The sequence below is a fragment of the Larus michahellis genome, chromosome 3 (genome assembly GCF_964199755.1).
Source record: "Larus michahellis chromosome 3, bLarMic1.1, whole genome shotgun sequence".
Classification (NCBI taxonomy): Eukaryota; Metazoa; Chordata; class Aves; order Charadriiformes; family Laridae; genus Larus; species Larus michahellis.
Genome location: NC_133898.1, coordinates 81,510,045 through 81,654,223, shown reverse-complemented (window position 1 = coordinate 81,654,223; position 144,179 = coordinate 81,510,045). Strand labels below are relative to the sequence as shown.

The 144,179-nt window shown below is 40.6% G+C and overlaps 1 protein-coding gene and 1 long non-coding RNA gene across 7 annotated transcripts; both read left to right on the top strand.

Annotated features, from left to right (window-relative positions):
- Positions 1–31,674: 31,674 nt before the first annotated feature.
- Positions 31,675–71,065, top strand: LOC141741094 (uncharacterized). Its single transcript, XR_012586263.1, has 5 exons — positions 31,675–31,785; positions 32,811–33,125; positions 36,704–36,886; positions 68,024–68,183; positions 69,843–71,065. It is a non-coding gene; the product is annotated as an uncharacterized LOC141741094 (long non-coding RNA).
- Positions 71,066–75,918: 4,853 nt separating this feature from the next.
- ARMC2 (armadillo repeat containing 2) lies at positions 75,919–140,892 on the top strand. Of its 6 annotated transcripts, none has more exons than XM_074580976.1 (19): positions 75,919–76,010; positions 80,638–80,853; positions 82,169–82,241; positions 84,490–84,658; positions 85,923–86,124; positions 90,104–90,154; positions 100,263–100,333; positions 104,115–104,207; positions 107,126–107,301; positions 108,610–108,712; positions 111,303–111,523; positions 115,744–115,889; positions 118,165–118,264; positions 128,215–128,536; positions 130,040–130,162; positions 132,057–132,170; positions 133,615–133,747; positions 136,017–136,174; positions 140,499–140,892. In XM_074580976.1, the coding sequence occupies exons 2-19, from the start codon at positions 80,639–80,641 to the stop codon at positions 140,654–140,656; spliced, it is 2,628 nt and encodes an 875-aa protein (XP_074437077.1). In that variant the 5' UTR covers positions 75,919–76,010; position 80,638; the 3' UTR covers positions 140,657–140,892. The 6 variants fall into 6 exon arrangements, with proteins under 6 accessions (XP_074437077.1, XP_074437075.1, XP_074437078.1 ...); XM_074580974.1 differs by having other exon boundaries at positions 107,123–107,301; XM_074580975.1 differs by having other exon boundaries at positions 75,928–76,010; positions 80,635–80,853; positions 107,123–107,301.
- The last annotated feature ends 3,287 nt before the right edge of the window (positions 140,893–144,179 follow it).

Below are 144,179 nucleotides of genomic sequence, written 5' to 3'. Positions count from 1 at the left end.
TAATTGTTGTTTCGCATCCGGCCGCCAAACGCAGAATGAGAGACGTGGAGCTGGCCCTGCTTAAGGTTTCTCTGCTGAGGCCGGGATTCAGTGCAAAGTTTTACAAGTTTTATTTGACTGCTGTTCTATAGCACCCTATAGGATGTGCTGTATGGTGCACAGACTGCCTTCACAGCATCTTCAGTCCCTATACATTTGCAGGGTGCATCTGTGGCCCCTTTGGGCTGAAATCATGATCCAGCCCTCCAACACGTTCCGTGGTCTCAAAATTGCAGAAAAGGGGCCAAACAAGGACGAAAAAAAAATCCCTGCTCTGAAGGGACTGGGATGTTTGGCTCCCGCTTCTCCTTCTGCCACCAAAACCCTTGGCCTGGGGCAGCCTGGAGTCACCCACCAGTCTGTCTGAAAACAGCACTCTGCTTGTGTTTGTGCCTAAAACCCTGCTCTTTCTATGGCTGAACTCCTTCTCTTATTCTCCTCGCCCTGCAAAGTGCTGCACCAGGCAGGGAGCAGCCCATAGGGGATTTTTGTGCATCCCCCCCATACTGAGCAGGGATGGTCTGTTGAGTTGCTGGTGACCCGAACCATCAGCGGCCACCCTAACGGTCCAGCTTCCCATCTCAGGCACCAAAGAACTGCTGTTGCTGTCAAAAATGTTTTCAAAAGTGTAACCAAATAGAAAACAAGAACCTATAAATTCTCCTTCATGACAGCACTTGTGGTGTATCTGCTCTTGGGAGGAGAAATAATTTTTCTTTAACTGCTAAGCTGACACATCCAGCAGGATTTGGAGGGCAGAGGTAATTGATGAGGTTAGATGAAATGAAGAGCAGATCTTGAGAGAATCACTCTTGACACTGATCCCAGCTTTGTGCAGGCAAGGCCAGGTAGTCCTTTGCGCTGAGGATGCAACACGCAACACGTCTGCACTGGAGAGATCAGTCAAGGAAAATCTTCTCTGACACCATTTGGACTTGGCCCGCTTCTGTCCTCCAGGTAGTGAGGAGCATTTTCCGCTGTGCCTTAGAACATCTCAGGCTGATAACCACACGCTTCCCAGCATAAAAGTTTCTGGCAACATTTTGCTGAGCAGCTTTTGTACTTCTGATGGTCACATGTGCCCTCTGAAACCCAGCAGGAGCAAAGCTGCAGGGTCAGAAATACGCTTTGTCTTTGTTCCTTTAGTCGCTGCTCCTGTTTTTGGCTGAGATAAAAACTCTTTTGGAAATTATTCATATCTTCATTCAGTGCTTTGGCAATCTGAGGAGACTGCATTACTTGGTGATGCTTCAAGCTAGCAACAGTAGGGCCCAGATATTCTTGGATTTGACAACCAACAAACATCTTCATCAGCGAACTTGTACAAGGTGATGTTGTTTTGATGTGCAATTAAGTTACTAGGGATCTAGTCACAGAGCAGAGCTTTGAACTCACTGTTTGAAGCAAATGGGGGAATAAACACAAATATGCATGCATCTGAGACTCAGTTTTCCAGTGGGCAAACTGATGAAGCGGGGTGACGCTCCTCAGCAAAGCCGGCTTGAGCGGAGAAGGTGCAGGCTTGAATGCAGGGGAGGCACGGGCAGAGGCAGGGAGGTGAGGGATCCCACACCCTGCCTGCTCGCTCCACGTGTCTACGGCACTCAGTTCTCCAGTTAGTCCTGGGAAGCCTCAGGAAGGCTGTTGGGAAGACACAAGGGTTCACAGGCTGCAGAAAGAGGGCCTGATTGTTGAGAGGTCAAGAAATGCCAGTGTAACTGTCAAAAGCAAACCTGAACGGAAACTTGCAAAGTATGCTAGAAAAAATGGCAAAAACTTCTTCAAATCTCAATGTTAGAGAGGAGGAAAAGCAGAGTCAGGCTGCTGTGCAGTAAATGAGATTAAAGATAATCTAGGCATGGCCTAAAATCAAAGGAGTATTTTACCTCTGTTCTCATTTAAGGAAGACAAATCCTAGGGGCAAAAGCAGGCTGGTTAATGGGAACGAGGATATGGAAATGGAATCACTACTGTGGGGAAGGAAAGCTCAAAGAGCAGGCTGCGTTCCTCTTGGGGGGGCAGGTCATGCCTGTCCAGGAGTTCTGGAAAGACCAGCATGTGAGGTGGCACATCTAACAGCAACTGTTTTTATACATCTGTCAAGTCGGCGAGGGACCCCGTGGCTGCGGAATATCCATTACAATGCGTTTGGTTACGCAGGGTTAAAACATAATCCAGCCAACCATCGTCCTTGTAACTCTGACCTCACTGGTATGCGAGGCTTTGGAACATGCCTTGAAGGTTGATTAAGAATGCAAAGGCACATCAAAAATGGGATGAAATGCAACTAAAGGTACATCCTGCCAGACTAACCCGATGGTTCTCTTTGATAAAACAATTATTTTCCCAGACAGGTGATATCTGCCAGATTTCCTTTATCTAGACTACTTTAATGTATTTGCTATGATGTCAAGTGTGAAACAACTGATGTTGCCGGAGACAAAATAGATTAGGAGAGGAATTGCACGGCTGGTAAGAAGAGGAGGCAATGAACGCTAAGGGTGGAGATTTCAGGCCAGGAGGAGTTATCTGGGAGAGTTCTTCAAATAGGAGTTTTGGGACCAATTCTGCTTTAATCTTTGCATTAATGGCATGCTCCTGGCCCACGCAGCTTTGTGCTGATGAAATGCACTGCACAAAGCTGTGACGCATCGACGGCACGGAGGTGGTTTGGAGGCCAGGCAGGATGAGTAGGGGACCTCGAGAATGGCTGTAATAAAAGGAGGATGACATTCAAGTAAAAGACAGAGAGTCATGCAGGTGAAAACCAGTGTCAGAGGTGGCTTTTGCTGTTAACAGGGAGTGAATCATTTGGGAAAATAACTGAGGAGAAAGAAAAATCAGCTTTAGATAGATAGTCATAGAAAAGTTGTGTGCTGCCAGCTTGATCCTTATGTTGCATCTATTTCCGGTTGAGATGAGGAAATATTAGTGCCAAAATACACAGCCCAGATTGACTCTCCTCCCTTCCCACCTCTCCTTTTGGGAGAGATGCATTAACAGCAGAACAGCTGCAGAGAAGAGCTGCAAGGAAGACCAGGGGACCGGAGACCCTGTCTCCCAGGAGGCCAGGGGAAGGTCCTGGAGCACATGCATGTGGTGATGGGGATGGAGTTTGATGGAGCAGCTACCCTCCTGCAGTCTCAGGCTCCAGTATCCAAACCGGGCTGCTCTAGCCTAAGGCTAGCCCACATTGCTGCCAGCTGCAAGCACACTCACATTTATTTTCTTTGCATTAGGGGCAAAAGCAACCCCTGGGGCAAGTGGCGTAGGCGGGGTAGGGTAGAAGAGGGAGGAAAGGCCAGGCTGGACCAGTTCACTGGTGTCTCACACTGCTTTGGTACCAAATGAAGCCCCGGTGCAATATTTCACCCTCCGTCCCAGGAGTTACCAGCCCTTCCACCGGCACCTCAGGCTGCAGCCAGGCTCAAACTGCGCCTCAGTATCAGAGGTCCGACTCCAAGGACGGCCCCTGGTGAGGAGCGGATGCAGTTGCATGCAATTAGATTTGTTTTAATATTTTTCCTCAAAGCTTGGGAAAGCAACTGAAAAATAAATAAAAACAACTGTCTGTCTGTGCGATTCACAGCCAGAGAGATAAACTGCAGATTGCTCTGCTTACCAATTACCAGAAGAGAAGTTTTTCCGCAAGTGGAGACAGGAATTTGCAGGAGGGCTCCAGATGAAACCTAGACAAACATATAAACAGAGTCCGACCCTCTGGCCGTGCCTCAAGCCAGTCAGACGCTGCCGGAGAGGGACTGTTGCTGGGGGCTATCAGATAAGACCCAGCAAGATGCTAAAGAAATGGCTTCCAGCCCAGGTTTGACACCCAAATATTGAGCTCAGCAAGAGGAGCAGAGATGCTCGGGGCTGTTGAAACTGGGCTGCAGGGCCATGCCCTTTGCAGAGGGACTGCGTGTTTGTGTTCACGAATTTCTTTAGCTTCCCCAGGAGCTAATGTTGTCTCTGTCACGGCCGCCTTTCTAAAGAGAGGGGCGAGAGGGAAAGGCAGGGTGTGAGAGAAAAGTAAACAAGAAAGAGAAGAGCAGGGTGCCCATGCAAAAATCACAAGAATTCAAAGTAGAGGCTTGTGTAAGACCCACACAGCATCTGCAGGTTTGGCAAAGCAGCCAGGAGGGCTCACGCTCCTCTCACGAGAGCAACTGGGAGCGGAGCGGGACTCTCCCACCAGGGAACCCTGGCAGCCTGTTGATAAACACGTTGGTGTTGAGAAGCTAAGTCAAATACAATTATTAAACTGATTATTCATATTGCATTCTGTTCACTGTGGGAAGATACTCCTTTTGGGGTTAGGTTTATGGGCCATACAGATTGTCAGAGTGAATCTAATTAGCAAGAGAAATCCGAATGGAACAATGACTGGTAATTGTTGTTAATGATGCAAGCGTATTATACCAGCTAAAATGAAATCTTGGGTTGCAAGCAGCACTGAAAGGCAAACGAACATTAACAGTCGTACATTAAAACTCTACGAGTCCCTACCTGGCTGCAGTTAGATGTGGTTAAGCTGGGCTCCCACCCGTAAAACAGCAGTGACTTGCCAAATCCGTCCTGGCGGCCACTGGAATAAAATCCTGCAAGAAATGAATGAGCTGCAGAGTTTTGGTGGGAGAGGTGGTCTGGAACTGGCGCACGGGCTGAAAGCTATCCCCTGCTTTGCTTTCACCGAGGCAAACCTCAGCTGCCTCCAGAGCTGATTGGAAAAAAAACCAACACAAACAGGATCCTTTTCACTTGCACAGTCCATGGATTGTGCCTCCGTGCAGGTGCAGGGCCTCCAGCCTGGGAGTCGGACCATCCCAGGCTCCCCAGCTGTTGGTGCTGCTCTTGGCATGCCTCTCCAGCTCCACCAAGCAAGCGTGGGGTGGGCCGACATCCAAATACTTTGGATTAAATTTGGATGGCGAATTATGCAATGCACACCGACACACACACACAAAGCCTATTTTGTTGCTTCTGCCACTGGAGGTGGGCACGCAGACCTTTCCGACCGTACGGCGGGCCGTGCATCTGAATTCGTTGGAAAGGTCTGGTCCGCAGCCTGCATTTTGGTTAGCAGCCCCCAAACTAGAGTACTGAAAACTGGCACACTCAAGCTGTGGAAACTGCCATGCTTAAACAGTCAGTGGAGCTGGGACAACTCGTAGCAGTTGTGGATTTGGCCCAGCACCGAGCTTCAGCTCTCACATGGGATGGCCCTGGTCCCTTGTTTCTCTCTTTTTAGCCTTCAGAATGTTTCGAACTGGTCTTCAGTTCAAGACCTGTCTATTCCCCTGTGGTTTTTGAGTAGGATGGGTTTCTAAGAGGTGAATTGTATAGAAAAGTTGTTTGGAAAGGTGGTACAAACTGCGTAGTTCTGTTTTTCAGAGGTTAAACGCAAGTTAGCTGGTTTTTTGGCAATACTATAAATGTAAATGTGATGGGAAGCTTGGACAGTTTCATTTTCTACTTATTCATCCTTCCAAACGTGTGTGGGCAAGACAACCTGGTACAGACAAAAATGCAGACTCTCCCTTATATTACTTACTTTACATTTTCTGTGGTATAAAAGATGAGAGCTATAACAGCCAAGGGTGGGAAGGAAAGAGGAAGGAAAAACGTGAGGGGGAGAGTTTTAAGACCACGGCATCAGATAAGACCTCCATACCTGCCGACCACTGAGTCCTTGACCAGAACGTGCAAGCTGGCTATTGAATATCCCTTCACTGTTAGAGTGAGTGTTGAAGACGAAGGTGGCTGCTCAGCTAAAATGAAAATGTTTTACTTAAAACAGAAAAGAGGTTTATATTAACAGCTGTAGAACTCGAATAAAAACAAATGAAAGGGCTGTCAAAATCTAATCCAGATACTTTTGTTTGAAATAGCATTTAAGAGTGGTCTGAGATTATTGGTTTCTTGTAAAAACCCTCAAAATTGCCACCTGAATGTTCAATCTTTTTTTTTTTAATAAGTTTAGCAGATTTTTTCAAAACACATAGAAAAGAAATCTTTCTTCTGTGTAGTCCTCCTCTTCCTGACACAGGTTTTGAGTCATTATAATGAGTCCATTGATAGGTACTCAGTTTTGCCAAGGACGTGTAACGTTAAAAATTAAAAAGCTGCGTAAGTACTCAATAGGCTTAATGTATTTTAAGGACTTTTGTTTGAGTTTTTCCAATGACTGGCATAGAAGTTTTTTTCATATACCCCAATTCATACCTACAATTGTATTTTCCACAGCTAAGAGTGTAATCATAACTTCATTTTTGTCTGTTAAATAAAATGATGAGATTTATCTTTTTTCTGTGCTTTTATTTCTACACAGGAGTACAAATGGTGATTTTTTTATTTCTCTTTGCTATTCAGATGTGTCAAGGAATTTCAAGGAAAAACAAAAATTTGCCATTGAAAACAAAATTTCTACGCTGTCAGGCAACGCTTTAAACATCAGGAGTGAATTGTTTCTTTGCAAATCATTTGAATAAGAGAATGCATAAAAAAAAATCTCAATTTTTGGAGATATTCAAAATGCAGTTGAACAAGGCCCTGAGGAACCTGAATTAGTGTAGAAGCTGGTCCAGCTCCGAGCAGGGGGTTGGAACCGTATGAGCTCCAGAGGTCCCTTCCAAGCCAAACGATTCCACGACACTAAAATCGAGCTTTCTTACTTCACAATATTTAGTATATTCTTTCTACTTCTAGAGTTATTCCAGATTTGAACACATCTTTTTTAGTCAAAACCTGGGTCCGAGTTCATTTATCTCTTCATTATTATCAGGTGCAGTAAATAAATCTGTTACCTTCAACCGGAAGGCTAGGGAATATTTAAAAATTACAAAAAGACCTCTTGGTATCTCTTTAACAAGAGTGAACAAATGCTCAAGAGGAATCTTCACAAACCATTTTGCTAATTCACTTACAAATATTGTGTAAGAAGGCATAACGGAACCAGCGAGAAAACTCTGATCATATTATAGCCCAGCTTTATTCTGTAACCGCTTCAATATACTAACAAAAACCTTATGTCTTTATTACCAAAACCCATCGCACTGTATCTAACTTAAATTGCCTGGTGTTTTAAATGCTCTTTTACAGACAAATCTCTGTGATACAAGTTTCTCACATATATGCCTTGAAATTATCAATAATGGAGCATTTAAGAATGCGAAAATGGGCGATGCGTGGCGGTGCGGGTTGAGGGGCTCCTTGGTACGGAGCTGGATTCTCTCTTTCGCAGTGACTTAGGGAACATGCCATACCTCACACACAGTCCCCAGAGTAGCCAAGAAGGATGTAAATCTTATTTATTCTAGAATCCGTGTACCTGCACAGGTGGAAATGATTAATTTAGTTAAGCCTCAGATGAATCTTCCAAGCCTGTTTCTCTTAGCATGGCCGCTGCAGGTTTTCAGGAACTAGAAGTATGCCACCTGTGAGACAATGACCTTAGTGACCAGGAGTGGCTGTCAGTAGCACAAAGACTTGTTAGCAGAAGCTTAAAGGTCAAAAACTGCAACTACATATATTGATTTAAATGGCATCGTCACTCTTTTCCTTCATGTACACTCAATACTATCCCGAGACATTGTCCAATGTCAGTGCCCACTCCTCCTTTTTGTCCACCTGACAACTTCTCCATTAATTTTCTTTTCTATGAGTGGATGTTTTGGCTTGTCTATTAACACAGAACTGGAGGACGCAGCAGCAGGAGGTGAAAAACCAGCAGTTACCCAGCTGGGATGGGAGAAAATGCGTTCCCAGTCTGTCACCATAGAAGTGTGAGAGGAGACCTGCATCAGAACAGGATGAGATGTACAGCATCTCAATTCCACCTCAGTCCCAACACCTAACATCTCCTGCTGGGCGTTCATTCATCTCCTGAAAAGCACTGTTTAAAAATCCCAACATTTTTTAACCTCATCTCCCTAATGTAATAAACCTTCTTAACCTTATAAAAAGTGATTATCAAAGCACAAAGATTCCCCCTACTTTCTTTTTATGTACAATTTGCATACTACCCCATCCTTCCGGTGCAGGTTGGTAATATTTAAAGGGCACTGAAGTACGATAACGACAAGTACTGCACTTGCTGATGTATTACGAAATGTATCCCATTAGTCACTGTATATCTGAAAGGCAGAAAAATTTCCACCTAGCAACAGAAAGGCTTTTAGGATTAAAAAAAATTACACTTGGCAGACAGTAGGCATGTTAAACTACACCAGGAGGATCCCAATCAGAGGTTTCGAGAGAGAACAGGAGTGTATATAATTTGCCATCGGAGTTGCCCACCACAGAGCTGGACGACAACTCAAAGCCCTGTAACCTGAAAGAGCAATAGACAAGTGATGAGCAGCCTGGTGGCATCCAGCCGTGTGCTTTCAGGAGAGAGCTGGGTGTGGAAGTCACTGTGAGGAGCCATTGCCCTCCAAAGCTGCAGAGAGAAACATGGCAGCAGATGCTCCGCTCACCTGGTCCCCACTGTGCTGTGCTCCTGCTCGTCACACAGGCTGAGGAGCTGCCACAAAGAAGATGCCTCGCTTTCTTAGCTTAGAAAAACCGGTCCACTACCAGAAATGCTCTGCTAATGATGGTGCTGGTGAGAGAGATTGAGACACTCTTGCAAAGACTTGTTTTCCTTCTGCATTAAAAAAAAATGAATAAAGTACATAACTGGTGCAATGGATCTTACCACTGGAAACCAGAGTAAGCAGAACTTTTCCATTCTGGACACAAAGCAAGCCAGGCAAAGGACAAGAACTTTTCCTGGTTTTTGTCTATATCATTAACTAATTAGAAAAGTTTTTTCTGTGATCTGTAATTTATCCTGAAACAGAAATATTCTTGATGGGCCAAAGGCTTTTTCCAAGAGCCCTGTGTTTTAATCACATTAAAATTTCCATTCAACTCTTTTCCTTTGGAGAAGGAGTTCTTTTAGCAGAAGACGAGTATGCAACCAGCAAGTCTCCTGGTGTAGTTCAAGAGCGGCACGTTGAAGAGAAATAGGCAGCAATACTTCATTTTCCAGCTGTGTCCAAGCCCAGGACTGGGGATTTCAGAAGGTGGCCAGGGAATTTCTATGGGCTTCAGTAAAGATCAGAAGTCTTCTCCTGCCTCAAAAGGACACGTGCCTCAGCCTCACAGCGCTATGTTCCCAGAAAGTCATCCTAAAATGAAATGGAGGAATTGCTTTTTCCACCTGTGAAATGACATTGCTTTCATATCTGACTACGATGAGTAAAATTAATATAAATGAGCATAGTGAATGCATGTGCCCCCTCGGTCTGGCTTCTGGTCCTGGAGGGAGCTGGTTTCTTTACAGGACAATCTTTCTGCTGCACAGTGAAGACCACTGGAGGAAGGAGGCCTGAGAAAGGACAAGCTTCATCCACCCCAGCCTAGCTGAAGAGTCAGGAGGTACACCCGTGGGAGCTGATGCTCCTGCCCTCTTGCTGTGAGCCATTACATGGACATTGCTGGATGTCTCTGACTGTTTGTCAGGAGGAATGGACCATGTCCTCAGCTGGGACTCACCAGCACCCTCTCATGATGGGAGGGGAAATGTTTGCCTTATTTTATTAGTGGCAAGTGACAGTATTTGTGGCAAACCTTCAGAAAAAGCTCCACACTGCCCAAGGTGGCCGCAAGGTTGCTCTGACCTGGCTGTTCAATGACACTGAAGAACGAAGAAACTCCACCCGTGCCCCCTGCAGCCTGCCCACCAAATGCTGTCCAGCCTCAACGGCTCGGTGATACCCCCATGAAGGACACCAGCGAGCAAAACAGTGCTGGGCAGTGAAAAGTGGTCTGCTGCTGATTATCTAAGGAGCCTTCAGATTTTTTGTTTCTTATTCCCACCTATTGGCGATGGTGCTGGGGCTGATAAACTTCTGCCTGGAGTAAAACTCTTCCCACCCTTTATGTTAAAGAGAAGTCGCTTTACTTTAGTTTGAGGACAAGTCGTAAGCAGCAATTTGAGGATAGCTAAAATGGCTGTGCACTTCCCTTCTGTTCAGCCCAGTCTTTGTGTTTCCTATTGTGAATTAGGTAGGGCACACGCAGCCAGACAAAACAAGGGCTGAAACCTGCCATCAGAGCTCGGCCCCATCACACAACCAGCGCCCGAGGGTGGAATTCGATCATGGGGGAGCTAATAATAACAACACACAGCAAAGAGCAGAGTACTTTGCTGCTGTTGCTGAAAGCATGAAAAATACCATCTTAATTTAGAGACTTATTATGGCATATTACAGCAGTGCATGACAATAAATGTGGAGCAAGGTAGAAGTGCTATGCTATGGTATGTACTCTTATTGCAATAATAAAAAAAATTACTTTCTGAAAATACAGTTTCAAGAAAAGAAAGGGTGTTCTGCTGTTTCTTCGCCAATAATTAAAAAAAAAAAAGCTATGACATCCGCAAAATATCGTCTCTTTAAAGTGGGCAAAAATAAACTAAAATGAACTAAGTTACTTTTCTGCTTCTCAAAATTTTTTAAGTGCCCCTGTGGCCTGCAGAATATTCCACACAAATGCTTTGTATCTTTTTCAGATTTGTTTTTCATCATACTTAATATGTCCGTTTTATCGAATTTTATTCTTAAAAATAACAACGCTCACCGCCAAAGAAACAGACTGGTGTTGCTGACAGCGCCTGGTGGTGCTCCATGGCTTCCATTTTCCCTGGATGTGAGAAAAAAGCTAAAAACCTTTAAGACAGTGCAGTGAGCTTGGTTAGGACGCAGTGCTTGCATACAGGTACCAGCGGCAGCAGCGCGTGTGCAGGGCCCACCGGTCTGCTCTCCCGCCTTCTTGTGCCGCTCCAGCTGGGAAAGCAGAGGTGGGCTGCAGACCCGCTGGAGGCTCCCCTGGTTGAAGGAGGATCTCAGCTTCAGAAGGACCAAAATCCCGTGCTCCTCGCTGCCCTTGGCTTCCTGGCAGACCAAGAATGGGAGAGGTGGAGAAACTTAGGCGTAGAGTGGGGTCGCTGTTGACTGACGTCCCCCAAGGCCATCATTGGTACTCTGTTGGCACCGTGGCTCCCCAGTGCCAAGCTGGACTCAGGATGCTCTTTCGGTCTTTCATGGTGTCTCCCGTAGCACAGTGGATAAAGCCACCGTGATACAGGAACGGGCTGCACCACCACCACCAGCACAGTCAGAGCTTTCCACATGCGCCCTGGGAGGTGACCTGTGTTTCATTTAACAGTAGCTTACAGCTATTATCCAACAATTGTAGGAGGGTTTCTTAGTGAAATACTAGAGAAATCCCAAATTTGGCTGGAAAAATGATCAGCCTTTTCTGTTTTCAGTTACTTGGTGGAGAGATTATTCTCAGGAGTTATAAACCATTCTCCAGCAAGGAGGGAGTGCTTGGGATTTCCAGCATTAATGCTGGTAAGAAATCATTTGGCTGTCACTAACGTTATGTAAATAGATGGTTCATGTTTATACTCTACGAAATGCATTTACAAGAAAAAGGCTGACTAATTCGGAGGTCAGCTTCTAATTCAAGGTTAGTGCTCAACAGTGTTTTTTTTCCCTGCCAAATAAAACCACTAACAGCTAAATTAAAACCATGTGCTCCAACCTACCTTTATGTAGTTACTGATATAAAGAGGGTGGAAGCAGTTTTGCTATCAAATGTAATGTCACTGGCTAAGGAGTAAAGTAAAACGTCCGACAGAAGCTTTTGCACAAGGGTGCGCATCAAGACCGCTTGACCTAGAAGGTGTGAATTGCATGAGTACAGGAAAGCCACCTTTCAGTGACCTGTCCCTGTTACGGACTAGGCTTCATTTCCAAAGAATACATTGAAATAAATAGCAATTTAATCAACAAATCATCCTCTACATTCAGAAGAGCGATTGACTGCAGAAAAAAAAAAGAAAAGGGATCAGCGTGATGACATTTGACCCTCTTTTAGATGTTTGGATATCCCAGCCATGGTGAAAGAGGTTTGAACCATTAGCTCCCTCAGACCCATACTAGATGGTAATAATCAAGACAGCTGCCAAATTTCTGAAAACTGTCAGCTGCCAAAATTTGTACCAGCATTTTATTCTCCCTTCTAGCTATTTGCTTATCACTGCTTAAAAATTACCTGGTCTTTAAAGTTTCACTGAAAACTGAAATGAAAACTAAACCCCGCTCTTTTTTATTAGCTTCTCAGGTGTAAGTAAAACTTGAAATTCACCCAGCATCTTCTAAAACCGTTTTGCCTGCAGAGAGTGCGAGCGCTCACCTGAAGACTTGAGCAGAAGGTCAGTGATGCTACTTGACCTCTACCAGACGAGGAGTAGGGTGCAATGTTTCTGTTCAGCCCCATGAGCACGCTCCTAAACAGCTTGAGGACTGAAGTCTGTCTGGCCCCATCCCTCAGTCAGTGTCTAAGAAATGTTTAGTCCAGGTCTGTGAATGTGTGTCAGGGTGATAAAAGCCCAAGAAGATGCAGTACTTGTTGAGCGGTGGGACTGCGGCATGCAGGCAACTAGATCCCATGCAGACACAGCCCCGGTCAAGAGCTTCGCAACTCCTCGAGCACTGGGCTGCAGACCTTCCTGGGGTCATGTAGCCTCTCCCACAGATCCCAAACAACACTTCTAGTGGTTACAGCTGCAGAAGAAAACCTTCAGTTTATGAAGGGAGAATTCAGTTATGCGGTATTCATCTGTAGAGCCAGCCAGCTCAGAGAGGAGATTTGTTTCTGGCAAAATCATTGTGGTTATCCAGAGTAATCTGCTAACTTTGGGGTATAAAATACAAGTTGAACTACGAAATAAATAGCAAATGTTTGCACCTTGTTGCCCCAGTGGAAACAGCCACTTAATTTGTGTTACAGGGGTTTGCACCCCTTCCCCAGCATTTCACCTGTCCAAGAGCCAAAACGTCCCATTTCTTGCAATGTCCAGCTTTTATAATACACTTATACATCACAGTGGCCGACGTGCATAACACAGACTACCAGTGCTGCAAGGAAATACAAATAACAGCTAAGCGTAGGATGTGTCTTCAATTCAGCGAAGGCCAGGAAATAAAGAGCATCCATTTATTTAACTGCCGTAGGCAGGGACAGCACGGGCATAGGGTGGCTGTGTATGGGGCTGGGATTGCTGTGCTGCCTGCCTGCTTCCAACCAGGTCGGGAAGGCTCCTCTGCCCTGCATGGGGCCGGAAGGGCAATGAGAGGACCAAGAGCGTGTTTACAGCCCATGGCTGGTGCAGGGTGGATGTGGCAAATCAGTGTCCCAAGTGCTGGGTGATGCACCCTGCCCAAAGTAGAAATAACAGCCAGGGCTCCGGGTTCGAGGCACTGGTTCAGGCACCAAGCTGACACTATAGCCTGAAAATTGCTGAATCTAACCATAGAACCATAGAATCATGGAATGGTTTGGGTTGGAAGAGGCGTTAAGGATCATCTAGTTCCAACCCCCCTGCCATGGGCCGGGACACCTCCCACTAGACCAGGCTGCTCAAAGCCCCATCCAGCCTGGCCTTGAACACTTCCAGGGATGGGGCATCCACAGCTTCTCTGGGCAACCTGTGCCAGGGCCTCACCACCCTGACAGCAAAGAATTTTTTCCTGATATTTAATATAAATCTCCCCTCTCTCAGTTTAAAACTGTTACCCCTTGCCCTATCACTACACTCCCTGGTAGAGAGTCCCTCCCCATCTTTCCTGTAGGCCGCCTTTAGGTACTGGAAGGCTGCTTAAGATCTCCCTGGAGCCTTCTCTTCTCCAGGCTGAACAACCCCAACTCTCTGTCCAAAGGAAAACAAAGATCTCACAATTACTATGAAAAGTCCTAAGTATTCACTCTCACAGAAGGATTTCTTAGATGCTGAACCTCAGCCACCTCTGCTAAAATCTTTCTTATTTCACAATCCCTCTTCTTATTTTGGGCATTACATCCATACGCTACCTTTAAACCCAACAAATCCTAAGTTTCTTTGCGAACTGAACTATCAGCAGAGTGTAGAAAGATACATTTTAGATACGTGCCCAGACTAAAGGTGGTGACACTAGCAGAACTGCAGTTAGGTTCATCTCATACGCTAAATTTTAGTATCTAAAAATGGTAACCACGCACTTTTATAACAGGCTCAGTACTGGCTGTAGGTCTAGCACAGTACCCAGGGGTGTATTGACCCAGCAGAGAGTGGGAATCATCAGAGTGATTATAACCTAACATTGAGTCTATGTAACTTTAATCGATCATGTTGCATCTGTACCTGGATTCTGATCATGACTCCAGCGGTAACACACCTTCCACGAGGCAAGATATTGCAGCCTGAAAAGAAAGAGCGTTAGGTTTTCGGATAAAGTGGAGAAATGGTTTCGAACGGATCAGCCAAGATAGCAATAATTGCCATAAGGCTTAATGTAGCTTGTGCAGAAAATGTTTCTCAATTGCTTATGGTGGATTGTCAGATGTAAGAGCAGACAAATTGAACAGATTGTGAAAATAATCCTAGCATAGCTTCCAACAACAGAAGTTGAACTTTTTTGTTGCTAAGAAATGTGAAATTACAAAAAACAGTAATATTGGTTGCTGCAGAACCAACAAAAGCATAAAATATCATTAGCTGCAATCATTCATTATCTATTACCTGATTAAAAGAACTTGCTAAGTAGCATTTTCCAATACTTACCTTTAGATAAAATGATACGTTTTGGCAGAAAAGGTCTTCTGTATTGACATGTACATAGTGAAGCTCTTTGCAAGTTGAGAAAACAGCTTTAAAAACTTTGCTGAAATGAGCATATTTTTCCCAGCGTTCACTAGAGACTCAAATAACATTAAAACACTTCCAAAGGTTTTTCATTATCTGAAAGAGGCCTAATCAGTTGTTTGTCTGAGTGTTTTCAATGTGGCAATGGAGCTACGTTAGGAATTTTTTTAAAAAGAACCAAACAAAAAAAAACCCAAAAAGCAAAAAACCCAACCTAGATTACAACCAAATTATTTGAATTACAATACTACCCTTATTTGGAGATGCCAGTATTAACTTTGGGAGATGCTACTTTCTAAAAATTTAATGAAAAAAACGAGAATGAATGATTGCTGCCAGCTAACTGTTGAAATCATATATATTGCATGCATCCATAATAGATGATCATTTAATCTTCATTTAATCTTGAGGGTTATGCATAGCTTTCAATCATTTAGGTTTAATCATCTCTCTGAATGTCAGAATTACCAACCTTTGTCAAACTGCAATTCATCGGGATGATAAGGCATGCCCTCACATGACAGTTTATCTCTATACCCTAAAGTTGAAAGATCATAAAATATTTTCCAGCTGATAGAAGTTATTTTTGTCCAGTAGTTAAGAATTGCTCAATTGCAATTTTAAAATTCCTTAAGGATGAGAAAGACGGTGATGAAGGAAAGATGCTTTCAGTGACTGAATACTCCTTATCTTCATCTCACGCTGTGCTAAAAGTTTGACTGCTCTAATTTTAAAGCTATCTAATCTTTTATGTGCTAAAGCATATGAAATCATGCATTATTAGAAGTACGAATTACAAGAAGAGTTCATTTATTTGGTGTTATATATAACCTTTATCTAAAACGCATTAGGTGGTTAAAAAAATTTCATTTAGTAATATTCATTAAGTCTCAAACTCTTCTTTCAGAGAACAAAATTGCTTCAACCTGATTGAGATATTTTATCTGGGGGAAAAAAGTGAATTTTTTACAAGGTCTATAAGCATCAGTGAATGTTTTGATGCTTGACAGTGAATTGGACGTGAATCCTGTGTATAAATGATGTTCTTTACTGGGAGATCCATTCAAGTGCATGTGCGGCCTCAGGAGTGTCACATTGGAAAACAGTCATATATTCTTTCTTCAGAAAGGCGAGTTTTGAAATTTCTTAGAACATGCGGAATGTGTTATATTAATTTCACTGTTGCATCTGAGGCATGTATGAATATTTTCTTTGTATACACATAGTTGGAAAGACTGCAGAAATCTATTACAGGCAAACTCCACTTAAAGTTGAGCTTCCAATTTAAAGTGATTTTAATGGCAGAAGTAAGGAGTTTTATCAATTGATTTTTTAAAGATGTGCTCAAAGGTACTAAAACGATGCTTATGGGTTTACCTATAAACTGAAGCCTATCAGAGTGGAATGCCACACTTGAGAGCAGTGGAAATTTCCACCTTGGAGAAAATTAGCTGATACTTGAAAGGCAAACTAGCATTTCCCTGAAAAGTCGCTTAAAATGACGTTCCTAATTCCTACCTGAAAATGTGGCCAACCTGCCCAAGAACGATGCTTTCAGGGCAGGTGATTTGTTCTACGACAAAAAGACAGTGCGAGTCTGCACCCAAGCTTTTAGTGTAGCCCCAGGACTTGGGGGGGTTCCTTTTTGTTTTCAAGTGCCACTAAATCTTTCTCCCTGCCCCTCCGCTGCTAGATTAATTATTTTCTGTGCAAAGGCCCTTCTTTCAATGTCCTCCATTATTCTGTTTTGACCGTACTGGGGAACTTATCCAAGTCAACAAAAAGGCAGCCTTTATCACAGAGAGGCAGTTCATGAAGTGGAGGGTTTCATACATTACTGGGGGAGAATTGCCTTAACGTCGCCTATTCACGCTGATGTGCCAGGTGCATCCACTTACGGGGCTCGAAACGCCGCTACCACCACATCTTCCGCTGCCAAGACCATTATGTGCTCCGAGTGACGGAGCAAGAGGCAGGACTTAGATCTTCTCTGCTGGGAAGTGGAGGGAGAGAGACCGATCTTTGTGTCTCAGAAAAAAAAATAATCTGCTGCAGAGAGCCTTTTAACTCTGCGCCTGCGAGAGCTTCGGAAGAAGATGGGGAGGGAAGCGGCATGAGTTTAGAGCAAGACTCCGCTCTGCATCACTGCCCCGAGATACTGTAAAGAGGACAAAGGGAAACTGGGATATAAATAGAGAATGACATTTTCCTTGCATTGTCCACAATGAATACATTTCTACATGAACAAAATCGTTGGAACGAGACAACATGCATGCCTGATGTTGAAGAAAAGCCTGTTTGTGCTTAGTACATTGGAGACATTGTTCAAAAATAGTTCATCCTTTTGTAAATATTGCCTCGGTAATGGTGCCAGGGTCACTGTTGCTTTGCGTTACCAGCTGAGTAAGTATCGGTCCTGCATGTGCTGCTGGGAGAAATTTTAATATGGGCACCAGATTTAAAAGGAGAAAATTATCCTCCTAAGGACCGCCCTGTTCATTTGCCGTTAATACTGCCTGCTTTCCTCTTCTTGTCTCTCCCAGACTTACCCTGTTTTCTTGCACCTAAAGGATGTTCACCGGGAAATAAAACTTGCCCCATCCCTCAGGTGCTGCTAGGATGTGTACAGAAAGCAGACGTCCTTTTTGGACAAAACCCTGGTTGGTGGAAAACTTGCTTTTTCTTCTCATCTGCAGTGATTCAGCTACAGCAGGTCCAGGCTTCGCTCCCTCCTCGTGCAAAGTGGCTGATGTCAGCTGAGCGGCGCCGGGTTGGAGATCTTGGCTCTTTGGTTTGTTTGCTTGTTTTCTGGAAAGACATGCATTTACGTGGCAACATTTCTTTTTTTTTTTTTCTTCTTTTTTTTTCTCCAGAAGTTTTGAGAATCCAGCAACACAAATACTTGTGTCACATGCAAAACAAAATCTATGAAATGAATAAAATATGTTCTGCACCCAGTGAAAGCCGCCTTGTATCCCTGAGCAGAAGGCAAATCTGATGAACAAGATCCTTTTGTATTTGTCCCACACCCAGCTTTTTTGGCATAAAATGTAGAAAAAAAAATTTGGAGTTCGTTAACATACCGAGATAATGGACCACAACTTGCCTTTAAGTGTCCTTGTGCAGCTCCACTGTTATTAGTGAGAAAGAACGGGTGCAAATGAGGCAGAACTTAACCATCAAATGAAAAAAGAAATCCCTTCCTGTGATGTATCCTGTGCAACCTCCCTTCAGTCAATGGGACAAAATGGACTTTCTGGAGCTCAGCTCCCGTGACCTGGTACTTACTTCTCTCCGCAAATATAAGAGGAGTTCAGAGAAGAATAGGTGTGCGCTGTGGAGGTTTAAAGAATCCAAACGTTTTTGTTAATTGATCTGTACTAGCAACTTTTAGCAGCAGCTAAAGCCTTGGATGAATGCTTAAAAAAATTTTTTAGAGTGATACTAAGACGTTGTTCCAAACAAGGATGTACCTGTTGGGATTTCCAACAGACTGTGGTTAGCCTGGGAGGTAATTCTTACTGCTAGGCTATTCATTTAAAAAGCATTTAACCAACGCGTTGGTTTTGGCATTCCAGGAATTGTGCAGGTGTGGGGGAGTGCGGAGGATAGCAGAGTTAGTCCGGTCCCTGGCTGTGACGGCTCAGACTTGGATTCATAAAAGGTCATTGGAAATGGAAGATATTAACTGAATAGTCTTTTAGTGACACCCAACAGACAAATCCTGGTTCTACATGGCCTTGTCCTCTTCTGAAATCCCGGCTATCCGTACCCAGTAGGATTGGTTTAACTCTTATACAAAATAGGATTTCGTATAATTTGAGACAAAAAAAAAATTACCATTTTTCATATTTCCTTGTCCTCCAAAAAGCAGAGTCAACACACTTACACGAGCATCTCATATTAAAATTGCAAATATTTTGTCTCACTTTGGTGCTGCCCTCATTTCCCTGCCTGATTAGGAATGGGCTTTTATTTCCTGAAAGCCTCCCACTCCAGGAAGGAAATGAATATATTTGTAATCGGAGGATACTGTTCCCCTTCAAGATAAACCACAATCTGAAACTACAGAAATTGCAGGGCCCTCCAGCATTTCACGCAAGCGGGCAAATACAGTTATCCCTATGATGCAGACAAATAAATCAGGGGAAAGCGAACTACTGACTTGCCCCAAAAGTAGTCAATGGAAGAGCTGAAAATTATACCTTTAAAAAATGCCATGATGTTCAGGCAATTTTGAAAACGTTTCTCTGCCCTAAAGAAGGTATAGTTCAAGTTCAAAGAAGATGCGGTAGGAGCTGTTGTACCAGGCTGATGCAGCGTCTGCAGATAATGATGCCGCGCATCCTGAAGATTGCTATACTCTGCCACTCTCCGCTTTTATCTCTATGGCCATGCCCCAGGGTTAAATAGTGGCACCCTTTAAATCAGGCCTCTAGATTTTGCAATTGGCAGTGGGAGTTTCATTAAGCTCCCTGACAGAACGGGGACATTGCGAGTATTTTTGTTTCTCTGGAAGGAAAAGGACCGTGGGGTGGGTAGGAACCACAGGAATCCCAGTTTCTTAGGAGGTCCATATGCTTCAGTCCAACAGCTGCTTTTGTGCCTTTGACCTCTGCCTGGGTTAATGGTACAGAAGATGTGCTCTTCTGGGTATCTACCGCTCAAATAGGCTTGTCGTATTACCACCTTGATTGCAGTTGCTTCACTGAGTCCTTTAATTTTTTGCCATGTTATTACAACAATAAAGGTTTCACATTCTGCTGTCTCTTAAAAAAAAAAAAAAAAAGGGAAAATAATCTATAGGTCAAGGATGAATGTCCAAAGGCTGTAGTAATTAATGAATGGAAAATTTACTTCACACCTGATAATAATGATTTACTGGAAATTATTCCATCATAAGTCGCTTCAGGCTTTCCTGATAAATGCCTTAATGCAGGCAATTTTTGTGTCTTCTAACTCAGGTCTGCCATTCAGGAGCTATTAGGAGTTTGTGAAATATTAGAAAATTGTCTGCCAAGCTGTTGCACTTATTTTTTTTCCCAGAAGTGATGTCATAACCCCCCAAACTAAAATACACAAATGCTTTCACACATATAAGTCAAAGAACAAGTATTGGGAAAAAAAGGCAGACGACTAAAATTCATAATAATTTTATTATTATTATTATTACTCAAGCCTTTTGTGGTTACACTGCACAAGGTGATAAATGGATTTTTTTTTTTTTTCTAGATTGGTTATGTAGTCTTCTGAGCTAAAATGTTGAGAAGACTGCTCAAAGCCAACTACATTACCCAAACAGCTCTCATTTGAGCTCTGAACACCTTAGGCCCTCATTTCAGTGTAGCTCTCTGCACGTTTTCCAGCACTGCAATGGGGCCAGGATTCCATCCTTCCTGCGTCAATGGTTCCAAAAGAATAAGAAAATCTAGGGGGCAAAGGAAAACAAAACGCTTTCGTAGTAAAATTAGGTTGACTAGAAATGCGAATTTCAATGAGAAATAGAATCTATTTCTATAGCATATGCTGCTGTGATCGGCTTTCATATATGGCAGAAGCCAGCAGACTTTTTTTAGTAAAATTCGTAAGTTTTACTCAAAAAAAAAAAAAAAAGAGGTTACTCTAGCCTGGCAGAAAACAGAATATCAAAAAGTTGCCATCGTAGAAGTGTGGATTGACTACCCAAAGACATAGAGGACTGAGTAGTCAAGGAGACTGTATACTAATCCTAAGCAGGTACAGTGCCCGGCCCTACTTGTGCTCTGCAATGGCACAAGCCTTGACCTTCTGCCGTATTTCTGCTAAGTAGAAAGGAAGTTTATCCGTATCTTCGCAGGACAGAACAATAACAAAACCACTGTAATACAATGGAGTTATTTCAAAATACAGTTTATCTCAGTATTGGGTGGTTTCTTGATAGAGCATAAATAGGGATTTAAATAAAAATCTTCAAGAGAAAGCACTGTCAACAAAGGAACATCCCACCTTACACTTTGGGAGTGATTTAAAGCAAGCAATTTTATTAATAGGATTCTAGCAGTAGCCTATACTACAAGGTTTTACCACCGTCTTTAAATGACAGTCTGACATCATAAACACAATATATTATTAATTACAATTTGCTTTTATCACCGAGGTGTCCCACTTCAGACCAGGGACCTTTCCTCTAGTCGCTGTAAAAATTCATTAGAAATGTGTCGGGAAAGATTAAGATGAGTATCCAGCTACATCTTGGCCTTGATTGCAAAAGAGCACACTGTCAAGCATCTTAATAACATATTTACTGATGTTCAATTAGATGCTAGAGAACAAAATTGATCGCCACGCTTAAAAATGTTTGCTGCCGCCTTACAGTGGTGAAAAATGTGACCATCCGTCATGCATATGGCAGACCCGTTGGCTGAACACCCGCAATCACTCTCCATGCCTTGCAGAGGAGCCGGCGAGCGCATCCAGCTCTGCTTCCTCCTCACCTTCAGTTTTCCACATGTACCTGAGCAGCAGGGACGGGGAAGGCTGTGGGAGTTGGAGAACAAAAGCCCTTCCCAAGAAGTATCCCCTCCCTGTCCATCTTTGGTTAATGAACGCAACCCTTTGGAACCAGTTCTTGCAAGACGAGCTCCATCTTGTCCTCAACAGCTTTCTGCACGTGGTTAGGCTTCACGGTTCCCTGAGCACAGGTGACCCGAATCACGAATGATATCGCAGACGCTATTTGGTCTGGAAAGCGGTGCCGATACTGGAAATCCCTCATCCACACTTGTTATACCCGACGTCTGCGTTTGCTCCTTTCCCAGCTGCATCACTCCTGTGCTCCGCGGTGTCATCCCGTGGCCTTCACGGACCATCATGTCTGTCTTGGAGAGTCTCACTTGTAAGCTTCCATCTGTACTTGAAGCTCCTACTAGTTCCTTAGCGTGCAGGCATGTTATTTTAATTACATTTTTACCTGCTTTTATTAAGGCAGTGGACACAGCCGTTCACTTCCACCGTGACAGCCTAGTCCTTCGGTACCGACAGCGATTCCCAGCTGTTGCCTTGTTGGCAGGTTTCTCCAGTGCAGTTCACACGTGGGTTGTGTTGTTGGTACAGGGTCATTAATGAAAATATTAAATAACCCTGATATCTGAGGTACTCCCGGTTGCCTCATCTAGGAAACCACGTCAACAGCGTCTGCCATCGCATCTCTCTCTTCCCAGTGTTTTGTGTCTCTGTGTGTGTTACAGTCCTGGCTCTCTCCTGCTCACTAGTGATTTTTAGCGCAGCATTGTAATAATTTCTCTACTGCTTTCTTAATAGATTAGATCTAGAAGGATAAAAGGGAAGAGAGGTGCAAATAAGGATGAAAGTATCATCAGGCTATTCTACATACTCGCCTCCATCGCTCTTTAGCATGTTTCCAGCAGTGCCACGGCTATCCGCTTACGTTGCTTCATTTCCTCTTGGCCTTTTCTGAAGGTGGGGGGAGAAGCCTGTGAAGCAAACTGTTGCTTTCTTTTAGCACAGTGGGTTTTGTTTGTTCGGCTGATACTGGCTTTCTAGCTTTGGTTTTGCAATGTTTTTTAAACATGCACGTTGCTATGCATTTATGCTAAAGGCAGCCAGGCCAGAGAAGCGTGTGCAAGACTTGGGAAGTGGTAGAAAAGTTTTACGCAGCACCATAATCATGTTTGGTTTGGATGGTATTTTTTTGTTCTTTGTTTTGTTTTGTTTTGTTCCCTGTCCCTTTCTCTTGTAATTCCTAACATTTTGCTTGCTTTTTGAACCACTGCCAAGCAGCGTATTGATGTTGTTGTGGAAGCGTCTCTTACAGACCCAGGAGGCTGCTCCGGAGAGGCAGCAGCCAGCTGAGACCCCACCATCCATCCAACACAGTGCAGTCACCTACACCAAGGTTCATCTGCTGTTTTGTTGCCCGGTCACTCACCTTCACGGTGTCCCCTCTCCTCCTGTCTTCGCGCTGACAGTAATCTCTGCAACTTGTATTCACGCCCCTTCCCAGAACGTTTCTGAGCTTGCTGTATAATTAATTAATGCTGGTCGAGGGGCTCTGCTATTTGTCTCCCACCACTATGTCAGGTGAGCGCTCATTTCTGTCCTTCGCTGCCCATCTTTCCATGTGCTATTTCTCCGCAGGAGAAGCTGCCTCTTTGCCCGTGCAGCTTAATTTCTCTGAGAGCCTCTGCTAAAAGATGTCGAATGCCTTTTTTTAATTTCTTGTGGGGGTATTGACCAGCTCTCCTCTCCCCGTACACAGGGACTTGCAAGGCATCGCTTCCCTTCACAAAAGCTGCCCGTTTCTTTCCCCACGTCACATTTACTTACCCATTTGTTCACTAATTCTTTTCTTTAACCAGTTCACCTGGCTTGGTCATCAGGCCTAATGCTCTGTAGTTACCTGTATTTTTCTCTAGAGCCATCGATAACAATTTTTGTCATGTGAGACAGTGAGTTTTTTCCTCAAATTCATCTTTTTATACACTTAGTTGTGTTTTTACACATATAATCTACCAGATAGATGGTTTTGGGTTTTTTTCTGTTTTCTTCATTTGGGTATAATATCAGGTTTTTTAAAGATGCCTTTTAACTTGTAGCAACCTTAACCAAGTCGTTTAGCTATGTTAACTTTCTTCTAAGGACTTTAGAGAAGTCCTAAGATATGATGAGCCCTCCAAGTGTGAACATCTTGGACCAGTAAATTGCAGGATTTTGAGGCTCTTATGTGTATGGTCTTCTCAGCTACATGCTGACGACTCCAAGAAAACCCATGTTTTATCACCATCTCTGAGTGAGCTTCTTCATGAATCCTTTAGATGGAGGTGAAATGGCCAAAAAAACCCCAAACTAGTTTCATTCTGCCTTTCTTAATTTCTGGCTGGGAAAACTTGTACAGATTGGTCTTTGAATCCACGTGGAAGAGCAGCCTTCTTAAATAGGATTTTAAAGTAATCAATCAGAGTTTAAAAGGCGAAAAACTTGGGACTGCCCACCAAGAACTTGGACACAAGGAAGCACAGGATAAAACTGGATAAATAGAAAATAAGAAAAAACACCACAAGGCTTTCCTAAGAGTAGATTATGGCACACTAGCCAGACATTAAAAAAAAACAAACATCAAACCCTACTTTTTTTACATCAAGGAAATGAGTTGACCTAATATGATTGGATTTCAGGGAAACATTTGTTAGTACGCTACTTGAAAAAAAAAAAATTAAACTAAGGAAGACAGCAATTACTAAATTAACTCTTCATATGAATAAAAACTTGCAAAGTAGTTTTGAAGGGGAAGTCTCTGGCTAAAGGGAAGTTGACAGTGGACTTCCTTAAAGAATGATCCCAGATAGATCTTACGAACTATTTTCACTGACTACCTTAACCGAGGAAGGATCAACTGATGACACAAAGCTGGGGCACTGCTTGCACAAAGGGGGGGGCTAAAATATCGTATAACAAAGGGCACGAAAGTCACTTTACGCTATGGGCTTGACTCAGTATGCTGGAAGTCGGTATGCTGGAACACCAAACCCAGCAAAATTTCTTCGAGATGGTATTTTCATTATAAAGATAAACCACAATGGTCAAGTTTCTTAGTTGTCCTGCAGGCACAGAAGTAAAACATATCAAATAAAATTGCTACACAAAAATGCCACAACACACATTTCGTACAGAAAGTTCCAAGAGAAGACAAAGAGAAGAAAGAAAAACAGATTTTTGCTTGTTTAATTAGAGACAGTCATAATGCTACTTAGCTTCCAGAAACAGAACCACCAAAACCCTCCATATTCTTCTATTAAAAAAAAGGGGGGGGTTTATGTGTTATTCAGGAGTGCCACACAACTCCCGTACATCCCATTTTCCCTTCAATCTCACAGGCATAACCTGTAAACTGCAGATTAACCTACAAGATCAATAGAAACAATATAATGTGACACTCAGTCCATCTCCTCTGTTGATCCTGGAAAAATATTTCAGAATTTGGTCTCTTGCTCCCAGAGCTGTCAACTGAAGCCAGTGCAGGACACCAAGCCCGAAGTACTGGACGACTTTCTGAAGGCTCACCTGACATAACATACCGTGATGTGGCCGGGGTAACGTAACACCAGAGACAACCCTGTTTCATGAGCCAAGGTAGCTCACCTGTAAAGCCCTGTGCCGTATCATGTGCATGTGCCAGCTCACGTCTATAGTCGTGCAAAGCGTGGAGATTCCTGAACAAATCCAGACACGCCAGAAAACTCACGGGAAGCCCGTGCCTTGGATGAAACTGATGACACTCTCCTTATAAAAAGCCTTTTGACACCCTTGCCACGCAATACTAGTATAATAGAGCAAAGTTCACCGTCATAAACTAGGAACGATTAACAAGACCTTTTGCTATCAACATCCATAAAAAAAGGGTATGTTGGGTGAGATGGCCTGTGAGATGTTGATAGCAGGTAGTTCTGAATACACAAGTTTAAAAAATATCAGAATATTGTATATCTAGCTGGGATAGGAAGATATTAATGCCACCATGAGAGGCCCCGATGACATCTTATCTGGAGTACTATGTCTACTTCTAACCTTGCACGTTAAAAGAGATTTACTGGAAGTGGAAAAGGTACAAAGGAGAGTTAGAGGAATGGTGGCGGAAAGGCATCCTCCTCTAGGACAGGTATGGCATGGCTGCTTTGGCTGAACTGAGGAGGAGCAGGTTTTGGCATTAACCTACGAAAGCTCAAGGGGTGACAGATTGGAAGGGACTTTATGAGGAAAAACTTCTTTGAGGGTGACAGGGCACTGGAATGGGCTGCCTAGAGAGGTTGTGGAGTCTACTTCTCTGGAGACATTCCAAACCCACCTGGACGTGTTCCTGTCCAGCCTGCTCTAGGTGACCCTGCTCTGGCAGGGGGGTTGGACTAGATGATCTCCAAAGGTCCCTTCCAACCCCTACCATTCTGTGATTATACCAGGAGAGAGCAATGCTCTTTAAATTGAAGTCAAAGACCCCACAGAACACGAGGGTGGTGCTGAATACACATGATCCGAAATCTTTAACTATTCAGAGGAACAGAAAATGAGGAGCAACCTCATGACAAGGGTGGGTAGCTTCAAGATGGAGTCTGATCTCTCTGCAAGCAAGGTGAAGAGTGCAACACGGCTGCCTGCAATAGCTGGGCCACAGACGCGATAGATGGCCCTGGGGCTGAGGAGGTCTTCTCCAGTCTTGCCTACGTCAAGGTCAGAGCTGACTACAAAAGCTTTGGTTTTCAAAATTCATGCAAAATGTACACGTTTGTCACCAGTCAGTTTATCATCACCTGCTATCTTGTATTCAGTAGTGTTACACAAGAGTGTAAATTAATGTGGAGCGCAATCCTCCCGATTATTACAGTTGGGGAACAAATGGGTCTGTGTATATGCAAGCATCTAATTAGTCACGTCGTGGTGGCATGTATGTGGAAATACCCTCTTTGACTACGAAATCATACTGACTGCTTTGGCTTATACAACGATGTGTGTTGCTGCGACTCTTGCATAAGGAGAATTAGGCCTTCTGTTTTAATAATGCTCCGCCATTCCACTCTATTCTGAGCCCTTAATCTTGCATCACAGTGAAACATTGTAGTAGCAACACATAATTGTGTATTTTTCCAATTTTCCATTTTGTAAAACACTAGTTCCTGACCTCTGCTAAATGTGTACAGTGGCTTACCTTGAGACATTAGATTAACCTTAACTGAAAAGAGTGCCAGTGTAGCTGTAATAGTAAAAAGAATATGACTTTACCTACTCTTGAATTTCAAGTTTTCAGTCTTCTTTTCCCGTAAGAGCTCTACTGTCTTAGTACGCCACGTGTGCAGTTTCCCAAGTTCTGTTTGTTTCAGACTGAGACGACTTGGCCTTATTAGCTCCTTCCATCCCCTCCAGTTTTGGTGGGGTCCCAAGTGCCTCCTTAGCGATACTGCGAAAGGAAATCCCCATAAACCTCAGAAAGCCGTAAAGAAGCTGAGGGCAAACCGGCGTGGATCTCTGCTCTCGCAGGCAGCGTCCTCCCCTTGCGTGGGGCTCCCCTGCCACGGGTGTCAATGGCAGCTCTGCAAAGAGAAGGGGAACCCCAGCGGAGGTTTTGCTCCCTCTCTGTGGCTAAAAGGACACCCTCACGCCAGGCACCTTTTCTGCATTTGTTCGATGCTTAAGGGAGCTTATTGCTGGGGTTTCCAGGGCAGAGTGTCATCACTGCAGCGCTTCTGTAATCTGCAGATAAGGGGTGACGAAACAGAAATGTAGTTTGGAGGATTGGGCACGGTACGGGGTCATGTTCTCTAAGGCTGGCGAGTTACTTACCTCTCTGCTCAACTTCCAGGGGCACCTGCATGTTTCTGAATTATCACTTATTTTAGATGAGCACCAGCAATGGACAGATAAAAAAATCGTTTGTGTGGTTTTAAAAAATAATACCCGGATCTTTTGTCCAGAATATGATAATTGCTTTTGCTCATAGACAGCAATTCAGCATCGTCCTAATTACTAATTTATTTTAGGGTAAATTTTACCTCCTTCCCGCTCTCCCAACACACAGATGTGTATATACTTACGTACATGCACATACGCAGAGCTATCAACATTATTCCAGCATAAGTATGAATACCAGTGAACCAAAAGTTTGGCATCCCTACTACAGTGAAAGCTGACTGCCACCTATGGGTAAGAGTTCATGTTAACATATTTTGATAACATTTTAATATTATTCTTTGTAATTAATTCAATTTGTAATTATTCTAACAGGACAGAGTTTTGATTCATTTGCTATATATTTTGCCAACAACAATCACTGCTCATCCTCTGAAAGCTGGGTATTAAAACTAACTGCCTTACGAGGGAGCATCAGCTTTACGACAAGTAAAAAAAGCGGGGTACGACATTCTTATTTTTCTTATTCTGAATAAGGAATATATAGAAGTACCCAAATCCCCCATGCAAAGAAAAAAGAGTCAATGCTACACAGCCAGGTACAAGTTGTATTTAACGATTACTATAATTTTATGGTTTAGCCATCTCAAGGTTTGAAAATGTTGTTTATTGCTTTCTTTTACTAAATACATACGAATAGCTTAGCTATGCAGTCTCACAAAAATGTGTATATAATCAGTATCCCATAGTAATTTTCTATTCAAAATGTTTCATTTTTCAGAGTAAAATGAAGGCTAAGTGGGGGAAGGGAGGCAGCAGAAAAATGTATGGCTTGATTATGTAAGCCTCGATTTTTCTGATAATCAGTCTATGTAGCATTTACTTAGAAAACTCAAAAGGAAGTACAGACTGAAAAGCCAAACTTATTGTATCAAAAATGGTTTTTTTCCGATACGGCTTTCAGGTACTTAAAAGCAAACAGGCCAACAATTCTGTATATCTGACTACCAAGGAGAAAAACGCTAGATTACAGCTGCTATACTGCAGTAAGCTGCATTAAAATGGACATCACTATCCATTTCTCAGAAACAACGTAGGTAAAAATAGCTGGAAGTCTAGCAAATTAATGCATATATTTCAGTTTGGGAAAAAATCATTTTGCTCCAGTAAACGGAAGCTAATTGTGGCCATTATATTTCTCCCTTTCGGGGCAGGGGCATAGTATTTCTGAAGGAAGAGAGACAGATAGGAACTTACAAGAGGGAAAAAAATATTAAAAGAGATAGTAACTAATAAAATATAAGAATGAGTCTGATATTCATTTTTTTAAATCCCCCATTTAAAGTAAGCTTAGTTCTGGGCCTTCTCATTCTTATTCTACTTTATTAAATATGATAATCAGTCTATCTAAGAAAACTGAAATAATTATTACACTAGTGCTTATCTCGTGCATTTTCACTAAGTTTTATTACTAAACTTATTTTATAAACTTATGAAATACTGTAGAAGCAGTCCGTAAATGCCACTTAAGTATGAGACGTTATCACATCAACATTTCATGCTTGCTCTCCGGCAGCATCGGTACCCTTTATAATCTATGTATTCAGACATTTATGGTAAAACCTTTGTGCTTTATAGGCAAAAGTATCATGTAGCTAAAGTAACTCTGCTCCATAGTAATATATTTGTGATGCATTTTCCTTCTTACTTCTGAACTGATGCATTTTAGACACTGCAAAAATAGCATTCTCCAATTTACGTCCTTGCGTCCACTTTGGCTACTGAATCAAGCTGTCGAGAGCCCAGTAACATTTCCCTGTATTTTCAAACCACGGTTTAAACTTAACCCACTTAGTCTCCTTGGATGGGGACTTCATATCAGACAGAAATTACTCCTTATCATGTTTGATGAATCCAGCTTAAAAGAAAACACAGAACTGCATGAACATCTGTGACAAACGACTTGTCTCAGCCATTCTGCTCTTTCTTATTTAATCTCCCACTGGAGTACAATTTAGTAGGTATACTATTTTACAGTGCAGACCTCCTCCCACCAACCTACTGCTTGCAAAAGGAATAAAAAAAGAAATATTTTCCATGTGTCGTACCAAAACCTGAACAGAATATAGTTGAACTTTTAAAAACAATTACTAGTAGGAGAAGGGAAGAAAACAAGTAAGCTAGCACCCCAAATTTACAAGAGCAACAAAAAGGTAAAAAAATGTAAAAATGCAATAGAGGTTTGTTACACTAATAGATCTGTTAATAGAATATGAAACAAAACCCTCCTTTCCTGGTGACACATCACCGAGTTACTACTTGCATACTTCTACAAGTATAAACTGAGAGCAAAATTTTGCTTTATATAGTCAGTATTACAAATTTTGAGATAGTCCTATTTCGGCATCTTTAAAATCGAGGCCTTGTTAAATGACAGGCTACTTGGAAAGATCTCCATGATATTGGAAAACCCAGATAGGTTCCTCCGCATTTTTTTTTTGTCAATGATCTCTATGTTTGATAGAGGAAAAAAACACAAACCAGGCAGTGCACCTAATTCTCTGAAGGGCTTCTTGTTAATTTTATGCCTTTACGAAAAGACAAGGAAAATTCCACTTCCCAAGTAAAGAAATACAGAACATCATAACATCATAGCTTTAAAAAATGAGTCTTTCTGTTATATACAGATGTCTCATCAATTTCACTTGAATGCTGCTTATACTGTAAAACACAGATTTTGCTTTAAATAATAGTACTTAATACCTATGTGGATTTTTTGCTATCTAATAGCTTTGCTAGATTGGTCGTGGATTTTTACTATGCTACGTATTTTTTCAGTACTTAGTCATATGCCTGCATTTTTCAACAATCATTCAAAATATTACTGTATTCTGGTCTATTCCACTGTATTTTGACACTGGAGGAGTGCATTCAGATACTCATAATATAAAATGCTTATAGACGCAACTAAACAAAAAAAACACAGATTACCTTGTGATTCAGGGGAATGAATGGGACTTTCTTCTAACGGGGAAAACCCTGTTTGTTCATAATAATTTAGTTTACAGTTGAGAACGGGAGCAAAGCACCTGGAACTGACTCATTGTAAATTCCAGAAATGCAAGAGCTTCACAAAAACTCTGCGGTTACCTTGTTTTTTAAGTAACCATGCCGAGCTGACAGCTATTAACAGTAGCAAGGACTTGCATAACGAGGACTTGAAGGAAGGCTTAGCACTATCCATGCCAGAGTGATTTAAAGAGAATGAAGGCACGTATTTCTTTATGATGCATTATGTAACAACACAGAGGGCAATCCGAGGCATTCAAAAAAATATGGGACCCACATTTGATCTTATACTTGTTATCTATCACACAAATATTTTCTAGTGCTTATAGCTTAAGGCTTATGAAACACCTAACTTAGGAATGTTACCCAGTACAAATGAGTTTAAAATGTTTTAGATGACATATTTTATGTTTTGCACATCTCTAGGAAAATATAATAGGTCCTATAATTCATTTTCTTCAAACTTCTGCAATACACACAATCTCAGATAAAATAAAATTGTCAAAATCAGTGATAGCTGGACCTTCTGGTTCACATTAGTGTGAAGAGAAAACTGCTGTTGAGCTGACACATTGATAGATTACAAGTTCTGCTGAAGAATAGCTAAAAATGGTGATTCAATCTTGTCACTACTACATAAGAAGAATAACAGAAGTGGAGATGTTACTCATGATATCATGTCTTTTATCAAAACCCTAACGGGTTCTGGTGCATCGAACACATTCTCTTCCTGAGAGCTTCTAGCTTTAAAAAATGCCAGTGTAAGTAAATGAAACAAAACCGGCCTATTAAAAAAAAATAGGATGAGCCTGTGCCCTAAATGTATTTTAACATGAAAATAAAGATCAGATTGTAAAAAGACTATCTTTTAAGGGGTACTTTTTTCTCCTCTTTTTTTTTTTTCAGTAGAGATGCTGGTCTTGTAATGATGAAATGGAGAGCTAGGAGGATTATGAAACACAAGTAACATGAAGGGCAAATCTGACTGAAAGAGAGGGAGAATATCATTCCAATTATTTAAAACTTAACTGAGTTAGTTTCTTAACTAACTTAAATCAATACAGCTCCCCTGAAATCAGTAAGGTGATACAGATTCACCCAAGATGTATCTAGCATGTAAGATAATGCGTACCATCATCTTCTATTAGGACATGTAAACATGAACACATGTGGAGAGTCATCTTTTCTAAATAACTCCTTAATCTTTAAATACTCAAAAGAGAACTTTTAAAAGAGGCACCTTAAGTACTTCTGCTATTCTACCCCTCGTCCTTCATCGATCCGAGCCTTCTACAGCCATTTACGTTTAAGTGAAGTGAGATTTAAACACTGACTTCAGTCCCTCAGTGCTTCATACTTCCCTGTGCTGCTGCAAATCACCATGGAAGGCTCAAGATGGAGGGAACGGGGCCTTGGTGGCTTGTGCCTTCCTCCCACGTACATCACCGAACGTTCCCAGCACTTATTTCGCTTTCATCCAAGGAGTCCTGCAACAACAGAAGGGGAAACAAGGCTTCACAGTCCTCATCCTTCACGGACAGGGATAACAGGTAAGGAAAACGGAGGAAACAGAAACATAGAGGGGGAAGGATTTATTACAGGCTCCCCTCTCTCAAAGGGAAAGAAACCTTGACACAAACTTCATCATATCATAAAGCCATAAACAGGCATGCACCTCAGATTGCTGATAACTCAGTGGTTTCATTTCAGGGAAGAATAAAAAGATTCTTTTGATTTTTATTTTTACTTTTTCCAGGGCCTCTATAGTAAGTATTTGCAGCTTCTCCTACAATAATTGATAATTCATGTTGCGTAGGAATTTTTTATCTTAAAAAAAAATAAATCTCCCCAGCAAAACTGTGACATAAGTTTTGTTCTTAATTTGTGGATGATTGGGGAAGAGGGGAAGAAAAGCAGCACAGCAGAAAGTTCATCACCTTGCTCTACACTGTAGGCTGAGCCAGAAACCGACGTTAAATCCAAGAAATATCTCAACCCTGCTCTGTGTTTTGCCTACAGTTCTTCCACACACATTTGCCTTTTGAGTACGCACACCGACATCTTTAGGATATTCAGGCAACATATTAACACATTGCAGGTAGGGGAAAGAAACAAGTCAGGAATATATGGGGGGTGCGAAGCACTAAACAGTAACCAAGCAGAAATGTTTTAAGAAATGCTATTACAGCCTGACAACAAAGTAGATTTCTACGTTCTCCTTTCAAGCTCGGAAGCTTGGTAGCATGTGAAAGGAGTTAAAAAATTTTCTGACTTCGGAATGTAACTGATTTCTGTTTGTTCCACAATGCTGTGGCAGCTCTTAAACACCAGAGCTCGGACAGATGACAGTCTGCTTTCAGGACAGGCCCGGTGGTGACAGGCTGTGGCATGGCGGGGAGCGACCCGCGCAATTTTGGGGGGGGCACCGCAGGTCTCCAACCCGCCTCACGCCGGGCTTGCGTTTTCCTCGGGCTGCATCTCGCAAAGAAGAGGCCATTACACCTCCCCTGTGCCAGGCCCAACAGCTGCATCCTCGTATTTTTTTTTATTATTATTTATTTTTTTTCCTCTCCAGACAGCATATCTACACAGTAGTGTTTACCTATTTGCTCGAGCCGTGGCTGCCATGCCACCTATCTGGACGGCCGGCGGCAGCGGAGCGTTGCCGAAGAGGTAAAACCCCCGTCCCTCTCGGACGCCGGGCGAGGGCCGGCTCCTGGCGAGCAGCTCTCCCTCAGCGGCGGCGGCGACGGCGGGGCGGCTCCGCTCAGCGGCCGGCGGCGGGCAGCGTCCATTGCAGCTCGGCGGGGAGCAAACATCCACGGCCTCCGGGGTCACCCAGCGTCACCCAGCCCCTCCCCGCCCCCGCCCGCCCCAACACCACCGCCAGGTGCGTTTATTCCTCACCCCATCCTCCCACCCAGCCCCTGGGCTGATCCCCGTCCCCGGGCGGCGGGGCGCAGCCCGGCACAGCGCAGCGCACCTGACAGCCCGCCGCCCCGCGCTGTATTTCCCTCCCTTAGCGACAGGGGAGGCGCCCGGCGGCGGCGGCCCCGCTATTGGCGGAGAGGAGCGGGGCGGGCGCGGCTATTGGCTGGCGCCGCCGCCAATGGGGCGCGCTGTATCCGGGAGGCCGGGGGGCTGCGGAGCTATTTAAATCCAGCTCGGTGATGTCAGCGGGGGTGGCGGTTGTCGGGGGGGAAAGGGGCGGTTGGCGCTGAGGCGAGCGCGGCGGCCGCGCCTGTCAGGCCGCGTTAGTCACGGGGCGGCCGCTGCCTCCGGAGGGGAGGTGAGCGGGAGTGGCCCGGCGCACCTGCCGAAACATCCCCGCGTTGACGGGATCTGGCAGCCCTCCCCCCCCCTCCCCTCTCGGCCGCAGCGGTGCGCTTATCCCGGTGGCTATCCTGGAACCTGTGGGTTAATTTTAGGGTGTTGGCACGGGGCGCGCTGGGACTGGGCGCAGTCCGGTGGGCTGGCTAGTTGTGCGAGTTTCATGTTAGGCCATCTCTTAAAGAGAAGGCAAAAGGGCTACTATCCGCGTTAGGAACACTTCTGTTGAGGGGGAGGGGTTACCTCGCAGCACCTTTCTGCACCGCTCTGATTCACGTCCAGTGCCTCCCCACGGCCTCAGTGGTACTGTAAAAGCAATCAAGTGCTTTGAATTTCTTCCCTTGGACCATGCCTTCGGGAAGGTGTGCCTTACCCCTGGGTGTTCCAGGGTGGACTGGTTTTGAACCTGAAGGAATGCCACAGGCGGGAAATCCTCAATTGATGATGCTGGCTTAAAGGCCAGGAAGCATACCAATAGTAGGATACAGCCATCTGGCCGATTTTCCTCTTGCATTTCTGATTCCTGTTAATGGCAGGTCTTGTTCTGTGAGTCAGACTTTCAGAGGCTAAAACTTGATAGGTCCTTCTAGCTGGATGCATTCTGTTTTCTATTGTCTTCCCAGCACAGCATTCACAGATGGAGTTGAAATGGTGTCATGTTACAACAGAAGAAGATAAGCGAAAACAAGATCCAAATGCACTGGTCTGTCTTGGCAGAAAATGTCTTCTAGTTTGCTCTGCACTTCAATATGCTGGAGACCTGTCCTGCAGCTCATCTTGTGTAGCCTAATAAAGGCTGAAAATTGGGATTATAGTAGAGCTACTTGACCTGAGGCGCATGTAATCATCCTGCCTGCAGCCTGGTGCCCAATACCCTGATGGTTGCACAGCTCTTTCCCTTGTGTGACCCAGGTTTACCTATGGTGTGATCAAAATGCAGGCATCTCCCATCATACCATGGCATGTCACTCATTATATGATGGGAGCACAAATAAACATCGGGTAACAAACTGCAAGCTTTTCTCAGTTTGCAGGTGGATGTGTGCTGTGACCATAGATTGTGGCCTGTAACTACAGGTGTTCTGGTTGCCTAAAGATGCATGTCTGGATACATGGCTGCAGAAGGATGTATGGTGTGGTGACCTGTGGAAGTGGTTCCATAAGAACAATGCTGTAGTGTAGTGAGCTTGAACATACAGGGCATTACTGAGCTGAACATTTTTGGTGACAGAGGAGACCTGTCCTGAGGAAATGGGGACTGGAAACCAGGAGGAAGGAGGTTGCTGACAACCAGGGGACTGAAGGTCTCAACAGCCTCCCAAACAGGACAGCAGGAGTAAACAGCCTTTGCTATTTCATGGTGGAGCTTCATACATTCACAGTCATAATTAGCATGAGAGAGCAGATTTCACCTAGGGCTTAGTAATTAAAGCTGGAGTGGGGAGTTGGAATTCCCAAGGAAGGATGAAAAGCCCTTACTGTTACGTGTGAAGGAGCTGTCATTGAAACGACAGTTCTTCACTGTGGCAGGATAAGGCAACAGAGGTAGAAGACAGCACGGGAAGGCTGACCATGGAGGTGGCTTCTGTGAGAGAAAGGAAAGGCTTGTCATAAATTGGGGTCCTCAAGGTGAATTTGATTTTCATTTAAGGACTTTCACCAAGAGTCAGATGGAAGGAAGTGAGAGCCCTTTCCAGGAACTGACACCGTGTGCCTTTTAAGTCCCGTTGTCATTTCCTTGCTTTTCCCACCCTATTTGGAAAGCTGCTTGGAATAAAGATGAACTTGCTACACTCGGAGTGTTGTTTATGTATTATATTTTTCCGTTAATCCCACACTCCAGATTTTCTGTCAGTTGCCTGCAAGGTTCAAGAAATAATAATTTTCTGTTGTTTTGATTAAATTTTCTCCCCATGGTCCCTGGCTGCATGACTTCAGGTGACTTGAGGAAGCGTCACTTTTCTCTGAAATGTCAAATCAGCATTAGCAAGAGATGAGAAGCTGGGCAGAGGCGTTTGTGGTGGTCCTGCTCCTGACTCATGCGTCTTGCTCACATGCTTGCAACTAATCTTATGATCAGATTTGAGTTGAGAAGACGACTTTCTCTAACATGGGGGCATTTTGAGGGGAAAAAGGGAAGATGGACCGTGTTTCACTTTGTAAAATGAACTTGGGTATTTTGGGGGTAGGAACTGCTGGAATGGACAGAGCTCTCAGCCTGGAGCAGTATAAACCTGCTTGTTGGGCAGGGGATGTTTTTTAATATGTGTGAATGGAAGAGGGAAAGATGAATAGATCTTTCTGGACTTCACATCTGTGGCGTAGATGTAGGGGGCAGAAAGGAATGCGAAGAGCTCATCTGGTCCATCCTTTGATTTCATTGCCATAAAGCAGGATCCAATCTCCCCATCTCTTTCCTGGTAAATATCCAATAGACCTTCAGGAACGGAACTTTATAACCTCCCCAGGCATCTCTTCCAAAGCTCCACTTCCCTTAGCTTAGCACATTTTTCTGTTGCCTCCAATTAGAAAATCTTTATGTGCAGATTAACCCATTACCTCTTGTTGCATCCATGCAGAGAACAAGTTGTTCCCTACCTTACCATAGAATTTATGTATTTTGAAGACTGTCGGCAAGTGTTCCCTCAGCCTTCTCTCTTTTTTTTTTTTTGCTAATCAAACAATATGTTCAATTTTTGATCATCAGTAATTTTTTCTAGTTCTCTTAATGTGACCCGGGGGGACTGCAGTCCCTGACCCCTCCTCACTTTCAGTCCTACATACCTGTTTAAGAAAGGTCTGCAGAAAGAAGGCAAGTAGTGATTTCAACATTTCGTCATAGTCAGTTTTCTCTCCTAAACCATGGTGAACGAACAAAATTAATGGCAGGTGAAATTTGCAGCCCCTAGGAAAGGAGAACACGCTGCAGGGGAAGATGGATGGATGGTGCTGAAGTGGTGGCATCAGGTCAAAAGAGGGACATAGGGACAGCTGGTTGATAAATTGATCTGTGCAGCTCCATTGAAAAAGAAAAAGCAAACCCCAAATTTTAGGATGCTTAAGGAAAGGGGATACTGAATGATGAACAATAAAATATTATTGCAAATGGTGCTCACTGGAAATTGCTGTGTGTTGCAGCACCTCGGGTCCGGAGTTTCACAGGGCGTACAAGGATTGCTGCTAAGGCTGAGTAAACTGAGTCATGGAGAAACTAGGAGACACGTGAGTCACTGAAGTTCAGACAAGGCAGAACTGGAAATCCCCTCCCAGTCTCGACACTGCTTCTTTCTGGCCAGTCTTTAGAAATCGTTCCTGCTTCAGGTTAGTGATACATGATACCGTTGTGGTTTTTTTTCTTCCTGTTAAAAGCAATTTTGCAGAAGAGTCTATAATACTGTGTGGGATTCAGCTGAATTCAGGCTGCAAGATGGGGTCAGTTGCAGTCCCCTGTTTCAAAATATCATTGGTAAAAATCTATTTCAAATGTTCCGGTCAGGACTAGTGAAGCTTCTCAATTTTTAAATGTGTTTTGTGTGGAAAATCCCTCTGTTAAATAATTAGCAACTGCTCTAAGCATTACTGCATATTTTATATTTCATCTGCCTAGAAGAAATGGACAGTTCTGTTGCTACAGACTAACTGCAATTTATTTTACAATACTCTGACTGCTGGAAGAGAGACTTCATGGTTTATTTCATCCTTTATTTTCATCTGATTATTCAAGGAATGGGGCTGGACAGAAGAAGGGTTTAATCACAACTTTTCTTCTACTCCAGTCCCAGCAGACATTTGAGTTTACAAAGATATAATCTGCACAAGCTGAAAATGTGAAAACTAGAGTCATTCAACAGTACAAAGGATTGTAGTGCTGGATCTTATTTTCTTGGCCGGCATTGGCTATCATGTTTTTTTTATTTTACCTTTGACATAGCTTTATTCCACATTTCAGTGTAAACTTTTCTTAGGTGGCAAAAAAAAATAAAATCATTGCTGCAGCTGCTGTTGCATGAATTAGTCTTGGAGAAGGTACCAATGGACATTAATTGTGTTTAAAATAAAGATTTTGGCACAAAAAGCTGTTCAGATTTAACCTTTTCCCCACAGAAATGGAGTTACTAATGATTCTTTCTATGGAGTGAAGGAGAAGATCACCTTTTAATTAATTTTGATGATCAGGGCTTTGTTCCTGAGGCTCTTTGAACAGTAGGTTGTGTCAGAAGTTTGTCCCTAGCTCTGCTGTGGGCAATTCTGTACATCTTGGTGCTGTTAGGCTACACCATCAGGCCTTGGAAAGCAACACAGAATGGTAACTGTCACATCTGTTTTCCTAGAAAGTTGGTTTGTCCTGTCTTCGAGACAAACTTTGAATTCTGAGATGGTTTTGTATTCCTAGCGCTGCAATTGGCAGCACCATTCCTAAAGGAATAAAATGCTTCAGTCTTCATGTGTGTTGTCCCTAATGGTCCTCCTGGCAGTCAGTGGGCAGCTTCCATATGCCAAAAAATGCAGACGTGGGCTCCTCAGCCTAAAGAAATTGCCCTAGATTAGAGACTACAGACAAATGTTGATTAACCAAACGTGCCTATAACACACAAGTTCTCTTAGAGTATAAGCTAACTTCCAAGTTTTCTCCTCTGGTGTAGCACCAGTAGCTCAGAGCTCTAAGCAGTCCTCTGCTTAATTTCACAGCCATTGCTAAGGTAGATGATCCGGTTTGTTTTCTATGTTATGTTATATAGTGGTGGATACTATCTCTGCATGCACTGGTTGTTCAGTTGCATGTTTTGCCCACAGCAGCTTCCTCCACAGTGTTGCCTGGTTATCACTTGGAAAAAACATCTTGTGAAGCCTTTAGAAAAGTCTCTTCCAGCTTGCCGGAGACAAACATGTAGGATGCTGGTGATCATCTGGGATTATAGAGAAGATGGTTGCAGCGGTAGTCAGATCCCTAGTCAGGCCAACTAGGATTGCAGGGAAAAGATCAAGGACTTGAATAAAGCTAATTCTCCATTCTGGCAATCAAACTGGGAAAATGGGTATTTTCTTGCAGTCCACTGAGGCTTGCAAAAGCTCTTCCATCTCCAAAACATTGCTGAGACTGATGCCAATGAAAACAACATGCAGAAACATTTTTAACATTTATGCCGCTCATTTGCAATTCGAGTATGGTGAACTCTTGTGTGCTGAAGTGCAGGGAGCAGAATAGAACAGACCAATCTATCTATGAAGGCTCATTATTTACCATCACTGAGATTTAGAGGATTTTTAAATTTTATTGATAAGTATTTTTAAAGCTCCATTGAATTGTAGCTTTCCTGTTGCGATAAAGCTGTGTGACTAATATTTTGATACTTTGTTTGTTAGTAGCTTGGGACCACGTATCAAAAGATAGGGGACCTGAAAAAAGGCTGTAAGAATGTGCTCAAAATAGCACAAGGAGGAATTTTATGTAGTATTTCCTAGGTACAGTGTTCCTAAGGCAGTGTAAAATTTTGTTCTTTTGTGAAACTTATCTATACGTATGTATTACGAAGTCTGTTTCTTAAGTAGTGACCTGTTGGCACAACTACTCTTAGATTTGGGACAAAGTATAGCATGATGTGATACCATGTCAGCAGGTAATATTAATTTCTGCATAATTTTCCATAAAGGGTAGGGAACTTGATAGGAATGTCCTTTTATAGCCCTATATAAGGAAAAGGGAAGCTTGTCAGCTGAACTTCCTGGTATCTGAATTTTTTTTGTTTTTAAAAGTTAGCTCTCAAATTTCAGTGTTGTCTTCCTTCTCCCCACAATCCCAAAGAACAGCCTATATGATAGCTACCATAGAATTTAAGTCCAGAGATGACTGTTACAGTAAATACCAGCATGACATTTAATATAAATTCTTGCCTAAAATATCTGAGATGAGAGCCTATAGGTATGTGTATGTATGTGTCAGCACTAGAGTATGATCTAGGTGGGGTTGAAGCGCCATGTTCCAAAAAAGCGAATCCATGTAAACCACTCATCACCTCTTCATCATCTGAGCATATGCAGACACCTACCATCTTTGTGACGCTGTTTTAATCCTATGTGGAATGGCTTTAAGAAGACAGCTGCATCTTTAGCATACATGGAGCTTACTGAGTTCAGCACAGAGCTATTTCCAATCAAGAATGCAAACCAGGAGAGATGGTTATTGTCCCCCTCTTGCCTAGTGGTCAGCCATTGGAGGACTTGCTGAGGGAATCAGACTTTCAGCACACTCAGACAATTCCCAATTACTAGATGAGAGATCTCGCCTTAGTGGCATGAGTGGAATCATGACACAGCCTCTTCCATGGTTTTCAGATTTGATTTCTATTCTTTGCCATGCTTGCATGGGTCTGTTTTCCTTTCTATAACCACTGAAAATGGTATATTCCTCTGGTTTCTGTGGAATTCCTGGTTTTGAGTAAGGAAAGGGATAATTTTAACGCAAAAACTGAAATTGTGTCTGACTCCTGAGTAGATAGAAAGAGGTAAATGTCTCTAGTGCTATTTCCTGAGGTTTTCTTTAATTTCTGAGATAAAAATATACATCTTTGCTCTGGTACACATACTCTCAACCTCAACTTCCCTTGCATCCTTTGAATAATTATTCTGTTAGGAGTTGTAAGTCACGCGGTGCTTTTCAATTTATATAATTCAGCATGCAGGAGAAGTGCATATCAAATTTATGGGCTGAAATGGAATCATCAACCATTCACAAGGCAACACCTGTAAGAAGGAGCACTCACAGCTTCTCATCCTGAGCAATACAGAACACTGAGCAGGTACTGGGTTAATTTGTCCTAACACGGAGCAAAAGCCCCCAGAGTGAATCCAGCATTACTTATCTGTTTAAGAGCTGTGTCCATGTGTTTGATTGGCGTCTTGTTTTGGTTTTTGTTTTTCCAAGGGAATCAGAACTCATTTGTACAAACAATCCCTAGCCCATAATGAATACACATACCAGGATTTATAACAGATAAATTAAAGGAGATGTGCTTAGGAGACAGAAAAGGATGCAGTAGTAGAAAGGATAAGAAGTACCCTTTTCATGCTGTCTGATAAGAATGAGCACTTAGAGCAGAATATAATTTTAATTTCTAAGTTATCCAAATATCTGCATCAAAAAAGGAAAACAGAGAGAGAAAACAGGTATTTATGGGCACACTGGTGTCATGAGTACCAGCTTTGGTATCCTGCTTTTGACATTGCATTCAATGTCTGATAGGTAACATATAGCACTAAAGTGCACAGCATTTATAAAGATGTCATTAAAGAATGTGACAGTCTAGGCTGCAGGAGAAAATAAGAAAAAACATGGTCCCACTTAATCATTTGCCTGAATCTTACATGACTTTTTTCAGGGCAAGAAAAACAAGGACTGTTAAGTACAAATTGCGTCTGGTGGCTGCTCAGAAAAAGGTGTGAAACTCTGTATGGCGTCCTCAAAACAATAAGAGCCAAGAAGAAATTGTGATGTGCTGCAGAGAGCTGAGGGTGCATGTTACTCTTTAAATTCATTTAGGTAAATGTAATTTAGGGGTAAATCAGCTATGAAAAGATGTTGGAGAAAGATAACCATTTTGTAGATGTGGGTGGAAATAATATGCACAGCAAAACAAGCTTGTTGAGTATGTGGAGAAGCGTGTTGCTGGAAAATCTTGTGAGAGACTTCATACTAGTTGCAGTATCATATATAAACTTGTGTCACATGTTGTTGATCAGGCAGAATTCAAATGCTGAGGAGACTGAGCTGTGGCAGAGGCTCTGGCTTTGTGTGATTGCCAAACAGCCCAGAGTGGAACACTTAGTATCATCTTAACTTCTACTTTCTGCTTGTTATGACTATGTAGTGCTGTTTCATGGCAATTTTGAGGTTGTTTGAAGGACTCTAGGGAAGGAAGTCTGAACAGTAGACAGCATTGGAATGGACACAGGAACAGCTGGAAGATGCAAGGGGATTCGTAGGGGTGGAGAAAATCAGAGGCAATAAAGAAGAAGTGAACAAGCATGGAGAGCAAAGATGGAACAGAAGCATACCATTATAGTTTAAGACCCTACCTAGGGATTCCAGGACCCATCGGAAGCTGAAGAGTGTATAAGTGCTGTTTGCTTAGCACCGGAGACCTGCTTATCTAATTATTTTATCTGTAGTATTTCTAGAATACAAGTAATGTGCAAACTGTACTGCAACGTGGAGACAAGCAATAAAGGTAGTTCAGCTGCTGGTATCTGCAGATGCTGACACCTGTGATCCCTGGCATAATCTGGTATGTGGCTGGCAGGAGCAGAGGAAAGATGAGGAGAGCCACAGTACACTTGGTTCTGTGGTTCAGAAAGCTGTAGCTGTCAAACAATAGTGTTTGTTGTTTGGGAGTTACCTTGCGTTAAAGGTCTTCAGACCTACTTGCCTGCGGCAAGCCTCCAGGCTGGAATGCTGTTAGGAATTTGCAGCTTAAAGCTCCTTGGCAGTAGTTGCCATTTTTCAGCTTCTGTGGCATCGAAGCTTGTTCCTGGGAATGGGAAGGGAAATCACAGAGGGTAGTTGTGAGACACCTGGGAGATGCGTGTAGGGATGGGAAGGGAATTTGGGAGAAGACAGCTGGGTGTCTGTGGCAGACCTGTGGAGGAGGGCGAGGTTGTACTCAGTCTCAGTCTCTTTCCCTTATCTCAACCTGCTCCCATCTCTTCCTCCCTGGGGGTGGCTCCTCTTGTTCTTGGAGTTTCCAGCTTGTTTCCAAAGCCCACAGCTGTCTCCTTCCCACCTTATAGCTGTCTTCCTGTATCAACTCAATTCTGCCTAGAAAAAACCCTCCTCATGGTTTTGCTGTAGCCTCTAATTATTCTCTGCTGAAATAAAGAAGATGCTGGTGTGAATCCTGTTATGAAGCAAAAAGGGGGCAGAAGATGGGTGAGGATTATTTATGCCAGAACAGCAGATTCTGTCTCCCAAAGCAGTTTTCAGCTGCCCTTACCTTTTCTTGGCCTACTGAGCTGATGTCACTTGAGTAGTCACGCTGATGTCAGAGGCCTGCAGTGTGACCTTCATTTATGTTGCTGTGTAGCTGTTAGGGATGTAACTTTTGTTAGGTAAAGCACAATCAGGCAAGTGTTATGAAGAAGACATAACTGGTAGAAGTAGCAGAACTAACCTAATAAAAGAATATTTGCCCAGCAACTTGTTACACCCAGAGCAACACTTCAGAGTGGACCACCAACCAGTAAAGGTGCTCTCCACCTGATAAAACTCATCTACCCCAGCCTGAAGGGCAGTAACACAGCCCTACCTTCAGGGACATCTGGGACCAAGCGTGTGTAGCTGGAACCAGCACACTTAACGCTATTCCGCCTGACCACTGACAACCAATGGTCCTGTCAGCAAGGAAAGGGGAAGTAGAGATAACCACTCTGCTGTAACTTTGTACTGTTCTTTGCATTATTAATCACTTTTTCACAGAGGTAATGAATATCCATGCTCCTTCACACAGATCCAATTATTGCATAATAATTAATGCGTGCATTTAGCCCATCCTGACCTAAACCACAAAATACTGAAGTCTCTTGAGTCAGTTCAAGGCTGCCTTGTAGGTTTCTAAACCAGGATCAATTAATGCTAGGTATTTCCTGCACTCTCTCCAAGCTCCTCTCCCAGTTTCTGCCCTTTCCCTTCAAAGTCTGGTTCCCAGTGCAGGGGTAGTCAGGAAGGGGTGGCTGTTGGATACGCCAGGATCATAGCTCAGTGGGAAGAGACCCGATGGGCACAGTAGCCTCTTTTGTCTCTACACCTTTGAGCATGGGTAGACGTTACATGTATGCAGCTTTGTGTCTAGCTTAAATGAGTCAGTGCTAACTGAATGTACGTGAATGGAGTAAAACATTTCCCTCTTCATTCCAGATCTGTTTTCTATCCAAACTAAAATCTTGGCTACTTGACCTATCCACCTCATTGGTAATGTCCTCTCTCCTAGCATAAATAAAACACAGCTCTATATGTTTATTGAGATGACTAATTATCTCTTCATTTAGGTGTTGCCTTTGGTCTCCCCAGGGTCCTCATATCCCTACAGTGTGTAAAACTGTCTGATTATTCCCCTAAATTATCCCTAAAATAGTTCAGTCTTCTGGAACAATTGAAACTTATCTGGACTTTCTTCATCTCATAGATTTTTTAATGAAAGATCAGTTTCAGTGATCTGAGAAGCCCTTTGTTCTCTTTCCCGGTTTTCAAGGAAGCTGGTTCCTGTCTTTGCTCAGCCAGTGCTTCCATACTGCTTTGCCTACCTGAGTTTCAACTCACACTTCAAAATGCTTTCTTCCTCACTACTCTTGAAGTCTGAGTAGTCCTTTACGAACATGTACGGTAGACCATTTTAAATGTTATCTTTCTTCCAGTCACTCTCCAAAACTGTCTGTCATGACAGGAACCAAAACATGGCCAGAATCTAGTTGCAGACATTCTGGGATTTACGCTCGCCGTCGTAGCCACTCCTTCAAAAATACCATCTCTCTCTCCCTGCACCCACTTCTCTTTTTCCTAATAATTCCATTGCAAAGTCTTTGTGACCAAGAATGTCATCATTTTGCTCTGTACTTAGAGAAACATCTAATACAATTGGCTTATCATTCATGACTGGAATTCCTAGGTATTACAGAAATACAGATATTTTTTATTTTATTCAGGTACTCATTTAAAAACAGCATGTGATTTTAGGGAGTATTTTGGGAGATTTTTGTGGAATATTCCTGAGAGAAAATACAAACTGTCAGTGATTCAGAATTTTATCCACAAAATGTTTCTCCATTGCTCAAATTGTCACGGAATCCTTCTTACCTCATTTGTAAAACTAATACTCAGCAGTTTTATTGTCTATCTGGACCCTCACGAGACTGTAAACTGGATCAGCCTTCATTGCAGCAATTCTGTGATATTAGGACAGAGCAGTTTCAAAACCAACTGTGTATTCTTTTGGATACTTAAAGTAATAGATTTTCTAAGCTTTGTAATCTCACCAGATTCTTACAGGACACCATCTGGCTGTACTATCACAAAAGTCCAAGTATACCCTCCCCAAAAATACAAGATTTTTTTGAAGTATAAGTGTTGAATGTATTTTTACAATTAAGGAAATTTAACAATGTATTTGAAAGAGCATCCACAAAACAAAGGAAGCAGATTGTGGGACTCTCCTCCCTAGAAATACTTGAAAATCCCAGACCTAATGGGAATGTGGAATTTGGGCAATGTTTGTCCTTTGCTTGCCCAGTTCAGGAGTACTGTTCTTCCTGCACTAGTGACAAAAGTCATAATACAGATCTCTGGATGTATCATGGGAATAACAGGGCAGGATACAGAAATTAAATATTTCCTTATGATGAAGTCCCACTATGTTTAGTGCTTTCCTGAATTAGGACCATTACTAGCAGTACATCTGATTATAAAGATAAGCTTTCTCATCAACCTTCTTTCTCCTGAACTATGGCTTTCCAGTATCCTGCAAGCCTACAAATCACAGCCCAAGTTCTAGCCATGCTGCATCAGGGGTCTGGCTTATATTAACATCCCTAGGAGATGAAGCAAGAGCTCAGTCTTCAGAGGAATCTGAGGCTCCATTAAAGCCTTATTGCCTGTTACTGCACATTTAAGATCGTTCGCAACACTGTCATCTGGATGAGGTATGCTACATCTCACCTGTGTATGTGTTTATTTTGCCAGTGAAAACCCCTTTTATTCTTGTGTACTCCCATTATTGTCCATCAAAGAAGTTTTGTTAGTATACTTAAAAGTGTTCCCTCTCTGCAAGAATCACTCATATTTCTATGTACATAATTTGAAAAGTATGTGTATTGGTGTACATGCATTAAAAAAGACAGGTTTATACGTCCACACCTGTAAGAAGAGCAAGTGAGAGATGATAGTCCTAGGCCAATGATCAAAATGCAGAGTCCCTGTGTAGGCAGGTGGAAGAGTGGTGTATCTTTTAATAACTGAAATCACAGGAAAGTAGAATGAGACTTCTGCTTGAATGCTTACTTTCTGTATCCATGCAACCCCTGAAAGCTCTGCTAAAGTGAATTTCAGTTCTCATTATGGATTTCAGGAACATGCAAAGAAAAAAAATTCCCATTGAAAATGTATCATCTGATCCTGCTTATCTGGTAGTTGAATAGGGAGAGTTCCTGCTTTTCTCAGCTGTTGGCTAAGTGTATTTCTTTTGTACCTGTGATAGCCAAGGGAGACATTCTTTATATGTGGTGTTGCTGGTCAGAGATGCTCCCACACTCTTGGAGACCATCACTCCATATCCATTCTCAACAGTAGAATTAAATCTTATGCTGGCATGGACTTCTGTGGAAATCCCTCATGCACATAAATGCATAAAACTATAATGACAGCAAACTGCCTCAAGCTGAAGTATCAGGATGCATTTTCACAATTAGCCTCTGCTGCTCTCAGTCCGTTTTGCTGCAGCCTTCCCCTGTGCCCCACACCTGCCAGCAGCACAAGTGGTCCTACAGTTACGTACTCATGGATCAGCTGCCTGATTTGGGCCCCCGGCAGGGGTAGGAAATAAGGACATGTGTTACATGGGACGTGGGGCAGGACATCGTGTTGTCCATATCTTTAGCAGCAGTGCAGATGACTTAAGCTGGTTAAAATCTCTCACTAAAAAAGATACTAGAACAGATTGATAAAAATGAATTGTGCAAATTGCCAGGACTCGACGGTATCTACTCTTGAATTTTAGCATAGCTAAAATACAAAATTGCTGTATTGCTTTTTGTGGTGTGCCACTTGAATTGCCCTGAGTAATAGAAGAATTGAAGGTGGAGGGTTTGGGATTTTTTTAAGGCTTTGCCATGTGTTTGGTAAGTGTAAGCAGGTATGTCTGATTTCTGTACCAAGAAAATAAAGCAAAACTGTAACCAAAACTAGAACTAGTGTATACAGTAAGTGGATAGAATAAGAGTCAATATGGTTTTGTCAGAGGAAAGTTGTAATTCGAAAATCTATTAGAGCTCTTTATGATGAGTGTATGAAAGTGAACTAGGAGCTGAGAGGGATCTAGTTAGATTTCCAAAATACTTTTGGCCAGGTCCCTCAGTAAAGCCTCATAAAAAAAATGAGTTTCTGATGAGGTAAGAGACAAAATGTTCTGTGGATCAGTAACTGTTTAAAAGCTATGCTGCAATGGATAAAAATACAAATTTTTTCACAACAGAGATTTGTTACAATTTTACTGGGAATCTGTGCTGGTCTTTTATTACTAAGTGATGTCAAAAAGGTAAAGAATATGGTGATAAGGTTTACTGATGATACCAAGTCCTTTAGGATACAAAAATCAAAAGCTAGCTGTAAAATGTTGCAGAAGGACCCCATGAATAGCTGAAGGAGAAAAGAGCTGACAAAAATTACGTTAATTTTAAGAAGTCCTAACTTTTCAATACAGACTAATGGTTTCTCAACTAACATTACTATCATTCAAGAAAGAGGCCATGAAATCATTTTGACCAGTTTGATGAAAATACTCAGTCACAGTTGAAAAGCAAACCCCAAGGGAAGAAACTGAGAACAAATGAAAAACTTCAGTATAGCACTTTGCTTTTCTCTATCTCATATTTCTCTAGGTTACAGGGAAGAGCAAGAAGAATGATCAAAGGTGTAAAACATTTTCCATATCAGGAGATAGTAAATGAAAAGTGAACAGACTAAGACATTTCTGTTTGGAGCAAGGATAACTGAAGGGATACTGTGAAAGAAATCTTTGAAAATGGTGACTGTATGGAGAAGAGTAGATAGGGAGTAATCACGTAGGGTTTCTCACAATAAGAGAACTGAATGGGAGTCCATAAAATTCTCATTTGGCAGGTTCAAAACACAAGGAAGTTATTTTTCCCATAATGTAGAATTCAATGTAGAATACACATACTGTTATGGTGGCAAAAATGGGAATGAGTTAAAAAAGGAGTCAGAGCGATCTGAAAGACAGGCCCAGTGAAGACTGTTATATAGTAGTCTAGAAAGAAGTCTCCTGCTTGGAGTTACTGGGAACTACAGCATATGCCCTGGAAAGAATTATTTTATATGTCTAATGAGCTTTTCGTAAACACCCACAAATGGCCACTGCAGGGAAGAAAGAACCAAGCTATGAAGACCTTTGGTCTGCCCAAGTACAGACATTTTAACTTCCACTTTTCAGACAGGATTAAAGACTTTAATGAGCTTTCTAATATCAACCACATAATGTGAGGTTAGCACAGGTAAAGGATATTTCAAATATAATGTTTAGTTTGGTATTGCCGCGATAACAGCAATGAAATATCCAAAGGGCATCATTCAAGAGGCATTGGTTATATGCTATGAATGCAACAAGCCTATATATGAGACCAGAGCTCTTCCTCCTGGTAAACACAATGCCATATGTTTTTATCTGGCACTAATTTTGGGGAGAATTAATCTTTATAAAGTTATTACGTTAGAGCGTCCTAGTTATGTCAAAGTATAGAGCTGGGGGCTTCTTCATTTATATAAATATTGCTGAACATTTAATTTCAGATTCTCAGTCTGGTGGATAATAAAAAATGACTACACACCAAACTTGTAGCATTAAATGGAGACTATATTTTTGGCAGCTCATCGGAGAGGGATTAATATTACTGGAATTGCTTTGTTTCTCAGCAATGCCTCCTTAAAAACAGCTTCCTCTGAACACATATTTCTATTTTATTGAGAAAAGGAAATACGGTATTAGAAATCAATGTTTTTAAAGGGTAATTTAAGGAAATCTAATCTTGGCAGATGCTGAAATATTTTCAATTTAAAACAAATAGTATTTCTGTCATCCAGTCGGCTTTTAAAAATTAGACCATTACTCCTTGATAAGTTAATTACAAAACAGAAAGAGACCAACCAATCTAAAAAAGCGTATTAATGAAAGTATAGAGCACATGTCTAAAAACTGCTTTTGCTGATTTATTGGTGAACTTTTACTTTCTATATGAAAAACCTTGTCTCCCATGTCTTAAATCATAGGAAAAAATGCTCAATTTTTCACCCAATCACAACTAATTTTTTTACATTGGTACACTGATGGACTATTGTTTTTCTGTGCTACCATCCATTATAAAAAGTGACAGCATCATAATTAAAATTATTTAAAATATGGTGCATTTAGATAATTCTTTACTTCAGTATAAATACGACTACCTAAGAAATGCCGGTACTGGAAATTGCTAGGATCAGCTACCGAAATGGAATTGTTGCTCAGCAGGCTATATTCCTCTGGGGGTAGGAAATGAAAAATATCAGAAACTCTTTTGAAATTCCAAAAGATAAGAGGAATAGAAGGAACATTTTTTGTTGTGTCTGAGGCCTGGTCATCTTTAGTCAAATCTTTACACCGCAGGGCAGATATCCGGTATCAAACGCTGCAGAAGTTTCACACTGCACAGGCACTTAGGCTCCGTGCAGACATGGGAAACATGGAACATGTTGCAACCATGGGATGAAACGTCTCCAGGTCCATTAGCGGAATCCTGATCTCACTGAAATCCCTGGCAAATCTTTCAGCCTAGTGAAGTTACAATTTTACCCCAAGTATTTTGGGTAAATGCAAGCAAAACTCACAAAAAAAATTGCATTGGCTGATTAGCTTTGTAATATCTGCCCACAGATGTCTGTAACTGTGCTGCATGGCTGCATTTTGTGCTTCTCACAGGAAGAACCAGCCAAACAGCCCAGTAGGAATCCTTCCTGGTTAGTGCTGGGGTCTCAGCTGTATCAGCACCATGGCTGTATCAGTATCATGGCATGTATCAGTCTAACAGTTTAACAGTATGAATAGTGGCAAGGCAGAATCCAGACTAAAGGCCCTGTGCCTGATTAGTTTACCATTATAGAAATTGTCCCACAGAGCCAACTGGTTTGGCAATTTCGTTGGTAGACCCACTTCACCTAAAATACTATTTAACCTCAAACAACTGGAATAAAAATATAATAGAAGAGGAAAAGGTTTTAAATCTTAACAAAAATATCAATACATAATCTTCCTTTGCCCAGAATGTTGCTGTCCTAAAGTGGACAGGCCGATACTGTGCAGTTTCATAGAAACAACACCCCCCATAACTCACATTTGTTCTCTGTGCCATTTTTCTGCAGTCCCACACCAGGTGGCAGACACAACAGAGGCTGATCATATCTCCTTATGGCTATTTAATTGCATACCTAGTCCCCTAACAGCGCTCTGACAATTCATGGACTATGATCTTAGCTCAAGTCAGTGTTTCATTTTCCTGCCCTTATTTCAAAGGGTATTTCAGACCAATATATTAATCTCTGAGTGCTACCATATTGCACATCTCTCCCCCTTGACCATAACCAGAATTACATCATCATCTACATCAGGCTGCTTATTTTTTATTCTGCACTTCCATGGCCCAGTTGGCTGAGAAGTGTCCAGAATTTCATGTGGACAAGGTTGTGTGACACCAACAAGGGTGAGCCCAGATAGTGATAAATGGCAGCTGCTGATGATGCATTGTCTGTACCTGGTGACGTGCAGAACCAGTTAAAATCATAAGAAATTTCAAGGAAAAATGTTTCTAGGCAATTTTTATACTTCAAGTACAGGAAAAAAAAAGCACAGGATGCACTCAAAAAAACCAACCTTCAATATATACTGTCCAGTGGTAATTTTAAGAACCCAGAACTTTTTTTAAAAAAGGTCCTCTTAATTACATGTGAAGTCTCCTTTATAAAAGGTTTTCCATATTACTCCTCACATCAGTACTATCTCAGAAATAACAACCACCTATAAATTGCAATATTGATCACCTTCCAAAATGTGGAGCAAAATTTAGGCAGGCACTAGGCCTTTGGCTGTACCCCCTGCCTTCCTTTCCATGAACAGGTACCTGCAGTACAGGTACCACTGCAAAGTTTGTAATTTTATACTGTTAAATGAGAATAAGAAAGGGAAGCAATTATGTCCATTATCAGGAAGTATATGAGCGCAGTGTCCACCATCATCTCCAGATGTTTAGCCACATCTCAGTGGACAGTGTAATGGGAGATTTAAGATTGACCAGTCTGACCATTTATTTAAAAGTTGTATAGCAGGTGGACGTGTTTTACCATGTACTCCTGCAGTCATGCAGGTAAGTAGCACATCCCAGGTGATCCCAAGGAGCCCCTAAAATTAAATCCCTGAGCTTCACAATGTTATTGTAATTAGCTGTCTGTCTTATTAGGGGTTTTTTTTGTTGTTTTATTGCATCTGTCCTGTGCACTAGGGATGACAAACCACAATTTGACACCAAATATTTAGAATGGTTTATTACTAAGATGAGGGCTTATTTTCATTTTCCCAGACTATATGCTCTTTCTTTCCTTTGCTTTTAATCACAAATTTTTATGGCAGTGAGAGACACAGCAATGATGTTCACCCCTTCTATTTAGAGGGAAAACCTGTCTGGTGGTGTTTGTTTTATCTTCATCTTACAAAGTGACACAGTCTAAGTACCCTGAAGGACAGGCATGTTAGCTCTGCAGTTTTGATTTGGGCTTGTTCCAGGTTAGACCATTTTTCAAACACCACTAATTACCACTGTGGAACAGTTTGTATTTTGATATAAATGAAATTGCTTTCTTTAAGTGCAAACTTCTAATTTTTGCAGAGGAAAAATGGAAGTCAGAAGTTCTGTACAAAAAACAAATAGAAGCTGCACTGAAAATTGGACTTGGGATCGTTATTCATGAGTTCACATGCATTAGGGAAGTTACTGTTAGCATGACAGCAGAGCTCTGAGCTCAGGTTCTACTTCTGTCATTTGCTTGTGGCTTTTCAGCAGGAGTTTCTCGAGTTGCTCCATGGTGGAGCAATGTGCAAGGTCAAGTGGGGAGTGTCACCAAAGACCTGTATTAGGCACTGTGTCTGGCCTGGGAGAACGTAGTCTCCCAAGGTAAGTCCATTATCAGGGACTGTATTTGACTCTTGTGATATTTATCATAGTTATTAACGCACCAGCTCAAAAGGTCAAGTGACTTGCATGAGATTTTCAGTTTTCATTTGAGGAAAAATGTGTCTCTAGCCCTGTACTTCTGGAGAGAAGATGAAAATAAAAATGTACAAAGGCTTAAGAAGTAGAATGATACTTAAAATCATTAAAAGACACAATAAACATTAAGAATTTTTGATCTGATGCTATGGCTTGGGGGACAAATTAATGATTTTTGAATGTCAGGGATAGGAAAGATTAGGATGGACAATAGAAAAAGGGATGGAGAAATGTTGATTATTTAAAGAGCTGTTGCCTTGTGTTTAAAACATGAGATGATATTTAATTTTCCGTTGTTTACCAAAAATAAAATAAAAAAATTACAGCCAGTCAAGGCAAGATGAAGAATCAATGCAGTGTTGTAGGCTGTGATCTTCCTGGTTATTATCTCACTTCAGTCAGTCAGAGTTTTGGCTGGGTAGAGTTAATTTTCTTCATAGTAGCTAGTACGGGGCGATGTTTTGGATTTGTGCTGGAAACAGGGTTGACAATACAGGGATGTTTTTGTTATTGCTGATCAGAGCTTACACAGAGTCAAGGCCTTTTCTGCTCCTGACACCACTGCACCAGTGAGTAGGCTGGGGGGGGTGGTGGTGCTGGGAGGAGACACATCTGGGACAGCTGACCCCAGCTGACCAAAGGGACGTTCCATACCATGTGACATCATGCTCAGTGTATAAAGCTGGGGGAAGAAGAAGGAAGGGGTGGGGGGGGACATTCGGAGTTATGGTGTTTGTCTTCCCAAGTAACTGTTAGGTGTGATGGAGCCCTGCTTTCCTGGAGACGGCTGAACACCTGCCTGCCGATGGGAGGCAGTGAATGAATCCCGTGTTTCGCTTTGCTTCCGTGCACGGCTTTTGCTTTACTTATTAAACTGTCTTTATCTCAACCCACGAGTTTTCTCACTTTTACTTTTCTGATTCTCTCCCCATCCCACTGGGGTGGAGCGAGCGAGCAGCTGCAGGGTGCTTAGTTGCCAGCAGGGGTTAAACCACAACAAAAGTAGATCCACAAAAGCCACATCTGCTCATCTAGCAGAGAATTTCTCTTCCAGAAGGGCCTCCAGACCTGCTTCAGGGCTGCAGCTTCATATCAATCAAATATGTTTAATTTTATTTAAAAAATGAAACCAGATCTTGCATGAAATATGGTAGGGTTTTGCTGACTACAGTTTGTTGTGGGATGATTAACAATGGCCGGGCCTGAAATACTGTTTTGATTAGTGTTTGTTCAGAATAGTGAAATGCTGGAATAACAAGTAAGGTAGTTTAGCAAGCTTCCAAGTGCTACAAAAGCATACATATAACAGCAGTAGGATGTAACAATAAGAAAGAAAAGAGTTTTGGTTGAAGCATTAGACTGTGAGAACTCTTTGGAGAAGATTTTCTCACTTGCCCCAGCTCCATGTTTGTGCAAGCGCTGCATCCCTTGCTAGCCGGCCTGAAGTCTTTTATTGCAAGCATTGCCTGTTCCACCTCTGAGTATCCTGTAAAGGGCTTCACACAGGCTTGCTGTTGGCAGCATGGAGTAGAAATCTTGGCATCTTGCACAATGAAGAGGGGGAGGAATGGCTCTGCGGCCTGCGTGGTCTGCCATAACCCAGAGGATCTCTATCTGCTAGCCTTTGCTGGAGGAAAGTTTCAGTCCTCACATTCCACTGGGATGAGGGCGACACAGTGGGAAATCAAAACTGTAGTTGCACACACCACTTCTGGCTTTGAATTATTGTACTGGCCTTCAAGAGATGGGACACAGAGTCTCTATCTTCTACCATGAGTTCTAATAAATGCTTACTGTGTGATGATGGCCTGTAACTGGTTAATTTATTTTCTCAAGTTTCCCCATTGGACTGATTTATAAAACTAATTTAAAGTATGTAAAGCGGCTTTCATTCTTTTAATGGTACTCTGTAAGAATAAGATGTGGGGTGGATTGTTGGTGATTTTTTACTTCCTGTGCATTTTTTTTAGTTTGATTGCACATTTAATTTGTGTTTCAAATTTGCAGTGTCCTTTTCTTGGAAATACATGCTCCTAGCAAAGTGAATTTGTATATCATTCAGGGATTAGAGTCCCCACAGAACTTCCTGGGACTAGAACAAGTATTTTCTTATTAGCATTTGACATTGCTGCCAGAGTATGAAGAGAGAACTTCTCTATTGAACTTGATGGCTCCAAAATTCCCTTTTGATAGCTAGCCAGTAGTCCAGTTTTCAAGGGAAGGGCACAGCTCTTTCAGAAGTGAAGTCCACCAGTTCTTCAAAAATGTCTTTCCTTTCATATCCTCTGACATAAGGCAAAACCTCACTATCTGAGAAGTTTCCAAGAATTGTCTTACAATAATGATAAAATCAGAAAATTTGCCATAAGTGACCAATACATTCTTATTTTTCACTTTGATCCTATTTTCTGTGGTTCAGTTTCATTTGTTTGGTTCATCTATCACTTGCAGACTGATGACACCCTGGAGTCCGGTCATGGCCAGGTTTCCATAATGTGAGATGTTGTATAAACACACTAGCAAAATGATGCCCCATCCCAGAGACAACCTAGATGTTGCCTCATCTTTAGGAGGAGGAAGTAGGAGGATTATTAGTCGATACACTACCTGACCATAAAACATAACAGGTTGGCTTTAGCTTGGCAGTAAGGTATCTTCTGTCACATGTTTGTGGTCTTAAGGTTGCAGCTGTACGATAACAGATCCTTATTTGCTGCTCACCTGTATTGATATTATGGTTTTCTGCTTATATCACAGCTGGAGACTGTTATAAAGTATTTGGAAGCCTCCTGAACACAACTTCTTGTGCTTTTTCACTTTCTGCAGGCTTGCTCCAGGAGCAGTGAGGGGATAGCTGAAGGGTAGGAAAGAACAATCTAAAAAAGTGGTGTGCTAAAGGAAGACAGCTAAAAGAAATACAGTTGTTTTTTCTAAACCCTCCCACCTAGCAACGCTGTTCCTCGTACCTTCAGTTTCATCTGCTTCTCACAGTCTATCCTACCGAACATGCCTACCTTTCAAAATTACCCCGGCTTTGGAATGAAGGTGTCAGCTGCTGCAAGACCCTAGAGGGTGTGATTATCTTATTTCCTGTCTGTCGACTATGTTTAAACACGTGCCAAACTGGAAAGGTCATTTTTCTAGCGTGACTCTGGAGCACACTTAATGATAGTCTTGTTACTGGCTGACCTCCTGTACCTACAGAGATTAAACATCTCGGACAAATTTTCATTGCTTGAATCTGTACCAAATCCTTTTAATGTGTGAAGGACTTGATCACTTCTCGACCAGTGGTGTAGAGCAAACAAGGCTCAGTCATTTTATGCCAAGGGGCTTGCTTGATTTTTGCAGTAAAGAAACAGAAATTCATAACCACTGTGGGGATAGCAAAAGAAAATGTATCTGCACAGATCTTTGTTGATAGTCTAATCTGATTGCTAGGTACATCCTGCTTGGACCAGGCCGAGTGACTTTGCAGCAGCCGGCAGTACTACAGCCATGCCATCCTCCATGATGGAAACACGTTATCTGTCTCCAGGGCTTCCCATCAGAAGCATAACCTTAGCTTTCAAAAGAAAGGGGTTTTCTTTTTAAGTATTTATATTTGTGAAAATTAAAGTAAATGAGGTGATGTTGCAGTGTTGGTTTTAGCAACTTGCACTTACTCTACTTCCATCATATTTGCACTTAAATGTAGCTGAAAAATCTTATTTAATTTAGAATGGGGCTATTTTTAGGGCTCTTATTTATGCAACATTGACTATTAACATTTCACAGCATCTGGCAACACTGGCTTTTCTGATTATATTGAACCTTGCTGAACAGGAATTTTTGTATCATTTAAGAGCAATTCTTTGCACTGCCTGTATTCTATGTCTTCTCCTCAGAAATAGGGAATATGACAGGTGATGTCTCAAAAGATAAGTAATCTTCCACTTCATACCCTCTGTCTACAGTAAGTTCTCTAGATGTTGTACATGAGGTACACCAGGAAAATTCATCGTGGCATGTTACGTACTTTATTTATCCATTTCACTTGATACAGCTACTAAAAATAGCTGATTTTAGATGAGTGAGTCTTTTCTTCTTCTATGTGTCAGTCTGCAGATGTAATTCTGTAACTAATTTCACAAAACTGAAGACTCATAAGATGAAGGGGCTACATTCAGCTACTAACAAAATGTGAAATTGTATCCTCTAAGAACATTTGATGATTTAAAGATCCTTAGGACAGAAGTCAATTAAAAGGAAAAAGAAAGGGGAGGGATTCCATTCACCCTTTCATACTCGCTTCCTCTTCTTCACCTTGTTTCCATTTTATCGTTTCTATCCAGATAAGCTTTCTCTCACCAAGGTGATTTTGCCATTTTGTATGTCTTTTTTTTCCTCATCTTTACTTTGCATAGTCTAGGTTACACCATCACTATATGAGAGAATATTTCTACATATTTCTAGGCATTTTTTCTGTATTTTTATTATTAATGAGCATATACCTATTACACACGCATCGATGTTTAAATGAATATCTAAACCTATTCATCATTAATGATGGAGTGAAATGCCGAAGTTAAGACTCAATAGCCTCGGTGACTATTACGCAGGTATTCTTTATTGCAGCGCTGGGTGCACAGGGGATTGCTCCACCTAATGCACACTGACTGATTTAGTTGTACAGTTTAAATACGTACTATGTATACATATTCACTAGTTTTCCAAGAAATCATTACCTATTCATTAACTCATTATTACAGGTTACTGCCCACTCCCACAGAAGAAGGAGGGGGTGGGCATAGGCAGCTCTGGGATCTTTGTTTCCAACTGCAATTATTGCTGCTCACTAGAAACTGAGTATTTTCATCTTTTAGCAAGTGCAAATCAAATTTCAGACCTTCTTCCCTGCTCGTATCATCATATTGGCAGTAACCACCATCTGACCGTCTCCAGAACTCAGGCAAAGTGTTGTTATCATAATTCCAATGAGTTGAGGTGACCCCAAAAAAGGGTAGTCTCATGTTTCCTTTTGGTAATGCTGTGCATACCCAACAGTCTTTTGCTTGGGTTGCGTTTACTATTGCCATTATGGTCGCGTAATGTACATTTTCATCCCAAGCTACAACAATATTTACAATGCTGACGCTTAAAGCTAAGACCTTTAAAGGCTTCATTCTAACTTCTCTGTAATCTCAACTTCAAGGGTCCAGCCAGTTCAGAAGTCCGTTGCTCATTTGGAGCCTTCTTCACGCGGGAGTAGTGGATCCAGGCTGGTTGTTCTCTGATCTTGATTGCAGTGAAGGTGGTCAGTAAGACTTGGAGTGGTCCATTCCACTTCTCCTGTACTGGATCACCTGAAAAATTCTTAATATAAACCCAGTCCCCAGGGCTAAATGGGTGGATCGGATGGTCCAACCCCTTAGCCCTAGCTCCCAAAACATTCTTATTAATCTTTTCCAATTGTTTTCCTAAGGATATAACATAATTTTGTAAATACTGGTTCCCTATCTGATTCAAGTCTTCCCCTTGATATTTAGCTTGGTATGGCCTCCCATAGAATATTTCAAAAGGGCTCAGATTTTCCTTAGCTCTGGGTTTTACATGTATCCTGAGTAGTGCAATATGTAGTGCCTGATACGAATATAGGTTTGCTTCTTGACATATTTTGGCTATTTGTTATCATGTGATTCATTTTTTCCACTTGTCCGCTGGCTTGCGGTCTATAAGGTGTATGTAATTGCCAATCAATTCCCAATAGTTTGCTTACCTGTTGCACTACTTGCGCACAGAAATGAGTACCTCTGTCTGATGAAATGATCATGGGTACCCCGAATCGAGGTATTATTTCATTTAATAGTACCTTAGTCACTTCTCTTGCTTTGTTTGTTCTACATGGAAATGCCTCTGGCCATCTGGAAAAGGTATCTGTAAGTACCAATAGGCATATGTACCCTCTTCTTGGAAGTTCAGAAAAATCGATTTGCCAGTGATCTCCTGGTATATTTCCCTTTCCGATGCTTCCCAGTTGTACTCGATTTCTAGTATTAGGATGGTTTTTCAAACATACTTCACATTGCTGAGTCATCTATCAGATTGTAGTGTATAAATTTTTCCCTACTGATTTCTGATTTAGAAATTTATACAGGGAATCTGCTCCCCAATGTGTTTTATTATGTTCTTCTTTGACAATTCCCCATATCTGTTTGGCAGGAACTATAATTCTGCCATCATTCAAGTAGGCCCACCCTTTTGAAGGAATCTGCCCTCATGACTTTTCTATTAGTTCTTTATCAGCCCTAGAGTATTCAATATTTTCCTGCTTATCCACACTCTTACCTCTATTGTCTAGAATTAGCGTTAAGATCTTTTGCGCTCTTTCTGCTGCCTGTTTAGCGTCATAATCGGTTACCTTTCTCCTGGTCAGTGTTACCCTTCAGATGTCCTCGACAGTGCGTTGACAGCGACTTTGGTTGGCAGTTGAATTGCTTCTAATAGGCAAAGTATTTCTTCCGCATGTTTAATCTGTTTCCCTTGTGTGGTCAGCAATCCTCGTTCCTTACAAATGGCTCCATGAGCGTGGACAACCCCAAAGGCATATTTGGAATCTGTCCATATGTTTATCTTCTTCCCTTTCGCCAATCCTAGGGCACTAGTCAGGGCAATAATTTCAGCCTTTTGAGCTGATGTTCCAGCAGGTAAGGGCTGGGATCCAATTACCTTATTTGCTGTTGTCACCACATACCCAGCCTTTCAGATACCTTGTCGGACGAAGCTGCTTCCATCCTTGAACCAGGAGTCCTGTGCATCTTCTAGGGGTTCTTCTTTCAGATCTGTCTGCTGGAGTACACAGTCTCTATGGTTTCTAGGCAATCATGTGTCAGCAGTTCAGATGTCACGCCACTGAGGAAAGAAGCTGGATTCGTAACATTAGTCACCTCAATATTCACATCATCAGGTTCAATTGGAATGGCTTGGTATTGCAAAAACCGGGACAGGGAAAGCCAGCAATTTCCCTTCTGAGACTAGCACTGTGACCTTTTTGGCCTAAGGTAAATTTCCGAGCTTCCTGAATGTTCAAGACCACGGCTGCCACAGCTCGTAAGCGTCCTGGCCATCCTTTGCTCACTTCGTCAAGCTGCTTAGAGAAATAGGCTACTGCTCTTTTGTAGGGTCCTAGCCGCTGAGCTAGGACTCCTAGAGCTATGCCTTGTCTTTCATGGGAAAACAACCAGAAGGGTTTAGTGACATCAGGTAGGCCCAAGGCTGGGGCTTTCATTAGTTCCTTTTTAAGTGTTTCAAATGCCTTTTGAGCTTCCTTGGACCAGGTCAATTGAGTGGGATTATTCTTCAGGAGCTCATATAATGGTTTTACTATGATTCCATAATTGTAAATCCATATCAACACCAACCTGTTATTCCTAAAAAGGTCCTGAGTTCTTTTACCGTCTGAGGGAGGGGAGTTCTGCAGATGGCTTCCTTCCGTTCGGTTCCCAACTCTCGTTGTCCTCCAGGCAACTCATATCCCAGGTAGGTCACTTGCTGTTGTACCATCTGAGCTTTCTGTTGAGAGACTCGATATCCATTTAGTCCAAGAAAATTTAACAAACTCACAGTCCATTGGATACACTCAGGTTTTGTCTCAGTTGCTATTAATAAGTCACCCACATATTGTAAAAGGGTTCCATTTTTGGAGGGAGGCCTCCAGGCCTCAAGTTCTCATGCTAATTGATTTCCAAAAATTGTCAGACTGTTTTTGAAACTTTGGGGTAACACTGTCCAGGTTTTTCTGCCAGTGGTGGGTCTTTCCCACTCAAATGCAAATAACTTTTGACTTTCTTTGGCCAAAGGCAGACAAAAGAACGCATCCTTCAGGTCTAGTATGGTAAACCATACCTGACTGTTTTTCAACTTGGTAAGTAAAATGTAGGGATTGGCGACTACAGGGTGCAAATCTTTAGCCATTTTATTTACTGCCCTTGGATCTTGCACTACTGAGTAAGTCCCATCTGGTTTCTTTACTGGTAGAATGGGAGTGTTATATTCTGATTCACATTCCACCAGTAGCCCATGTTGTAAAAAAATCATTAATTGGACCTTCTATTCCTTTACGATCTTCTAATCTCAAGGGGTATTGTTTTTGGTGTATTGGGCTTGCTCCCTCCTTAATCTCTATTACTATGGGAATGGCATTTTTCGCCCTTCCTGGAGTTCCTGTAGCCCAAACCCCTGGGTATACTTGGTTAATGATTTCTTCAAGTTCTGGTGGTGATTCAGTAAGCTCTTCAGGGTGCATTAGGGCTAGGCTTAAAATTTCAATAATCTGATCTTCTTCTACCTTTAATTCCATAGTTCCTTGTTTAAAGATTATTTTGGCTTCCAATTGCTCTAATAAATCCCAACCTAATAATGATTTGGGTGATTTTGGTAAATATAGAAATCGGTGTATTCCAATTCGTTTTCCTAATTTAAATTTGAGCAGTTTCAAAAAGAATGCTTTGTTGGCCAGTGTTGGCCAGTGGCTCCTATTACATTCACAAAATCTTTATTTATAGGGATCAATTCATGATTCAAAACAGAGAAAGAAGCACCTGTATCCACAAGAAATTCTACTTCTTTCTCTGCTTTCCCAAGCTTTATTGTAACCAGTGGATCTGCTAGGATAGATGCCCCAGGTCCCCACCAGTCGGCCTCTGCTTCAGCTATCAAAGCCTGCAGGATTTCTCTGCGTTTTGGGCATTCATTTTTCCAATGCCCTATTTCTCGGCAAATTGCACACTGATTTCTTCCTAACCCTCCTCCTCTGTTTCCAAAGGGCCTTCCCCTTCCCCTTCCTCTAAATCCTCCTCTATTTACCATCCCTTTCTGCTCTGAGGCTGCTATTACTTTTGTCAATTTCTTTGTGTCAGCATCTTCTCAGTTGAGAAAAACTCTCCATGCCTCTTCAAGTAATTTCTCTAAGTCCCTTATTTCAGTTTCCTTTAATTTTTGGAGCTTTTTTCTAATGTCGTAATGTCGGTAGATGATTGTCATAAAAATAAAGATACTAATTGCTGTCGCCATACATCCGAGGAGGGGCCTAAAGTCGTATACTTTCTCATAGCTTCTCTTAGCTTATCCAAAAACTCTGTAGGGTTTTCTATTGTCCCTTGTTTGATCGCATATAGGGCTGACCAAGTAACAGCTTTAGGAATGGCACTTTCTATTCCTAATTTAATCCACTCTCGATACTTTCTTAACATTCTATAATCATGTGCATCATTGGGATCCCAATGTGGATCAGTCAGGGGAACATGATCATCTACATGTCCCTGTAAAGTACCCCCAGTAATTTGAGCTTTCACATGGGTTCAAGCTGTTTTTAACACTAATTTTTTTCCTGTTTCTGTCATCTCTCCCAAGATTAAATCTACATCTGACCAATCAGGATCTTGATTTTTGACTATCAACTCAAACCATTTTGCCATTTAAAGGAGTCATCCCAATACCCTTTAGCTATTTCTTTCCAAGCATTCAAATCAGTGGTGGAGAAGGGAATTCTTACTCTAGCTGGTCCTCCTGCCCCCATTACTTCCCACAGCGGGGCTATGATTTGTGGATCTGTCTTGGTTTTACTCCTGGTCTGTGCCGTAATTGGAGTAAAAGCTTCTTCCCTCTTCCCACTACTATTATCTGCTTTGGATGGTGATGTCGGCTGTGGGGGGGACAAACTCTCGGGTGGAGGAGGGAATTCCATGTCCTCGAGTAGATCACCTACCTCCTCCTTTTTCTTTCTGGGGTTTGTTACTTTCAGGCATCTTTGTCCAATGCTACATGCTGAGCAACATCGCTTCATTTTTTCCTGTTCCCTTCTCTCCTTTCTTTGTTTGTTCCTTTTCGAGGGATAAAACTAGAGGGTCTTGCAGTGGTATATTAATACCACAATCCTTTTGCCATTCCGGGTGATTTCGCAAGGTGAAAAACATATCTGCATACATAACTTCATCCCACTTTCCTTCTTTCCATAAAAACAACATCAACTGCAAGATAGTATTTTAATTCAAAGATCCGTTAAAGGGCCATTTTTCATTATCCTCTAGTTTGTACAGGGGCCACCATTGATTATAATACTTAGTTAATGTCTTCCTATATACATTCCCACCTGGCGGTCCCCCTATCTCTTTCCAGTGGGCTAAAATACACCCTAGGGGGCTTTTCTTCACAATACCACCACTTTGTTGTCCTCCCGTTTTACTGACTCCTGATTTGATTCTTTAATCCACGAAGTACATAAACTATATAAGCAGCCCTTTCTCTCCTATCCCAGTCTGTCCACGTGTTACACTTAGGACAACTAAAGTCCAACCAAAAGTTACCCGCAGTTTTCGACTACACCATATACACTCTGACACAAAACAGGGAGGGCACATTCAAATGCACTTCGGACACTATTCACAACTACTTTACAGCAACGCGAGAACAAACAAACTGACAGTATTATCACTCTGCTATCCTCTCAATTTACACTTTCACGTTAGGATGCTAATATGTGCGTAACAGAATAATGACAGAGTTAACAATAAGGTTATACGGGTCCTAAAACCCTGCACTTGCTTCGTTCATCTCCGTCCGCACCCCTCGTGGGATAACGGAACTGTGGATCAGAACTCCGCACTTGCTTCGCAGCTATGCCGCGTCTCACCCACTCAGTTCATTCACACACAAGTCGCGACTCGGTCCATACACACATAAGTACCAAATCCAAATCAATTTTCAGTAAATAATTCTTTATGTGTATATCTGAGTTCAATACCAATAAATCAGTACCGCCACAGAGTACATTATCACAAAAGTATGTAGCTTAGCCCCAGCCCGTACCAACATACTAAATACCAGAGTACGCTACTCACAATGAGCATGCACAAAACCAGAAGTACAAACACTTATGCAAGTTTTATACCAATATCAAATGTATACCCTCAGGCACTAGTAGCCTGGTATACGGCGCCCTGCGTAAGACGTCTCTTATGACTTATGGGAACCCCCCTATTGACCGATCCCTTAACCCAGAACGCGTTTTACCTATATACCAAAAATTTAAAGAATATTTAAAGAATACCTTATTAGATGGTCCTTGTCTGCTCCTGCAGCAATCCGATTGAGGCAAGGAGGCCCTCCGGGAAATTCCCGGGGTATCCTAGGGAGTCTTACTGTCAGCAGGTCCTGCAGCCGAGCAGAGCGGGTCACATCGGGGGTGCCAGAACTGATGCAGTGAAATGCCGAAGTTAAGACTCAATAGCCTCGGTGACTATTACGCAGGTATTCTTTATTGCAGCGCTGGGTGCACAGGGGATTGCTCCACCTCATGTGTGCTGACTGATTTAGTTGTACAGTTTAAATACGTACTATGTATACATATTCACTAGTTTTCCAAGAAATCATTACCTATTCATTAACTCATTATTACAGGTTACTGCCCACTCCCGCATGCGCACTAGAGTCTCTTGGTGGTCTTCAGAGACATCTGGTGGTCGTTTACTTCCTCCATTCCTCTTCATCGTGACCTTCTGGTGAACTGCAGGCCTCTACTTCTTTATTCTTGCTGGTGCATCAAAAGTGTTAGTTTTGACTAGTCTTTGCATACCTCAGTAATCCTGGGCCCCTTGTTTTGAGAGATAAGCTTCTACTACAAGGTTATATTGTCCTAAAGCATTCTGTCTTAAAAAATAAGAGATAAGTTCTGACATTTAGTACTACAACTGTTGCATCTGCTCTTTGTACAGCCTTAAGGCGCCTAGTCTCCTAAATTAAGCTCCTACTCTAATTTACAGTTCTAATATATTAAGCCCCTACTTCAATTAGTTTACAGCTTTAATATATCAAACCCTACTTCATTAATATGATTGAAACCAAGTTCGGCATCAACCAGTGACTGATTATTGGTCTTAGTATATGTGTTAAGAATGGGCAGATAACAGTCCAATTTTGAAGGAGAGGGTAACAATTACAAAATTTTTTGCACACCCTGGGCTTTTGTTCATACTTTCAGTAGAAAAAGTAGATGACTGAATGTAAGCTAGCTCCTCACCGCTAGAAATGGGTTTGCTTACATCATGACTAAAGACTGCACTGACAGCAGACCACAGAAAAGCTTGCAAAACCTGAGCTTGTGGTTTAACATTGACAATAAATCTCCTGTGCACTAAGACAGGATGGGCCAGATTGTAGTTTGCTGGGTGAATATGCACAGGGACAAGGACAGAAGGAAAAATAATTCTTTCATCCAATCCTTCCTGTCTGTGCTCAGGGGCAGGTTGTAGAATACAAGAAGTGACGAAAAATAGTAGCTGCAAAAATACAGAGCAGCCCACCTTTCTTCAGAGGCGGTGCTGAGCAGGCCAGCAGGGTTGCAAAAGTAGGTGGGCTTGGCACAAGTACAAAGAGAGCACATCTACGACAGTTGCAAGGTCATGCAGATACCACTCAAATATCCATGAATATCGGAGCTGCAGCTCCTGCCAGAAATTAAAGTGTTTTTTTGCCAATGTAATTCTACAGGTAGAATTACATTTTTGTATGTAGGATAGTATCACTCCCCACATGGAGGTCTTTGTTCCAAAATAACAAAGAATGTCTTTTTCCTTAGTTTATTTATCCTGGAGTAAAAGTGTCCACACAGGGAACCTTACATTCATAAATAGACTGCTAGATATTTGCTGGTTCATTTTTCAGTGTAGACAAGTCCTAAAACTATTATTGATAAAAAGAAACTCAGGAAGAACAGGAATAGTACTGATGCTGGGATGTCTGGGGATGTTACCCTCGTATGCAAAATCCATTGCTGGCTCAGGACGAATCCAGACCATTAGACAAAACACTGTCGGCAATGGAGCACCATGTTTAGCAATTTAAGGAAACATATGCAAAGCAATAGAAAGGAATCCAAAAAAGCAACAAAGATGGTTAGACACATGGTTGTGCGTTTCACAAGCACTGTGCTCTCTTAAAATAACATGGAAGGAAGAAAGAAAAGCCAGAAAATTATATATCAGCAGTACTATTTCTAAAAAGAATGGTTTTCAAACTTTTCCATGAGGCATTAACAGCTCTTTAAGGGATAATCTTTATTGCTTTGTAATGTACAAAGCAATAAACAGCTGCTGAGATTGATTAATAGCCAAAGCAAAGTTGAGGCATGTAATCAATCTAAAAAGCCATTTATTGTGAGTATACTACAAAGCAATAGAGATTATTGCTGTTGCACAACAAACCGTACCAGAGAAAACACACACACACACAGAGAGAGAGAGAGAGAGCGAAAACAGTTGTTTTCTTTTCAAGGCTCGCAGTGCTACTCAGCCTTTTTCCTGAGCTTTCAAATGGGAATCTCTTTGACTGAGGCAGGCAACTGGCCTTACAGCAAGCGATCTGCATGAAAAAGTAATGCTCTGAGAACTTCATTGTTACCTGGGGGAGAAATAATATTTGTTTATTTAGTCCTGTAACTACAAATACTAAATTCCACTTGTATTCATCTTGTCCTTGGAACTGGCACTGCTATTCGTATTACCAAGAAAAACAAAGAATTGGCTCACCAGTTGAAAAATGATCCGATTCGTGCTAATGCAGAAGCAAAGGCTGGCTCTTTATTTGCTTTTTTTAATGAATGACTACTAAATCATTTCAAAGTTTACCACAGGAACACTGAATGGGACAACTGGGTCTAGCTCCTGCTGTTTCGGGCAACTACCTCACCCCATTCTTTTTATACAACTTTAATACAGATCTTAATATAGTTAGGTTTTTGCATCCTCCAGTCTTCTTGGGATGCTGTTTCAGAATCTTACCTCTCCAGTGGTTTTAAACCTTTTTAAAAATTTCCATTTTGAGTTTTCCAGGTCAGATAATGCGCATTTGTCTCTGAATCAACATTTTCTTTTAGCATAAATTGCTCTTTATCTTCTTTAAAGAGATAATATGGAGAAAGCCTCGGCAGAATAAACAAGCCATGCCATTGTAGTCTTATGCTGTGACAGGCTTGTCCCACGATCAGTCTCTCTGCCCTTCTCTGCACCCATGCCCGTCTTAATCCCTTTCTCCAGAACACGGGTCCAGAGGGGGTCTCAGCACTCCCTCCTCCAGCCACTCACACTCGCACCGTCTCCTGGAAATATCTTGCCCAGTGTACCCAGGGATCAAATTTGCCTTTTTCATCCCCCCTTAACATTCAAAGCCAGTGGTTAACTTGCACTTCCAGGCACAACTTGCACATCTTTGTTTCTGAACTGATGACCTTGCAACTTACGACAGAAATTTGTTTTAGTTCACAAGGGCACAAGCTTGCAATTTGCGCTATTAAGTTTCGTTCTGTTTCTATTACTCTCGTTCTCATGGTTATTCAGGTCTTCCTGTATCATATTGCCATCCCTTTCCATATTAATGATGTTTCCCACTTTCGTGTCATCAGCAAATTTCATTAACAAACTCTATCTTCCTATTTAAAGGTAATGAATAAAAATATGAGTGAAGATGTATCCTTGAGGAACTCTGTTAGTAAAATACCATTCAGAGCCAGGTAGCACAATAGTAGGAAGTGAATTCTTCAATTTCACATTTGCAGGAGATACAGTTCAGCTCAGTGAAAATTAAATTTCAGACTGTAGTGGATATAAACTTTCCAAACTCTTGTCTTCAAAAATCTGAACTATTTCATACCTGAAATTACCTAAAATTTAATAACACCTACTTAAAATGTTAGAATAAGGATTTTCATAATTCCATGTACATGCCTCTTTACAGCTATAAAAATCTGGAGTGTAAGAATTGTACTCATGGTCTAGTGGTCACTTTGATTGTTTCTAAGCATTTGACTCTGGTAGTTAAAATATTTGTTTTAAAGTTATTTTTACCCTAGCAGCCAATTTCACCCTTTAGCCAGTCTTATGTTTAATTTCTTTTCATTTTCATACTATTCCAGCAAATCACAGCTTCCCTGGAGAAGATGATCCCTATGCTTGAGATCACATTCTCCACGAATTCCTGTTATTTGTGGGTTTGAAAGTTCAAATTTCCTCTTATTCCCACTATGAGCAGCTGTACCATTCTTCCCACAGGACACACTGGGCCTACATTCACCCCTTCTTAGCCCTTCCCTACTTTCTGTCTTTTTTTTTCAGTTGGAGAGTTCAGTGTCAGCAAAATCAATGAAAATCTTTCAATAATTATCAGTGATGTTTCTTTTTTTCCTGTTAGTATTTTATTTGCAAAATGTCACATGATCTCCTGTCAAAAAGTTTGAAGAAAAGTTCCATTGACAGCAGCCAAACCAAAGCTCATACCCGTCTCAGTTGTGTCTAACACTACAATTCTGTTGCTGATCAGTCTGAGAAGAGTGAAAGACATCTTGTTTTTTCCAGCAGAGTATATGTTATCATTTAGCAGAGAATGGCCTACTGGAAGCTCGGTTTGCTGCATCAGCACAGTACTGCAGAGGGAGGACTGCCAGTGGTACGAAGGCGGTACAGCAAAGTAAGATGGACGGTTCCATTGCAGCCTAGTGAGAAGTGCTGCATAATGCCAGCATAACTGGACCTACAAAGAAGAAGTCCTCTGCAGATCAATTGTTGAAATTCTGCTAGCAGAACTTCTGACAGTAAAACTGCCATGTTCAAACAAGGCCAGCAACAGGAGCGTACAGAGGAGGAATCAGAATCATAGAATTGCCTGGGTTGGAAGGGGCCTTTCAGATCATCTAGCCCAACCATCAACCTAACTCTGACAAAATCCGTCACTAAGCCATTATCTCTAAGCACTATGTCTACCCGTCTTCTAAATACCTCCAGGGATGGTGCCTCAACCACCTCCCTGGGCAGCCTGTTCCCAATGCTTAATAACCCTTTCAGTGTAAAAAGTTTTCCTAAAGAGATACGGATTGCAACATATGTTGGCCTGGGTGATGAGGGCAGCTGGGCTCTCCCCTCACCCCTTGCACTGCAGCCACCAGGATGCCCACTCATGAGGGGCCCTGGGGCTGTGTACACTGCTGTTGCTGCTGCTGCTGGCCTTGTTTGAACTAGAAAGTTTTACTGGCAGAAGTTCTGCTGGCATGTGCTACTGACATAGCTGTTTTGGCAGGATGTGTTCACATTTGGCTGTTTTTTAAAGATGCAGTATGTCCTCAGAGCACCAGGTTTTTATCAGCAAAAGAAGTCTGGCATCATGGAAGGCTAACCCTGGATACCTTGTGCCACGTTTGGTAGACTGCCTTCTGGTAATTTTTTGCAGCATATTGTGGAGCTGCCATTGTATACTGTGAGATACAATGTCACATCAAAAAATCTGTGTAAATATTGGGTCAGATCTTCAAAAAACCTTCTATCTTGTGCAATAACCTATTTTTATATGTGTTGTTTCTCCATATTGCAGATTTCTCACTGCCAGAAACCCAGACTGTATCAAACAGCAGAGCTCTCTTGTTCATTTAGGGCAGATGAAAGGATTCTTTCATATCTAAGAACAGCCTAAAATATTGGATACTGTGGACAAGTGGAACATAGAGACAATGAACAGCAGCTAACTATTTGCAGTAAGTATTTGCTAAACTATAAGAACAAATTGTAGTTTCAAGAAATACTGTGAACATTGGATGAGAGAAAATTTCAGGGTTGGATGTCAAGTCCATGCCAGTCTCAGAGCACATTCATCCTGAGTTCAGAGCTGCTTAAGAGGAGACAGTGGAGAAATAGGTGGTGCCAGCTTTCTGGAAAGCTGTGCCGACCTGGGCATTTTGGCATTATTTGGGATGCCCAGTCTCCAGTGAGCTACACAAAATTAAGTATTTCCTGCTGCATGGTCTTTTCATGCTGGGTAATGTACTGGAAATAAGAGATGAACATGATACAATGGGCTTTGCTAACTGTGGTGGAACAGTAAATAAGGTTTATGTCCAATTCGGCCCCATCTTGTTTTGAATAAATAAAATGAAAGCAGTGCTTCTCCATGGTGATCTCTCTAGACAGTATTTTACATCAATGTGGTTTGGGAGAAAGCCCATGCTTGCCTCCCTGTCTATCCTGTTTTCATTAATGAAGTTACAAAGCGAGATCTGGCAACAGAGACAAGGCAGCTCTGGTTTGAAAGGTGTTTGTAAAAACAAAACCCCTTTAACGGGAAAAAAATAACAGAAATATCCAACAAACCACAAAACTAATTTATCAGTCTCCTGCAAAAGACACGGGTCTCATAGGGTCTTTTCATGTGCTTGAGTGGACTTTCATCCTGTTGTCTGAATTCAGCACAAAGTCACTGGCAGTGCTTTGTTTTTTCCCATGACATTTCCATGATACTAGAGACAAGTGCATTCCTTAGATAGCTATCATACATGTAGAATATATAGATGGGTGGAGAATACATAGACCTTAGAGACCATATGCATGCATGGAACCTGCTGGACCTCTGCATACCCAGACATGTAACGTAAGTTCCCGAACAATGAGTCTGATGTTATGGACATGCAGCACCTGTGGTCTGCAGGCAGCCTGTATATATGCAGTAAGTGCAATGTGTTCTGGACGCGTCCAGTTTATCACATATTCACAGATATTCTGCTCAACACAGGCACAGAAGGTCTGGCACGACTGTGTGTGTGCTGTGCAGTACATGGACTGAGACTTCTGTCTTATGATTTCCTAGGTAGAAATCAGGAAGTCCAAGTTCCATAGAACATACTCACTCATTTGGTTCCACTGTCACTAAAAATCATCTAAAGTAATTTGGCTTTGTTCCAATGATACTGCATGTTATTGGTTTAAAGCAAGTGTGTTCTGTAAACAATGAACGTGCTCACTCACTGCTTTGCAATAGCTTTGTTTCTGCTCTGTGAAAGTTTTGGCTTTAACTTTATTATGGACTTTTGCCAAAAACTGACATTTCAGTACTCTTAATATATGCTCCCCTTTCCCTCCCACCAGCAGCTGGTAGATACAATTTGACAGGAGAATGCGTTATGAGGAAAGGCAACAAATGCTGATGTAGAAACCTTGAGAAAGTAAACAAGAACACTAAGTTAATGCACCAGACCTATTACAGTAAATTCCCTTCCTAAATTAGTTACATGTGTTCAGTGAGCTCCCTAAGGGGTTCTGTATCTCAATAGTTCTGACTCTATCCATCTCTAGTTCTGACTCTATCTCTGTTCCCAAAAATCTCTTCCAGTTTACCCAGTTCTTGGTATTCTTCACTGCAGGCTTATGGGAATGATAAGAGCAGTATCCCAGATCGGTATGCTGTCCGTAATGAGTGCACAACCATCGTAAGGAATGCACAACAAACTGGTCATAAAAGGAGCACCTTGGACCACTAAACTTATTGGCTGTGTCTTGTGAGAAAACAAACCGCCTTTTCTTCTTCTTCACCTGGCGCTGGCTCTTATCTCGGCTTTTAGGCTTTATGTTGGATTGTGGCCTCCACGATATTCACATTTTCCTTCCATATCTATTTATTCTTGAAAAAAAAAGCTGTTTCCCCAAGTATCCCCTCCTACTCTGCCAGTAGAAATATGGGTCTTAAACTGAGTAGCAGCACTAAAGTTCTGTCCATGTAGTCAGGTCTAAGGGACAGACTGTAAATTCCCTGACGAGGGGCGGAAGGCCCTCCAAGCCTTCAATGGAATGCCTCAGACACTCGCAAGGAAATAAATAATGCAGGCCTGGCCTTCAAAGAACTGAGAAGGCTAATACTTCTGGCGTCTGAAAGTGTGAGAGAACTGTCTTGTGAAGACAAGACAGTTCTGCCACTCATGTGGTGAGCTTGCTAGTTCTCAGTTCTCAAGGCCATTGTGTCTGATGAGTGACCTTTGCTTCATTATCTGTGAAATGCATAGGAAAGCGCACACCCTGCATATGCTAATGAAGATTATAGAGATCATGCTAAACATGTATGACTATGGCACTCGTCTCTCCACCCAAATCATGCTACACGTCACCTGGGAGAAGGGAGAAACCTGAGACGAGGCTGTCCTCAGCAACGGGGGTGGACCATGGTAATTCAGCAAACATAAAAGGGGAAAATAAGTGTCCCTAGGGGGGAACAAAGAAGAAACAAAAGAAGAAGATAGTGCCTGGGAAGATTTTTCCAAGAAAGAAGAAGATTATGCCTGGGAAGATTCCCTGAAAAAGACGCTGGAACCAGGATCGGTGATCTCTTTATCTCTGTCTTTTTCTCTGTCTTTTCCTTTCTCTATCCCTCAGTTTCTTCTTTATCTTAGAATTGTTAGGTAACGGTGAGAGTTGTTAAGTAATGACCTTAAGTACCGCTTGCCATAAGTTGTCGTATAACTGTTGTTAACTAACAGTATGTATACCCCACCACTTGCCATAATTTGTTATATACCTAACCAATTATTGTGGACTTGTTAAGACCTATACTAACCATTTTGGTAGGCTAATAAATGTTTCTATATGGACCTTGAGATTTATCTCACCTTAGTCTGCACCGTTGAGAATTTACGAATCTGAAGTCACTTATCCCCCCTCTTGACTGAGAGTGGGACGTGACATCAGGTCAAAAGGCAGACTAGAAGAAAAGCAGGCATTTCGCTAACACAACCAGGGATTTCCAGTCACTGGCAGAGGCAGCAGAATTAACAGGAGATCAATGAAAGCGGTCATTGATGTAGGGACAATCGCATAGCAGGTGTGCGGCTGGTAGATGGCTCACAATGCTTCGTTGGTACAAGAAGTTCTTGCATGCCATCTGTCAGCAGAAACACACCAACTGAAGGGTATTTCACTTGGGAAGCTGGCATAACGTCACCAGGAAAATTCAGGGTTTTTTTGACAAGACTGAACAGTGAGCATGGAGGGAATCAAGTGCTGGCCAGAGTGAGGGTAAGGTGCAGAGTTTGCAGGATGCTGGTACAGTGGCCAAATCACGCTGAGCAATGCAAGCTAGAGATTGATCATGGCAATTTCCAAAATCGTAAAACTTCAGCCAAATCTGAATAAGATTTTAAGGAATGAAAAAAAACCCCACACATCTACCACAGAATATTTAAGGTTGGAAGGGACCTCTAGAGATCATCTAGTCAAACCCCCCTGCTCAAAGCAGTCAACTAGAGCAGGTTACTTGGGGACTTTTTCAATCAGCTTTTGAATATCTCCAAAGATGGAGACTACACAACCTCTCCGAGCAACCTGTGTTTGACCACCCTCACCATAGAAATTTGTTCTTATATTTAAACGGAGTTTCCAGTACTTCAGTTTGTGCCCACTGCTTCTTGTCCTTTCACTGGGCACCCCCAAGAAGTCTGGCTCCATCTTCTTTGCACCTCTCTTCAGATATTTATACACACTGGCAAGACCCCCTCAGAGCCTTCTCTTCTGCAGGCTGAACAATCCCAGCTCTCCCAGCTTCTCCTCACATGACCGATGCTCTGGTCCCTTAGTCATCTTAGTGGCCTTCACTGGGTTTACTCCAGTATGTCCACGTTTCTGTTGTAGTAGGGAACCATGATGGGACGTAGTACTCCAGTTGTGGCCTCACCAGTGCTGCGCAGAGGAAAAGGATCACCTCCCTCCACCTGCTGGCAATACTCTTCCTAATGCAGCCCAGGCAGCTGTTCGCCACCTTTGCAGCAAGGGGACATTGCTGGCTCACGTTCAGCTTGGTATTGACAGAGATCCCCAGGTCTTTTTCTGACAAGCTCCTTTCCAGCCAGTTGGCCCCCAGCATGTACTAGTGCATGCGGTTATTCCTTCCCAGGTACAGGACTTTACATTTCCCTTTGTTGAACTTCTTGAGATCCCCCTCAACCCAGTTGTCCAGCCTGTCAAGGTCCCTCTGAATGGTAGCACAACTATCTGGTGTATCTGTTACTTCTCCCAGTTTCGCATTGTCAGCAAACTTCCTGAGGGCACACACTGCTGCTGACCAGCCTCCAGCTGCATTTTGTGCTGCTGATCTCCACCCTTTGAGCTCTGCAGTTAAGCCAAATTTCAGTCCAGCTCCCTATCCGCTTAAATGGCCCACACTCCATCAGTTTGTCTGTGAGTGCTTAATGGGAGACAGTCAAAAGCCTTACTTAAGATAAACAACATATACTGCTCTCCCCTTATCCACCAAGCTAGTCATCTCATCATATAATCAGTACTCTTTTCCTGTGACAGATTTCCCCGCTGCATATAATGGAGATCTTCGTAAACCTGTTTGATTAAAATTTATTAGGCCACCTAGTACATGATTTACTTCTAACTGCCGTAAAATGAACTGCTTCACCTGCCTTTGTAATGAGCTACAAGTGATATGAAACACAGAGCTTATTTAACAGTACATACCAGATGGTCTATGCAAAGTTGAATATGACAGGAAGATTTTTGTCCAGATTGGAGGTGGGACTGTTGTTTTGTTTTGAAAAAAAAAAAAGAGGAAAGAAACAGGGTGAAATGGGGATTGCATTGCCACTTGTGTTGCTGAAATTGCACTGGAGGCTGGTCTTACAGGTCAGCAACAAGAAGCAGTGAATATGATCAGTGAACACTTAGCATGCAAAGTGTTTAATACTATTAACTAATTCTGAATTGCATTGAAATACAGGCCTTGTATGCTTGGATATCCGGGCAAGTTTCATTTCTAGACAAATTTAATTAGCCAAACTGAAAACTGAGACTGGGTACCAGCACAAAATCCCTTTCATGATTTTAAAATCTAAAAAAATAAAGTAATTTGAATGAATATGACATAATTGAATACTTTGTATTTTTTGGTTAGTCAGGCAGAACTTTAGTTAGGTTTACCTCAGCAAACTTTTGAGCAAATACTGGCTTGCCTAGGCCAAGTCAGTTTGTATGTTTTGATGATACTTCCATCCTCCAGCAGTGTTATTGCAAACAAGGAGATTTATTTAAGTACCCGCATTTAAAATAGGTGCTGAGAGAGTTCATTCAATAAAAGCACACGAGGAAAGGGATTTAAGTCAGAAAGTTGTAACAGTTGAGACACAGCAGAGAGACATCACAAAAGAAATATTTGCTATAATTGCCAAAGCTCAGAAAATGAATAAAAAATTAACTCTTCAATTTGATGACCTAGAAAATAGAGAGAGGAGAAATAATGTGCATATGAAAAGGATTAAAGAAGAAGCCAAGAAGGAAGGCTTAGTGGGTTTAACTGGGTGGATTTAAAAATTGTTTAAAGAATGATGAGATGATAACACTAAAAAGAGATTCAAACTGGCTTTACCAGGAAACAGATCTACACATTATTCTCTGAAACTTCGCTTGTATTATCTCAATGAAAGAAAGGTTCAGAAGAAAATAACAGAGAACGTGCTAACTGTGAATGATCTGAAAATAGCGTGCATGTACACACACACACACATTCTTTTGGCTTTTAAGGAAGAATATACAAAGAAAAGCAAGTATAATACTAACAAGGTTTTCATTACTTCTGAGGTATTGAACTTGGCTGCAGAAGAAAGGACTAGATGTCTAATAATTAGAGATAAAGTAGAAGCTAGCAGAGATAATGGCATGTGTTATGTAAACGGGGTAGGGTTACACATGGAGATCTTTTTACTGCAATCATAATGCATGTCAGAATCAAAAAAGGAACGGGAAGAGGGCGTTTTTCTAGAAGAAAGGGGCATAACAGGCTTCAAACAATATTCAGAAAGACAAATTAAATTTAAAATGTCCACAGGGTTCTTGTCTAACAAACAAGAGGAAGTAAGCAATTAGTAAGAGGAACTTTTAAGTCAGTGAGATATATATCTCTATTTACATATAAATATACATACAAGTCGAATTTATTTGGAGAGTGCTTTCAGATATATCTGAAGCGTGTTATAAAGGAACCAAGGAAGAAGCTTGGTCAGATGGAGCTGTATTTGTTGTGTTTTTCTATTATTCACAAAGAGTTAATAACCACCCTCCCATAGCAGTTTTTAGACAAATTTCAAAATGCATTCAGACATAGCGAACAAAGACTGTCCTTGTCAGTCATGAACAACCCACTTGCTGCAACAGGCCTTTGTTGTCGTTACACGTCTAGAGATTTTCTGATAGGGGCTGTGATCACGTTATCTATCCCGGCAGCAGGAGGGGTGCGAGGGAGCTGGTCAGCGAGCGCCTGGTGAACCTGGACAACGGGGTCCCAAAACCTGCTGGTGGATTCACCTTTGGTAGGGCCTTGCCCAGGAGGCAACTTGGGAGGGGACACTTCCCGTGACCCCCCCCCCCCCCGCCCCGTTGCCACTAGAGAACCGGAGGCGAGGAAGAGATGCGATAGCGCTTCTGGACCAAGAGGAAGCCACTGAGATGAGTGATTCAACTCGTGGTGCCTGAGCAGGGTGACCCAGAGAAGGGGTTTTATGGGCAGCTGCTGCTGTTGGCCCTAAACGGGGGTTCTTCACCCCGTGTGCAAGAGCTAATCTACACACGGAGTCGAGATCCTTGTTTTTATTTCAGTTCTGCAGAGGTGGGTGCCAGGCATTTAACAGCCAGCACACCTCACCTTCCACACCCCCCAGTATTTAGAATGATAAAATACAGCTGATTGGTCAATAATGATTCAGTTGCCACTCCTAACTATACCTATATATCTAAGCTTATGTTTAAAACATTTTGGGAAGTTATCTGATTAGCATGCTCATTATTCACAATGGGGTGTGTATTTTAGCATTATAATTACCCAAGGTTAATTTGGGATACTCTTAGCTCAAATTTGGTCCAGAGTCATATTTTTGCTCTAATGTCTATGTTAGCAACTGCAAAGGAACACTTTAAATACAAAGGAACACTGTTTCGCTCCACATCCCGTTGAAGGTTCGGTACATCCCTTGATGTCCCAACTGAAAAGTCTTGATAAACGTTTAACTTCGCTCTTTAGACATCGCTGCTACACCCTGCCCTGAGTTTTTTTTTTTATGGCAGAAAACTTTCAATGCCTCCGTTTCCCATCTGCAAATCTGAGCTCAGACAGCAGGTACCACAACAGCTCCCATCCAGCATTTCCGAACCCAGTAACTTTTGTCAAACCCCATCTGGCCTTTTGCCACCTGCTACCACCTGGGGCCGGGACAGGCCGGGGGAAGCGCCTGACAACAGAAAGCCACCAACGCTCCGACAGGACCCCTCACTGCCACTGCCCGCGGGCATGTCAGACCGGACGGACAACGGCCACGACCGCCGCTGGACGGTCACATCACACCGCGGCCCGGCCCGGCCCGGCCCGGCCCCCCACGAGCCTCCGCCGCTCCCCTCAGCCGCGCTGCGCCTGCGTCTGCCGCGTCCCGCGCAGGCGCCTTGGTCGCCTCCGGGCTTCCCCCCGCGCCCACCCCGCAGGTGCGGCTGAGGGGAGCGCGTGGGGCGTAACGGTTCCGGCGCCGCGGTGGGGCCGCCGCCGCGCCTCGGCGGAGGTGAGTGAGGGGCCCGCCTGGCTCCGCCGCCCTGCCGGATAGGCCGCACCTCGCCCGCGGCCCGGCGGCCATGGTGTGTACTGTTGCCATGGGAACAGCGGGCACCGGTACCGCTACCGGGCGCGGGGGATAGGGGCCCCGCGGAGGCGGTGGCGGGTCCCGACCCTCCGCCACCATCGGGAAGGAGGGGTCGGCGGGGCCGTTAGGCAGGCGGAGCGCTTTGGCCAGCGCCCGGTGGCGTGCCCTGCCTGGCCGTAACGCACGTCCCTGGCGGCTGCCGCCTCCCTGCGGGGGCGCGGAGGCCCGAGGTGTGCGGTACGCGGGGCGGGAGGCTTTGCAAAAGCGGCCGCAGAGGGAGAACCTCCAGTCCGTTTCCCGGCATCTTGCTGTCTGCCGTGCCCCGGGGGAGTCTTGTTTGCCGGTTTGGGTTGGTTACTTTGCGGAGTTCGGGACGGCTTTTCCATCCCAGGTGCCGCTTGTTTGGGGAGTTCCTCTTGGACGTGTTATCTGGCGGCTGCGCTGAAAATCTCGCTCTCTTGAGGGCTGCAGGTGCAATTTCTTGTAACTTTGTCCTCATTTCTTTTTGACAGTGATGTCTCTGCTTCAGAATTTCACCAGTGTATCAGTTGTGATTGATAAGTTGCTGATGTTTAAAATTATATCTAGTAATACCCATTACTCATTCATCCTTACTAAACCTGTACTTAAAGGGTGCTAACTCTTCTAGAGATTTGCTTGGGCAGACAGAACTTGGATTCAGATCTCGGTGAGCCGAGTGATCATGGCTTGAGTACAGGGTTTCTCCTCACTGTACTTGGTGATTGCAAGTATACCGGCTTGGTATGCTAGCAATTAAATCACACTAGTTTTGAGATGGGAGATAAGGTGGCAGAGACAGTGTGGTGCCACATCTGATGTAGTCAGCTGTGCTTCTCTTGTGTGATGATTGACCCAGGATAAGCGCGGCTGTCTCAGTTCTGGAGATAGCTGGGACTAATCCAGGGTTCTCTGATCCTGTACCACTATGTGCTGCTTTCAAATCTTCCTGTACAACAAAGGGCAGACCTCTGGAGTAAAGAACTGGGTAAAAAAGACAAGAGCCCAAGTATGGCTTTTCAGACACTGGTTTAATGCTCGTCTACCTTCTACTAGAGAGTCAGAGAGGAGATCTTCATCTGTGCAAGTTAAAGGCTACCTGGGAAATGGTGAGAGCAGTGGGGGACAAGATCTGTGCGTACCAGTTATACAATCCCCATTGGCACTGCAACATTCCTTTTATCTGTCCCCTGCAGGGATTGGAGAGCAAAATGGGAACACTGCTGGATTTTCAGAAAGAAGCACTAATAATTAGAATTATTTCTTATTTGCAACTAAGATACTTTATTTTAAAAAGGGTATAGAGTAGAGTTTGTGGAAAAATAGAAAATATTACAAATAAATAGAAAACCAGACAGAACTAGTCTTGTATAAATAGTGAAAGCCATGGGTAAAACCAGACTGTGAGCTGGGCAGCCAGTGCAGTCATTTCCCTTCCACTCTTGTGCCGCTCCTTCATCCTATACTTCCACTTTCTGCTTGTTGCATCAGTTTGTTGTACAGTATTTTAAATTAGTCTTTGGTACTGCAATTGAATGATCCAGGTACCTTATTCTCATAAAAGTTAGGAAAGCTTCTGGTGACTGGAGGGTTTTTCCCTTATGCACAGGTCTCTAGGTAGTAGTTTTCTAGGAAGAGAACAGTGTAATATAGCTGAAGGTGCTTCCTCGAAGCTTCTGGGGTGTGGGACGCTGGAGAGCACATGAAGCTTCTTTCTTGAGTGCTGCTGCAGCAGAGCAATTGCCTGATGCTTAAATGTTTCAGCCTTAGGCATTATAAAACAGAGAGTACAAATTGTCTTTCTGTATCTGTCTTTTGAGAAAGAGACAGTGCTTGTAGTACGATGGCAAAGCAGCCAAACTCCTTTAGATAAAGAATTAGTCGTGGTTTTTAAATGCTTGCAAGAAAGTGAGCTTTCTTTTATGTATCTACACGTATATATATGTGTGTGTTTATATATATATACACACACATATATGTGTATATATATATTTTGTATATATATTCATGTATATATATAAAAGATATATATATATACACACACACACATCTTGTAGTTTATGACACTACTTGCTTGTTTCTCAGTGTTCTATTGCATTTTCTCATTTTCTGGCTGATAATTGTGGGATATCAATTAATGCTATATTGGTACCTTATTCTGAATGTGTATAGTACTACCTTAGGCCAAACTGATGAAGCGTGAACGCTCTCCTGGGCGGGAGGGGGGGGCGCGGTGAAGTCCTACGTTCTGCTCGCTGCCGCCCCCCGGTGACAGCTCCGCGCCCGTCCTGCTGCTCCGGCGGCGGGCAAAGGACGTGCTGCTCCCCCACCACCCCCCATCTCTGCTAAAGCAGCAGCCGGCTCAGTCGAGCCTGCAAACGAAGTCACAGGGGCCCTTTACAACGTTAATTATTAAACCGCTGGTTTTCGTGGGCTGGAAGGGCGACTAACAGTGCCTAAGTAGTGGGACTTCACTAATTAGGCTTGTAGTAGCAAAGTTCATTTACCAGTTAAAAAGAAATGGTACGAGGTGAAAGCTTCAACAAAAAGTTATTATAATGGCAGTCTGGTCTAAACTGTGGCAAATAAACGTACTTCTAGGATAGAAAATTTGCAGCTGGCAGTAGACTTAACAAAACCTTAAGTTGATTGTATCGGAGATGGTGCTGTTCCACAGTAACCCATTGTTATGTCTTGGGTTACTTCTTAGTTTAACTATGAAGAACATATACATGAATCCCATAAAATACACATTTCAATGGCAGAGCACAGAGATTTTAAGAACTAAAGAAAAAGGTGTCTTTCAGAGATTAAATGTAAGACATTAGATTACTTGAGAAGATTTATTTTAAAATTTAGCAAGGTACATGGAAATATATAGACCAGAAAAGAAGAAACGTGAATTAATTCAGATTTCTGATTTGTAGAATCATGTTGATTAAGTTTTAGTGTGTATTCTCAGCTATTGTTTCCATGTGTGCTGGATGATATCTGTGTCAGACATCTGGTCTACGCAGAAGACCTTCCACTTAAAGGTCAAAATCTTGACTCCAAGTAGCTGGGAGAATAGGGAATGATAACCTGTCTTCCCTGTTCAGTGTCGAATGGCTGTATAATTGCTCCAAACAGACTACTGCAGTGGAATTCCTTACTTAACTCTCTTGAAGCATGTTGTAAGAGAGGGAAGAGTAGGGAGCAGAGAGCCAAATTTAGTCACAGTGAAGAAAAGTAATGTATTAATGGTAATTGGAAGAATTAAAAACACAGACAGTCGCAGGCTCCTGATCTTTTCCTGTGTTTTGTAATTATGCATCTTTTAGTGAAAGAGGTTGGTGCACTCCTCCTTAGCATCCAATTTTATCTTGTATAGCTCAGCTGAAGAGGTTGGGTTGAGTATTAATTAAAGAAACTTTGCCAGACTGTACAGGCTCTGAAAGAAAGAACAGAAAAGGCAGTTGGAAATGTAAAGATGCAGAACAGGAAGAAGTGAACTAAAAACTAGAGAAATAAGTTTTTGCTCCGTAGTTAAGAAATAACCAATATGGCGGTGTCTGGTCTACTGTCGGTTCATTGTTGCAAACTATGTGAGAGAGTAGAAGCTACCAGGTGGTCTGAATCAAAGACTGTGCAGAAATGTATTTTCCTTTTTAGATAAGTTTGAAAAGCAGAAGAGGAATTTTGTGTGGTATAAAGCTTATGAGGAGTTTGTTGTAAAATGACAAGGGTGGTATTTACAGAGAACTGCACCAGGATATTGATTGATTTGGGGAGGGGGGGCTCTAGAGATGATAAAGCAAGTCTTTTACTGCCCACTGCATTTGGTAGGAGATGCAGCAGGACAGAATGCTGATTGAAAGTTTGTGTTGATAATTTATCTTATGTTAGTGTTGTCTTTGTTTGCATGTGCTTGGGGGTGGGCTGGGGAGGCGTTTCTCTTGGAGGGAAAAAATGGATTGCCTGTTCTTCCTTGTCTCTGCTTATCACTTACTGATAACTGTGCTTCAGTTACTCATAATGATACCTCTTTGACTTATTAGGAAGCAGCCCTTGGTAAGATCGATAACTTATATGGGGTGTGTCCTAAATTAATTGGAAAGAAAGGGCCTCTTTACAGCATATTATTGAATACCTGTTTTGGTTATGTTGTTTTATAAGTAATTGGGTGTTAAGAAACAGATTTTCTTGGAGAGTACCACGTTTGGCCCAGAAGGCATTGTGGTACTGAGTGTAGTGTGTTTTAGCTGCCTCTAAAAAACTAAAGGTCCTCCGTGTCAGATGTTTTCTGCTCTTTGGTATTTTCCTACGGAATGGAGAAATAGTAACGGAAATGCAGTATCAATGAGATCAATGAGCCTTATTTTCCACTACTTCACCACCGCCTAGGATCTTGTTAGAATATCTTTTGAAACTACATTACAGTAGCATAAACATTGATGAATTAATAGTTTGTAATTTAAAACTAGCATTATATTCTGTGCCTTCCATATATATATATTGTACAGTGTTCCTCCTGTGCGCTACTTTGCAGCAGAATGCAACCTTCAAAGGATAAAAATACAGAAAAGGCAGAACCATTCTACAGGCTTTCATTGCCAAAGAAGACCAGTTCTGAGATTATAAATGAAGCCAGAAATGTTCTACGAACACTAAGGACTCGGAGGCCGTTTACACCTACAGGGAATCAAAGGAAACTTTTTGGATCTGGATCCTCACGACCTCCTCAAAATAGACCCCCTTCAGTTTTTAGGTACTGTGGCTTTAAGATTTTTTCAAATAACCTTTATCAGCAACAGACTTGATTCTGTAATTATGTTTCTGGTGATTTTTATTTTTTTTTCTCCCCCGTGTTAATCTGTATTCCTAATCACATCCTTTGCCTTCTTCTAATGATCCTTACTCTTGGTGTTAATCTACATGTCCAGGAAGTTCCTGTGGATTAGAGCTACCCCAGGCAGTCATTACACTAGTTTTGTATCTGAAGAATAGTATAGGAAAATGGTTTGTAACTCACCTTTTTCTTACGACAGTGTACGCTTTTGATTGAGATAGACTTCAGCTTTTCGCTAGAAACTGTGAACGCTTGCTTGTTTCCACATAAACTGTATGCTAGATCTTTTTTTCAGAGCTTTCTCAGCTCTTTTTGAATATAAAAGTGTAGGTCTTGAAGTTTGAAATGCTAATTTTTAAACAAAATTTTTACTACTTCAAAATTATTTCCTTGTGCAGTTTTGTTACGTAGTATAATTTACAGAGCTCAGCAGATCTTCCTCTTGTGACGAAAGAGAAAAAATAAAAAGTATATTGGGCTTTTTACAACCATTTTCCCCGTTATTTTTTTAGCTCTCCTTATATACCAATTCTATGATGACTGCAGGGAGGAGATATGAGCTGTATTTGTAATGTTAGGCGTCAGGCATGCCAGAAAGGATGCTGAAACATGTTTGAATGGCCATATGGGTAAGTCGGTGTCCATGCTGTTTTCATGGCAGCGTGACTTCAGGCACTGTACGTATCCAGTATTCCTTACTGCATAGTGCTGTGCCCCTGCAGAAGGCAGGAGCCTGAGAGTGACTTGGCTGTTTGTTGGTCACCAGGTAATGAGGTCACTCTGTCTGACATCCTTGCTTGTTCTATCTGTGCTTCTCCTATGCATAGGAAGGAGCATGCTCATGCCTGCACAAACCTGGGTCTTCTACCTTGCAGTTGTTCTGCAGCTTGTGTCTGATATCTTGGGCACTAACCGCAGTTGGGCTTGTGCATGAATTGAGGCTTGTATTAGAGAATTTTTGCAGGTGTGTATGAAATAAACTGTATCATGGCAGGTATGCTGGCGATCTTGTAATTCTTCTCCCTTGATACTGCTGGATTCCCAGATATCAAAGTTAGATGGCATTCATGGAAGAAAAGTGATAGTGTAAAAGTGCTCTGTTACTCTTCCTTTCTTTCTCCTTTCCCCTGTATTCATTGGCCAATGGAAGAAGCATGCAATTAAAAAAAAAAAAAACACACCACAAAACACTGGGTCTGCTTTATTCATGTTAAGTTTAATTTCTTTATGCTAGTCTTCACGCATCCAGTTTTGATTTGGCTGAATCAAGACCAGTTTCTGGTGTTCGTCTTAGCCCACTGGATCATGTGAGTACTCTCGAAATGACTCATGCCATACTGACATAAAAATGTATATATCAGTAGTGTTAGGAAAATATATGCTTTAAATAGGTCGGGGAGAAATGGAAGACTGTTTTAATGTTAGTCTGAGGCCTATAAAATCAATTTTGTAATTTTTTTCCCCAAAAAGAAACCTGAAAATAATTTAAACTATTTAAATATTGCTGTATTGTGTTGTAATTGTAAGTGACATTAACAAGAATCAGAAGATGGATACTTGAGTCAGCTTTCTTGTGTAAGATTACTAAAATAGAAAAAGGTCATGAGCATCAACATGAGCCAGGAATATGCCCTTGTCACTAAGGTGGTGGCTAATGGTATCCTGGGCTGCGTTAGGAGTGCTGCCAGCTGCTTGAGGGAAGTGATCCTCAGCACGGGTAAGGGCACACCTGGAGTGCTGTGTCCAGTTCTGGGCTCCCCACCACAAGAGAAACGTGGAGCAACTAGAGAGAGTCCAATGAAGGGGCACAAAGATGACGAAGGGACTGGAGCAAGGCTGAGAGCTGGGACCATTCAGCCTGGAGAAAAGAAGGCTCAGGGGGCATCTTATCCTCGTGTGTAAATACCTGAATGGAGGGTCTGAAGAGGCTGGGGCCAGGCTCTTTTCAGTGACAAGACCAGAGGCGGTGGGCACAAAGTGAAACGCACAAGGTTCCCTCTAAACATCAGGAAACACTTTTTCCGCTGTGAGGCTGACAAAGCCCTGGCACAGGTTTCCCAGAGATCTTCAAAAGCTTCCTGGACATGATCAAGTCTAGGGGTTGTTGAGTGGGGTGGTTGGGTAAGATTGACCTACAGAGGTCCCTTCCAACGTCAACTGTTCTGTGGTTCTGTGATTAATAACTTGAAAGTAAATAGATTGATTATGCTTCTATTTGACTCACACATTTGTAAAATATAATGATTGTAGTTTATTTTAAAAAACAGAGGTACTTGTAAGAACCCCCCTTTCCCCTCTGTGAAAGTTTTGAATTGTTTTCAATTTATAAATGTATCTGTTCTTTCAGGGTTTTTATATTTAATCTTTAAATATAAGATTAAGTCATGAACATTGGTTTAGCACCTGAGAGAGCAGAGCATGCTAAATTGGTCAAGTATACTTGCTGTATGTATTATTTCTTCAAGACAGTAATCTAAATGCAGCATTCTTTAGGAAATAGGGGGGAAAAAATCCAAGAAATTTTATACTTCAGTAATTTTGATAAGATATTATTTTCTATGAATCAAACTTAAAAATTCTGACCATACTTACCTTTAGATTAAATATATCTACAGTTGGATGTAAATACGGGTGTTAAAGTTTTATTTATCTTGTGTGTGAGAGGGGAAAAAAAAATAGAGAAAACTGCTGTTAAAGACCAATGCAAAACCTGCCTCTTCTGCTTTACCAATGGAGATAAGTTAGTACACTGTAAATGCAGGGCTTGTATTAGCCGTGGTGGTTGTGGGGAGTGGGTCTCACCTCTTGGCTATCTTCAACTAATACCAGAGAGAGCTCTGAAGGATCAGACCGGACACTTTCAAATGGATTCTTTATATTAAGGAAACTTGTAGTGACCCCTGATCTTACAGGGCAATGCATTTACATAGGGCACAACAAGTGCTTTGTGTCTGAGGTTCAGGGGATTGGTCACATCCTCTAAGATGCAAGATACCAACATAAATGAAAACTAGAACTTGCATGTTTCTGGATCTGCATGATTTGTCTCAGTGTGATAGGAAGCGGTACATGTGATGTGAACACATTTGAAGTGTTTTGGAAATACTACGTTGGTGCTCAAAAACAAATCGTAAAGAATAGATGTGCCTGTAGAATTGTTAGCGCAAGTCTTTGGCACAACATTTTTTTGACAAATAAGCATACTGCAGATGATGTTAAATGAATATGAGGGAAATGAATAATTCTGAGTTTCATTTGCTCTACTCAGGCTAGTTTTTATTTGTTTTCTGCACCCCTGAATGTTTTCTTTCTGTGGTGATAATGGTATAGATATCTGGCTTGTTCAGTGGAATGGTATCATTAGATTCTGGATATGAAGATGAAAATTTTTTAATAAGTAAACCTATGTAACTTTTATGTATTCTATTCTGAACTTAACCCTGTGTATAAAAAATTTGGTTTTCTGTTATTTTTTTAAATTATTTTTATTTTTGCTTATATGGAAATGAAATTATCAGTGCTTTTATTAAAATGTCGTCTTTATCTTTGTCACAGAAACCAGTACTAGTCGCTTCTGCAAAAGATGAAGATTCTTCCATTTGCCTTCCAAAACCTCCTGCCGATGATGCAGAGGTTAGAAAACTCAGCAGTGCTCGGGCACGCTTTTTTAGAAGAACTTCTCAGGGAAGTTTCCTTTCAGCTAAAATGGTTCCTCCTGCTCAGAGTAAGAATGTTTTGATACATATTATTTCCAGGAAAAATAACTGCATGATGGGTTTTAATGTCACTAATTGCATGAATTATTATATTATATATACCTGCATGTCCTTTCAGAGTAAATTTTTAAAATACTTAAATGGCTTTAAGGCAGTTTTGAAAATGTGATTTCCAAAAACGATACTGGCTTTCACTTCTGAAAGTGAGTTGAAAGCTGGTCCTTTTTTTCCTATAGGTTTCTAAGTAATGGAATTTTTACTGGAAGCTTTCTTCAATGGGTAAAATGAACATTAAACGCTGAAATGTTTAAAGAGACAATAAGATGGCATCATCTAAGGAGATTCCCTGATGGATAGAAAGCATAGAAAGAGTAGTAAAAAGGAATAATATGTCTTGACAGGCCTTCAACTAAATATTTGTTGTTAAGAGTTTCATTAATGAAGACTTAATAAAGATTGCTAAATGTGGGATTTAAAAAGTAATTTTCTTGCAGATAGGAAATGACTTGACATCTTCGTTTCCTGCACATTGTCTCATAATAAAACATGCTGGAGCTCTGTCTGTAATGAAGACTCATTTGTAATAATGACAATTCTTACATTGCCTGGGATTGTTACTGTACCTGATAAACTGAATATCTCACTTTTAACCTTATTGCAAAATAAGTCTTATACAAAAAGTACTAAACTCTACTTCAATAGTATGTACATATTCTATTATGTACATATTTGTATCATGTACCCCTATATGTAGTTTCATCCATTAGCCTTAATAAGTTGATGTTAGTAATTGTAGGAGTTGAGAACCTAATGTAGTTCTAGCCTGAGTTTGCCTCTTCTCCCTTTTGGGGATCATGCAAATATTTATGTACGTTTTTTGTGCAGTTTCTTATCACGTATATATATATATATATATCAAGGTACAAGATTAACAGCTACCTTTTGCTTGAGTTCCTTCATAATATTCAGATCCTAAAATATAATCCCTTCTTTCACAAGGTAGAATCCACTATCTCTAAAAGAGAAATAGAAAAAAAAATAGACGAAAGATTAAAATGTTAAAACACAAAACTGAAAGACTTTAAGAAATAATGTTCATAAGAAGACTTCGGCTACTTTGCTCTAAATAATTGTAAGCTTTCTCACCTTTTAAATTGATACAGCAAATCTTGATATTGTAACATGACAAATAGTAATTAATTTTGAGCTCCATTGCGCGTGTTTATTGTCTAAACAGGCTTCTACAAAATATATTTTCTTTGGCTATTTCAGATGAAGAGAAGCTAGATTCTGAAGAACCGGCTATGATGAATAATCTTTGCAGAAGTACTAACAACTGCCTAGCAGAGCAAAGGTCGTACGCACCATTTAATGATGAAAGTAGACAATTAATTTGTAATCAGCGTATGAGCAGATTGGAGGACTCCCTAAAAGGGACAGCAGGAAAATTTTTATTTCAACTGAGAGGAGAAAGGTCAGTATGACTTGAGTATGGTAATATGCACCTTCCACACAACCCGCTTCCTAGATACTCAATTGTGCAAGTATCACGGAATCACGGAATCTTCAGAGTTGGAAGGGACCTCTAGAGATCATCTAGTCCAACTCCTCTGCTAGAGCAGGATTGCCTAAAGCACATCCCTCAGGACTGCATCCAGGCGGGTCTTGAAAATCTCCAGAGAAGGGGACTCCACAACCTCCCTGGGCAGCCTGTTCCAGTGCTCTGTCACCCTCACTGTAAAGAAGTTTTTCCGTGTATTTGAACGGAACTTCCTATGTTCTAGCTTGTGCCCATCAAAATGTTTAAAAATGATGGAATTTGAAGGTACCACTATTTATGCATTGAAACAAAACTAAGTTTAGATTATTAGGGAAAAAAATCTTTACAATTCTGTTCTTGGGAAGGTTCTACACTCGAAAGACTGATTTGTCCAAAAATAGTAGGGAGTTGCTTGATATGAAATAACTTTAATTCTGTTTGATCATTAACATTTCAAAACTAAGTCTTCTAATAATTGCATATAGAATACTCAAGTTTAAATTCAGTATTCTTGCTTTTACAGTTCAAGCCTGTTGTTTTAAGGTGCTATACATTCTTCCGTTAGCTCCACAGATGAGTAGAGCCATGTTTTCAATTCTGGTATTGTGGAAATATGTGACCATATACAAAACCCAGGCTTAAATTCATCGGCAAGAGAGGCAGAATTTTTTTGTGGCTTTGTGAATTTTTTTATTTCATTTTTTTAATAACCAAACAGATGTAAGAGATTAATGAGACTTATGTGCATGCAGTCTGTTTTTACTGAACCTAGATTGCTACATCCATTCTGGAATTCACGATTAAGTCTTTTTTTTTTTTTTTTTTTTTTTTTTTCCTCTTGATTCAGATCTGAATTCTTGCACAGGGAGGAATAGTCCGTGGCACTATGTTCAGTACGTGTATCAGTTGCTGCATTAGTAGTTGGACAAACGACTGTTTTGTGCTAATAACATTGACAGATCTGACAATCTCTACAACAAAAAAAAGAATAACAGTTTATTTTCAAACCACTTCTATGAACACTTGGTCACTATTAAATTCACTATTAAATTGCCAGTAGATATCTCCTTTCTAGCATGTTTTTATGCTTAGGAAAAAAATATTTTTCCTGGATATTCTTAAGCACATCTTATATTAAGGAATATATTCTTATTTTATAAAACGGAACGCCTTTCATTTACTAACTTGATCATAGTACTGAATAGTTTAGAGAATGTTGTCCATTGAGGCTGTTACAGCAAATGATATATAGCAGAGCTATCATAGTACTCTTATACTAAACTGGAAGCACGATTTTTAAAAAAAGAAAAAGATGGATTCAGAAATACTGGAGACTTGTGGGAGCAAAGAAGAAGTTTAATGAGTATGGAGGGAGGGGAAAATGAGAAAATAAACTCAGCAATGAAAAATGTGGGTGAAGGAAAGTAAGGCACCAAGGAAAATGCTTCAGTGCAAAATCATTTTCTCCCATTAAAATCAGTGACCTGAAAGACTTTTTAGGTAAAGACTGTATGGTGTATCATACTTAATAAGTTACTATAATTTGACTTTTACTTAATAAAGGTGTGGTGTGAAGTACTTCAGTGTTGCAGTTGAAATGGGTAGTTAGTTAATAGTATCCAAGAGTGTCTAATAAGAAAGGGTCAGTTGATACTTTGCTAATTGCAAGGAATGACCTTCCTTCTGAGTCATAATTTTAAAACTTGCAGGTATGATTGAACAGCTAAGTCATTATACATCCTTGCTATCTGTTCAAAATTATGTACTTCTCCTTCATAAGCTTGAGACTTCATAAGCTTTTGATTTTGGGTTTTTGTTACTGGTTCTTTTCACAATCACCCATTCATATGGCATTGTGTACCACAATCATTGAGTTTTCTGGTAGCCTGAACCACAGAATGTCATGATTTACCTTGATTACCTTGATAGTTTTTGAGAATGACTGGGTTCTCTATTGAAATGATCTTTGGAACAGGTGAAAAAAAGCCTATTATGGAAAAGATTGCTCATTGCAACATGAAGTCTTAGAGGACATTTTTGGTTTGGTTTCTCCGTGTAGGAGGAGTTTTAGAAAATATAAAAAGTTGAAAGGGGAAAATGATATATTTTCAATTTTTATATTCTCAAAATATCATTATGCATGTTTGAAGAATAGGTTGTCAAGGTTCATTTTGCGTAAGCTCCTCTGGCTTAATTTCTTTATGACCTGTTACTTACTTTTCTGACTCTTAATGTGATAGCTAAGATACTAATGATTCTAACCATAAAAGATGGAATGCTAATGCATGTAGCTTGTCATATCCATGTTTGAACTAGGGAGAATAATACTAGAGGTTGTTGAATCTCAGCTATCACTTAAATTAGATCTCAAATTACTGGCCTTAAGATAATACAAAAAAATGTTTTCCAGTCTTGTTCTGACTAGTTTTCTCTGAAATAGAAGAGTAACATAATATTCCTCCCTCTTTCTGTGTTAAATGCAAGGTATGGTTTTTTTGAATGGTGCATCTTTACCACCTTCTGTGCATTGTTTGTGCTTTCTGTGTACTTGAGACAGATGATTTTTGCCAACGCTGCCTAAGAGATGCTGCCTGTGCTGCTTTATATTCTTGCACCAAGGATCACTAACAAGGTGCTCGTATGGCTTAGAGTACCAGACATACCTCCAATTCTGCAATATGCACAAAAATAATACAAAATGCTTTCCCTTTAGTAAAGGCATCCCTCATCTGTATTAGCTCAAGCAGTTCATGCTATCGTATGATGGAACAGCTCTAGGTAATCTCAACTGCTTGCACGCATTGCAAAGACTTATGCCAGTAAACACATTGTTTCAGTATTCACATATGATACTACACAAGTCAGGCAGACCTTGATCTATATCTTTTGCTGAGTTCAGAGATGTCGTTCATCTGACGCGGCAGTTGAAAGGTATCACAAACCTATCCTTCAATATAGTTCATTGAGTTTGGTCTTGATAGGAGTTGTATATAAAAGGTTCCAGTACGTTACACTGCAGTAAGAGAGTTTTGGCATTCTTTCTCAATAGAATATGTTTACAGGTACTAGATGATTGCTGTGATTAGATTGCATCTGATTCTGTGTCATAAATACTTGAGGCATCTTGTATGAAGTTAAAAGATATTTTCTCCTTAAAGTACATTGTATTGAGGAATAATAGGGTGAAGGCTTAAAGGAATGTGAAAAGTTTTATTACCTGGAGTCCTGTCATTCTCCATATGAAGCAGTTGTGTCACCCTCAATTCTGTATCCCAGTGATCTAAAATCCTTGCAAGAATTAAGCAAGAGGATTATAGAAATAGTACACTTCACACAGGAGAAAGCGCATGAGATTCCTTACTCCCTTTTCCCCCAGTTCCTATATATGTACCAAAATAACTTTTCTAATAAAGATGTTTTTCTGTTAATGATGAAACTGTAGAGCACACCAAAATAGCATTGCAGCTTCCTGCCATTAATGCTGGTACATTTATTTCAAAGAGAACATAAGGGAAGTATTTTAGTCCAGCAAGAGGCATGCTCACTTTCCATCTCAGATTCTTTTGTTGTCCCAAGGACTGACAAAAAGAATGAACAGCGTTAATCTACTGCTTTAGAAAGATACTGGGGGGTGAAAAAGAGAAAAGAACCTTTTGAGGGGAAGAGTTATTTGCCATTTTGTTTGCAATTCTGATTTTCACATAACCATCCAGTTATAATAGAATAGGTATATTAATTGAAGCAGATTGAATTTATTGACGTTGCCTCAGGAAAGCAAGGAACAATTTCTGACAATCATAAGGAAGCTAGGTTTTGTTTACATCTTCATCTAGCCATTGTGCCTTGCCATCTATTGTGATTGCTATAGAAATGAAACTTCTAAAATGTTTTCTGCATTCATGTATTTCAACAGAAGTGTCAACAGTGATGGCAGATTTGCTGATGAAGAGCAACAGTTTCCCTGGTGAGAAAAGATGATTTTTTTTATTTTTTTTTTTCTCCTCCAATTTCTCAGTATTCTGAAAGCTTAGATGCCATTCCAGGACTCCTTAGAAACATAGGTGCCTTCAATGAGGAAAAGCTTGGTGGCAAACAGTTGATTCCCAAGTGGCCTGCTCTACACCTTTTTTAATAAGTGATTTCTGTAAGTAGCTACAAAAGGGCTAGAAGGTGCTGTTAAGAAGATATACTATGCCTCATTTTCTATCACCATTGCTGTCCTTATTAAATGCCTGTTTGACAGAATCCTTGAGAGGTATTCATCAACTGCTTTCATAAGACTAGTTTCTCTTTCTTGTGCTTTTTAGAGTTTTGGAATGCTTCAATAGAAAATGATAAAAGCAGGGGACAAGTGAATACTGGAAATCACTTCTGTCTGATTTCTTAAACTAGCTTCACATCTGCGCCCAAAATATTCATTCATTTTCTCCTCAAAGAAAAGGATTCCTACAGAGGAGATAGATTTCTTTCCTGAAGGGAACGCCCATTGTGTTTTACTCTGGATGAATTTTTGAAATTAATGACATGGTGTGGATATTTGTTGTATGGTTTAGCTGATATTGCTGCAGATTCTTCAGACTTCTTTCAGGGTTTGTCTTTTCTTATTATGTATATTCACAACTTCTGGAGTTCTCATAAAGGCATGGAAACAGGAAATTTATCCACTCCTACCTAATCTTTCTCTGTTTCTGCCTCAGTTCCACTAGCTATTGAGACCACTAGTTTAAGAAAGAACCAACTGAGTGGTGGGCAAGCTTTCACAGGTAGACCCTTCTACAGCATTTTCCAAAGAAAGTATGCCACTTGCCCTTCCAAGAATGTGCCTGGTTCGGTATAGGGTTAGGGGATACTGAAAGAAAATTGGGAATGAAGAATTCTTTTTTTCAGAACTTGTTATGAACTTCTGCAGAAGAGAGCAGCAGGTAGCTCTTATCTCTGGTCTTTTCGCTTGTGAAAGAGAGAGTGGAGTTTAGGCTTATTTTTACTGCCTACTCCAAAAGGAATCTTTCCACTCTATTCATTAGCTTAGCATAAGGTCATTGGTCTCCAAATCTGGGAGATCCAGGTTTTGAGAGACCTGATTAGCAACTGAATGGTAATTCTGGAATGGGGAAGTGTGCCATGCAAGGGGTAAAGAAGGAATGTCAGTTCAGTCTAGGTAGGACTATAGTAACAATGGATTTAGATTGAATTTTTGTTTAGAATGAGAATGCTTATGCAAGATTTAAGTTAGGAAGGTGAAGATGCTGTGGTTTTCAGACTCAAATATATTTAGACTTGTATTTTTAGGTGGTTTTTTATGGTTAGAATTAGGCTGTCAGTTATCTGCTTGGTTGAAGATACCCTTCCACAAATAGATATTGTTAATATTTTCCTGTATTAGGCAGAAGATGCAAAGACTATGAAGAATAAAAAGGATAAGGATATAGGTTTTTCATCAACCTCTATTATTCTTCTAAGCCATACTATTTAACATGTACATGAAGTTCTTTATCAATAGCCTGTATAAATTCTTTTTTATTGCTGGAGCTGTCATAAGTAATGGACTATACCCATGATTGTGTTTATAGAGGAATTGTTATTTGCTCATCTTTAGGATGACTCAGACTGTAGTTGGCCTATTTGTCAACATATTTTTGCAAATTATGTTGCCTTTCCACGGTTCATCCTTTTTCATATCAGTGGTATCAGTTATAGTCTCAGTTAATAGTTTTCGATCCCTTTGTTTTTGTCTTTTCTGGTGGCGTTACTCCTGAAATAATTTCAGGACATTTATATTATCAGTTTTTCAGTTATTTACATGCTTTTGAAAAGCTTTGTGGCTGAGAAACAGGATTGACTAGAGGTTTGTGTAATTGGTTTAATACTGTAATTTATGTTTCTTTAAGCTGTCCACAAGTAATTTACTATGTGTCTGTTATGTTTTCTAAAAGGAAAATACTCTTTAAGAATTGAGCTGTTATGCTAATTCTTTTTTCTTTGAGGCACACCTATTACTTATTTCCACATTGTGGTTGTATCTATCTAGTTTGTCCCTGAGATGGCATCATAGAAAGGAAAGTTCAGTAGTAGTTGAGCAAAATAGGGGCACATTCTTTTAAGTGTCTTACTGAAGGCCAATTCTTTGTCTAAAAAGATGGAGTGCCTTTCAAGCGCTAAGTTATGGGTCACAAGAAATCACTTGATTTGAAACAAACTCTGCAAAAGCATATTCCCTACTGGTCAACCAATGAAAGACAATACAGAAAACTAATTCTGATGTCCTTTTGGCAACATTAAAGGTCTGGATAGTGTAATTAAATAGGAATAAATGGGTTAATGAAAAATGCAAATGTTATTGGCTTATGGAAAAATTTCTATGAGAGTGAATGATACAACAAAATACTCATTTTTCTCAATTTTGCTAAAGGCTAAAACCAATTTCTATGAGTTGCTTTGGCAAAACTAGTAGGAAGTTGTTTAGTCTTCCTTTCAAAGTCTACAGGGCAGCGTGTTGTTATTAAAATCAGTAACTATGGTTTAGAGTTAAAACTTGTTTCCTGGTCACTAAATACTTACACTGGAAGAATCACAGTAGCAGAGGGCTTATGTGCTAAAGCAATGGTTCCTAAGCATTGTATAACTGAACATTGTCTGAGAAAATAAGTCGCAGTCTCTCTCACTTGCTGGCTGCGCATCTGACTCCCTTTCTCCTTTGCTTTGGGGTTCTTGCACCGCCTTGTCCCTTGCTCAAGGGACAAGACGCAGTCTGCTGCATCATTCTTCTTGCCCTGATTCCCAGGGCCCCCATTAGTTTCTTTAAACTTTCTCTGGAGCCGCCATCCATCCTTTTTGAGACAAAGCTGCTGAGTCTGGCTATGCCCTGGTAAACTTGGTCTAGAGCCGTAGGTATCTTTGCACCCTGTTCACCAATGTTCCTGCCAAGAGACCTGATGGGTAGTTCAGAAGACCAGAGTTCTGAATGATTTAGAAAAATTATAACTGGCAGTGAGTACATAAGGAACCCACTGGCTGATACGCCCCAGAGGGTTGTGCGGCCATCCAGAGAGATATTGACAGGCTGGAGAAATAGACTGACAGGAACCTCATGCAGTTTAACAACGGCAAGTGCAAAGTCGTGCACCTGGGGAGGAACAACCCCAGGCACCAGTATATGCTGGGGGCCGTCCAGCCAGGAGGCAGCTTTGTGGAAAAAGATCTGGAGGTCCTGGTGGACACCAAGTTCATAGAATAGCTCAGGTTGGAAGGCATCTCAAAAGATCATCTGGTCCAATCTTTTGTGGAAAAGGGAGCCTAGATTAGATTATGTAACACGCTATTCATTTGTGTCTTGAAAACCTCCACCACACCTGGAGTGCTATGTCCAGTTCTGGGCTCCCCAGTGCAATAGAGATACGGAGCAGCTGGAGAGAGTCTGGCTACTAAGATGATGGAGTCCTTCATATGAGGGAAGGCTGAGAGGGCTGTGACTGTTTAGCCTGGAGAAGAGAAGGCTCAGAAGGGGTCTTATCAATGTATAAAAATACACAAAGGGAGGGTGCATTGTGACACCTGCATTTGTTGCATGACAAGAGCTCTTCTTTCTCCCCTGTGGCAGGCACTCAGAAAAGGAAAAATTAGTTATTTTCCTGTGACTGTTCTTTTTAGAGACTTACTGGTTGTATATACTTTCACAACACATCCTTGCAGCTTTTCCCTTTGTAGTCCATATAGAATTTGGGAATATACACAACTGCTTAAATAGCCAAATGATCCTTAATAGATAAGGAGGCATGCCATCCTGGATACTGCTAGCATTAAAAATAAACCCAGATTACAGTGTAGATAATCACACTCTGAATATACATGTCAGTAACATCTCAAAGAACAGACTTTCTAAATGGCATGTCTCTTTCAGGATTACTCACAATCAGGGGCTCTGAGCTCTGATCTAGGTGAAAGAACAGTTTTGTGCCTAATAGTCCTTTTGACACATCTGGCTTGCCTGAGCAAGCCCCCAGGATCTGATTAGCATTGCTCTAAATCTGTTCTTCTTACCACTTAGTGAAATGTCTTGATTTTTGGGCGTAGATACATGATGTCTGACTTTCCAATGTACACAACGTATGTTTGTAAAATCAGTTGTTCAGTGCTTGTATTTATGTATAAACAGTCTGCATCTTATACTTACTGCAGTGCCTAGGCCTTTTTAGAGCCTTGTGAAAAGTTAGAAATTGCTTGCCTAGATGTCTGCAGACCTGAAATCATCGATATATCAAGGATCCAAAATAGAATTTGTAAAAATCTGAGTCACATTTTTGGGTTTTAAATTAACTAGAAGAAAGGAAGTTTGTGGGGCTTAAAGGGGGTGCAATGAAGGAAAATAACATTGGGGGGAAACTGAGTGACTGTTGAGTGAAAAACATGAAGGCAGAAATTGAAGGAGAACTGCAGGCAGGGCACCACAACAGCACCTTCTATTTGCTGGAGGCATCTGAGAAGCTAATTTTTGGTCACTTTTAGAAGACACTGAGCAAGGTGGACTTTCAGTGTGAGCTATTATAGCTTTTGTATATTTTTGTTACATAGTTTGCTAGTGTACTTTTAGATAAAGTACAACTGGTTTTGTTTACCTTATTAAAAATAAAGACAAAAAATAAAAGGTCTCTAAGTACAAGCAATGAAACTATCTGGGGCTTAGATTTGCTTACGAGGAAGGAACTTAGAAGATTAGAGTTGTGGTTCTATAGATATAGAAAATGCTCTGCAGATATAGATGTGTAGAAATTGTATGCTCAAAATTACAGTCTCTGACTTAAGAAAAAGGGCATCAAAGAAGTAAAAGGAAATCAAGGGGCAATAAACTCAAAGGCCTTAATTTATTTAAAAATAAACTGAATCCCATCCCCCAACTAAATATTACTTTACTTTAGAAAACGCTACTAGAAGTTAGCGATGAGGCCAATGTTTTATCAAGAGCACATGGATGATAAGAGATCTTTTACGTGGTGGCAACACAGACTAAGGCTTCTTATCAGGAAGGAACTTCTGAAGAGTTTTTTCTGTGAGTGTCTGTACTTACCAGTTTTCCTCTTGATACATTAAAAGAGGTAGTTGAAGACAGGTTTTTGGACTAGTATTATTGTAGTTTATGCAGGTGAACGCCTTCAGAAGGCAGTGTGCTGTGTGTTTTTCCAAGTATCTTCCAGGTTACCTTTTCTGGTTTAAATGTTGATGTTTGAGATTTACTACTCCTTGCAAAGCTTTGTGTGGAGCTGACTGAGCGAAAATGGCGTTTTGTTAGTCAGTCTCCATAAAGTCCTTGGATGTTAAGCCTAATATTCCTTCTATTTCTGTCAGTGGAAGCCAGTTTGGTGGTTCTGATGTCTTCAACCACCCCCAACCCAAAGAAGTTGCCTTAAGCAGTCAGGTAGAATTCGCCAACAAAAGATACCTATAAATACAAAGTTAAGGGTGCTCTGCAGATTCTTGTTATCTTCTGGATCACAAAGTTGGTAATTCATTGTCATTTTCTTGTTGTAAAATGGTAAATAAATCTATTTCCAGACACCAGCTAGTGTCTACTGTGTATGACTTCCTCACAGCGTTTACTCAGGGCATGCTGTCCACTGTCTGCATGTGAGTAGCTCTCTGCCTTTGTAAGACTCTGTTCAGGTTCTGGTTTACATGATAGTCCCAGTTCCTACCTCTACTTGAAGAGGGAGAGTTCACAGATTCGCAGTTTACGTGGGTGCAAGAGAAGAGGCTCATTATCTCTGGAGGAGAAAAGTCATGTGAGGTCTTTGCACCTGCAGAAGCAGATAGTATGGGGCTTATGGCCTTTTCCATACCACTGCCCTTATCTTTTGCTCATTCCCTGTTATTCCTACTCTACTCTGGAAACTAACCATCATATTCTTCATCCCTTAGTGCACTACCTCAGTTACTGCACTCCTCTGTTCTTCTCATACTTCCATATTTTCTAGTGTCGCCTCCCAAAGTTGTAAGAATATGTAGGTGTTACAAGAGCCTCACCATGAGGAGAGGGTAGTGTCTAGAGGGAATGCCTTTGAGTTTGACAATTCAGAGAAGAGGATCACGTTCTCTTTTCTTTCCAGTTAAGCTTTGCTACCTCGCTGGTCAAAGGTGCTTGTTAAGAGACAATTCTGTAGAGAAGCATTAACTTGTTTGTATTAGGCTATGTGTCCCTCTTACCTGATAACTAAATAATCGGGGACAGCAGGGCTACATCTGCACTAATAATTAATAAAAATTGAATAAAGGAGTTACTCTCTGGCTTGGTGGCCAACTGCAGTGTCACGGGTTATGTTAATACAATGAAAGTATCTCTAATCCCCTCCCTCCCACGCACAAAGTGTTGTCTGGGAATGTCCCTACATCTGTTTGTCTGTGCCCTGTGCCGAGACACTTGTCAAGGAAAGTACTACCTTTCTTGGGCCAAAACCATAGCAGGGACCATGCTCATGCTCTAACTGTATGGAAAGGTGTGGCCCAAAACTCAGGCCTATTGCCAGACTGTAAAGAGGCGGCCAGATTCTCAGATGTTTAAGGCTCTGCAGTATGGGGAGAGAGCCCAGGCACTATTTCTCTATTGGGATCTTATACCCACCTTTGTGAATCAGACCTTCCTGTCGTGTGCGGCTTCTTTGGAGAGAACTAGACCAATTCTTTGCCTCTGGGATGCAGTTCTGAGAAATTGCCATGGTTTCAATTGGGATAGACTTAACTTTCTTACTAGCAGCTGGTATAGTGCTATGTTTTGGATTTGGGATGAAAATAGTGTTGGTAAAACAGTGATGTTTTTAGTTGTTGCTAAGCAGTCAAGGCCTTTTCTGCTCCTCACACTGCCCCACCAGTGAGGGCTGGGAGTGCACAAGAAGTTGGGAGGAGACCCAGCTGGAACAGCTGACCCCAGCTGACCAAAGGGAAGTTCCATGCCATATAACATCATGCTCAGTATAAAAAGGTGGGGGGGGAAAGAAGAAGAAAGGGGGGGACACATTCGGAATTATGGTGTTTGTCTTCCCAAATAACCGTGATGGAGCCCTGCTTTCTTGGAGATGGCTGAACACCTGCCTGCCGATGGGAAACAGTGAATGAATTCCTTGTTTCGCTTCGCTTGTGTGCGTGGCTTTTGCTCTACCTATTAAACTGTCTTTATCTCAACAAATGAGTTTTTCCTCACTTTTACTGTTCTGATTCTCTCCCCTGTCGCAACTGGGGGGGAGTGAGCAAGCAGCTGTGTGGTTCTAGCTGCCGGTTGGGGTTAAACCATGACCGAAATGTAGTTTTCCCTGGAATACCACTGAAGGTGAGACTTTGCAGATTTACCATTAACAAGAAGCTTATGGCAAGAGCAAGCAAGTAAACATCTAAACATGCAGAGTTTCTGAAATAAATGCTGCTTTCACTTAATTATGCATTCTTTCTCCAAGGAAGAATACTGAACACACCGCTGCAGTGCTGGCTCACCTTCCTTTTGGAAGTCTTCGTAGTCTGTGTACATTCAAGAAAGCACTGTTCCTCATAGTGGCTACTATGAGGACTACTGTGGCTCCCTCATACGAGAAGGACAGAGATGATCCAGTTGCCAAGTTCTTTTTCCTCTGTAAATCATCAGAGCCTCTGTCAGTTGATTTCTTGATGAGTCCCTTATCAGATGATCGGATTTCTGCCAATTGACTTTGTTTCCAAGGCAACCACTCTCTTGACAAGCCAGTTCCCTTCAATAGTAGGTAACTTATTTTTTAGAGTAGGTTGATTACATTTTAACTGCATAGTTCTTAACAAGATATTGCTGCCTAAGTTTCAGCCCTGCATGAAAGTGAAAAGATAACAAAGAAACAAGTCTCTGTAAACTAAAATGGAGTTGGCAGCATGGTAAAGATACATAAAGGGATTTTATAATCTCTCACAACATTCATAAATTGTACATACTCCCTATAGATAAGCCTGCCCACCAGTCATTCTCATTTATGTACGTATTCAGTGTATTCTTTTTCTGTAAATAATGAAAGTTCCAGTTAAGCTGTTTAACTTATGAGGACGTTTCCCAAACGTACAGGTAGTTCTGTGAATACCAGCAGTACAGCAATCTGCTTTCCTGCTCATCTAGGTCTCTAAACTGGTCGATACTGGTATTTACAGAATCATAGGTTACAAACCATACAGTTTTTTAAGGCACTTCAGACTTTGACATGATCTTACCCTTCATCTTGCATATGTGGTGTTTCTATCTGATAAATGTTCAGGTTACCACATCCTTTGCTTTAGTGTCTTTTCTATTCACCTGTTTTTGTTTCCTACAAAACTTGTAGGATTGTCTTTGTTGAGGTTTCTTGGATTTACATTTTAGGGAAAGAGGCACAGGCAGGATATAGTTATAAAATTCTTTTTCTGAGGAAAGCAAACTCAGACATCTGTATTCATGTAGGCAGATAGTATCATCATGGCTACCTGTAATTCTGAAGGTACTGATTTCTGAATATAGCTGGATTAGCGTTTGGTGGCTGAAGTCAGGCTATAGTCTTGATTTCAGGGATGGCTGAACCTTGTAGAATGATTTCTTAAACTTTTAAAGTTTGTAGGACAAGATATTAACATAAATTGAACTAAATTTTGATTTCTGTTAATATGTTGAACTGTATTTAATGTGTGCTGTAGAAACCTTTCTTACAGATGTCAGTCTATTTTAGAGTAGAGATGCAAGCACTTGTCTACTTTTTTTTTCTTTTTTTTTTTTTTTTCAAAGCATTGCTTTCCCAGAGGAGTAAGAATTGCTGTATATGAGCTGAAATAATTTCAAGGTAGTTTGTGTAAGCATTTGGATTTTGGAGCATTTAAATCCTCGTGCTGTAAAAAGAAAGCATTATTCACTGTTAGCCATAATGAAGCAAGTGTTCCTCTGTAATGTGATTGCTTGGGAAATTTTTGACTGATCACAGTGAGCTTTCCAGTCCCTTTTGTAGGCAAGTGATCTTACAAGAGCTTTGTCTTTTATTCTGTCTCCATCTGTTGATAGGATGACTTACATCTTCTGTCTGGACTGGCAGACAGGATTTAGGCGCCAATCCAGCAAACCACTTAAACAACAGTTCAGCTTTAAGCCTTATAGCAACTAAATTAACAGGTTTAAAAAAAATAAAATTGAAATAACATTGCTAAAACACTACTGTTATCTTTAGACAGAAATTTAGGAGATTAGGATATTGGTACATGAACTATAAATGGAATGAGAAGTGTTAAACAGATGAGAAGTATAGAAAACATAGATTAAGACCTTTGTCTTTAGTACAGAATTTAAAGGAGGAAAGATTCCTGTTTACTAGCAAAAAGAGTCTATATCTTGTATATTTCTTTTAGATCAGGGCTGCTAGTGTGTTGCTCGGCAAACAGAATAGATTTATCACAGATGTATGGAGTAGTTTCCTCTGGCCAAAGAAAGACTAATCATACAATCAGCGGGAATTATGGCATTACTCACTGTTGCTTTTCAATGAAATGACAACATACGTGTTTCTTGTACTAACAGAACTAGTGAGCACTATGCAGTTAGCAATAGTTCACAGGCAGACCTGGAAATTCTAATATTTACAAAAGGGTTACTATAATGTTTGTTGCTTTGAAAATTCTTCTCGTTTAAATCTTTTAAGTGTTAGTTCTATTGGAAGAAATCACTGTCCTTGTGAATGGATGAACTTACAGTTTTAAGCTACTTCAGATAATATTCAGTTAATGAAACTGATGATAAAATAAAAATTGGCTCTTTCTCAGTTTAGTTTGTTTCAGCTTTCAGTTTTATTGTACAAGTGAAAATGCTTTAAGTTTTGTGTTCCATAACGGTGACCTCTTGTGGTGTAAATATGTCAGTATTTCTGAAGAAGCTTTTTGTAATACATACTTGAGGAAGCTTTATTTGTATGTCATTTTTAATGAGCAGATAACCTACAAACTTATTAAAATAACTTCTAATCTTTTCCAATTAGATCTCATACTGAGTGCATGTGAAGAAAGAAGCATTTTGAGCATTGTATTCTAACATACTTTGTGTGTGTCTGCACTGTATCTTTTAGTGACCAGATGAAAAAGCCGGACACAAGTTCAGCATGGCCAAGGAGTCCAGGCTGGAAGAAAAGAGTAACAGGTACTTCATAAGGCATTTCAATCTCCAGTCAAGAAATGTGAACTACAGTCAAATGAAATAACCTAATTTTTGTGATTTGATCTTTTTCTTCTTTATTCACTGAGTAGTATTTTTGGTTTTCTAGTTGTATTGGATTTTTTTACTGTTGTTGGTGAAGAGAAACAATATTGAAGAGATCTTCACTCTAAAAATCTGTTGATGCTTTCCTCTTGTTTTTCTCATATGTAGGCTTAAGAACTTGCCAGTCCACTAACAGCTTGTTTGCCCATCCCTTTTTGTAAACTGGCATAGTTGCACAGAAACTAGTAAAGTTATGTCAAGCTGTATTAGCTAAAGACGAAGATTCTGGATTACCCTGTAGGGATGCATTTTGTTAATTTTACATAACAGATTTTAATTAATATTTCCTGATAGCCGGCACATGCATGGCTAGGGCATATTTGAGAGTCTGGTATGGAAACCTGAAGTTTCTACTCTGCTATTATTACGCTTTATTACTATTTTTCCAGAACTGAGAAGTTGAATTATTCTGGATCATTCTGGCGAAGGCTGTAATGTGCTCTGCTTTCATTTCCTTCAGAAGAGCTGAGAGTGTTTACCTTGTCATGGGAGTTAGTATTCTGTGGGGCTGTGTTTTCTGTTTTATAAGCCTTTTAATTTATTTGTGCTATTTTATTGGTGCTGTTGAAAAAATCACGTGTGCTATTAGGATTGTTTCTTTTTATATCTACTTTTTCAACATTATGTAGCTTCCTTAGTTTGTGCATACTTCATCTTTAATCCCAGAATAAACAGTGGGATAGCAGTAGGAGTTCTCAATCATTTCTTCCTCTATAATAGGGTCCTGGAGGGCGTGTTCATTTACAGATTATTTCTATTTTCTGATATGATTTGTGTATATACTTTCACATTTTAGAGAGGAGGTAGGCTGTTTTAATACTGATACATTCGTAGCCACTCAGTATTCCACGAAAAGGCTAAACATAATAAGTCAGGCAGTACACAGCTTTTGAAAGCTCAGTGTTGCTAAGGCTCTTGTATTTACATGCTAAAAACAGCAACCAATAAATGTAGACTGATTAGTGATTATTTTTTTTTTGACCAGAATGCAAAGCTGTGGTTAAGACCTATGAAAAACTGAGACAACGAACTTCAACTTGCTGAATTCTTTTGCTTGAGTGTTTTTGCTGTTGAATTGCGATTCGCTCAATTAGAAGGTTCAGGACAGCTTCTGCAACATTTTAAATACAACTAGTGCCATAATTTTTCATTAGCACCTTAAAAATCTCCCAGGACTGAGACACATACAAGCTTACAAGTTATTAATGTTGCTTTTATTTATAATAAAATCTTTCCTATTCATTCTTATTGCTAGGATTAATACTGTTTCGTAAAAGCTGATTATCTTTTTTTTCCTAGTTATAAGAGATATTTGTTTAAAAAAATGATGCCATTATGATTTTTAGGTTGCTGTATTTTTCTGCTGAATGTGAGACAACTGCAGCAGAATGGCACGAAAAATCAGTTCATTTTGTTCTGAACTAAAAATTGAATGGCTTGGTTTTTGTTTTTTTTTCTAGTGAGAAGTTTGGTCATATCTGCATGTGCCTATGTGAACTATTCTTATTTTTTGCTTAATAAAGTTAAGCATGTGCATAGTTAGAAAGTCAGGCCCATCTTTCAGTTTAAGAGAGGTAGTTACAAATTGGAAAGAACAGAAATAATTGAGTCAATATGTGGGTTTTGTGGCAGGAAGGAACAGTGCAAACTATTCTAGTGTTATTTCAGCTGTGCTCTTACGTTATCCAAAGCAGAACTTTCACTTCATTGCAAATGCTGCGTAGTGTTTTATTAATTAAGCTACTTGTTGATCTAAATAAGGCTATTAACTCATTTGATCTAGAAAATAAAAGGTTTGCAAAATAAGTAATAATAATATTACCTAATTACATATACTAATATGTATATACATGCACACCCCAACAATACAGATTTTGTAATATCATACTTACCAGTGTATTACTTAGGAAGCAGCAGCATTTTTGTATTATCTGTTGAAACAGATACAATTGATAGATTCATTCTGTGGAAAATATAGGCAGACAGCTAAAGTTAATACAAATACACAAAAAGAATCTGGATTTTTTTTAAAGAGCAAGCTTTCAAAATCATCAGGAAGTTTTTAATTGTTTCTCTGTTCCAAGTAATGCTCAGTAGACAGTAATTTTTTTAAGATCTGAGATACTGTTCTCATGATGCAAACCTCTTAATATCAGTGTTCTCATGTAGGACAGTATTTTTTGTGTTTGATAATGATTATGTTAAGAATTTACACTGTCATTTAAATGCAAGAGCTAGTAACGAACAGTAGGATACAGTTTCTGACAAATCTGTTGCTTTAAAAAAAAAGTATATATTCTAGTCTTAATGGCTTTCTTCATGTTACTTAGTGGGATTGTGTGACTTTTATTTCCCTATTTTAAAGAAAAGAAAAGAACAAGCCAAACCCCATCTTTGTAACAACAACTTCGATTGTCTGCAAGATAAGCAGCTTAACCTAATCTTGAACTCCAAAAAGATGCCTACATGCACCTTGTAAGCAATTGTTAGATCCTTTAAAACTCAAGTTGCTCCGAAACTCTGGCTGTCCAGCTGTAGTGGGACAATGGTCAAGACCAGAATTCTGTCAATTCACATACTGCCAGATGAATGTGAAAAGGATGTTCAGCAAGTAGGAATAATTCCTAATGATGTTGTATCCATATGAAAGTCAGTGCTGGAATCCATTTTTCAATAAACTGTGCTTCACCAACTCCTTTATCCAATCTGAAAACAGATCCACGCTCCCAGTCTTGTTTCCAGGAGAACGCCGGACTGCTGATTTTTTGGTCTACCAATTTTTAACTTGATGTCTGCTGATAGACCTTTTTTTTGTCTTTTCTTTTTGAAGCAAAGTGTAAAAAAAGGGAAATTTTTTTTTAAAACTTCCCTTTGTGAAGTGGACAAGGTTTCTGATGATGAGCAGTAGCTCTTTTTCAGTCACTGTGGAGGAAATTGGTTGGGGATGGCCAAGAAAACTGGGAGTTGGTTGTCTTCAAGGCTTCTGACATGTTTATTGGAGGCAAACCATCTTTCAGATATCTGTAGTTTGCTATTGATTTCCCAAGATCCTGTGTGAGAAATTGTTTAACGTGACAAAGAGTAGGAGTGAAACATGCATTTTACAAAAATTTAGTCGAGAAGTTCTCAAAACTAATTGCGTGTAATCGTTAGAATTGCTTACAGGATATAATAGCTAACAAGACTGTTTTTCCCTAACTGACCAAAAAGTCAGTTAACCAAGCTTATTGTAATATTGTGCATGTGTACTAGAAAAAATTGTACAATCCTAGAAGATTGTCTGTAGTATGGGTATTTTTTAACACAGAATAAGCTGTCACATGGACACAGAGCTGAAAAATAGTAGGACGCATTGATGTGAAAGTAGTCATTACTTTCCAATTCAGCGATGAAATGAAACATTAATGTCGGCAAACAAAAACAAATCTGGCTTTACGGTACAGCTTTACATATCAAAACATTTATCCATCTAGTTTTGTTTCAAACTTATGTTTTTGAGAAAATCTAAATAAAAACAAAAGCTTCAGTAGATAGAATAACCCAGAATATAGCAAAATGTGTCATTTTTAGATTTTTTTTTTTCTGACTGGTGTAGCTATTTATTTGTGTAAAAGCTGAAACCTTCACTGAATATGTGCTTTGTTTTGAATGTATTTTGAAGGCTCAGAGGATGAAACAAGAATAAATGAATTGGAAGAGGAAGAAATCTTTTGGCATATAAAGATTCTACCAATTCTGCAGGAACTGGAAGAAGGTGGGTAACACTGTTCTTGAAAGGGAGTATTTTCTGTACTGTTTCCTGCGAGAAACATGGGACTCATTTGTTTCCTAGAGAAGAATAACAGTGGTTGGACTATGTAGCCTTATATGCTTTCATATGTGCGGTGACTTTGCACTGTAAAACTGGCCTGGGCAAGTGTCTGTAGGTGGCCCTGCTTGAGCCAGGGGGGTTGCACCAGATGACCTCCAGAGGTCCCTTCCAACCTCAAGCACTTGTGATTTTGTAAAAAATGAATACTGGTTTAGAGAAGATCTTTTCTGGTTAAATTATCTTATTTTAGACAACATAGCTCTGCCAGTTTAGCAGTCAGTGATGAGGTAATAGTTTTAAGAATGCAGTACTGCACAGTTTCACTGTTTTAAGCATAGACTGTGTTGAAGGTTGAAAACTAAGGAAATCTTAATGAAAATTTTCATCTGTGCTTAAAGTGTTAGATGTCTCAGAAAAGTATGCAATGACCCAGAATATTGAAGCAAAATTGCGTAAATCAAGTATGGCTTGAAAGATTGAACCCTGAAATCCATTTTAATGTTTCATTCAACGACTTGTTTAGGCGACTTCTATAGACATTATTTTTATTTGAATGGTAGGAATATAGAAAGTAGATTTATTTTTACAAGCGCTTAAAAGCGAGTGTCAAATTAGGGGATTGATTCTGTTTTACAGGATCTTTTGCAGTGTTCATTATAGCATGGTACAGATTAAAATATTTTTTTGCATAATTTTGCAGATGTTGAGGAGTATGAAACACCTGTACAGTACTGAGTGATTCCCAAAATATATCATTATTTTAAAAAGACAGGATTCTAATTCCCACATCTGTCAGTGATACGTACTAAAACAGTGATCAGGAAATTTGAAAACAGCTATGCAACTTCACATTTTCCTTGCTTAACGCTGAGGTTGTCAAATATGAGCCACTGAGTTAAGTTTTGCATAGTGAGATGTTCTTTATAGGTAAGCAAAATATTATTTAGAGGTAAAATCTAATCATGTCTTTCCCTTGTCATGAATGTAACTAAGGTAAATCAGTTTTCATGCCCCTTTTCCTCAGTCTTTACTCGATTTGGTTAGCGTTTTGGGGTTTTTTTTTAGCTTTTTTTAAAAACTTGATTATGGGTTAGTTTTTCTAGTAATAAATGAAATTATCTAATGATACTTTCTTACCAGTTGACTGAACGTAGTACTACAAAAACCTTAAAGTTAAGAGTTTTGCTGCTTCTTGTATATTTACGTCGATTGTAACTGAATTGCATCATTGGCTTCTGCAGCTGCATGTTATATTGCTTTATTTAGGCTGTTTACTGCACAATTGAAGTTTTTCATATCAAAATGAATATTAGAATTCCATAATTTTAATGTTTTGAGTGGATCCGTTGGTAATTCAATATTTTTAAATTTTGTGTGCAGTCACTTGCTTCATACCTTTCAGCTAATTCCCTGCATGTGCATTCAGGTCACAATAGTTTTTTATGTATTAATAGAAAAGCCTTTTTCTTCCCCTTTCTTCCTCAGAAATACTTGCAGAAAACTCTCAATTCAAAAACAAATCTGAAGTTTAACCTGGAACTTAATATTGTCTTAAATCTTATGACTATCTTATGAATGATTGTTACATGACAAAAACAAGTAGAACCCCAAATTTTCTTTTCCTAGAGGAGCAAATACTTTATTTTGTTACAGTCCAGTACTCAAGGGAGGATAAGCTTCAAAAATGCCCCATGGGATGAATAACTTTTGTTGTTGCTAATTTTGATGAAATGGAGTGGAGTCCTTTCAGTTTTGGTTCCTTGACACTCCTATTTCACTGCTTCCTGGAGTAGAGGGTTTAGAATCATGCTAAATTTTGTTAAATTTTCTGTCATGATGGGAGTAGAAATGGAATAGTCATTGCTGTTGCTTGAGTGTGATGATTGCAAATTGAGAGCTTCCCGGCACTGCTCAGCATGAAAGGTGGGTCCTTGAATCTGCCTACAGGTTTGGGGCCTCAGATATAATGATTTTTGTTGTAATTTCCTGTCCATACATATTTTATCGCAAGTGCTTTGCCTCCTTGAATATGACTCTATTTCAGCTGTGAAGTACATCCGGAGTAAATGCAGAGTTTTTGCAGGCAGTTTGAATGGCTTTATATGGTGCTTTATTAGTGTCACCTTGTAGACAAAAGCAAATGTACGAAAAGAAAAAAAAAACAAAAAACAAACAACCCCTTAAATTTTAAAATAGGCAAGACTTTTCCTTTTGCCTCTAAAGTAAACACGTACATTATTCCATTGTGTTGAGATGCAGAATTTGTAATAGTTTACTGCAGGTTTTATATTTGTATTTTTTTAAATAGTGTCTGAGGGACTCGGGTTAGGAGGTAGATGACTTTTATGTCAATAGGCCAACAGTCCACTAAAATATATCTTGCACCTCTGCTATGCATCAGAGAGTTCTAACGAGTTTTTACACTCACTTGTTTGTAATCCCAGCAGGGTTTGATATATTTGGTTATGTATATGGGCAGAAGAATATTCCTTAACTGTCTCTTTTTCACATGTAATGTTTGCTGGAGCTCTTTAAAGAAATATATTCAGATTCACAGTTTCCTGGTAGATATTTGGTCACTCTGATTATTAAGCATTAAAGGTGAGTTTCATTTTAGCTTTAGGTATTATTTTGGCTCTGTGATTTCTTGCCTTGAATCTCTTCTTTTTGGAAGAGCAGAATAAAACTTTCTGAGAATCGCGTTATCATTTTAAGAGATTTATTAGGCACCTTATTTTTGTTGTTGTGGAACCTATTCTTTATTTTGTTCTCCTGTGTCTTTGTCTATTGAAAGGCTCTGGAAGAGGTGGCACCGATGATAATTTTTTGTTTTTCTCTCCCTTCCTGCCCCCTTCAAGTAGAAGACAATATAGAAAATCTTTGTCTGGCTTGCACCAAGCTCTATCAAGCCTTGAATGAAGGAAATATGCTTGGCAAAAGATTTAAAAGGAGAAGTGTGCTTCTGAAGTTATTATATAAACTTGTGGACGTTGATTCAGATCCACTTTGCCTGAAGCTGGCAAAGATTATTCTGGCTGTAAGTGTTTTAAAATGCTGTTTGGTAGAATGTGAAGCTCAAAATTGTGAATTACAACTTGCATTTAATTTTTCATTTCATATTTGTAAACTGTGTCTAAACTAACCCTTTCCTAAGGACAATTTCTTGCCATATGGATACTAGTCTCCCATTCATCCAGATTGGCACTTGTTGGAGCCTATATTTTGCAGAGAAAGTAGGTCTGGGGGACGAAGGAGGGACACAAAATAGGATAGCTAGCGTATGGTGGCAGGAATATTGCTTAGGCATGGAAAAGAGACAGTGTCCTTAGCTGGGATACACATGCAGGGATTTAAACAAAACAATAATTTAAAAAATTACACATGGAAATGAAGCTTAGTTTTTGAATCATATCTTGACCTTATTAAACACCTTTATCTGAAAATACCCAAGCAGTTTTGTTTTTTTTTTTGTAAATTGAGTAAGTGTAATTATCTCTTTCTCCAGTATTTACAGTTAAAACTCTCAATTAAGTTGGTGCTTTTGAACCTATTGGTTCAGCTTCTACTAAGTGTGTATGGACAGTCACTGGTGAAAGGATACCACCTAGCATTGTGTTGTAGACGTTTAAGTAATTTGTGTGTGTGTGTTGGGAGAAGGGACTCCTTTAAGCTAGTGTATGTTATCTTATTCAGAAGATATAATTATATATTCGGATACTGCATAGATGTAAGTGGTGCTTATAAAACACAAAAGAAGTTATTTTACAGACATTTTTCTGTGGCATCTTTTAGAAATCAAGAACAAGAGAAGAAATTGCCCTTGAAATGCCGAGAAGAGATTTCTCATTGTATTTTTAACAGTTTTACTGCCCTTTCATGATCTCTCAATGACCGTTAGTACATCATAAGATCTTGTTTTCTAATATTTGAGAATAACTTTCATTATGACGTGTATTGTTGTGCTGGAGTTCTTTGTGGTGTGGCCATAGACGCCAAACCAGTGAATCCTGTGCAGAATTTCTTTCTAAGAGTGAATTAGAGAAATAAAATTGTGCAAGTTATTGATATGCTACCAGCAGAAAATACATAAGAAGTTTGTATATAATGTTATTTTAAAGTCAGTCAGCACAGTTTGCTAAATAGAGCTTAAAATAAATAGGTTTCAGAATCCTTTAGTTCTGCAAACTTTTCAGTTTGGCTCAGTGTACTGTCAGGTTTTCAGCTGGAATTTAATAGATCTGTGAGAATACAAGTTTGCCAATGTGTCTGAGCTTGTAAAATGTTATGGTGCATTTTTGTATGTAGATTTTAGTTGTGATTTTTATGTCTATTACTTTATTTGCAGATGAAAGTGGATGGAAAAAATCTTCTCGGTGTTTGCAAGCTTGCATTTAAAATTTGCAGGAATGAAAAAAATGATTACATCATTCAAAATGATAGATTATTGGGTATGTATTCTGTTCTTGTATACAAGTTAGATGTTGAAATTCAATAGTTAATCATCTTTCAAGAACCATTCTCACAGTTAATGCAGTAAAAACTGCCTGCTAAGTCAAACTAACGGTCCATCTAGTCTGGTATTCTGTGTGTAATGATGGCAATAGGGGATGCTGTTTAGGGAGAGCATGGAAGCCTAGGAATTTCCTGTGATCTGTTTCCCTGTAGTACCCTACCATCCAGAATTGTTACATTCTATTAGGGACATTAGGTGGTGCGTCCCTGCCTAATCGTTTTTAGTCTCTGTTTATAGATCTTTTTTTCATTAATTTGTCTAATTCCCTTTTGAAGTTTCTGGTTCTGTCTGCCTCTACAGTTTCATAGAGCAACAAGGAGAAGTTCTGTCTCCTGTTTTAAACCTATCTACTTTTCATCATACCCCTGCTTGTAGTTTTGCGGGATTTGTAAGTTTCTTCATTCAGCTTACCCTCCACTTCACAAATTTTTAAACCAGTCATATCACGTATCTCTGCCTTCTCTTCCGATTGAGGCATCTCAGCCTTTTAGCTCTCTCTTTGAAACGATACTGTGTCATTCTCTCAGTTGTTTTAGTAGCCCTTCTCTGTACCTTCTTGAACTCCAGTAGATCTTTCTTGAATTGTACAGAGCAAAATTGTCTATACAAGTCAAGATGTGTCCGCACCAAATTTTATAAAAGTGAAATAATGCTGTGTTGCTGGCCATCATCAGGAAGGATATTGAGACTAATCATTGGCTTTTTTAGCTGCTGCTGCACATTGAGACAATGGATTTGGAGAGTTGTCAGCAATGGCTCTAAGAACTCCTTCACAATTGTAACCGTATTTATGTTATCCACACACACCTTGCAAATATGAGAAATATGAAGAAAATGACTGTGTATGAATGATACTCAGTATCAATTGATAGTAATTCCTTTCATTAAAACTTCATCATGTTTTATTAACGTAGGCCTTGACCTTGCAAGCATTTATTGCAAGTGCATAAGTTAAAGTATATGTGTATATCTGCTTAAACAGATGAGAGTATTGATAGTCTTAGAGTTTAGTATGTGAGTGTTGTCAGAAATAAAGACCAGCTAAGCCTTTCCAGTAGTAAGATCAACAGGAAAGGACTTGGAGAAAAGAGAACAGGTCAGATAGCTCAACTGACTTTGGATACTGAAAACTACAGTTTTGTAGAGATTAGCATCATACAAAAATCTGGACAAGCTGAGTGCCTATGTCCGTGTAAGCATTGTTTTTTTTCCTCTCCTTTCTGTCTTCATTCACTTTTCTTTCACTTGCTCTTCTTTCCCTGTATTTTAAAAAATAATAGAGGAAGGAATGTTTTTGGTAGGATTTTGTTTGTTTGTTTATCCACTCTTTATGTTTTGGAGCTACCTCGTCCAGGCCAAAGATGATGAACTTGAGTTATCATCATAATCACCCAGATTCATGTTGCAGTCACTGGGTTATAGGTTCAATTTCTTTTTCTTTCTCTGGCCCTGTGAACTATTTATGCGCATTGGAGTAACTCCAGAAGAAGAAATAACAGTTCATCCCAAAATAGACAACTACTGTTCAAGACCCTGTTTGCTACTGAGCAGAGCAGGGACCTGAAACTGATCTCTCACACTGCCATAACCCAAGTGGTTTAGCTGGCTGCTAGGCAGTTGGTGAGGGTGAGAGTTTGGGCAAGAGCCTAAAGTGTGTGTACTTCATCCATATACACCCATGTACTTCAGTTGAGACAGAAAAAAACTTTAGAAATTTCTTAAGTTTAATGAGAGGAAAAAATATTTTTATTCAGCTGGATGGAATGCAGGAAGCAGAATTAAGTATCAGTTTCAATCAGTTACTAGAAATTCAAAAGTATAAATTTGGTTAGGATTACTTATTTATTGAAGATACACTCATCAAATTCAGAATGTCTCAATTTTTACTGTGAAAGATACACTGGGTTTGTGCTAACAACTGTTAATTTTAACATTTCAGGTATCTGACAGTGGCAGCATAAAGCAAAACTTTTACAATAACTTTACCTACATAAGAAACTAGATGACCTTTAAAAGTCCCTTCCAACCCAACACATTCTATGATTCTATGAAAAAGTAGATCTAAAAAGGCTACAAACAGACTTCAAATGTGAGATTTGAATTACGCAGCTGTACTTTTTAGTGCTCCATTTGAGTTGCTTTAAGACGTTTGATTTTTAAGGAAGTGGTAGGAATAAACCTCTTTAGAATATCTCAAGTTTAGTACACAAAATTCCAGGCACACAAAATCACTTCTGCAAATCTTGACTGAGGATTTCAATGACTACTGCTATGTGTTTACAACTGATGCTGGTTCTTGAAGCCTGGGAGAACAAAAGTCAGGCCCATTCTCTTATTCATCAATAATTGTTTCTTGGTTTCAATCCAAATACCCAATTTTTCTACCCCACTTATTAGAAATGTAAGAGTTCAATCTGAGGTGTTTTGGTTTTTTTTTTTTTGCAATTGTGAATCTCTTAAATGACTGGACTGTATCAACTATAAATGTTAATATTAGGCTTTCTGAATAATAATTTTCCTTTTAGATTGTTTGTTGGAGGTCCTGAGAACTGAAGATCTACAAAAAAACAGTGAAGCTCTCCTGTATTGCATGGGAGCTATAAAATTCATGTCTGGAAATGCAGTACTCCTTAATGAAATGGTCAACAAAGGAGCTGCTGAAATGTTGCTGCAATTAATGAAGCAGATTAATAAAGTAAAAGAAAATGACACATATTTCTCCAACTTGGGACACTTATTAGTCCAGGTTAGCTTTTACTTTTATTTCTGAAAGTACACACTTCAAGGTCAAATTAAAAATTTAATTAGAGGAGATAAGCTAACTCCGTGTGCCACTGACAGAGTTGTATCTGTATTTGAATAGGCTTCTCTTTAAGGCATTTACATCAAGTTGTTCAGGACCTAAATTTAATTATCATAGATATTTTTGTGTAGTCAACTTTAAAGGGTTTAGAAATTCTGAAGTTAATAGAAGTATTTTTAGATACCTAATAAAACCAGTTCATGCACTTTATGGTGCTGACAATGTTCTGGATATAGTAAACAGATAAAAATGTGTTCCCTGTCTAAATTCTTTAAAATGAAATAATAAATACAAACTGATTCTGCAATGTTCTAGGCGACTATAAAAAAGTTTTGTATTGCAAGCACTATGTTACATTTTTTAAAATGCATAGGAAAATATAGCTACGTTTATTTGACAAAGTATTTTTGAAAAACTGTAATTTAAGGAAAAGGTAGTTGTAAAAGCCAACACTTTCTGAATCTTTTTGAAGGCAGCAGGCTCAAAACTGTCTTTTCACATACGAGGTACCTTGGTGAGTGGTGCCTATGAAAACTAATCTGCCCTAAAACTGTTTAAATCTTAGTGGTTTAGAAAAAAAAATATGTAGCTAAATCTTAAGTTATACATAGGCTGTGGGGTTTTTGTACTGATATTTGCTGGCTGCTGTTGGCATTGATCATGTAATACATATAATAGGAATCCTGTTGAGTAGAAAGAGATGGAAATTTATGTTAAATAAAGTTTTTGCCAGTTGGGGAATTTGAAAAAAACAAATGATGTCCAAGTAATAAAACTAATGAAACAGATAATTTTTAGCTGTTAGAGTAGCTGTCTGAACTTCCCCACGACTTTGCAGAACTGTTTTCTCTCCTGTTATTTGTATTTGGGATACACTTAGTTTTTTAAATCAAGGGTTTAATTTGCAAATACGTGAAAGAAAAATGTTACATTTTACACTTTTTGGCGGGTCATTTTTATCTCTGCTGTTTTCAGTATGATTGGAAGTGTAGCAAAACTGTTTTGTACAGTTTGAATAGACTGACTGTTTCCAAGAAGGCCTCAAGTATTTTGTGGAAAAGTCAATACTGACAGCTGTCTCCGTTGAAGTTGCTGTTCAGCTTGTTTGTGTTCTCTTCTGTAGTAGTACCGATACTTCATTTTTCTTCCTTTTGTGAGAAAAGCAGTGATTCCTGCTTCTATGGAATTCCTGTGTGACTTTCTCGTATCGGTTTCTTCAACAAATCTACATTAACGTGCACCATTTCTTCCATGTGAGTTAATTGTTCAGTCATCAACAGACAGATGTAGGCATAGTTCTGTTTTCAGGGATATAGTATTGAAGAAAGCGTCTTCTGTGATTCAGGTCTTCGGAATAAAGGAAGTTTTTGTGGCATACTTTTGACTTGTAGCAAAAGATCAAATATCCAGTAACATACAAAACTAATGAATAAATACAAGTCTTCAGTAATAGAAAACAAATTCTATTGGAGGAGAAAAACACCTCAAATAAGAATAGTGGTCTCTGAGGGAGGCTCCACCATCTCTTAACCTTGATAACTGAAGTGTCTCAGTTAACTGGGACCAACTCGTCATTGTTTAACCATATAATTGCACAATCAGCAGATGGCAATGTTATATGTAAACTGGCCAGGTCATTTTTGGGAATAAAGACCCTCTCTGATTCCTTCATTGTTACACAATGGGTTTTATGCAGAAGTCCCACAGTACAATAAAAAAGAAAGTTTGTAATAATAATTATTTTTCCTTAATAGAGAACATTAAAGCAAGGTCATCTTTGACTCATTTTATATTGCTTCACCTAATAGTCTGATTATATTTATATGAAATATGGAAATGCTTATTCAAAAGCCGAGGCTTTTGAAATGTCACTGACAAGACTTAACAAGTACTCCACGTTCCGTAATTGAAAAGCACTTAAATGTCTTCTCCTTTAAAAATAGCATTTGTCTGCTGTTAGATTTTCTGTTTGGGTGAATTTGATCTTTCACATGGCAACATAAGGATTAGGGCTGGTGGGGATTACTAGAGCCGATTGTTATGCATTTCTCCCTGACTCATGGTGTCTGCTTTGAAGCAATCGGAATCTCTCTTGAATTCATCTGCTGTCTGGCTAGCTTCTATTATTTTTTTTAATATGTACTCTTCAAATTTCACTTGTGTACTAACTGTTCTTTTATGGATATATACTTCAATGAACTTCTGAATTTCATTGTCTCGCACGTTTCAGTGTATACATTATTTTGTGTTGACTTTCTCTCCAGCCTCTCTTTATCTGAGGATAGCTCTTGATAGAATTTACTGCTGGAGAATTTTGAACTGCCTAACTGTCTCAGGCAGTGAAAAATTTTATTCTCTTTTTGGAGACCTCTGCACCATTATCTATTGATAAATTTTTTTATTTTTTTTTTCATCATCTAATATGTAAGTTTCTTTGCTGCAGTGAAAGCACTGGTCTGGGTTTGAACAACACTTTTAATATGTGGTTTATCCTTCATTTTCTTTATTGGGAAGTTTAGCTAAAGCGCAACAAACGTCATCCTAGGCTGACTGTGAAAATGTTGTATGTGAGCGCTGAATGGAGTCTTCTGTGGAATTTTTCCACCAAAACTTTTGAATAGCCAAGTATTTGATCAGAGGATTTTTATTTTAAAATATTTCTCCAATATTATGTTGATTTTTGAAGCATTGTGACTTGTGAAGGAATGCATATTTGGAATTGTATTTTTTGCACTTGTTTAGTTAAAATAACAAAAAACTCCAGGTGTTGTCTTAAAATGTGAGCAATATGAAGCAAATGGCTTCCATGGGTTCCGTTTCTGTTTATTCTGAATATAGTACACATTTCATATTTAGTGATGAAGTTAAATCCATTCACATATCACTTTCACATTACCACATAATTATTTTTTCCCCTCTGTACCTTGCTAATCCATTTTGACGTATTGTTCCATCTCCTCTTGGTCCGTTACAGAACATCGTGTGGTAACTGAAGACATGGACACTTTTGTCAAATTTGTTGAAGTAGGACAGCAAATTTGAAAGCTGCTGGAGAATGGACAGAGTAGTGCGTAGAATCCTATGACCAGAAGCTCCTCAAACACAGCTTAGCCTGCTCTTTGTCAGATTTTTCCTTTAAAATTAGCAATTGCATATCACTGGACAAGCTGTCCGATTCAGTGATAAAATAGTTAATTTCTGGAGTTTTTTGTGATTAAAAACAATTTGAACAGATAGTCTTTGTGCCTTATCAAGCCACATTTAAAACCAAATTGAAGTTAAATACCTTACTCTTAGAATAAGGAAAATTTGAAGAATTCCCACATTCACATTAGATTAAATGACTTCACATTAATTTTATAGTAAGTTCTGGTTTAGCTCAACAGTTAACTTACATGTAATTTCTTGTCTGGCTTTGGCATTTGAATCCCCGTACCTTGGAAGAGAACCAGAACATTTCAAAATGTGCAATAGCTGATTAATTTTGCATATCTACAAGTGATAGATATTGTACGCTTAAAACTCCTTGAAATAGAACAGTATCTTCTGAAAATATTTTGGTTTCTCCAAAATAAACTTGAGGACTTAAGCTTTTCATTTTTATACTGTTCAAATAGTGGGTTTCTCTTGATCGTGATTAAATTTAAAAATTTTTAATCAAAATTAATTTTATTGTCTTTTAAAATAAATTCATCTTAGTTTGCAACTTATAGTTATTCTCAAAATTTATATTATATATCAGTATTAATTTTCAAGACTTAAATGTAAATTTGCAAAATCAGACATTATGCAAAAAATCACTTTAACCATCCACAACATTTCATCTAATTTCCAACTGGTATATGGTTGTATAGGTGCATACGAGATTTTAAAACATAAGAAAGATCATATTTCCCTCAAAGAAGGAGGTTACATGCATGCAAAGACCACTGTCAATCCTTCATTTTCAAACAATTATTGCAATGTACACAATTTTGTTACTTACCCATTTCCTGTTATAATTTATTGGTAGGTACATCCCTGCAGAACGTACTCTGAATACAGGGCGCTCGGAGTGCCCTAGACATTATAAACGAGATCTGAGCTTTATTAAACTTTCAAAGCAGCGTGGATTCTGTTGCAAACGGCTGTGATTAATAAGTCTTTAAATATTCTATATGCAGCTGACAGCTACTTTGCGAAACTTGGCTGACTTACCTCCGGCAAGATGCCAACTCGTTTGCAATGGCGCAGTCTCTGAGCTCTGTGTGGCGCTAGAGCAGCGCATGAACGATACGGACGTCTGCACCTATATTGTCAGGATATTCAGGTATGTATAGAGCACAGCGCTATTTCTGCATGCAGTCGGGTCGCCGTTACTGCTTTGAGTGACCTCAAAGAGGGCGGGACCGAGCACTAAAATTGGAAGATTTACATTGAACTGTTCTTTTTGAAAGCTCAGTGTAGTTTTTAATGATTTTGTATAATTGTGTCTGTTAATACTGATAGAATTGTTTAATTGTAGCCATACGAAGTCGGATTCATTGTCCCGGTGAAAAGTGTTTTATTGCGTTGTGTCATTCTTTGATCCCACAGGTTCTGACTGAGATTTTTAGAGTACCATTTCTTATATTTTAAAGCTACATAAATTATTAAGTACTTATTAATCCTAAAAATAGGATTAATAATGTTTTAGTATTAAATAGCCGTGTTTTAAAAAAATGAATGAGATAAATTACAAGCTTAAGTTATATCAGGAACTGTGTATTGTGAAAGAAAATATAAAAGAGAAAATGTGATCAGTGTTCATTGTTTTGAGCTGTCGCAGAGTGTTTGAGGAGATTAATCTGTGGGACAGGGCTTGAGTGTGCAGGTGGAAGCACTGAAAGAATCTCAGTTTTGTGAGCAGCTCAGTGGCTGCTTCCCAAGATGTGCTTTTTAGAGGGAGATCAGTACGAGTGAATCACCCAGAAAGATCCTTTTGTGGTCTGAATAGTTCCTCAGTCAAAAATCTTCCCGTTACCAAGCACCAGTTTGCAACATCCAATGCTAAATGGGCTTGCAGACAATTTAAGGATTTTGAAGAAGTTGTGAAATTAACTGTCGGTATTTTCAGGAGGAGTTGTGTTATAAGCACAATTTATGAATGCTGTTCTGAATTAATTATTTGGCATTGCTGCTTTGTTATTGTATTGACTCATGTTCCCTGTGGCTCCATGTTCATTGAGATTCTGCTGTGGACTTCTTTTTCTGTTCAGCCCCTCCAAATTATCCATCACATTCTCTTTGCTAGGTGAGATTGGGTTGTGCTTTGAAGAGTGTCTACATAAGGGACTGTCATTCCTTCCTCTTCATGGCTAAAAACATGCAAATCTGGTCCTTTGCTGTTTGTGCTACCTGTAAAGCATGTGAATTGCTTCCCCAATTCCGTGCCACCTTGTCCACATCTGTCTCTAATTTTGTTCCTAAAAATGAGCTGAGTTCTAGCAATGATTACAGCACTTTGAGCATATTTACTTCTTCTAAGGAGAGAGCATTTCTTCTCCTTGGAAAATGCCATGAAAAGTGGGGTAATGGGTTTGTAATTAAATGTAATCAATATTTACACTGTAATTCTGACAGGGGCATTTGCTTGATCTAGAATTCAGTATGGAGCAAAAGTAATTTGTCTGATTTAAAGTTTCCTACTGTTTCCATTTTTTTTTCTTAAGTTTAGTGAACTGCATGCTCCGAGGATACAAATTAGCCATAAAATCAATTTAATTAGCTTCCTGGAAATTGCCATCACAAAAAAATATATTATACTATGCAGTACAGAGCACAGACTTGAATTTTGTTTTATCTTCCAGTAATTCAGAATGATTATTCTTTTCTCTCAGTAACTTTAAGGAGCTTCTTTGCAGAGAATATGTTCAATCTATTCAGACTATTGATTTCTTTAAGGCTGTAAGTCTTGCTGTAACTGGTTGGAGTTGAACATCAACATAGGTATTTGCTGGTTTTGCCTACGTGGGAAGTAAGAGGTTATTCTAGTTTGTTCTGTTATTGCAGTATTTCTGGTATGACCAAAGCGTGTCCAGTTCTCTATTTTTGTAATGGTCAAGGTGAGCAGTGTAGGACCGGAGCAGCTGTTAGGGAATATGCAGGGATAAAATCGTGACTGCAAGAAGGTGCATTCTCCATGTTTGCTGGGAGAGGTGCATTCTGTTAGCGCTGTCGCTGGGCTCTACTAGATGTGCGTTAGGAAGGGACCCTTTATTTCATCTCCTGTCCGACTTCCCACGTCATCTTGAAATTACAGTTCTCGCATTTAACACTGCGAAGTGCTAATGTTAGCATACGGTGCCCATATGGCAAGCAGGTTGGGAAGCTCCTTATGTTCGCTTCTTCCTGTGATTCGCTGTGGCAGGGACAGCTAGACTTCTCTTGTGCTATTCTGTAACTGCGTATGCCCCTACTAGAAGTCAGAGTATTGGCGTTCATTTCATTTCTTGGAAAATACAGCTCTGAGAGTCAAAAGCAGAGTGATTCTTTTTTTAAAAAAAAGTCTTTTGTGGAAAAAAAGTGCTTTCATTCATTTATATTTTATTTTTTTACCTTTGTAGCAAACTTTCTTCCTACAGTGACTTCTGTGCAGCTTTAGCAGACTGCTCCAGATGTTACGTCTTATTTTTAGCCCTGCTAAACAAACACCAGAAGCAGCAGGTCAGTTTTTTCATCTCTTGCTTTTTATATATTAATCCTCCGATATGTCTGTGTATTATTGTGTATAAGCTTGTTTTCAGTGACCTACTTTTACGCATTTACCAAATAAAAATTTTTAATTGTTCACAGCATTTCTAAGCAGTAAATAACTGAAAGGAAATCATTTAGATTAAAAATTCAAAGCAATACAGAGGACAGATAGTTGATTAACTTATCTGTCCTTTGCATGTGTAGAAACTGTCCTTTGAGTACTCATTTTTCTTAGTTTTAAAAAATACTTCTTAAAGCAAATATTTTATTTGAATATTTAATAGTAGGAAGTTGTTGGGATTTCTCCTGCCCTCCCCTGCAAAAGAAGTGTAAAATTTCCAGAGCTAAGCAATTTGAAAGCAGAGGAAAATTTGTTCTTGGATAATTGCATAAGGTATCGGAATGTATCTCTCCTCTAGCAGAGAAAAGCATGTGTCTAGAATACCACATTTGGAACATTCACCTAGAAATAAATGTTTAGAGTTTGTCAAAATGCCTTGTATTAATGAAGTAATATTATAAGACTATACTTGCTACCAACTTCATTAGAACTTCAAGGGTCAGGTGTTGCTGTATTGTCCTGCTATATCATAGTGATTTTTCGTACATTTACTGGAGCACCGGGCTCTGGGATTTTGGTGCAGGATCACAGTTTTAAAGATTGTTACGCTGCTAAGAGTGGAGTGGCCATGTATGGCAAATACTTAGCTCTATTGCCGGGTAAGATTTAAGATGAAAATAATTGTTATGTAAGGCGTAGATGTTCAAAGATGGAACAAGGTTTCAAAACAGAACATTTAGTCACATTAAGTTTATTCTTAAAAGTAAGGAACTTTCTTGGCTGCTTCAGCATCTGAACTAGTTTGAGGATGTTTAGTTAACCAATAACCAGTTTATCTCAGGGTTAGTAATTCCTGGAGAATTGTCGGAAGGAGGTCTTTTGTGCTGCTATTGTTAAAGGCAGTTAACGAAGGTAACCAGATCAGCTATGCTAAACAATCTATTCTTTCTCTTGCCAAATGCAAAAATAGTTTCTCCTTTTCCTGTTTACCTGCATCCCTGTTTTCTGTGGTAATACACATGGAAGAGGAACAAATATTAAGTTGTTTCTATCCTTCCAAGTGTCTGTTGATTAACATTTCTGCAGCATATCTGAGTATTTCTAGGTTCAGGCTCTTCTTGCATTGTATAGTCTTCAAAGACACTTTAGTAAAATGCTGTGTAAACACTACGTAAATAATATAAGAAATATCAAAAGCATGATATTTTACTAGATTTATAGTTATTTTTCCTTGTGAGCACTGTATTAAAAGCCCAATAAATGATGGTGCTGGGAATATGGACTTTAAATTGAGGAACATCTTCCTCTTAATCTTCATCTGTAATTTTAAGGGGAACTTTCCTAGGCTCCTGAGATAATAGCTCTGTGTCATAATGAGTTGTAGGCTCATAATCAATTGTAGGGTAAAATATTTTGTTGTCAGGTAGTGTTCAGAATTTAGATTCTCATTTGTCTACTTTATTAAGTGGTCCTAAAATATATCTATCTTCACTAGATTAGCATTGCTTTTTGTGTTAAGATGTCAGTTGTTTTATCAAAATACAAATTAGTAAAGAAATAGCTTGTGTATTAAAAAAACTCAGTTATTATGTTGTGATGATTATATGTGCGATGTCTTCAGAATAGTTATTTCTTACTGCAGTTTTTAAACAAGCATGCAACTGTCAGTTGTCAGCTTAGCAAAGCCCTGCAGAAACAAGAAGAGGGACATGGATAATGTAAAGCACCTCTTTTTCTGTAGTATATAATAAACACTTGAGCTGTGAGCAGTGCAAATGTTTTTCCTGAGGTGTAGTTGGCACTGCTAATCTTTCTCTTAAAATGCTGACAGCTAGTGAGTTATAGAGTGAGATGATATGTGTTGAAAAGAAAACAAGTAACAGCAGTGTGAGTAAAATTGTCTGCTGTGGGAAGAAGCAGCAAAGAGGAGCATAAATCAGTATTATTAACTCAAGCATTAAAAATCCTCAGGACTAAGAACTGATAAGGTAAGAAAGGAAGCGTGTATATTTTCTGTGTTTTCAGGTGGCACAGTTCATGGGATCAGATTTTTTACTGGCAATCGTGACAGCTAGAAACATACCAGGGAAAAAATAAAAGAAAACCAGCATTCAGACTTTCTCAAGTGCTTTCATAACTGTGACTTTAAAAATATTGTGAAAGTAAAAATGTGAGCGCTGGAAATAGGATTAATGACTTGCTCCCACACCATACACTGAATTCCACAGCTGCCACCCAAATAGTCTCTGTTCTTCTCACCACGCTGCAGTTTCAGCTCTTCTCTCTCCCCCCCCCTCAGCTCCTTTTGTCTCTTGGGTAAAAGAGTCAGACAGAATGGGAGAGTAGTAATTTAACACTGTGAGAAAGACTTTTGGGGAAATTGAGTTGGCAAGACTTGCTAAATTCCATGTGTCATAGTCTTAGGTAAGGAGAGGAGTACAGAAGATTGGAAAAGCTGGATCTGCAAGGTAGGACTTGGGGAATCCCACAGTGCTTTTCTACACATCTGAAGTACGTGTTCTGTTGGACTTCACTCATGGTTGGTTTTGGAGCTTACTTGTTTGGAGTAACAAAAAAGTCCTTGATGGCTGCCACATGCCATGAAAGCTGTCAGAAATGTTCTTTTAGAGTCTCTGTCTTGCAGGATAAGCTTTGCATGCTTCTGTTTCCAGTCAGCATTGTAGACTTTTGCCCATCTCCAGAAATCTTTTAACAAGGTGCTGTTCGCCTCTTCCAATATCATTATCTTCTCTAAGCTTTTCAGATGAGCTATAGAAAGGATGACTTTCTCAGGCTGTGGTTAATGGCATAAGTCAAGAGGAGGCCATGCTTTTGAAACAGGGAGATTGCCTAAGTAAGGAAGTAGCTTCTCTTGGTAAATCAGACACTACCTGAGCTTAGGTGGCCTTTTGGGGCCCTGCCAGTTTCCATGGAATCTTTTATCAGTGTACAGGTAGGAGTCTATTTTCAATCCTAAGTGCACAAACACAGGGTGTGACACTGAAATTTGCACAGAAGAAATCTTGTGCCTGTTGTATAGGAAAGTCCCTTTATACTTTAGTGTAGCCTGCTTTTTTAATTAGGAGACACTTGTTAAGTATCTGACATCATTGGATGCAGCAATTGCCTATTCGACAAAAGAATAATCAGATTGGGTCTCATGAAAGGTTCACCCAGCCTACTATCCATTCTTGGCAGAGGTGAAAATCAGATGCCTAGAGAAGAGTAAAAGCAGAGCAAGCATATACGATACTTCCTGTGTTTACTTACCAAACCTCTAGCTCTTTCCATTCTGGAAACTTCCTCAGCCAGCTGTGGTTCTCTGTACATGAAATAAACCTCAGTGGACTTCTTTTCCATGAAATTCTACAGTCTCCCCTCTACCCCATATAAACGTCTAACATCTTAAACATCCATTGGCAAGGAGTTGCCATAGCAACTACACATTGCACAAATAATTCCTTTTGCTTGTTTTGAATCTGGCCTTTATTATCTTTATTTGATACCCTCCGGTTCTTATATTGAAAAGTCGGTAATATTTAATCCCTAATCATTCATTTCACAGCACTCCTGACTTTCTAAACCTTTATCACATCCTCTTGGAATTATCTCTTTTCCAGGCTGAAGAGTCCTTGCTTACTTGGTGCTTTCTGATATAAAGGCTATTCCATACCATTGTGCATCCATTTTGCTTTTCTCAGAACTTTTTATAGTGCTGTGTCCTGTAACTTTTTTTGACATGAGGAAACCAGAACACTGTAGTTAAAATGTGGCCATGTAGTAGATTTGCATGCCTGCATAAGTTTATTTCCCAGGAATTCCCCAAATTTTATTTGCCTTCTTGACCTTCTGAAAGCATTAAACCCCCATGAGGGATCTGTCGTTAACCCCAAGATTGCTCTGCAAGTCGTTATGGTTAGTTCAAAGTCTGTAATTTTATACATGAAGGTATGGCATACATTTTATGTATGTCTGCATTTAAATTTCATCTGCTATTTTATTACCAGTTGACTACAAATCCTTTTTCTGCTCTTTGGTCAGCCTTCATCTTTGCTACTTTGAATATCTTAGTGTCATCAGCAAACTCCTCCGTGTCACTGCTGTCACCCACTTTACCATATTGCTTATAGACAAGTTGAATGCAACAGGTCCCAGCACAGAACCCTGTGAAACTCCACCGGTCGTCTTCCACCATTGCAGGAACTGCTGATTTACTGTGTTTTCCATCCTCTAATTATTTATGTATACCAGGATGTTCTCACTTACAGCATGACTGCTTAGTTCCACTAGGATTTTGGTGAGTGACTTTGGCAAAAGCCTCCTGGAGAGCCACATGGGTGGTATCAGATGGCTTGTCTTTACGCATGTTTGTTGATTCCTTCAAAGAACTCAAGAATTGGGTAAGTCAGGACTTAGGAGTCTTAAAGCTGATTGCATTTATCTGTCTGTCCACTCATTTTATTGTTCTTTTTTTATGGTTTCTTCTAATTTAACTCGTAGATACACAAGCTTGAATCTCACTTGGATCTTTTTCTAGTAATAGATTTCATATTTGTTAACCTCGCAGTCCTTAGGCATCAAGGCAGTTTTGAGAGGTTGCACATTACTGTTAGTAATTTGGCTATTTAATTAATTAGTTCTTTTAGAACTGTTGGGTGATTATCCAGTCCTGGTGATTTGTTACTGTTTGTTTTGTCCTTGAAATTGTTGGCAGTCACTTCAGCTTTGGACCTATCCTCTGATAAGTCTTCCCCAGAGAAGGCTGTAGCATTGAGGTCCCCCCGGTTGCTTTCACAGTGTGCATGAATCAATGCAAAGAACTCACTTAGCTTCTCTCCAATGATATTTTCTTTTCTGAATGCTCCTGTTTTATCCTGATCATCAGTTAGTTCTGCAGATTCTGGCAAGCTTCCTGGTCCTGATATGTTTAAATAGATTTGTTATTATTTTTGCGTCTCTTGCATCAACTAGTAGAACTGCACTGATTTACAATTATAATTTGCATACTGCTTTACCTGTTCTAACAATCAGTTTGTCAGAAACAATTTATTAAATGAAGAATAGACTGATGTTGCCTTGTCATCCTCTGTAAGGAGATGTCTGTATTTATCGGGTTCACTGTGGCTGGATCTGCCCAGCCGCCTTCCCAAATGTATCTACCAGGTAGCAGGTCCTAAATCACTTTATAGTCTTATGTGAGCTAGCAGGCTTGTGCAACTTTTTCCTGTCTCCGTCCAAGAAAAAGACTAATTTTTAGAGCTGTTGAATGTCCTTTTTGCTCTTAGGATTGCTACTGTTGGGAATGTTGTCACATGTAAATGCAGAGAATTTCTCCACTTTGTTTCTGGCTCTATTTATTAGGTGAAGACTTATCTGCATGCAGTGACTGGCCTTCCTGGCTGTGTTCTTGGCAGCCTTATGGTGAGTTCTGTGATGAGCTCCCAGGAACCCACTCTCTGTCTGTTTCAGTCAGTCATATAATATAAGTCATGTAATACCCCAAAGCAGCCACAGGCTCTTCACAATAGAGTCTAATGCTACACCTGTGTTACGTTCAGATACACGTTTGCCTCCTAAATGCTTTGAGAGTATTATTGATACTCTGTTCAGTGTCTTATGAGATACTGAAGATTTTTTTATTATTATTTTTCTTGGAGGTTGGAGTGGGGATGTGTTTCTGTACCCATATCGTGCCTCTGAAGAAATGGTCATCAGTGCCGACATGAGTGTTCTTTGTGTTTCGGTTACTCACTTTTCCCCTCTGTGCCATCCCTCATTTGGGCTGATGACAGCTGGTTGTGTGACAGCGTGATGCATCAGGTCACAGAACTGATCCAGCTTCCAATAACCTTAAAACTGAAAAAAAAAGAATCCCAGTCTTTGCTAGGTTATCACCTGCCTTGCTTTCCAGTCTAGTTTATTGAACAGCCACAGAAATAGTTCCTTGTTCACAAATACTGAGGAAACAATGTGGGAGAGGAATCAAACTGTGAATGGAAAGGAGAGTAGGTGCTCTTTATGCCACCACTTCTGCTGAAATGCTTGTCAAGGTAACCCTGTGAAGAACTTAGGTAGATCATGTGGTTCTCTTCTCCTATGTTTACAAATACATATTTTCAGTTGTATTCCTCCTCCCTTTAGCCCAACACTATAATAGTGCCTTGGACAATTAAAAAAAAGTTACGAATGAGATCTAGTAATCACCCATTAAAGAACCAAAATACAACATTTTTCTCCTGTGTTTTGCGTGTGCATATTCATAACTGATCATTCATTCTCTCTGAACTTTTTTTTCAAGAAGGAAGTACCCATTTTAGGATAAATTTTCTGACAACTCTGAAGGAATTTGCTGATAAATAAGAATGACCACAGAAGGTCACCCTTTCCCTATGATTTCTGACAGTATGCTGAGCTGATAGTGTATTTCCATCTTCCTAATACTTTGGTTGTGATTTTTGTCTGAAAGAAAAGGCAAAAGCGGTAAGGAAGGTGCAGAATACGTGATATGTACTCTGAATATAAAATGATCCAGAACGTAGAGCTCAGAGTTTGTCCTCAACCAGCCTTCAGTGGCATATATCATATAGAAACCTGCTGTTCTGGTGTATCAAAAGATACAAGAGAGTGGATGTAATTACTAGATAGGTAAATGTTAGAATATCAAATAAGAATAATAAGAAGGTATTACTGCTTGGTCTGACAGCAACTGTCACTAAAATATTTTGTCTTCTTTATTTGGTATTCATTTCTACAAAAGATGACGAAAGCTTGGGAACAGCTCTGAAAAGAGCTAAAAGAATGATTAGAGTTAAAAACCCACCCAAAATTAACAAATTAATTTATCAATGACAAAGGTCAGATCATTAGCAAGTTTTCCTATAAATAGAATCTGCACATGGAAGACATTTCTGTTAGTAGACCATCCTTTAATCTAGGAAAAGCAGTTCAAATCTAGGAAGCAGTTCATGGTGCTGGGAAGGTGGTAGAATTTTGACTACCTCCGTTGAAGTTTGTGTAACATGTAAAACACATTTCATTTACAGCTGGAGATTCAATAGGAACCCAGCTGCTGGCATCTGAATTTCTTTTCATACTACCCCTTCCCTTCTGAGAGTCCAGATGCCAAATAGACTAACAACAGGTACTTGGCCAGCGTGTACAAACTCTAGAATGGACTCCCCTCCATTAGTTATCTCGGTTTAGTTAGAAAATACTGACCTAATTGGTTTTTCTTTCCTACTGATAAGTAAACCGTAATAATCTCATTTATTATACTGATTTTTTTGTTATGTACAGAAAGGCCCATGGGCCTTGTACAGGTTTAGTCTTGCAAGAAGTTTCAAAATGTCATTCATCTCTACATGTATTTCTTTACACAGCAATTCTAAGTTGGTGCTTCTTTTGCAGTGCTTACTCTATGAGCATTTAAAGAAATATAGCCAAAAATAATACAAACCCTTGGGTATTATACTACTCAGGAGAAGTTGTACCAGCTTTTCTCTTTGACTCTGCTACTTAAATTGTCACTGGAAGGTAATGAAACTTCAGTAATACGCTATTAAAACCGGATGCGCGTAGCTAAAAAGAAGTATTTTATAAGTTTGTTTTGCTAGCCTGTAGGTGGAAAGCACAGTTGAGATCACACTTCTCAAAATATCAGTTGATTGCTGTACGGTACCTGTTTGTCTGTTTTCTGATTGGGTAGAGCTGTTGCTGGGCTGATACTGTTTTGACCAAAATTAGAAAGTCAATATAAACGAGTCAAACTAGACTGCCTGCTTTTTTTCACTTCTCTCTTCTGATTCATCAGTTGTTTGTTTCAAATTCTTACAGCCTTTGTGAATTGGGGGTTGTGCCAGCAAAGGTGAAAGCTCTTAGTGGTTAGTCATAAATGTTCATAAAAATTTGTCTTGATGACATTTAGATGCTAGCAAAAATAGGATGCCTAGTTAAAAAAAAAGTGGAAGTGGGTCCTACAGAGTGATCGTATTAAATACATGGCTACGAGAACCTATTCCTCACTTAGGAGACTGCCTGCTTGTCATATTCAGGGATAGCATTCATCTTCCTGACCCTAAGAGGATGTTATTGTCAATGTCTTGTGGCACAGGCTTAAGACCTGAAACTTATTGATGAAGGCATGTGTGAAAGAAGGATTTGCTGCTTGCACATCTTTTTTCCTTCAGTATTAGTATGTGTAATTTAACAAGTTGGACTGTGCCTGGTTAACTTACATTATTAATACCAGGAAGGATTAGAATATCTGTGAATATAACTTTTATATTTGAAGAAAAACAGCATATAAATTGTTTAGCAAAAGTCTAGGTTAGTGCCAGTACAGCAGTTGAGCAGCTCGGGGTAGATGGCCGTGCTGTACTTGAAGAAATGCCGTTGCTTTACCTGTACTGCTAAGATAAAGCAGTGGACTTTTTTTTTTTGGAAATTAATAGGTTTTGATGCAAATGGCAGAGGCAAGTGTTTTAATTAGTTTATACTTTGGTTAGTTCAGACTTACAGAATTTATTTTTTTCTTCTTCCATACAGGTGGATAAGAAAAAGATGGGGATGTTGTTGAATGCCATTCAGTTAGGATCCACTAGTCTTGCAAAAAAACAAAGGCTGTTTCTCAGTATGTCCAAAATGAAGCAACAAGAGATGTAATTCTATATCTATATCCCACTGAAGGGCAGGGATAAAAAGTGCTGTAAGAGAGCAACTTGGTTAAATCACAAGATCTCAAGATACAGTATAAAAATAGAAAGTAGGTCTCACTTAGCAATGATAAGAATAAAAGGGTAGCAAGAACACATAAAACCAAAATCAGAAAAGAACCCCACCAGAGCACAAAATGAGATGCAACTAGAAAGGGACATAAAAAGAAACAAGAAAACTTCCTATAGTACCTTAATAGTGAAAAGGCAATAAGGAAATAATTGCTGCAGTGTTCAGAAGAAGATGAGAATTATTGACAGATGCCACTGTGAATAATGAAGTGTGGAATGCCTTTATTTGGTTCTTTTTCTGAAAAGGTTAAGTATGATCAAATGATTGATCTGTACTTCAAATGATTAATCTGTACTTCAGCCTGAGTTCTTTTATCACTAAAAAATGAGCTGGAGCATATTTGAGTGTCTTCAAACCAGCTAGGCCTGATGAAATTTACCCTTTGGTGTTTACAAAAGGACAGAAAGGGATAATGTCTCTGGGATTCTTGAAAAATTACATAGGATGGCAAGGCTGTATGACACCTGTCTTTAAAAGGAGAAAGAGGAGAAACAGGGCAATAACAGACTAGTTAGTTTACATTACATTTCTGGTAAAAATCTGGAACAAATAATTCGGCTATCGTGAAGTAATTGGACTTAACAAGGAAATAAGTGAGAAATAACGTGGATTTAACAGTAAAAAATCAAGGGGAAGGAGTTTAATCTCTACGATGGATAGCAGTCCTAGAGAAGAAGAGAATGTGGTCGACTTTGGCCATCACAACTGACATTTGTTTACTTGCAAGATTAGTAAGCTTTGGCCCGTATGATTATTCTAGTTATATAAAGTGCTGTTTTAAGATGTTTTCAGATTACTGTGGGCTTGGTAAAAATAGATGACCTATACTAAGTATATCCCATATTACCCCAATGCTATACTAGTTCTGTCAGTTGTTTTTGATTTCTTCCGTAAATGGTGCTATGAAAAATAGTAGCATAAAAAATTATTTCTAGTTGCTGTATTTGGCATTCCTTCAGTTGTTCTGGACCTGCTATTAACTGAATTGTGAAGCAAATTAAGTATTATCTTCTTTTTAAGCAGCTAATAGATTCTGATATTTTCCATGTAATATGGTTTATTTATTTTATTGCAGGATTTGGTTATCCGTATCATCTTCATTCTTGGTAATTTAACAGAAAAGAATAACCAGGCCCGTGAGCAATTTTTTAAAGAAAGAGGAAGTGTTAACACCTTGATATCATTATTCCAAACCTACCACGAACTTGATTTGAATGCACAGAAACGGTACCATGAAAGAGGAAGGGAAGATAAAAACCACCCAAAGCATCCTTCAGAAGCAGAAGATGTTCTGATAAAACTGATAAGAGTGCTGGCCAATCTCTCCATTCATCCCAGTGTAGGAGCAGCTCTGGCAGCTGCCCATCGTATTGTAGAATTACTTGTTACAGTACTAGGTAATAAAATCTGGTGTGTGTGTTATCTTTCTTCAGTCTGTAAGGAGAGTTTAGAATTTTTCTACTTGACCTTCTTATCTAGGTTGAGCCGTAACTAAATCGGTTCCATTGCTAAAATAACAAAGCCAATCTGCTGATGTTCATAAACTGTTTTATCTAGAATGCCCGTTTGAGACAGTGGAAGCATTGCTGCTTTGGTACTGACATTTTAACGTCTGGGGAAAGACGTTGTAGAAGTGTTTCATTAAGTGATAAGATTTGCAGATATGATCATTAAGGATAAGGAAACATTTTATTTTACGTCTCACTGAGGGTTCATATTTAAGGGAAGTCTGTTCTTATCAGGTGCTGCATACATGTGTTTGGTGGTGGGGTTTTTTAAGCTTTGCAGGTTTTGTGACTGTTCTGGATTAAGTATTCTTTTTCTCTGCACCCTTAACTTTCAGCTTCCTTGAAAAACTTGCTCTTATTTTTCTTCTTTTTCAGATTTCCAACCTTATTTATTTCAGGTAGAAGAGAGCGTCCCTTTCCCTCCAAACGCAGGCTTAGAACTCCAGTTCCTTTACCACTTACTGATCTCTGTAAATCTGATTACAGACTAGGACTGTGCAGTCTTTCTCCCCATAACAGAGTTTAGCAGTGACAAGATCCGGCTCAAAGAACTCAGTATATTTTAGTGTGTGATGAGAACATTAAATATTATGTAAAGACAATCAACCTGATTATATGTTAGCTTATGAGCCTTAGCCACCAGCCATGGGGGATTCGAGAAGGCAGACTCACAACTTCATCTGTACTGTCCTAAGCCCTGTAGGAGCCTCCTGGGTTGGAATTGTCTCAATCATTGTGTAAGCGCTTTTGAGCCTCAAAGCTTCTCCCTGCCACTCTCCCCTCTTCCTGGGCACTGTATCAATTATTTTACTACAAAATGTTCTCTCTCCCTGTGAATTTACACCTCTTTTATTTCCTTCACTCTTGGTTTCTGAGGCCAGAAACCTCAGATAAATCGGTATATGCAGCTTTCAGACTTCCTGGTGTAATTTTACAGTGCTTAACATTCTGTCAGGAGCATTAAGAGAGAGAATCTTTCAAATATTGTTGAAGAAGTCTTTTTTTTTTTTTTTCTTTCCCCTTTTTTTCCCCATTTTTCGTTTCAGTATAGTAGACCTTGGTATTTGTCTATCACGCAGGCCTATTTCTGCATGTGTATTCTCCTCGGTTCCATCTTAAAACAGCAAATAGGATCTGTAAAATGTCTTAACTAACTAGATTTTAAACCATGTTGCCTTCGTAGAAGAGTTGGAAAGAGTGATTTTTGTATTGCCATTTTTGGATCAGCTGTTCCTGTTAGCTTCTGCCGTATTACTGAAAAACAGAATAGTTGTTTGTAATAGTGGCCATGTCAACTATGATTCAATTTTCTTCTGAGATATAATGCACTGCTAAGTTAGACTCATGTGCGTGTGCGTATCCACATACGTCTTTGTGTTTTTTTACTACCAGAATGCAAGTCAGTTGATGACTGTGAGGAGTTGGTCATCAATGCTGCAACAACAATCAACAACTTATCCTACTACAAAATGAAGAGTTCTGCTGTTCAAGACAAGAAGCTACACATTGCTGAAAGTAAGGACTTTTAAACTAGTACTTTTTGTATAGCTTTCTGAAAGTGGAAGTTATTCATGCTATATTTTAACACTACAGAAAATAAAGACACTGATAATGTTTTGTGGTATATTGCAGGAATAGAAAGTTCATAGGACTAAATTCTTCCCATAATGTTTTCTCATTCTTTTGGAACATAGTTCTGTGACTCATGTGAAAATAGTTAGGTGGCTGACAAAACCTCTTCTTTTCCTCCCAAAAGGAATTTGCCATATTGTTTTCTGTTTAGCAATTTTTGCCAGACTTGTTCAAAATCCACATATATACCGGAGCCAAAATAATCATGTTGCTTTTTACTTCTAATTGCAGTATGGTAACAAAGTTTTTTTTTTTTTTTTTCTTCTTAGTACCCTATAAACTTGCAAAATCTGATTTATGTCTGTTTCTGGCTTATAAACCCATTGGCAGTATAGGAGTTGTGTGATTCTCTCCCCTCTGACAGTATGGACAAATCGCATTTTAGTGATGTGTAGGAAACTGCATCTGAGTTCTGGGACTCATTGTGTTAGTGTTATACAAAAGACAGATAGTCTGTCTTGCATACGTTTCTGTCTAAACAGACAAGACATGGAGGAGAGATGGAGCTTGAAGTTGGCACAACAGGTAGAATGGGGAGTAGAAAATAATATTCTGGCTGTCAACCTAGTGCCCTGACTGGTAGACATCATCTCTCTAGGTAACAGTTCTGCTGTTCTGGCACAAGTCGTTTTATCACCCATAAGCCAGCTGTCTCTTACTGGTGGTCAGAGAAATGTGGAAACAAATGACTTCTCTGTCTCTCCCATCTGCTCTCCCTCTCCTGTTAAAAACATGGTTAGCATGTGGAACCAGTCCCATCACCTTTCCTCTGCCTGAACTGAGGAGGGAGGAGACCTTTTGATGGAAGGCCAGCAGGCTTCCTCCTCCAGGAGACATTTTGAGAATACTTGCTGTTTGGTACAAGTGGTGGATCCCGATGACAAAAAATAATGATGTCAGATGTCTGCTTAAGACAAGTTCAAAGCATGTTCAGTATTGGACCATTCAAAAATGGAAGTAATGGGAAAGAAGCCAACCTCTTTTCTATATTTCTTTCTCTCACTTTTCTGTGGTAGAAGGGTTGACTGATTTGAGTCCTTTATATGATGGACTGATTTCAGTGGTTCACTTCATTCTCACAGAGGATCGATAAATGTAACTTCTGTAACGTCACTCCTTTGCCGTGCACGGAAAACCAGCATTTCCTAGGAAGAGTTACCATCATGTAGAAGGTCTCATTCTGTCCCCTGAAGTTACACGCTAATTGTATGTGAAACCGCTAAGCAGAAAAGCAGCAAGCAAGTAAATACTTTGGACCAGGGGCAATATTAAGTAGCTGTTCAGAGAAATTGTGTTTGCTTGTTATAGCAGCACTGAGGGAAAATAGAGCTAATGTCAGAAAATAATGTGAGTTTTAGGAGACATCCCACCATAAGACCATCTGTTCAGGATCTAAATCACTTTTCTTATATATTACAACATTTGTTTCTTCTTTGTCTTCCTGCATTTTCACATGAGCCCACTCAAAACGGTATAGCAAAACTGGCTCCCATTATTACAACTGTGCTTAGACTATCTTCGTAACTCCTCATTTGTTCCTTTGCATTTAGCCCCATGTTGGAGCTCTTTGTCTCATCTTCAAAGCCCTGCACAATTTATCTCTTGTTCTACCATCACCTCAACCCCTTCACTGCAACCAGGCAGATAGACAACTGTTCCCATATATTACATTTATTGCCGTTGCTGCTTGTATTCTGATATTTATGGATAAAAAGCCAAGCACATGTTTGTGGTATACAAGTAATTGTTTTTATTTCGTTTCTCTGCAAACCAATAGTGCTTTTAAAGCTGTTAATGAGCAACAATATGGATGGAGTTGTAGAGGCTGTCAGAGTCTTTGGCAATCTTTCCCAGTATCATGAGATCTGTGACTTCATCATGCAGAAGAAGAGTGAGTTACTTTTGCATTTGTAGGAGTCCTGTTTTTAAATGTCCATAGTTCTAAAAAGATTGTTAATAAGCTGTCTTAGTTAAAGGGTGGAAGCAGTATTCTCTGATGTTTTGCAAGTTAGGCAAATGTTAGAATCCGAGAGTTATCATTGTAAATACGGTTTTATTTCAGTTTCATTAAAACAGAAATATTGGAGCAGGAAAAACATGCCATGGTGCCTTCACAAAGAAAAATACTACAAACCCCCTGTTTTTCCTAAAGCTCTTAATTCTGAAATTTCCCTTCACTCTTTCAGTTTTTCCAAATCCTACAGGTTAGTAGTGATATGATATAAAATAAAAATCCAGCTAAATTCCCATTTAGCTTCATTATCACAGATTTTTGATTCCCATGTTCAACAGCTTGTTAGCACTTTGTAGCATGCATTGAAGATGTTTGACTGCCTCAACACAGAGACCTCCTGTTTGCCTCTGGGTGAAGTAGGATACAAGTCTTCTCAAGTCCTTTTGCTTTGGGTGTCTAAAGAGCTTTGGGAAAAACGGCAACTTCTTGCTATCCATAGAAAGTGTGTCATAAGTTTAATTAAACACCAGTTGACTGTACATTTTTTGTAGCTACCTCTCAGTGCTGAAAGCGAGGTGATATGCCATAATATACGACCCCTTCTTTTCAAGGGTGGGCATACCACCGCTTTTGGGGGAGAAGGTATCCGCAAAGGGATAACTGACACTCAACTGGTTGCTGATGAGCTGTCTCAGTCAAAGGACAGAAACTCAGTCAAAGGACCCACCTGGGAGAGACCGTGGTGTCGGTGTGCCAAGCTCAGGAAGAAGAGCTAAGGGCTGCCTCTCCATTAGGCAAGCCTGACTCCCTCGCCGGGGTTGCCTTCCACTGCCTGCTGAGCTCAGCAGCAGCATGTGCTGCGAGATGCTGCACGTCCAGCCTCTGCTTCTCGCCCGTCTCCCGCAGGAGCCCCAGGCTGCAGCAGTTCCAGCTGGACTTGGTGCAGTCTAGGGCAACCCCGCCACTCATGGAGGTAAGAACTTCCCTCTCTGAGTGCCAAATGCCAAATCCTAGCGGTTTCTGCCGACCATGCAACTGAGAGGAGGGTGATGCTCTTAAGAAATAAGCTGTAATTCAGTTTGCTCGACTTAACCTCTTCTGGTTGGATTTTCACATTACTTTGGTGTATTTTTATAACTAGAATTTTGTATGCGTTGCTTGAAGAAAACTGGTGTTCAGCATGACGTAATAATGGCTGTTACTCTGGGTCGTGTGCCTACTCTGCAAATGTCACAGTAATATGCTACAAGGTTAAATTTTGGGGTAGGGTATCCTGCATTTGACTGCTTTCTAAGTATACACATTTAATAAGTATCTTGTAGTGCCACCTGCATGATAAGTCCATCTTCCCAATAATATTGTTTCCTTCTTTACAATCCAGTATACAAGTTCATGATTGCTTTGCTTGACGCCAAGAACCAAGATGTCTGTTTTTCTGCCTGTGGAGTTCTGCTCAATCTCACAGTAGATAAGAACAAACGAGCTCTTCTGATGGAAGAAGGAGGAATTGGAAAGTAAGTTCCTGATTATGCTTACAAAAAAAAGACAATTTTGAGTAGTTTAGACTGAGTTTCAATCAGATTCTCTTCTCTTTTACTGGGCCAATAGCTGGTAATAAGGATAAATACTTAATAGATATTCAGCATCTAATGTTCTTCAAGAAAGAGCCTTTCATATTCTGTCGTATGTTTTTTGCAAAAGTGTTAGAGTGGTTAGCGTACTGCAGAGCCCAAAACCATGGAATAAACTTCCAAAGATCCTCCCAATATATACAGCAGAGGAGAGTACTGTACAGCAAAGCAACTAAGGCATGGCTTTGCAGTAGCTGCTTATGTTTGACTTAACTGGATCCTATGCGGGCTACAGTTAACAGGCACCATTAATGTGTACCCGTGGTAGGTGTGAAGGTTACTTCAGGAACTGTGACATCCCACGTGGTCTCTTGCGATTTTTGTAACTACTCAGTACTGTAGGGAAACTGTCTGATGTAGCCATGCTCGGGAGAGCATAGCTCCTGAGTTTCCTCTCTCTGAGAGTTCAAGTTTAAGGTGCTTATATTGTAAATGGTATTAGTTCTTGAAATACCGCTGTGGATGCCTCACTTGCGGCTTTGATGTACAGATGATAGCAGATCCAGCTTAATTGGAACAACATGAAAGGTCGCGTTCCTGTGCTTGTTAAAGCAGTTGATACAAGCCACGTTTATGAAACAATATGCCTAACTTTGAAATGCTTTCCTGTTCATACATTGTGTAATTACTTTTTTATACAGTGTAAACAATGCATAGTCTGCTCATCCTTCCTTCCCATGTTCTAGTTAACTTACAAAATATAAAGCTGAAAAGAAGAATAAGTTACAGGGAAATTGAATAATAAACGTTAGAAATTTCTTTTATATAGAATATAGAACATTCTGTAGAATATAGAATTATACAGAATATAGAATTTTCTGTGCTCTGTCGGAAAATTCGTGAAGAAGGAAGGAAAAACAGTAACAGTACGGAATAAATCTAGAGAGTTTGCAAGTGATTGTTAAGGAGGTCATCCTCACTGTGCCAAACTAGCTCTGTGGATTTTTGGAAATGAGGTTATGTACCAATATATAGTGGCCCTAATAAAACATGGAATTAGTCTCATCAGGGAGTTAAACTTCAAAAAATTAGGGCAAGTTCTTTTGGCTTTTCATTAGATGCCTCCTGGTCTTCCACAATGACTGCCTTCAGAGAGGAGAGAAAAAAAGCAAACCTCCTTTTGATTGCTTTTCAATTACTGCTATTTTCAGCCATACCTGAATGTAGTACTTCTCCTGCGTTCCCTTTACTAATCACCAGCTTATAAATCTCACAGTGAAGTGGAGAAGTAAGGGAAAGAGGGGGTCACAGGGCCGGGGAAGAGAACAGCGGTGAAGGATTACTATTACGGAGGTCACCTGCAGGTGAAAAACAGCATTTACTTTCTGCTGCCCCAGGGCTTGTGAACGCTGCTGTTTGGTAATGGGAACTCTGGATAGATACTGTGTGTCAGCTGGTGCAGGCAGAAAAGTTATAGCTTAATTTCCGAGTCCTGCTTATGATCTAGCCTGTGTTTTGGTATCTGCAAGGAAGTGAGATTGGGAGAAAGGTCAAGAACCTAATGGTTCTTTGTAAAACTGGCATTTCTGAGAGGAGTCCGTTGGGAGTGCAGGCTGAGGAAATGCAGGAAGGGGTGAGATCTGCAAAACAGTCAGACTTCACTGAATGTAAGAGGTAATTCTGTGAGTCATGAAAGGAGCAAATTCCTTTGGATTTGTCTTCTGGTCAGATCCTCTGATGCACGATAAGCTGGATATTCTGACTGAAGCTTTTTCTGCATTCATACCATCTTTTGCAGATGAATTATTGGTGCCTGGTAAGGTTTGGCTCGCATTGCAATCTTTGCTGCTCTAGTGGTAGCCACAGATTTGGGACAGATTGTCATGGAATTTTAGTGTCTTTGAGATGGCTACATTTGTGATGTACGTGATTTGAAATTGGTCAGTTGGGTTAAAAAGCTATAGGGGATGGACAGATGCAGGCAGGCATACGCGTAGATGTATAGACAAAAGGCATGTTCACATCATTAGGGAAGTAGACTAAATGAAAAGGGGGGAGTTACTGAGGAAGAAAGTAGGATCTTAAGCTTATTAACATAGAATTTTCCTGCAAACTTTCATGGAGTCAGCATACACTTCTAGACTGCCAGATTTTGAAGGGCTTAGGAGAAACCTACATGGAGCAAACCACTGTTTTTGTTTGACACTGACAGGTTAGTTGACTGTTTACAAGACTTTGGGCCAGCAGACTGGCAGTTGGCTTGTTTGATATGCAAAACCCTGTGGAACTACAGTGAAAACATCACAAGTGCGGCCTCATGCTTTGGAGAAGATACCAACACGTTGCTGGTGCTGCTCACATCGCTCTTAGGTGAGATTCATCATCTTGGTCTCTTTTCCTTAATAAGAGAAATAGGAGCAAAATCGAAGCAGTGTTAGTTTGGGTGGGAAGTCCGTCATGTGGCTTTAAGTGGTTGGCCGGTACGGACTATCCAGCAACACAGTGGTCTATTGCCATTCGGCACATTCCCTCAGATCTTACAGATTGCCAAGGTGGAATTGGCCGCCGTCACTCCCCACTCCAGTTTGTCTAGTTCGCCGAGTGCCCCTAATGCTTTTCACCAGTTGCCTTTTTGCCTGCTTGAGCCAACTTGTCCCGTAGACCTTCAGTACAAAACTTCCTTTTCACTGGATGTGGGCCCTTCTGGCCTCAAAGGTCCTTGCAGGTACTGACAGAAGCAGGGGCTCGGCTCTGATGCATGGGATTACTGCACAGCACCGGGCTGGCGGGAATATGGCTTTTCGCCTTAGTTGGAGGGCCGTGTGGTGCGACGGGACGAGCCTTCTGCTTGTGATAAGAGTTCCTTGGCCGCCCTTCTTCTCTCACCACGATCTCCTTGTGGGACAGGGCAACATCCTGACAATTTCTCACCTGCTCCCTAAAGCTAGGCAGGGTGTGCGCCTCCACAAACACAGGCTGAAAGGTGCCTGCAAGTGAATGTTAAGACCCTGATTCGCTTACCCAGTTGGATCTTTTCATCTGCACGTTGATGTTTGCTTCGAATTCCACCGAGTGTAATTGCTCTGTAATAGTCCTATAGTCACTATATTTAATTTTCCTCCTTTATTTTATGAGCACTGCGTTGGTTAGGATTTTATTTTGGGTAGGTCATTTGCGATTATATTTCTAAAATATCTTTAAAATGTAAATGAAATTGAAGCAAGCCTTAACTAATTTTGATTTAGTTTTAATTGGAAATTTACTAAAGCTGTATGCGTGCTGTGAAGGCTGCGTGTTAGTCAGACCCAGATAGAAAGTGAGATCCCCCGGTCTCTTTTGTTTTTAGACAATCAGAAAAGTGAGTGGATTTGTGAGGACTTTTTTCCAGTTATAGCAGAATTACTGTTATTCATTTTTTAATCATTCCTTGCATCACATTCCTTGCTATGGTAGAGCATATCTTAATGTGGGCAGTAATTCCATCTATTTTTCTGAAAATACTCAGTGTTTCAAGATCATTAATGCGCTTTTTAACATTCTGCAGCAGAACCGTAAACTTTACAGCCACAATCATCCTTGAATTTTCTGGCATGCAGCAAGGAATATATGTCTTTATTTTGGAAGATTCTTACTTATTTTTTCCTCTGCATTTAACACTGCTTATTCCAGCAATTAATTTGACTGCAGAGTGCAGGCTGGGTAGTAATTGGAACTCTCATTAACTAATACAGCTTTTGTGAACCGGAATTTCGTGGACAATTGCAATTGTAATGCAACTGTAATGACAATTAATTAAAAATATGTCAGAATTAAATCAGAAGGGTGATCTTTCTTCGCACTGCAGTCAAAAGAGTAGCTGTAGAAAAAGCGCATCCTGTTAATTGGATCTGGTTTCTCTTGGTGTGAAGAGCCAACAAATTTTAGTAATAGCAGCTGGTTAATATTGGCCTACATCTTCCTCCTCCCATTGTATCCCGTAACAGCCTTGAACCGTCATTGCTCTGATTCTGTCGTTCAGGAAGCAGGAGGCAACTGCCGACAGTCGGTGGACTGTACTTAAGCATCAGCACGCCCTCAGGAAGTGGAAAAAGCGGCGCGTGGCACAGCAGACACCTCGCCTCACCTGCTGTGCTTGGCCTCCTCCCCTTTAGTTTTCTTTCCTCTACCTGGCACAAGATGACAGAAGATATTAGGGAGCCAAAAGGGAGTGGAAATAGTCTGAAAAGATGTTGGGCCCGAGAAAGGCTGGACAGAAGGTGACATTTGTTTTTTCTTTTTCCCTGCCTGATCCCAGCAGCCTGGGGCACAGTGGCACTGCTTTCCAATGGCACCGTCGTTTGCCTTCTTTCAGCTGCTCTTGAGTTGCATGTCGCTTTATTGGCTCAGAGCTTCTGGAGGCTGGTGTTTCCAGGCCCCTGGCAGCAGCTTTGCCTTGCCCCAGTTCCTCAGAAGTATGTGGAGATGAGCCTCTGTCTTGAGAACATTCTTCTGTTTGGTCACTTAGTGAAATCTTCTTTCTGCCTCTCTTTTCCTAGACTTTTCTTCTGCTCACCTTTAGCTCCACTACCCATTCGAGAAGGTTATTTTGGAATCTCCATAAACGTGGACTCTTATCAGAGTTACAGGGATGGGTAGCCCTTGCAGACTAGAGTCTGTACTCCGGTTTTCAGCTTCCCCCATCCCATGCAGACCCAGCGTGCTTGTCTTCTTCCTGGGCTTGCAGCCAGTTCATATGCTGTTTGGCCAGTACCCAATTTCACTAGTTTTGAGGAGGGTCGTGGGAAAACTAAATTATCTGAGGATGCACAGCTTGCATGTGGAACACTGATCCTCGCTGATCCCCAGTTGTTACTCACATTCCGCTTTGGGAAGTCGCCTGTTTTGGTTCAACACTTCAGCTTTTGAACTGGTCCTGACCCTTGTTCTTTTAGGCTGGAATTCCTGACCTCAGTGATTCCATAAACATTCAATCAACTTCTGGGGGGCACAGGCACTGAAAGGGAGAAATGTCTCTTGCTCTGTGTTAGAAGATAGTTAATTTGGGTAGAAAAATCATTTCAGGAGTAGGCAAAGCAATTCTGCCTGAAAACAAGACCCATAATCCCTTATCTTCCTCTTCACGATTTCCCACTTCTCTGCTATTGAGATTCATTATACTTATGTTGGGCTACTGCGCCATTGGATGGGACAAGAGCTAATGGGCACAAGTTGCAATAAGAAAAGTTGCAATTAAGTATTCGAAAAAAGAAATTTCCACCATGGCAGGGGTCAAGTATTGGCTGTGCAGTCTCCGTCCTCGTAGATGTTCAGTACTTAACACTGCACGGACCAGAGCAACCTCATCTAGGGTGGCTCTGCTCCAGAGGTCCTGCCCAACCTAAATTATCCTGTGATACCATCAAATATAGATCTGATGTCTGAGGCTGGATTTTATCTCTGATTACAGGGTTTCTTCCTGCAGAGATATGACATGTCTTCCTTCTTGAAAGAATATGGGGATTTTTTTCTCTTTATTTTATTACAAAAAGCCCCTAAAGTCAATCTTCTTGACTTTAGAAGAAGAAACCCTTTTGGAATCTACCTCACAATCAGCATCTCTTTAATTTTGATAATTTAGAAACACTGTAGTGACATAGAAGTCAAGTATCGTTAGCAGTTGTGGTAACTTTCCATGAAATGGAGCCCATCTCCATGCAAGAACGATGTCATCTCCTCCTGTATAGCTGTTGCAGCTCAGGCCATATGCTCTCCATAGGCACCTTGGCATTCTTTCAAATGGGAATAGTTACTGTTTGAGCGTCTCTCTTCTAGACAAAGTTTGACTCAAAATGTGGGTAACTGAAATTTCTCTTCAGCTCCAAGTTGTCTTTTACCTGCTGTGAACGCGCAGTAAGCTCCCTGACAGAGTTATTTATGTAACCGATGGTGGCCCACTGGGTGCAGGATTATATCTTCATTCTAGGTCCGTTTCTGGCCTAAAGGCAGTCAAATATCCTCTCTTAAACTGTATGAAAGCGTTCGTTCAGCATCATCAGTTGTGTTTGTAGATTCCTGATTCAGGAGCACGTTTCTGGTTGCAGACCAATTTCTTTTGTCTGTAAGGGTTTGTGCCCGGCAAAATGGAGGGGGAATAACGAGCGATGGCTTCCTTTCGTTCCTAAGATTGCTTGCCTCTATTAAGAGCGTCGCGTTATTTATGAAGTTTGCGAGGAAGGGAGGGCATCAGTAATACAGTAACCAGTGTGGTTCATGTTCTTTAAGGATGATAGTGGATACAGTTTGAAAGTCTTCACGAACTAGACTGGCAAAGCAATTTGTGCCGGGCAAAACATGGTTGTAGTTGGACGAGTTGATTACTTACTTTAGCAAACCTGCTGGCAGTAATGTTAAAACCTGAGTAGTTTCCAGGCAGACAGTCACAGGAAATGCTTGATCTCGGAGACAGAGTTTAGCTACAGCTGTGAGGTGTAAAAATAATAGAGCCTGCAATACCCTTTCCACTGTTTTACTGACCTCGACATCCTTTATCTTCAATTAAAGCGAAGTCCCTCAGACAGTGGTGCTTAGTTAAATATGGAGCTGTTTTTAAGCCATCAACATACACAACTGATAAGTTGTCCGTGCTGTGATCAAAAAGTACATGGTTGGGTCTGTTTTTATTCAGAACTGATGCTGATGTTTTCCTTGATTACAGATGAAGAGGTAGCGTTGGATTACAGCCTCGACACAGATTTAAGGGACTACCACAAACTATATTGGGAAAGAGAGTTCAAACCTGTGGCAGAAAAACTTCTTGACAGAATTCAAAGCCATCAGTCCTGTCTTCCAGCTGCGACTATTACTCCATTTTAATCAGTCATTATTTTTTTTTGTGGTGTAGATTGTACAGCTTTATATTTCTAATATCCCCGTACATGGCCTTTAGTAAGCACGTTGGAGAGCGTGGCAATTTAATTTTATAAAAGCCAGTAAAGCCTAGCATTTATATACTGGATACTATCTTTTGAGAAGCTTGTATGAAATTTTTGCATGTGTAATTACTTTTTACAATATATTTGAGCTGATCGAGCAGCTCTTCATTCAGTGTGTGATTTGTCTATTAATCGCATAGTTCCTTGGCTGGGAAAATGAAACAAAAGTATTTGCTGAACTTTTAATTTTTAAAAGGTAAATTGCCACTGAGTACCTGGAGCTCTGTGGTACCAAAAATGCTGTCAGTGGTCTGGGGAAAGTGGCTCCCTTTCCCATTGGAGATCCCTCTTTCTTTACCCGACGCTGTGTGGCCGGGGTATCCCAGCTCCTCCCTTGGCCCTCGTGGGCTCTAATTCCAGCTCTGCAGGTAAGAGGCTTTTCTGAATTGGCACTTCACATCTCAAGGCAAAACACCCGTATCCCTGCTGTAAGGGAAGATTTTAGCTGGGTTGGTGTCGTCTCCTTTCAGTTGTTCCCACATTCCCAGGAGCTGCCTGTGTGCCTGTACTTCTCAGATCGTCTTGGCCAGCCGTCTGCCCTGGGCTCATGTCTCCATCCATGGGGCAAAAAAAAGGCTCTACATCCTTCACGTACCTTCTGACTGCTGCTGCCTTGTTTATTGCTCTGTTTTCATCCTTTTAGTGCGTAGAAGTCCCGGCTTGTAGCCCATGGATTAGCTCAGCAGGTGCATCGCTGGCCTCAAGCATTAAGAGCCCCACTGACTACAGAAAGCTTTACAGACCTGACCCATTTCGCTCTTTTCTGACCTCAGATTACTAAGAATAAACCACTGTGCAGGGGCTGCCCAGCTCCTGGCTCCGATCCTGAGGGTCAGCCGCTTCTCACTGCGCTCTGAGTGCCAGGAGAGCAAGTCTCCAGCCTGGGAATCCCTGCAGAGAGGCCGGAGGAATTTGTTTTTCTGAGGCAGCATTTCAGAGCTCCCTCAGTGGCACCGCCGATACCTTTGGCAGTGCCCAGACCTCTGCTTCCAGGTGAGGAGATGAAGTGAGGAGGCTGGGAAGCAGAGCAGTAAGTAGAAGGGCAGGGAAGCTTTTTTCCTGGTGTAGGTTCCCGCTTCTACATTTCTGGGGACTTCTTTACTGTTGATGGAGCAGGGGAGGGGGGATTTCGTAGTCCAGGTTTTGGAAGTGGTGAGGAGGAAACTTCAGTGAAGGTAATGAAATTTGCAACGTTCCTGTTGTCCCAGCAGCTCGGGTGTTTCTTGTGACCAGCAGGACTCAGCCCCACCGTGAATCGCTTGGGGAGCGCTCGGGCAGCCTCCATCGCTGCAATCCGCAGGAGAGAACTGCTCAGCAGTTCAGTGCGGTTTGGCTCCGACAGCAGCTCTGCTGAGCTCCAAAAGATCTCAATTATCATTCCTTCTTTTGCTATTTTAATTTGAGCTGAAGTTGAGAGGAAGATAAATGGCTTCAGTGCCTTGTTTGTTTCTTGGAAAGAAGAATGGATTTGCTTTCTGGGGGCATTAAAGAAAGGGCGACGGGTAAGTACTCGCCTGTGGGGAGGGAGCTGGAGGCGTTTGTTCTTGGCGCTCGCACGGAGGCCAAAGGCAGGCGAAGAGCAGGCTGTGTAACGTGGGGTGGGGGGGGATGCAGTGGAAAAGGCCTCGTGGCCAAGTCCTGTCAGCAGGTCTGATCAGAACTGACAAGCGCGGAGCATCTGTCAGGGGCAGCCTGCAACTGAGGTTTTGCCCGAGTCAAGGTGGATCGGTAGGCAATGAAGATCTGTTCAAAGAAAATGCGAGTTGATGATGTCAGTCATTACTGATCAAACTGTAAATAGGGGCCTGAAGTGCTACCTCAGGTCTCCTGCAGCACAGGGGAAATTTGGGTATCCCGTAGTGGAGCCCAAAGCTGGGGCAGCCGCTGTGTGTGAGCTCTGGCCTCGTGCTCGGCGTTTGCCTTCACCAACCTCGGGAAGAGGCGCGTTCAGAGGCGCTGGGTAGAGCGGTGAGGGCAGCAGAGGCTCCCGTGGAGCTGCACGGGCCCACGTCTTTCACTGAACAAAACTTGTAGGTCACAGGAACAAGCCCCCGGTGCTGAATTTCTCATGTGTTCTTGTGGCTTCATCTACCATTTGGGTGTCTTTGCTACAAACTCCAATGCAGAAGCTCTCTTCTCGTTTCAGGAGCCTGTAACTGTTTAGTGACCAAGTCCTTGGCCTCTGTCACGCTGCTCTTTTTTTTTGGGGGGGGGGTGTCAAATGTGTGCGCGCGCATGCGCACAGAGTTTTGAACTGAACCTACAAAGAAGCTGGCAAGGCCGGGGCTGCTGGGGAGGGCTGTTAATTGCCGCTGGCAGGGCAGATGGCTCTGCCACACTTCTCCAAGCAGACTCTCAAAAGAAAATCCTGTTTTGTTTTTTTTTTTTTTTCTTTTTTAATAGTGTCCCACCTGGGCCCAGGCAGCAGCCAGCTGTTTAGTTCCCTTCACTCGTGCTGGCGCAGTCAGTCTCCTTCCATGCATTGCCAGGCCTTTTGGACAGGATCCCCTGCCCACACGGTCTGTGGGGTGAGCGGCCAGTGCTACCCGTGCCCGCAGCAGAGGAGGGCAGTGCCCACCCGCCGGTGACCGAGGCCGTGCGGTGGCTTGTCCCTTGTGCCCTGCATCGTGCACAGCTGCTGCTCTGTGCAGCCATCGCCACTTTCATGCAGTATCTGGTGACTTAACCGTTGTCTTATTTTTAGAGGCTGGCCCCACCAACTTCTTTGGTTGCCACTGTGCTTAACAGCCTTCCTTGTTCTTTTCTACTAAGGACCACAAACACCTCGGCATTTTTCATGGAAAATCCCCAAACCTTTTCGGGCTTTTTCTCCAAGGTAAGTAGCTTTGTGTGTAGTCAGGACTGTCCGTGTGTTGTGCCAAGCGTTCTGTTTGAAAATGTGACTGTGTTAAGCCACTGACAGACAGACACTCGCTCACTCTGCAGTGTTTGCTGCCTGAAAAGGGAGAGGGAGGGTGCCTGCAGGTACCTGCACGTGGCTGGAGAGCACGGGATGGAACTGGCCAGTTTAGGCTTCTCGGAAAATCTCATATCTACCTTTGACCTCCCAAAAAGCGTCAGGAGACTCAGGTGCTGCAGAAACTCCACTTACAGACTGGAAAGACGCTTCTTCTGTGTCCTTAGGCATAGTTTAGCTTTACGATATGCCCTTAAACAGGAAAGTTTTGCTCTGTTTTTTGGAACATTAAAAATCCTGTATTTTTAGTTAAGAGGAAACACCAGATGCTTCCTGTTAGTCACAATTTTTGACAGTTTATTAATCTTTCTCCCCTAGCTCTTTTTAGATAGTTTACCTTCTTGGACTGTAAGCTTAAAACTGTTCTCAGAATGTTCTCTAGTAAGAGAAACCCGTCTGAGCTGCCTGAGAAGCAGGCCCGGGACAG

Coding starts and splice junctions, on each gene's coding strand:
- ARMC2 (XM_074580974.1), top strand. CDS start 80,639: ATGCAACCTTCAAAGGATAAAAATACAGAAAAGGCAGAACCATTCTAC. Junction 104,208..107,122: donor TCTGCAGGAACTGGAAGAAG/GTGGGTAACACT, acceptor GCCCCCTTCAAG/TAGAAGACAATATAGAAAAT. Junction 118,265..128,214: donor ACAAACACCAGAAGCAGCAG/GTCAGTTTTTTC, acceptor ATTTTATTGCAG/GATTTGGTTATCCGTATCAT.